At 37.5% G+C, this 144,179-nt stretch overlaps 3 protein-coding genes and 2 pseudogenes across 5 annotated transcripts; 3 read left to right on the plus strand and 2 right to left on the minus strand.

Moving 5' to 3' along the window:
- Positions 1-13,043: 13,043 nt before the first annotated feature.
- On the plus strand, positions 13,044-31,137 carry LOC311174761 (peptidyl-prolyl cis-trans isomerase FKBP7-like; the record flags this gene model as incomplete). Its single annotated transcript, XM_084239449.1, is given in 5 exon segments — positions 13,044-13,240; positions 14,973-15,025; positions 15,028-15,123; positions 17,913-18,046; positions 30,976-31,137. Coding segments are annotated over 5 exon segments (642 nt in total).
- Positions 31,138-33,410: 2,273 nt separating this feature from the next.
- On the minus strand, positions 33,411-35,527 carry LOC311175146 (pejvakin-like; annotated as a pseudogene). The gene is made up of 4 exons: positions 35,317-35,527; positions 34,403-34,598; positions 33,713-33,854; positions 33,411-33,518 (listed from the first exon to the last, which is right to left on the minus strand). The product of its transcript is annotated as a pejvakin-like (transcript).
- Positions 35,528-43,639: 8,112 nt separating this feature from the next.
- On the plus strand, positions 43,640-55,972 carry LOC311175634 (interferon-inducible double-stranded RNA-dependent protein kinase activator A-like; annotated as a pseudogene). The gene is made up of 8 exons: positions 43,640-43,736; positions 44,219-44,387; positions 46,169-46,250; positions 48,622-48,700; positions 50,041-50,158; positions 51,386-51,480; positions 53,703-53,877; positions 55,815-55,972. The product of its transcript is annotated as an interferon-inducible double-stranded RNA-dependent protein kinase activator A-like (transcript).
- A 5,222-nt stretch (positions 55,973-61,194) lies between these two features.
- LOC311175147 (UTP--glucose-1-phosphate uridylyltransferase-like) lies at positions 61,195-71,930 on the plus strand (the record flags this gene model as incomplete). Its single annotated transcript, XM_084240078.1, has 8 exons — positions 61,195-61,254; positions 61,725-61,910; positions 63,699-63,832; positions 64,965-65,262; positions 66,299-66,544; positions 67,006-67,248; positions 70,112-70,216; positions 71,853-71,930. The coding sequence occupies 8 exons, from the start codon at positions 61,195-61,197 to the stop codon at positions 71,928-71,930; spliced, it is 1,350 nt and encodes a 449-aa protein (XP_084096204.1).
- A 1,959-nt stretch (positions 71,931-73,889) lies between these two features.
- LOC311175148 (vacuolar protein sorting-associated protein 54-like) lies at positions 73,890-114,291 on the minus strand (the record flags this gene model as incomplete). The annotated part of the gene is given in 18 exon segments (XM_084240079.1): positions 73,890-73,976; positions 84,711-84,821; positions 87,093-87,200; positions 90,726-90,806; positions 90,920-91,041; positions 91,558-91,645; positions 92,513-92,618; positions 94,874-94,937; positions 98,546-98,558; positions 98,561-98,660; positions 99,255-99,436; positions 100,317-100,446; positions 103,866-104,206; positions 106,613-106,709; positions 108,861-108,916; positions 110,712-110,819; positions 111,987-112,113; positions 114,257-114,291. Coding segments are annotated over 18 exon segments (1,956 nt in total).
- Positions 114,292-144,179: the final 29,888 nt, after the last annotated feature.

Genomic DNA, 144,179 nt, shown 5'->3' on the forward strand with positions numbered 1-144,179 from the left:
GGATTCAAAAGGCGCCATTCCCGCGCCACTGATCTGGGCTACAGCCCGCGTCCTGGAACTGAGGGCTTTGGAACTGAGACCCGGGCGGAGGCCCTCCCTGAGTGAGCAGGAACAAGGCGCCCAGGCAGGGGAGCGGGATTCAAAAGGCGCCATTCCCGCGCCACTGATCTGGGCTACAGCCCGCGTCCTGGAACTGAGGGCTTTGGAACTGAGACCCGGGGCACGAAATTAGGGGCGTGGGTTCCCCACGACGGTGGGGCACAAGGCAGACACAGCACCCCAAAGCTGTTGAGGTGTACCCTACCATCCCCGCTCTGCTCCCTGTCCCACGGGGTGGAAAATCAGCTCCCCAAGGGCTCTAGGAGAGATCTCTGGTGCCACCTAGCGACTTGACCCCAGCACAGGCTACTGAAGGAGCTAGTGGCCAGCTGGGGAGTTAGCCCACACCGGGCCCCTTCTGAACAAGTAGTCTGAGCCCACAGGGAGAGCGAGCACCCACAGCCGGGGCAGACCAGGCGCGCAGAAGAGTGTGCCTGAGACCAGAAGCGCAGGGAGTGTGTCCCACATCACCATTTTAGAACAGGAACATTTCTTCAGTAAAGACTACCTGCAGAAGGCTTCCTCAGGAGCCAGAGGTGAGCGGGGGAAGTTCGCCCACGCCAGACCCCCTCTGGCCTGCAGTCCAAGCCCAGAGGGAAGCAGGAACCCACCGCCGGGGCAGACCAGGCGCACAGGGGAGTGTGTCCCCACATCGGCATTTTAGAACAGGGACCTTTCTCCAGTAAAGGCTGCTTGAAACTGACAGATGACTCCTGGAAGAACCAGAGGGGAACAGAGAAGCCCACCCAAGATGCCGGCAAGTCCCAACAACACAGTGTCCCAACGCATACGGCAAATTAGAAAACAGACAGTAGGGAGGAGAAGAACCACACGCAACCTAGCAACTCTCCAGAGAAAAAGCACACCACAAAAAGAAAGCCAGCCCCCAGATTGCAACGACAATAACTTGGAAGAATTTCTGAGCCTTCCAGAAAGAGAATTTAAAATTGCCGTGATTAAAAAACTGACAGAAGTCATTAAGGAAAACAATGATAAGGGAAAAATAATCAACGATCAGAAGAATGCAATTGAGTCCCTAGAGAGGGAAAACAATGGTCAGAAGAAAGAAATTGAGTCCCTAAAGAGGGAAGTAAAAGAAATGCAGGAGATCAAAGAATTAATGGAAGAACTAAAGAATTCTGGGAAAAGCAATGAAAGCAGAATAGATGAAATGGAAGAACGAATAAGTAATCTTGAAGACACAGAAATAAAAAGAACCAAAACAGAAAAGGAAAGAGAAGTACGAAGGAAAAGAACGAAGAAAGACTTCGGGAACTATCTGACTCCATGAGGAAAGGAAATATAAGAGTTATAGGAATACCAGAAGGAGAGGAGAGGGATGTAGGAACAGAGAAAATATTCAAAGAGATAATTGAAGAGAACTTCCCAAATGTGAAGAAGGAGCTGAAAATTGATATACAAGAAGCAAGAAGAACACCAAACTTCCACGACGAAAGGAAAAATACAGCAAGACACATAATAGTAAAGCTCCCAAGAATCCAGGACAAGGAAAAAATAATGAAGCTGGCAAGAGGGAAGAAACAGATAACATTCAAAGGAAAACCAATCAGGCTGACATCAGACTTCTCCGAAGAAACACTACGGGCAAGGAGAGAGTGGAGGGACATAGTCAACAGACTCCAAGAAAACAGATGCCAACCAAGAATACTCTATCCCGCAAAGCTCTCCTTCCTCTTTGAAGAAAGAATATGGACCTTCCCAGACAAACAGAAACTCCGGAATTTCATTGCAACTAAACCCCCACTCCAAAAAATACTACAAGGAGTCCTAAAGCCAGAACCTCAGAGCGACGAATAACAATGAAAGAAGGCCAAAAAAAAAAAAAAGTTATTAAAAGAATAAATAAATAAAATCAAAGGAAAGACAAACACAATGGCAAATACAGATGTTAACATATCAATATTAACTCTAAATGTAAATGGACTAAACTCTTCAATAAAAAGACACAGAGTTGCAGCCTGGATTAAGAAACAAAACCCAACCTTTTGCTGTCTCCAGGAAACACATTTAGCTACAAAAGATAAAAATAGGCTCAAAGTTAAAGGATGGAAAACAATCCTACAAGCAAATGGACCAAAAAAGAAAGCAGGAACAGCTATACTTATATCAGATAAAACAGATTTCAAACTCAAAAAGATTAAAAAGAGACCCCAATGGTCACTACATTATGATCAAGGGGACAATACTTCAAGAAGAAATAACACTCATTAACATATACTCACCAAACGAAGGAGCACCAAAATATATCAGACAACTGTTGTCCTCTCTGAAAACAGACATCAGAGAAAACACATACGTAGTGGGAGACTTCAACACACCACTATCAACAATGGATAGATCAACAAGACAAAAAATAAGTAAAGAAACCAAAGCTCTAAATAAAGACCTAGAGCAATTGGGCTTAACAGACATCTATAGAACACTAAACCCCAAAAAAATGGAGTACACATTTTTCTCAAGCGCACACGGATCATTCTCCAGGATCGATCACATACTGGGGCACAAGACAAACATCAACAGATACACCAAGATTGAAATCATATCAACCATCTTTTCTGACCATGAAGGCATCAAACTAGAAATAAACCATAAAAAGAAGGCAAGGAACTTTCCTACCTCATGGAGATTAAAAACCACACTACTGGAAGACCATTGGACTAATGAGGAGATCAAAGAAGAAATTAAAAAATTTTTTGAATTGAACGACAAGGAGGACACCAATATCCTAAATGTATGGGATGCAGCAAAAGCAGTAATAAGAGGAAAATATATAGCAATAGAAGCTCACATCAAGAAACAAGAAAGAACGCAAAGAAACAACCTAATCTCGAAGCTCAAAGATCTAGAAAAAGAACAACAAAAAAACCCCAAAACCAGTAGAAGAAAAGAAATAATAAAAACCAAAGCAGAAATAAATGAAATTGAAACTAAAAAAACAATCCAAAAGATCAATGAAACCAAGAGCTGGTTCTTTGAAAAAATCAATAAAATAGACAAACCCCTAGCCAGGCTCACAAAGGAAAAAAGGGAGAAAGCACAAATAAACAGGATCATCAATGAAAGAGGAGAAATCACAACGGACACAGCAGAAATCAAAAGAATAATCAGTAACTACTATGAACAGTTATATGGAAACAAGTTTAACAATCTAGAGGAGATGGACAAATTCCTACAACTCTACCATCACCCAAAGCTAGATAAAGAAGAAATAGAACACCTAAACAGACCAATTACAATTAGCGAAATTGAAATGGTAATCAAAAACCTCCCCAAAAACAAAAGCCCAGGACCTGATGGATTTACAAATGAATTCTACCAAACATTCAGAGACGAATTAGTGCCTATCCTTCACAAACTCTTCCAAAAAATTGAGAAGGAAGGGACAATACCAAACACGTTCTATGAAGCCAACATTACACTAATACCAAAACCGAACAAGGACAACACAAAAAAGGAAAACTACAGGCCAATCTCCCTAATGAACACTGATGCAAAAATCCTCAATAAAATTTTAGCTATCAGAATCCAACAATGTATCCATAAGATAATTCACCACGACCAAGTTGGATTCATTCCAGGGGCACAAGGATGGTTTAACATCCGAAAATCAATCAACGTTATCCAACACATCAACAAAAAGAAATATAAAAACCATATGATAATATCAATAGATGCTGAGAAAGCTTTCGACAAAGTGCAACACCCATTCATGATAAAAGCCCTTGAAATTCTTGGGATACAAGGAACATACCTCAACATCATAAAGGCCATCTATGACAAGCCAACAGCCAGTATCATTCTCAATGGTGAAAAGCTGAAAGCAATTCCATTAAGATCTGGAACAAGACAAGGATGTCCACTCCCACCATTGCTTTTCAATATAATACTGGAAGTCCTAGCCAGGGCAATAAGACAAGAGAAAGACATCCAAGGAATCCAAATAGGAAAAGAAGAAGTCAAACTATCACTATTTGCAGACGATATGATATTATACATAGAGAACCCCAAAAACTCCACAGAAAAGCTAATTCAACTCATCAATCAGTTCAGTAAAGTGGCAGGATACAAAATCAACACGCAAAAGTCAGTAGCCTTCCTATACACAAACAATAAATCTGAAGAAGAAGAAATCAAAAAGACCATCCCTTTTGTCATTGAAACAAAAAAAATCAAATATTTGGGAATAAATCTAACAAAAGAGGTAAAGGACCTATACAAAGAAAACTATAAAACACTGTTAAAAGAAATAGAAGAAGACACAAAGAAATGGAGAGACATCCCCTGCTCATGGATTGGAAGAATAAACATTATTAAAATGGCCATCCTTCCAAAAGCAATATACAGATTCAATGCTATTCCAATCAAAATTTCAATGTCATTCTTCAAAGAAATAGAACAATTATTGATGAAATTCATATGGAATCACAAAAAACCCCGAATAGCCAAAGCTCTCCTGAAAAAAAAAGAAGGGAATGGAGGCATCAGACTCCCAGACTTCAAACTATACTACAAAGCCATAATCATCAAAACCGCATGGTATTGGAACAAGAACAGACATACAGACCAATGGAATCGAATAGAAAATCCAGAAATAAACCCACAGGTTTATGGTCAACTAATCTTTGACAAAGGAGCAAAGACTATGCATTGGAGCAAAGAAAGTTTGTTCAATAAATGGTGCTGGGAAAACTGGGTCGCTACATGCAAAAGAATGAAGCTTGACCACCACCTCACACCATACACAAAAATCAACTCAAAATGGATTAAAGAACTAGACATAAGACCTGAAACCATAAAATATATAGAAGGAAATATAGGCGAAACACTACGTGATTTGCACATCAAAGACATCTTTACAGACACATCACCCAAAGCTGTGATAGTGAAGGCAAAGATAAACAGCTGGGACTATATCAAATTAAAGAGCTTTTGCACAGCAAAAGAGACAATAACAAAAACAAAGAGAAACCCCACCAACTGGGAGAACATTTTTGCACCCAACACTAACGATAAAGGACTGATCACAAAAATCTGCAAAGAGCTGATGAGTCTCAACAACAACAAAGAAAATAATCCAGTCAAAAAATGGGCAGAAGAGCTTAAAAGAAACTTCTCTGAAGAGGAAATGCAAATGGCCAACAGGCATATGAAAAAATGTTCAACATCACTTGTCATCAGGGAAATGCAAATCAAAACTACCATGAGATACCATCTTACACCAGTGAGAATGGCACATATTAAAAAAACTAGCAACAACAAATGTTGGCGAGGGTGTGGAGAAAAAGGAACTCTTCTGCACTGTTGGTGGGAGTGCAAACTGGTCCAACCACTGTGGAAAGCTGTGTGGAGATTTCTGGACCTACTAAACATAGAGCTTCCATATGACCCAGCAATTCCACTCCTAGGTATTTACCCAAAGGACACAGAAACATCAATTCCAAAGAACACCTGCACCCCTATGTTTATAGCAGCACTGTTTACAATAGCTAAGCTTTGGAAACAACCCAAATGCCCAAAAATAGATGACTGGATCAAGAAGATGTGGTACATATATACCATGGAATATTACTCAGCATTCAAAAAAGATAAACACATGCAATTTGCTGCAACATGGATGGCGCTGGAAGGGATCATGCTCAGCGAAATAAGCCAAAAAGAAAAAGAAAAATACCGGATGGTCTCACTCATAGCAGGAATCTAGAAAACTTAAATAAGGGACCAGGAAAATGAATAACTATAAGAAAGTGAAAATCAAAATCAACAAAAAACTATGAACCAGAGACACTTTTAGGGGGGCGGGGGCGGGAGGGGAGGGATTGGGGTCAGAATGGGGGGCTGCAATTGTATGGGGAATATAACAATAAAATTTATAAAAAAAAAAAAAAATTTTCCTATATCTTCTCCTACCTCCAAAGCCAGGTCTGAGTTTCCAAAACAGGCTTTTCCTTCCTTCTCTTACTCCTTGGGTTTCCTAAAATTCTAACCCTAGACTATTTCTCCCCTCAGTTATTCCTTCACCAATCTCCTCACTGATAATATCAAATATGTGCCTCCTATCCTGATCTCTCTTTCAGAGCTCCAGGCTCACATTTCCTACTAAATTTATCCCCCTACCTTCTATGCTCTCCACAGCATTAACACTGTCCTAGTCCTCCAAGGTGACATAGAAATCCTAATCACAATTGGGCTCTTCTCTCCTTTTCCCTCATATTACATCCAATCTAATACCAAACTTCTTAATTAAAGCACAATTCCATTCATAGCTTTCCATTCCCAAGCTGTTGCCTTATTTTCCCTCTCCTAGTCATGGATGACAACAACTTCCTAACCAGTCTGCCATGTCACACCAAGCTAGTGTTACCAAGCAGAATGGACTTGTCCCCCTAAGTTGCAACTCAATCATGTCACTTGTCTTCCTCATTTGATGGGACTTTCATTGTCTACTGATATAAATATAAATTCCTTAGGAAGGCAAATCTTAAAAGACAAGCTAAAGTACCTTTATGAGTAGTCAAGTTAATGAAAATGCTAACGCAGAATGCCTAAAGACTGCAATTTCCTGCTTCATTTGTGACATCTCAGTAGTGCTTCTAAAACTTTAATGTGTATATAAATAACCTGAAGGGCTTGTTAAAACAGATTTTTGGGCAAACTCGCAGATATTTTGACCCAGTGGGTCTGAAATGGGGGAGAATATTAATTTCTCATAAGTAAATGTTGTTTAACTTTGAATAGCTCTGATATAGATTATATTCCATTTATCTTAGTATGTTCTTAGCCATGATTCTTATTTTTCTTCCTATCCCAATCTATCCTGTCACCTATCTTCTATTCAGAGACCATGTGTTTCATAATTGGCATGTGACCCAGATTTGCTGAAAGCCTTCCCAGTCATTACTTCAAGCATGAAATATAATGATTCTAGCCAGTGAACCAGTGGGTATAGTATGCCAAAGAACTTTGGAAAAGGCATTCATCACTGAGAAAAGAGACATATGAGAAGAAATCGAACCTTCAGCACCACTGGACATAAAAAGTAAATGCCCACACCTCATCTCCAGTTTCTTCTACTATTTAGTGACCTTGAAGGAAGCTGACCCAAGAATGAGACAAATATTTCCGAGAACAGAACAGAAAGGTGCAGTCTTTGTACTATTAACCAATATATAACCAACCCTGGAACATCCTACTTCAAGATTTATGTGATAGAAGTCTCTCATTTTTAAAGACACCTGAATTGATACTGTTCTGCTCCATTATATTAAAACAACCTATTATAAGATTGTTCCAAAACACACATATCAAGTGGGCTCAGCTGTGGATTACAAAATCATGAGAATCATCCCAACTTCTAGGAAAGCTCCCTGATCCTTCGCTGCCAAAGGTTGAAATTCTGTGACATGAGTAGTTTCTGACATTTGTAGGGGTGGTGTTCCTACTGTTCTAAGTAGTAGCTTCTGAACATTCAAAGAGGATTTCCTTTCTATTGCAATTCTTCCGTGTGTAAGTTTTAATTACTTTTGCCTCTATATGATACAAACACACCCAAAACTTCACCTTTTGTTTTGATATGTCTGTAACACATAACACATACAAAGTGTGTTCTATTATGACATTCAGTTACCCCCCTCACAATTACTTCACCACATGGCACAGGTAGCTACTCAATAATACGTAAATAAATTGAAGATGAATATTTATTAAATTCCCATATAATTCTCATGTATATTGACCAGTTACTTATATATCATTTGTCAGAGTTCAATTTAAATGTAATCCCCTCCTAGAAATCTTTCTAAACAAGGTTGTCTATTTAATTCTCACATGGTAGATCCTTGTACCTCTCCATTAGAACATCATCATAACATAATACCTGTAAAATTTCATTCAATGTCTATCTTACCCAATGGATTATAATCTAAGAATAGATCATGTCTACTTTGTTGACACAATAGTCCCACTGCCTATATCCCCATAGCTCGACAGAGCTCAAGACAGTACTCAAGCAGTTTTTAAAATAAATGTGTAAGAGTCTATTACAATCCAGCCATGTGCTGAGTAAAGGAAGTAGAATCCAGTCTAGTGGAGGTATTATCTGATAAGGCCAAACAGGAATCATTTAAGAACCATGATTTCTAATCATGGGAAGGCAGGACTAAGAAAAGTAAGAATTGTGTCTCATGTACTTCAAGTCCCTAAGGCTTCTTAAGCAGAAGCTGATTTATAAATCAAATACTAGGGATAAAGTCAAAGAAATTCCAAACTGGTAGGCAGTCTAGACAAATTAAATCTTAAATTTCTTTCAATTTTTATTCTCCTGTATAAGTATGTTTTCACTAACTTTAGAGATTAATAATATTGGAAATTTTCATAATTAGATTTATTTTAGGGTCTCCCTGGTAGCTTAGGGGTTAAGTCTCAGTGCTATCACCACTATGGCTGAGTTCCATCCCCAGTCAGGGAGCTAACCCACATATGGCACAATAGACCTCTCCTGTCTTGCCTGCTGCTCCCCACAGCATTGTATTTCAGTAAACCCACCTGTTCTGCTCCCTACTTTGTCTCTGGTAAATCCTCTTACCCCTCTACCACCACCCCCGCACCTCTGGCCCAGTTCTATGCCCCCCCCCAAAAAAAAAAGATTTATTTTAGTTTAGGAAAAATGTAATCCATGCCATTCAATAAGAAAAATCAATTAGTACCTACAATTTTATAGCTTTAGTATTAAAGCCAATAGATTCTTTTAGATTGCAAACTGTAGTATCACTGCTCACATTTACATAGATTTTTAAACAACTCAGTCTTACATATATATGAATATTTAATAAATGCTTTTTAATAACAAAAATAAAAAGGTACCATCTTTCAAGAATTGTTCCAACCCTAAATATGCAGAGCTACTTGCTAATTAAGATGTATGCTAATTATTCATTACTTTAAAAAATTGTTAAAATTTATACATAAACCAGACTTCTTATTAATAGTTATCATACAAGAGTAGCTCTTAAAATCTTAAAAAGAAAGAAAGAAATCACTGGAAAAAAGAAAAGAGATGTTTCTACTAGTTAAGTAAGATCGCTTTACATTAAAGCATGAAAGCATGCCAAGGGGCCTTTATCACTCACTGGCTGAGAGGAGAGCAAAGGGATAAAACATAAAGTCAAGGGGAAAAAAATTATTTGGCAGCCCTGCCCTATAATTAGGTATATTTGCATTTAGCTTGGAAAGGCGTTAAAGTGAATTAGTGCAATTCCCTTATCATGGAGATGAAAGGTGACCAGAGAAGAGATGCTGCCCTGTCTAAGGGCACAGCAGCAGTGTGGGGTTAGAATCCCAAGCCTGCTGCCTGATGTTCTGCTTCTCCTTCCTAAAGGAAGGTCTCTTCGATTACAGTGCTTTTACATGGTTTAGCACCTCTAGGCGTGTAACACTAAATCTTAATGGTGGTGCAGGCCCTGTCCAAATATTGATAGTCCTATAAAAATCCCAACTCCATTTCGAAAGAGAGACAGTGCTTTGAGGTCAATCTCATGTCCCCTTGCTTGATTCAGTTATAAAATCCTCTTTACCATGACTCTCCAACTTGGTCTGGTCAAATGGCTAAAACACACCAAGCAATGGATGTTTCAGTTAGTAACGCTTTCACAAAAATCTGCACAAACAACTTGGTGGAAACTGGAAAACTACCGTGTAATCATTATTTTAGCTAGAATATTTTCATTATTAGACCAACCAATGTTCCTCACACAAACTAAGTATCCCATTATTTTAATTAAAATTACAATAATTCAGGGGCTTCCCTGGTGGTGCATGGGTTAAAGTCTCAGCTCTATCAAGTTATCACCAGTCACTGCAGCAGGAGTTCCATCCCCAGGATCCCCAGCCAGCCAGGAAGCAACCCACATGACACAGCAGGCCTCTCCTGTCTTGTCTGCTGCTCCCCTCAGCAGTGTATTTCTGTAGGTCTGCCTGTTCTGTTCCCCAACTCTGTCTCTGAATCCTCTCATCCCCCTACACCTCTTGTTCTTCTTGTAGTTCTACATCTCCTTCTTCTTCTTCTTCATCTTCTGTTTCTTCTGCATTTTTTGCTTTTTCAATTACTTCTTCTTCTTCTTCTTCTTCTTCTTCTTCTTCTGCTTCTTCAGCTTATTCTTCTGTTATTTCTGCTTTTTCGGCTTATTCTTCTGTTATATATTCTTTTTTGGCTTATTCTTCTGTTATTTCTGCTTTTTCCTATTATTCTTCTGTTTCTTCTTCTTGTTCTTCTTGTTATTCTAGTTCTTCTTGTTCTTCTTGTAGTTCTACATCTCCTTTTTATTCTTCTTCATCTTCTTCTGTTTCTTCTGCTTTTTCTGCTTTTTCAATTACTTTTTCTTCTTCTGCTTCTTCTTCAGCTTATTCTTCTGTTATTTCTGCTTTTTTTTTATTCTTCTGTTATTTCTGCTTTTTCGGCTTATTCTTCTGTTCTTTCTGCTTTTTCATCTTATTCTTCTGTTTCTTCTTGTTGTTCTTCTTGTTCTTTTAGTTCTTTTTGTTCTTCTTGTAGTTCTACATCTCCTTCTTCTTCTTCCTCATTTTCTTCTGTTTCTTCTGCATTTTTTTTCTTTTTCAATTACTTCTTCTTCTTCTGCTTTTTCTGCTTCTTCCTGACCTGAATCTTCTTTTATTTCTGCTTTTTTGGCTTTTTCTTCTGTTATTTCTGCTTTTTAGCTTATTCTTCTGTTATTTCTGCTTTTTCCTCTTATTCGTCTGTTTCTTCTTGTTGTTCTTCTTGTTCTTCTAGTTCTCCTTGTTCCTCTCGTGGTTCTACATCTCCTTTTTTTCTTCTTCTGTTTCTTCTGCCTTTTTTGCTTTTTCAATTACTTCTTCTGCTTTTTCTTCAGCTTATTCTTCTGGTATTTCTGCTTTTTCTGCTTATTCTTCTGTTATTTCTGCTTTTTCGGCTTATTCTTCTGTTATTTCTGCTTTTTTGGCTTATTCTTCTGTTCTTTCTGCTTTTTCGTCTTATTCTTCTGTTTCTTCTTGTTGTTCTTCTTGTTCTTTTAGTTCTTCTTGTAGATCTACATCTCCTTCTTCTTCTTCCTCATTTTTTGTTTCTTCTGCATTTTTTTCTTTTTCAATTACTTCTTCTTCTTCTGCTTTTTCTGCTTCTTCCTGAGCTGAATCTTCTTTTATTTCTGCTTTTTTTGGCTTTTTCTTCTGTTATTTCTGCTTTTTCATCTTATTCTTCTGTTATTTCTGCTTTTTTAGCTTATTCTTCTGTTATTTCTGCTTTTTCCTCTTATTCTTCTGTTTCTTCTTGTTGTTCTTCTTGTTCTTCTAGTTCTTCTTGTTCCTCTCGTAGTTCTACATCTCCTTTTTTTCATCTTCTTCATCTTCTTCTGTTTCTTCTGCATTTTTTGCTTTTTCAATTACTTCTTTTTCTTCTGCTTCTTCTGCTTTTTCTTCAGCTTATTCTTCTGTTATTTCTGCTTTTTCTGCTTTTTCTTCTGTTGTTTCTGCTTTTCTGGCTTATTCTTCTGTTATTTCTGCTTTTTCGGCTTATTCTTCTGTTATTTCTGCTTTTTCCTCTTATTCTTCTGTTTCTTCTTGTTGTTCTTCTTGTTCTTCTAGTTCTTCTTGTAGTTCGACATCTCCTTCTTTTTCTTCATCTTCTGTTTCTTCTGCATTTTTTGCTTTTTCCATTACTTCTTCTTCTTCTGCTTCTTCTTCAGCTTATTCTTCTGTTATTTCTGCTTATTCTTCTGTTATTTTTGCTCTTTTCGGCTTATTCTTCTGATATTTCTGCTTTTTCGTCTTATTCTTCTGTTATTTCTGCTTTTTCCTCTTATTCTTCTGTTCTTTCTTCTTGTTCCTCTTGTTCTTCTTGTTCTTCTTGTTCTTCTTGAAGTTCAACGTCTCCTTCTTCTTCTTCTTCTTCATCTTCTTCTGTTTCTTCTTCATTTTTTGCTTTTTCAATTATTCCGACTCCTAGAATGCAATTCGAGACACCCCTGAAGCACCCCTAAAGTCATCACAAGCTAACTTATTACCCTCAACTTCTAGAATAACCCCCAATACGCAAGTTTTCTTGGGACCTGAGGAGCATTTTTTTTAAGCTTTATTTATTTATTTATTTATACAAGAACCGGGGTACAGGCCAGAATCGTGGGAGGGTGCCGCGGAGCAGAATTTTTTTTTAGTATTTTATTTTATGTAATTCTTAGATCATTTTTCATTTTTGCACAATGTATGCATTTTCATTTTGATTATATCCCTCATACAATTGCACCCCCCCTTATTTTGACCCTAATCCTTCCTCTCCGCGCCCCCCACTCGCCCGCAGTGTGTCTCTGGTTCATAGTTGCTTGTTGATTTTGATTTTTACTTTGTATTAATTAGTCTTTTTCCTGGCCTTTTATTTTGGTTATCTAAATTCCTGCTATGAGTGAGACCATCCGGTATTTTTTTTCTTTCTGACTTCGCTGAGCATGATCCCTTCCAGCTCGAGGAGCAGACTTTTAAGCCTAGAAATGACAACCACATTCACTGACCACGCCGTCCTACCCCAGGCTGTTTTATTTCGTCTTTGGCCGGTTTCATTTTAGGAAAAGCGAGTGTTCCCGAACCCGAGAAAAGCGTCTGTGAAATACGCGGACTTGGAAAGGAGAAAAGGCACCCAAGGAGAAAAGGGACGCCCGGGCGCCGGGACCAGGACGCCGGGACCAGCGCGTGGGCCGCCCCAGCCGGGTAGCGGCTCCAGGGCCGGTGTGCGGCGAGTAGGGGGCGGGGCTCCGCCGGCGGCCCCAGCCTTTGTGACGTAGGACAAGACCTTTGTTACGTAGGACAATGCCTGCTACGCGTCGGAACTCGCCGGAGCTGCCCCGGGCCACAGCGACGCAAGGCGGGGAGTGCGGCGGGCCTCCGGGCAGACTTCGGGCATCATGTGTGTCCTCTTCAGAGTAGTCGTTTTCTTTTGTGTGTGGGACGTTTTTACTGCCCAGAAAGAGAGCCCAGAGGAGGTGAAAATAGAAGTTTTGCATCGTCCAGAAAACTGCTCTAAGACGAGCAAGAAGGGAGATCTGCTAAATGCCCATTACGACTGCTACTTGGCTAAAGATGGCTCGAAATTCTACTGCAGGTAGGAAATGCCAAGAACTGCTTCTGCATCCAGTGATGCAAGAAATCTAGCATCCCTCCAGCAACCTAATTGTTTGGTTGTTTTGAATGTTGTTTCTTATCGGTAAGAAGAGCCTGGGTGTGGGGGGATAGGGGAGAATAAGGTTAGATTCCCTACTCCCTGTTAAACTGAGCATTACTTTTTATTTTTGGTCTAATTTATTATTTTATTATATATTTTTACATCATTTTCCATTTTTTGTATAATGTATGCATTTTCGTCTTGGTAATAGTCTGAGCATTACTTTTTAAATTATTAAAAAATATTCTTCCAGTGCCCCCCTGGTAGCGCAAGAGGTTAAGAGGCAACCTATGAAACTATCTGTAGCCCCTGCAGCCGGCCAGGGAGCAACCCACATAGCGAAGCAGAGTTCTCATGACTCGACACTGCTCCCCTCAGCAGTGTATTTCAGTCAGTCTGCCTGTGTTCTGTTCCCCGCTCTGTCTCTGGTGAATCATCTCACTCCCCCCAGCCAACTCTGGCCTGTACCCCAGCTCTTGTATGCATAAATAATCTTTAAGAAAAATATTTTCCAAGAAGTCATCAAAAATATGCTACACCCACACATATCCCTCACCACCACTACCCTTGGGGCCTATAGAACTCAGTAGAATTGCCTTGAGGATGTTCACCCTTTTATTTTTCTTGGCTTGGAGTTTTTAGAGGATTAGGTAGTTTAAGAGATCTTCCGAAGCACGATTTCTACAAGCCAGGAGCCACTATCCAGTTGTACCAGGAAGCTACTAACTACAGTGACAGATGACTTCTGAGCCCTGCACTCTCTCGCCTGCATGCCACCACTCCTGGTTCAGATTTAATTGTTGGTTTATTATACTCAAGGGAGAATGTTGTTTTTATTCATCTGTACTATTACTATAGAAAGATAGAATGGGGGAGGGCTTCCCTGGTGGTGCAGCGGTTGAGCGCGGGGTTGCGAAGCTGCCCGCGGCCTCTGCCACGCCGGTTCGATCCCCGGCTGCTCCCCGGCCACCAAGGGAGGGTCCCACATGGCGCGCAGACCTCTCCTGCCGCCCGCTGCTCCCCTCAGCAGTGTACTTCGGTCCTTCTGCCTGCTCTGCTCCCTGCTCTGGCTCTGGTGAATTCTCTCACCCTCCCGCGCTTCTGACTGTACCCAGTGTATGTATAAACAAACAAACAAACAAACAAACAAAATAAATAAATAAAGCATGCCTCTATTAAAAAAAAAAGATAGAATGGGGGAAAGTTAGCTATTTCCCTTTAGAAGAAAATAAGGAAATTCAATAAGAAAAAAATTAAAATTTTAATTACTGTTGAAACGACTTTTTGAGGCCAAATCTATACCATCATTTTTTTTTTAGAACAAACCTAAAGAGGTTAAATGAGCTATTTGGACAAGCTGTGCAGCTTGTCAGGACCAGGAGACCCATTAAAATGTTAACAGTTGAATAGTTTTTATAAAGATAATAAAAAAGAAAATGAGATGACTGTTAATGACTAGCTTTGGGCAAATAATATATGTCTCTTTCTGGCTATTATGAGAGAAATTTGTGCCAAACACACCATCAGGGTGTTCAGAATGAGTGCTAATATAGGAAAATAGAGGGATAGAGAAGACTCCAATTTTCAGTTATAACTAAATACCCATCTGTAATTCAAAGTTTGAATTTAATTTTCTTGACGTCACGTTACCTAAGTGTTGTTTTGATTATAGCCAGACACAAAATGAAGGCCACCCCAAATGGTTTGTTCTCGGTGTTGGACACGTCAAAAAGGCCTAGACATTGCTATGATGGATATGTGCCCTGGAGAAAAGCGAAAAGTGATTATACCCCCTTCCTTCGCTTATGGAAAAGAAGGCTATGGTAAGGTGTTTTTAAATTTCTTCTAAGTTATATTTAAAAATCGTTAGACTTTTGGGTATACATTTAAAAGAATTGAAAGCAGGTCTTAAAGATTTAGATGTACACCCAGCTTCACAGAAACATTATTCATAGTTGCCAAAGGTAGAAATAATCTGTGTCCATTGACAGATGAATGTATAAACAAAATATGGTATAGACATAGAGTGGAACATTATTCAGCCTTAGAAAGACAGGAAATTCTGAAATGCTACAACATGGGTGAGCCCTGAATACATTATGCTGAGTGAAATAACCCAGTCATAAAAAAGAAATTCTGTATGATTCAACTTAAGGTTACATACAATAGTCAAACTCATAGAGGCAGAAAGAGAAGGTTGTTTGCCAGAGCCTAGGAGGAGGGTAAAATAGGGAGTTGTGGTTTAATGGGTATAGTTTCCACTTTGCAAGATGACAGGGTTCTGGAGATTGGTTGTACGATAGTTTGAACAATACACTTAAAATGGTTACAATGGTAAAGTTTATGTTATGTGTATTTTCGCAGAATTAAACTTTAAATTGCTCAAAAAAATGAAATATGATAGAGGAATTAATTGCAGAAGTTTAGGGGCCAACAAACTTCAGCTGTATCTAGTCCAGTCCAACTCAGTCACCTCTTTATACTCATGGAGAATGTCAGACATCATTGGGAAAAAGAGTCAGTTCCACATAACTACAGCATTTTAATGTTTTTTTGCCAGTTACCACAGAACCATAATTTGTATGTCCTATTTTAGTTGTACAGGATCCCAGAAGACAGAGAAAATGAAAGATAATTTTAATGCAGTACCTGTGACAATGTTGTCATAGATTGAGGCCAGTTGTAGGCAAAATGATATAAGCAAATTTTCAATCTGTTAAATCTCTTTTTCAAGGTTTCCCTTTGTCTCATGTGTTTTCCCATCAGATATCCCCACATTCTGTCCATTACTGGAACATCCACTGCTTTATCTGCTTAGGATACCCATATCCCTCACCAATAGATGCTTGTCCTATTGGGTACCTTTACTCTAAGGCAAATGCCTACTTAATTTATCCTTTTTATAAACTAATTTATGCTTAAATATGAATGACTAACCAGGTGCCTAAGCTGTTAATAAACCAGACCCTGGCTACAGAGATGTCGAAGTTTAACTTGAGAAGTTCATATTCAATATAAGGTGTCTCCAATAATCAAAAATGATGAATCCTACTAGGAACAGCACCAACATCTTGTTTTACACTTAAAGAAACTGAGGTTCCCCCTGCCAAAGTGTGTTCCTTAGGAAGTATTTAATGCTAACCTACCTGCATTGCAATAGCTTAGATTAGGTTATTTTAAAAGTTGCAGTGTGGGCCATAAGTAACCTAACAAATGACTTCTTGATCAAATACACTTTTTAAAATAAGTTATTAAGGTCTAACATTAACTATAACTTTATTTTAGGTAGGACTTGAAGAAGTCTTTCCTCTGCACAATATCCTTGCCTCATGTCACAGATACCTCTGCATGTCTTGAAATGCATGTGCCTTTTTAGTGCTTTAATTAATGGTAATGTGGTATGTATAGATTCTTTAACTCCTATATACTTGATATGCTTCTCTAAATACAAGTAACTTTATGGAAAAATGCATGTTTTTCTCTTTCTTATTCTTTCTTTTTTTTGGCAAGAAAAAGACTAATGGGCAATATTTTCTATGTTTATGGTAGAATTGTGCAGAAACTTCCTCTTAAGAAATTTAAATTTGTTATCAGGAAAAGTTTTTTTTCTGTCATAAGATCATGAACTGGAAAGAGTAGGAATGAATTTTGTAAAAGTAATTATTGAATCACTCTCTAGCTCTTTTACTCTTACTCTAGTAACATGCAATGGTGGTGAGGATTGTCACATTAGTCATATAGTGCATGGGTAGGTTTTTCTATGGCTTTGAAATGACTGATATAGCTCTTTTGGCTGTAATTTTTAAGTTCTTTTCTCTTTGGGTTATATAAACACTTTAACAAGAATTCTGCACTTTTCATTAAAGAAATTACTGTGTTCTCCAAAGGATAAACAACCATTTTTTAAAATAAATGTTAAGTGTCATTCATTCAACAAATATTTGAGTGTCTGTAATGGATCAAGCTCTGTATCAGATTCTGGAAATATACTGGTGACAAAATCTACCCACTGCCTTTTAGCAAGTCATTTCTGCAGGTCATTTTTAGGAAATGGTCATATGAAAAAACCCACTGCTTGCTTGAATCATCTGTGATAGCAGGTAATAGATTTTTTTTAAAGAGAACTATTCAACTAATACTTAATTTTCTGTTGTGATGAGAAATTTCTTCATAAAACTGTCATTGGACTATTTTGTTTCCATTGTGCTTAGCTTTTAATGTCTACAAAGAATTTGAAAGGTAAGTATTAACACATTTTATTTACAATTCCAAAAGCTACATAAGGTCATTTTCTAAGAGATTTCTGATCTATACTTTCAAGTTTTTCTGCCCTTGCATTTCTTCTCTGCACCTGCTCTATCCTGTATAATGATGGGGCATATTAATAAATAATGCACAATTTAAATTTATTTTTATTTAATCAGGAAATGATAATCACCTAGGTTCTTTGAACTGACTTCATTTGAAAACATGGGAAAAATTGATTAAAAAGTATTTAGAAAGCAAATTTTAAAAACATGAAATTATGCAATCATGCTATTATAGCTATGTATAAATGAATATTTGAACATTATTGTCATATAAGTTAAACTGTTAAAATTTATATTCTTAGCAGAAGGCAAGATTCCACCGGATGTAACATTGGTTTTTGAGATCGAACTTTATGTTGTAACCAAAGGACCACGAAGCATTGAAACGTTTAAACAGATAGACACTGACAATGGCAGGCAACTCTCTAAAACTGAGGTAATTTAAACAAATTGTGTGTATCTAAATTTCCCGTCACAATCTAACTGCATCTTTGTTATAACTATTATTTTTTAGATCTGCCTCATGTGGGCTGATTACTTTGCTTTTTTTATTTTTTTATTTATGCATACAAGAATTGGGGTACACACCAGAGGTATGGGGGTGAGAAGATTCACCAGAGACAAAGTGGGGAGCAGAACAGGCAGATCTACTGAAGTACACTGCTGAGGGGAGCAGCGGGTGAGTCAGGAGAGATCTGCTGCACCATGTGGGTAGCTTCCTGGCCAGGGATCAAACTTCTGCTGCAGTGGCTGCAGATTGCTTCAGAGATTGCGTCTTAACCCCTTGCGCCACCAGGAAGGCTCTGATCACTTTGCTTTTATGGAGCTAGCTACTAAAAACTTTAAGCTCTATAAAAACACATGCATTTTCAATATAAAACACCACCAAATCATCCTGTTCAATTGCCTTGCTATTGCAAGAGGATCATTAAAACACCAAACTAATCTATATAGGGCATTTCCATCTCTTAAATTATAAGAGCATCAGATCTCTTTTAAGCAGCACTATAGGAATTTATATTATGGCAAATAATTCCCATCTGGATTGTGAGAATACATGAAATTATGAAGAAATCTAGCAAGAACCTGAATTATTAGACTAGAAAGTTAGTAAACAGGTGTTTAGAATTCAGCTACCTAGCCTTCACATACCAGTTAATTTTATATATGATTGAGGGCTTAATGGAGAACTTGAATGATAATAAAATGTTTTGCCCATGTTCTCAGTAACAGGTACTATTATAAGCACATTTGTGTGTGAACCGATTTAATCTTCATGACAGTATATGAAGTAGACACTATTGTCATCTTCATTTTATAGAAGGGGAAAATAATAATGTCCAGACAGATTAAGTAACTAGCCTAAGGCCAAACATCTCTAAAAGGCAAAACCAGATTGCAACCCCAGCAATCTGACTCCACTATTATTCTCTTAACTATGGACCAAACTTGGCTCTTACAGGGAATTTCCATCATGAATGCGTCAGGGCTAATGTTTGTTTTGTTGAAATTTAGTATCTTACCCAGTCCCAATGACTGTACACTTTTGCTTAAATTGAGTTAGCCCAGTTATCTCCACTCTTGCTTGAAGACAATTAAACATGTATAATTCTCTCACCTAAATAAGTAAAGATAGGCAACTGAATCACTAATTTCAAGTGATAATAGGAAGCCCCTTTTCTCTGTTTCTTTCCCCCCTCCCTCTACAATCCTTTCCCCATCCTAATTCTGCTCCCTTTTTCAAGAAATTATTAAGGGCTTTCCCTTGAAGCTCTGCTAGTCAGTTGATGGAGAAATAAAGGAATGCGAACATCCCCTGTTTCTTAAGGGCAGTTATGTACTTTCTGTTGGCTCCTAATCAACCTGTAGAGTGAACAGTAGATGAATTCATATAGCACCCAAGTCTCACTCTGTGCACAGAAACCATCCAATATTACTTGCACAGCAAGAAGTGTATACTGCAGTGAGACTGGTTTCCACTAGACCTTAGGTGATCTTCTGTTCTTTTCTGGAAAATGAAACTAAAGAAAGTCAAAAATAGTGACCTGCTTAGCTACAGTTTGCCGAGATATTTCTCAGGTTATCAGGTGTAACTGCATTTTCACTAAATGGATAGTGAATTTTTGTGCATGCCTGAATAATAAAAAAAAACTATCTTTTATCGACACCCCCAAACATTAATCCTCACATCAATCCTACAGTATAGATATATTTCCCTCCTTTTATAGGTGACAAATCTAAGATTCAGAGAGGTTAATTTATTAATTGAAGACCACACAGCCAATACATGGCAAGGCCTGGATTGAAAACATGAACTAAAAGAAACACTTTACTTCCTTATCAGAAGAATTAGTCAGCTATTTCTTCAGGATAAGTAAGGTGGGGGAGAAGTATTTATTTTCTTAATGGCTATGTGGAAATAGGATCCAATACGAGCAAATTTAAGGTCACGTTCTTTCCCACTGCTTTTTTTACCTCTTCACTAGAGTGTACTAGAAAATTACATTTTGAGAGCCAGCAATATTGGTTATGAAAAGGTAATTTACTTACTTAGGAAGTGAGGAATATTTGAGACTAAAATCTTTACATTTACATAAGATAGCTAAGTTGAAAGAAAAAAAAATACATCTCCCTTTTCTAGAACAGTTGATATATTTGTTAAGATTCATTGATCATGCTACAATAAAATCAGCTTGTGATGGACTTAGTTTGGGATATGTATTGTTCAAAACTGCTCAGGGTTCAACTTTAGCCTTTAAAAATATCCTTGCCCCTAAAATGCCGTAGCCTTGCCAAACATTTTCTCTAGATAATTGTGCTTTGCTCTCTTAGTTATTAAATAGATTAGCACTTAACAATGGAATTATGATTGAATCCCATATATAATTTGAAAATTTTTAGTAGTCACACTTTAAAAAAAGCAAGTGAAATTTTTGTGATCTATTTCATTTAATTCAATATATCTAAAATATTACCATTTCAACATGAAATCACTATAAACATTACCATAGGAAACTTTATTATCTTCCAATTTGTTATGTATAGTAACCTAAATGTAGCGTATCTCACTTCACTCTGCCCTCATTTCACATGTTTAGTAATCATGTGTAGCTAGTAGCTACTATGTCAGGTAGTACTTAGAGTGTCTTTGTGTAGAGAAATGTCTTATTATATATAGAAAGCAAGATACCTGTTCTGTATTTGACACAATTATTAGTTTGTCATAGTTATGTATATTTGGGAGAGCTATAAAAACATAGGGGACTTAAAAATTTGAATTTGATTTCAAAATGTATGATAGGTTTTATTGATTATGCATGTAAAAGTATTCATTATTTTTTTAATTTAAATAATAAATTTTATTTTTATATTCCCCATTACAATTGCAAACGCCCCATTCTGACCCCAATCCCTCCCCTCCCGCCCGCCACCTCCCAAAAAGTGTCTCTGGTTCATAGTTTTTTGTTGATTTTGATTTTCACTTTCTTATATTCATTTTCCTGGTCCCTTATTTAAGTTTTCTAGATTCCTGCTATGAGTGAGACCTTCCGGTATTTTTCTTTTTCTTTTTGGCTTATTTCGCTGAGCATGATCCCTTCCAGTGCCATCCATGTGGCTGCAAATTGCATGTGTTTATCTTTTTTGAATGCTGAGTAATATTCCATGGTGTATATGTACCACATCTTCTTGATCCAGTCATCTATTTTTGGGCATTTGGGCTGTTTCCAAAGCTTAGCTATTGTAAATAGTGCTGCTATAAACATAGGGGTGCAGGTGTTCTTTGGAATTGATGTTTCTGTGTCCTTTGGGTAAATACCTAGGAGTGGAATTGCTGGGTCATATGGAAGCTCTATGTTTAGTAGGTCCAGAAATCTCCACACAGCTCTCCATAGTGGTTGGACCAGTTTGCACTCCCACCAACAGTGCAGAATTGTTCCTTTTTTCTCCACACCCTCGCCAACATTTGTTGTTGTTAGTTTTTTTAATATGTGCCATTCTCACTGGTGTGAGATGCTATCTCATGGTAGTTTTGATTTGCATTTCCCTGATGACAAGTGATGTTGAACATTTTTTCATATGTCTGTTGGCCATTTGCATTTCCTCTTCAGAGAAGTTTCTTTTTAGCTCTTCTGCCCATTTTTTGACTGGATTATTTTCTTTGTTGTTGCTGAGTCTCATCAGCTCTTTGCAGATTTTTGTGATCAGTCCTTTATCATTAGTGTTGGGTGCAAAAATGTTCTCCCAGTTGGTGGGGTTTCTCTTTGTTTTTGTTATTGTCTCTTTTGCTGTGCAGAAGCTCTTTAATTTGATGTAGTCCCAGCTGTTTATCTTTGCCTTCACTATCACTGCTTTGGGTGATGTGTCTGTAAAGATGTCTTTGATGTGCAAATCCCGTAGTGTTTCACCTATATTTCCTTCTATGTATTTTATGGTTTCAGGTCTTATGTCTAGTTCTTTAATCCATTTTGAGTTGATTTTTGTGTATGGTCTGAGGTAGTGGTCAAGCTTCATTCTTTTGCATGTAGCGACCCAGTTTTCCCAGCACCATTTATTGAACAAACTTTCTTTGCTCCAATGCATAGTCTTTGCTCCTTTGTCAAAGATTAGTTGACCATAAATCTGTGGGTTTATTTCTGGATTTTCTATTTGATTCCATTGGTCTGTATGTCTGTTCTTGTTCCAATACCATGCAGTTTTGATGATTATGGCTTTGAAGTATAGTTTGAAGTCTGGGAGTGTGATGCCTCCATTTCCTTCTTTTTTTTTTTTTCAGTAGAGCTTTGGCTATTCGGGGTTTTTGGTGATTCCATATGAATTTCATCAATAATTGTTCTATTTCTTTGAAGAATGACATTGAAATTTTGATTGGAATAGCATTGAATCTGTATATTGCTTTTGGTAGGATGGCTATTTTAATATTGTTTATTCTTCCAATCCATGAGCAGGGTATGTCTTTCCATTTCTTTGTGTCTTCTGCTATTTCTTTTAACAGTGTTTTATAGTTTTCTTTGTATAGGTCCTTTACCTCTTTTGTTAGATTTATTCCCAAATATTTGATTTTTTTTGTTTCGATAATAAAAGGGATGTTTTTTTTTGATTTCTTCTTCTTCAGATTTATTGTTTGTGTATAGGAAGGCTACTGACTTTTGCGTGTTGATTTTGTATCCTGCCACTTTACTGAATTGATTGATGAGTTGAATTAGTTTTTCTGTGGAGATTTTGGGGTTCTCTATGTATATTATCATATCATCTGCAAATAGTGATAGTTTGACTTCTTTTCCTATTTGGATTCCTTGGATGTCTTTCTCTTGTCTTATTGCTCTGGCTAGGACTTCCAGGATTATATTGAAAAGCAGTGGTGAGAGTGGACATCCTTGTCTTGTTCCAGATCTTAGTGGAATTGCTTTCAGCTTTTCACCATTGAGAATGATACTGGCTGTTGGCTTGTCATAGATGGCCTTTATGATGTTGAGTTATGTTCCTTGTATCCCAAGAATTTCAAGGGCTTTTATCATGAATGGGTGTTGCACTTTGTCAAAAGCTTTCTCAGCATCTGATGATATTATTATATGGTTTTTATATTTCTTTTTCTTGATGTGTTGGATAACGTTGATTGATTTTCGGATGTTAAACCATCCTTGTGTCCCTGGAATGAGTCCGACTTGGTCGTGGTGAATTATCTTATGGATACATTGTTGGATTCTGATAGCTAAAATTTTATTGAGGATTTTTGCATCAGTGTTCATTAGGGAGATTGGCCAGTAGTTTTCCTTTTTTGTGTTGTCCTTATTCGGTTTTGGTATTAGTGTAATATTGGCTTCATAGAATGTGTTTGGTATTGTCCCTTCCTTCTCAATTTTTTGGAAGAGTTTGTGAAGGAGAGGCACTAATTCGTCTCTGAATGTTTGGTAGAATTCATTTGTAAATCCATCAGGTCATGGGCTTTTGTTTTTGGGGAGGTTTTTGATTACCATTTCAATTTCGCTGCTTGTAATTGGTCTGTTTAGGTGTTCTATTTCTTCTTTATCTAGCTTTGGGTGATTGTAGAGTTGTAGGAATTTGTCCATCTCCTCTAGATTGTTGAACTTGTTTCCATATTACTGTTCATAGTAGTTACTGATTATTCTTTTGATTTCTGCTGTGTCCGTTGTGATCTCTCCTCTTTCATTTATGATCCTGTTTATTTGTGCTTTCTCCCTTTTTTCCTTTGTGAGCCTGGCTAGGGGTTTGTCCATTTTATTTATTTTTTCAAAGAACCAGATCTTGGTTTCATTGATCTTTTGGATTGTTTTTTTAGTTTCAATTTCATTTATTTCTGCTTTGGTTTTTATTATTTCTTTTCTTCTACTGGTTTTGGGGGTTTTTTTTTGTTGTTCTTTTTCTAGATCTTTGAGCTTCGAGATTAGGTTGTTTCTTTGAGTTCTTTCTTGTTTTTTGATGTGAGTTTCTATTGCTACATATTTTCATCTTATTACTGCTTTTGCTGCATCCCATACATTTAGGATATTGGTGTCCTCCTTGTCATTCAATTCAAAGAATTTTTTAATTTCTTCTTTGATCTCCTCGTTAGTCCAGTGGTCTTCCAGTAGTGTGGTTTTTAATCTCCATGAGGTAGGATAGTTCCTTGCCTTCTTTTTATGGTTTATTTCTAGTTTGATGCCTTCGTGGTCAGAAAAGATGGTTGGTATGATTTCAATCTTGGTGTATCTGTTGATGTTTGTCTTGTGCCCCAGTATGTGATCGATCCTGGAGAATGATCCATGTGCACTTGAGAAAAATGTGTACTCCGTTTTTTTGGGGGGGTTAGTGTTCTATAGATGTCTGTTAAGCCCAAATGCTCTAGGTCCTTATTTATTTATTTTTTTTTTTTTATAAATTTTATTGTTATATTCCCCATACAATTGCAGCCCCCCATTCTGACCCCAATCCCTCCCCTCCCGCCCCCGCCCCCCTAAAAGTGTCTCTGGTTCATAGATTTTTGTTGATTTTGATTTTCACTTTCTTATAGTTATTCATTTTCCTGGTCCCTTATTTAAGTTTTCTAGATTCCTGCTATGAGTGAGACCATCCGGTATTTTTCTTTTTCTTTTTGGCTTATTTCACTGAGCATGATCCCTTCCAGCGCCATCCATGTTGCAGCAAATTGCATGTGTTTATCTTTTTTGAATGCTGAGTAATATTCCATGGTATATATGTACCACATCTTCTTGATCCAGTCATCTATTTTTGGGCATTTGGGTTGTTTCCAAAGCTTAGCTATTGTAAACAGTGCTGCTATAAACATAGGGGTGCAGGTGTTCTTTGGAATTGATGTTTCTGTGTCCTTTGGGTAAATACCTAGGAGTGGAATTGCTGGGTCATATGGAAGCTCTATGTTTAGTAGGTCCAGAAATCTCCACACAGCTTTCCACAGTGGTTGGACCAGTTTGCACTCCCACCAACAGTGCAGAAGAGTTCCTTTTTCTCCACACCCTCGCCAACATTTGTTGTTGCTAGTTTTTTTAATATGTGCCATTCTCACTGGTGTAAGATGGTATCTCATGGTAGTTTTGATTTGCATTTCCCTGATGACAAGTGATGTTGAACATTTTTTCATATGCCTGTTGGCCATTTGCATTTCCTCTTCAGAGAAGTTTCTTTTAAGCTCTTCTGCCCATTTTTTGACTGGATTATTTTATTTGTTGTTGTTGAGTCTCATCAGCTCTTTGCAGATTTTTGTGATCAGTCCTTTATCATTAGTGTTGGGTGCAAAAATGTTCTCCCAGTTGGTGGGGTTTCTCTTTGTTTTTGTTATTGTCTCTTTTGCTGTGCAAAAGCTCTTTAATTTGATATAGTCCCAGCTGTTTATCTTTGCCTTCACTATCACTGCTTTGGGTGATGTGTCTGTAAAGATGTCTTTGATGTGCAAATCACGTAGTGTTTCGCCTATATTTCCTTCTATATATTTTATGGTTTCAGGTCTTATGTCTAGTTCTTTAATCCATTTTGAGTTGATTTTTGTGTATGGTGTGAGGTGGTGGTCAAGCTTCATTCTTTTGCATGTAGCGACCCAGTTTTCCCAGCACCATTTATTGAACAAACTTTCTTTGCTCCAATGCATAGTCTTTGCTCCTTTGTCAAAGATTAGTTGACCATAAATCTGTGGGTTTATTTCTGGATTTTCTATTTGATTCCATTGGTCTGTATGTCTGTTCTTGTTCCAATACCATGCAGTTTTGATGATTATGGCTTTGTAGTATAGTTTGAAGTCTGGGAGTCTGATGCCTCCATTCCCTTCTTTTTTTTTCAGGAGAGCTTTGGCTATTCGGGGTTTTTTGTGATTCCATATGAATTTCATCAATAATTGTTCTATTTCTTTGAAGAATGACATTGAAATTTTGATTGGAATAGCATTGAATCGGTATATTGCTTTTGGTAGGATGGCCATTTTAATAATGTTTATTCTTCCAATCCATGAGCAGGGGATGTCTCTCCATTTCTTTGTGTCTTCTTCTATTTCTTTTAACAGTGTTTTATAGTTTTCTTTGTATAGGTCCTTTACCTCTTTTGTTAGATTTATTCCCAAATATTTGATTTTTTTTTTGTTTCAATAACAAAAGGGATGGTCTTTTTGATTTCTCCTTCTTCAGATTTATTGTTTGTGTATAGGAAGGCTACTGACTTTTGCGTGTTGATTTTGTATCCTGCCACTTTACTGAACTGATTGATGAGTTGAATTAGCTTTTCTGTGGAGTTTTTGGGGTTCTCTATGTATAATATCATATCGTCTGCAAATAGTGATAGTTTGACTTCTTCTTTTCCTATTTGGATTCCTTGGATGTCTTTCTCTTGTCTTATTGCCCTGGCTAGGACTTCCAGTATTATATTGAAAAGCAATGGTGAGAGTGGACATCCTTGTCTTGTTCCAGATCTTAATGGAATTGCTTTCAGCTTTTCACCATTGAGAATGATACTGGCTGTTGGCTTGTCATAGATGGCCTTTATGATGTTGAGGTATGTTCCTTGTATCCCAAGAATTTCAAGGGCTTTTATCATGAATGGGTGTTGCACTTTGTCGAAAGCTTTCTCAGCATCTATTGATATTATCATATGGTTTTTATATTTCTTTTTATTGATGTGTTGGATAACGTTGATTGATTTTCGGATGTTAAACCATCCTTGTGCCCCTGGAATGAATCCAACTTGGTCGTGGTGAATTATCTTATGGATACATTGTTGGATTCCGATAGCTAAAATTTTATTGAGGATTTTTGCATCAGTGTTCATTAGGGAGATTGGCCTGTAGTTTTCCTTTTTTGTGTTGTCCTTGTTCGGTTTTGGTATTAGTGTAATGTTGGCTTCATAGAACGTGTTTGGTATTGTCCCTTCCTTCTCAATTTTTTGGAAGAGTTTGTGAAGGATAGGCACTAATTCGTCTCTGAATGTTTGGTAGAATTCATTTGTAAATCCATCAGGTCCTGGGCTTTTGTTTTTGGGGAGGTTTTTGATTACCATTTCAATTTCACTCATTGTAATTGTTCTGTTTAGGTGTTCTATTTCTTCTTTATCTAGCTTTGGGTGATTGTAGAGTTGTAGGAATTTTTCCATCTCCTCTAGATTGTTAAACTTGTTTCCATATAACTGTTGATAGTAGTTACTGATTATTCTTTTGATTTCTGCTGTGTCCGTTGTGATTTCTCCTCTTTCATTGATGATCCTGTTTATTTGTGCTTTCTCCCTTTTTTCCTTTGTGAGCCTGGCTAGGGGTTTGTCTATTTTATTGATTTTTTCAAAGAACCAGCTCTTGGTTTCATTGATCTTTTGGATTGTTTTTTTAGTTTCAATTTCATTTATTTCTGCTTTGGTTTTTATTATTTCTTTTCTTCTACTGGTTTTGGGGTTTTTTTGTTGTTCTTTTTCTAGATCTTTGAGCTTCGAGATTAGGTTGTTTCTTTGCGTTCTTTCTTGTTTCTTGATGTGAGCTTCTATTGCTATATATTTTCCTCTTATTACTGCTTTTGCTGCATCCCATACATTTAGGATATTGGTGTCCTCCTTGTCGTTCAATTCAAAAAATTTTTTAATTTCTTCTTTGATCTCCTCATTAGTCCAATGGTCTTCCAGTAGTGTGGTTTTTAATCTCCATGAGGTAGGAAAGTTCCTTGTCTAGGTCCTTATTTAGAGCTTTAGTTTCTTTACTTATTTTTTGTCTTGTTGATCTATCCATTGTTGATAGTGGTGTGTTGAAGTATCCCACTACGTATGTGTTTTCTCTGATGTCTGTTTTCAGAGAGGACAACAGTTGACTGATATATTTTGGTGCTCCTTCATTTGGTGAGTATATGTTAACGAGTGTTATTTCTTCTTGAAGTATTGTCCCCTTGATCATAATGTAGTGACCATTGGGGTCTCTTTTTATTTTTTTGAGTTTGAAGTCTGTTTGATCTGATATAAGTATAGCTGTTCCTGCTTTCTTTTTTGGTCCATTTGCTTGTAGGATTGTTTTCCATCCTTTAACTTTGAGCCTATTTTTATCTTTTGTAGCTAAATGTGTTTCCTGGAGACAGCAAAACGTTGGGTTTTGTTTCTTAATCCAGGCTGCAACTCTGTGTCTTTTTATTGAAGTGTTTAGTCCATTTGCATTTAGAGTTAATATTGATATGTTTGCATCTGTATTTGCCATTGTGTTTGTCTTTCCTTTGATTTTATTTATTAATTCTTTTAATAACTTTTTTTTGGTCTTATTTCGTTGTTATTTGTCCCTCTGAGGTTCTGGCTTTAGGATTCCTTGTAGTATTTTTTGGAGTGGGGGTTTAGTCGTAATGAAATTCCGGAGTTTCTGTTTGTCTGGGAAGATCCTTATTCTTCCTTCTTAGAGGAAGGAGAGGTTTGCAGGATAGAGTATTCTTGGTTGGCATCTTTTTTCTTGGAGTCTGTTGACTATGTCCCTCCACTCTCTCCTTGCCCATAGTGTTTCTTCAGAGAAGTCTGATGTCAGCCTGATTGGTTTTCCTTTGAATGTTATCTGTTTCTTCCCTCTTGTCAGCTTCATTATTTTTTCCTTGTCCTGGATTCTTGGGAGCTTTACTATTATGTTTCTTGCTGTATTTTTCCTTTCGTTGTGGAAGTTTGATGTTCTTCTTGCTTCTTGTATATCAATTTTCAGCTCCTTCTTCACATTTGGGAAGTTCTCTTCAATTATCTCCTGGAATATTTTCTCTGTTCCTACATCTCTCTCCTCTCCTTCTGGAATTCCTATAACTCTTATATTTCCTTTCCTCATGGAGTCAGATAGTTCCCGAAGTCTTTCTTCATTCTTTTTCCTTCGTACTTCTCTTTCCTTTTCTGTTTTGGTTCTTTTTATTTCTGTGTCTTCAAGAGTACTTATTCGTTCTTCCATTTCATCTATTCTGCTTTCATTGCTTTTCCAGAGTATTTTAGTTCCTCCATTAATTCTTTGATCTCCTGCATTTCTTTTACTTCCCTCTTTAGGGACTCAATTTCCTTCTTCTGATCATTGTTTTCCTTTATGACTTCTATCACTTTTTTAATCATGGCAATTTTAAATTCTCTTTCTTGAAGGCTCAGAAGTTTTTCCAAGTTGCTGTCGTTGCAATCTGGTGAGTGGTTTTCTTTTTGTTGTGTGCTTCTTTCCTGAGGAGTTGTTAGGTTGCGTGTGGTTCTTCTACTCCCTACTGTCTGTTTTCTAATTTGTCGTATGCATTGGGACACTGTGTTGCTCGGACTGGCTGGCATCTTGGGTGAACTTCTCCGCTCCCCTCTGGCTCCTCCAGGCTTCTGGGGGAGCTTTCTGCTGGTTTTAGGCAGTATTTACTAAAGAAATGTCCCTGTTCTAAAATGTCGAAGCGGGATGCATTCCCTGCGCCTCCAGTTTCAGGCACACACTTCTGCGCACCCGGTCTGCCCCGGACGTGGGTGCCTGCTCCCTCTTTGGGCTCAGACTGCTGGTCGGAAGGGGCCTGGCGTGGGCTAACTTCCCAGCTGGCCACTGGATCTTCCAGAATCCTTCTGCCCTTTTCAAGAAGTCTTTTCTTAAGAAATTTCCCTGTTCTATGGGGTGTTAGTGACTTTTTTTTTTCTGGTCGCTAGGTGGCGCCAGAGATCTCTCCTATTGTCCTTGGGGGGCTGTTTTTCGACCCTCCCCTGTGGGACAGGGAGCACAGCGAGAATGGTAGGGTAAACCTCAACGGCTTTGGGGTGCTGTGTCTGCCTTTTGCCCCACCGTCGTGGAGAACCCACGCCCCGAATTTTGTGCCCCGGGTCTCAGTTCCAAAGCCCTCAGTTCCAGGACGCGGGCTGTAGCCCAGTTCAGTGGCGCGGGAATGGCGCCTTTTGCACCCGCTCCCGTGCCTGGGCGCCTGGTTCCTGCTCACTCAGTGAGGGACTTTCACCTCAGTGAGGAGGGCCTCCGCGCGTCTCCCCACAAGCCTAGGTGGCAGGCGCGGGGACCTGGGCAGCCAGGATCCTGATCTGCGTTTGCTTTTCAAGCGTGCCAAGTGCGCCGCTTTTCCGTGCAAGCTTACCGGCAGCGTGGGCTGTGTGGGGATCTCCCAGGGTCTTTGTTCTTCTCTAATGGTGCCCGGAGCCGTTAGCTCACCGCTGCGGCGAATCCTGCAGAGTTCTCCGCAGCTCCCGTTCACAGGGTGTGGTGGCTGCAATAGTTCCTTTCCACTCCCAGTCCCGCTTGCTGCGTAGTTTGTTCTTGTTGGTCGTTTTGGTTTGTTGTTTTCCTCCTCTCTGCCGGTCGGAGAGTGCCGACCCTGTGGGCGGGGGAGGGGAGCAGGGTTCTGCGCTTCCCTCCCTTCTAGTCCTCTTTTATGGCAACTTTCTTCTTCGGGTAGTTTGCTGGAGTCGTCTGTTTATCTTCCGTGTCCCAGTTCTCACTGGGACCTGCTGCTTTTCCTCCCTATTAACTTTTTTCAATGGGAGATCTTACTCACAGCATCTCCTTGCCGCCATGTTGCTCTGCCCCTCTGGAATTTATTTTTCTCATTATTTTTATAGATTGTAAATACCAGTTTGGATTTTATTTACTAATGGAAATCCTTGAGAGTGATTTTCCTTTGATAATGTAGGCAATGTAGACATTCAGTTTCAGCAAAATTCAATTGAAATGTAATCTTTGTGTTTGTACACTAACCATCTATAATCTCTGGAAAGCTAAAGTGAAATGTTTCTCTACAGAAAATTGCTTCAGTTATGAAAATAAAACCTCAAATATCTTTTAAACTTTTTGTATCAATTTCAAATATAAGTCTTATAAATATAAGACTTTTAGATATGTCTTTATGTAAACATTCCTCAAAGTCATTGGGAGTGTACCAGCATGTCTCTTTATTAAGAAATACTATTTTGACCCTCTAGATAAATCAGTACTTGGAAAGGGAATTTGAAAAAGATGAGAATCCACGTGTCAAGTCATACCAGAATGCAGTTTTAGAAGATATTTTTAAGAAGAATGACAATGATGGTGATGGCTTCATTTCTTCCAAGGAATACAATGTATATCAACATGATGAACTATAGTTTATTTTTCTATCAGAATTTCTCTACTGTGCTTTATAAAATGAAGTCACTTTTCTCCAAGATGTATTTTCTATTTTTCACCCATGAGAATATATTTTGAGACCTCCTTTACATGTAATTATGTTATAATAAATGTGAGACTGTTTTGCAAGTTTAACTTTGAGGAAACGTTCTATTGAATTTCCTATTGCTTTATTGACTTCTGTGTCCCAGTGGGCAGTTTTCCCCCTTTGGAACATATATGGCAAAATCTGCAAGCAATTCCTAATTCTAACCTTAACAGCATAAAATAAGTATGCATATGTCCCATTTATGTTAAAATGCCCCAGGAATTAACATTTCATTTGCTTATACATTTCATAGTTTAATCACTCAGTAAGATGTTAGTATAGCGCTGTCCCAAAGAGAGCTTCGACATACTCGCTGGTATTTTTGGTACAGTTTTCTGGCTTTTGGGTATTTGTACCAATGAAGAATGTTTAAACATATTTAACAGACTAAAGATGTTCTGCCTCTTAAAGCAGGCATGATAAAGTCTATATTGCTCTGAGTCTTGTATTCCTTCAGACATCAATATAGACTTTTTGTCTTAATTGTTTTAAATCAATGCCACAGTGGTTTCCAGTCCCCTTTCTCTAGGCATCACCTTTCTGTGTCACTTCATATCTTCAGTGTTATTATTAATGATGAGCATTATAAGCTGGTGTGCTGTCAAATATTTGATAAATGGGTGGAAGACTCAATGAAATGAAATGAAATGTCGGGGCCCCACGTTCGGGCGCCACCTGCCGCGGACCAGCGGACCACCACAGCAGTAGATGATGAGACCATCTCAGGGTTGAGAGAAGCGTGCAGGGTGGTCAGGGCGTCAGCGAAAGAAATGACAAACAGACACACTTCAAGAGTGAAAATCTGAGTGTAATTTTCTTTGAGTTTGTGACCAGTATATATATGTTTTCCAAAAGCACAGGAGTGAATATCAAAGAAATTAGCTTGCCCATGGGCTCAGTCTATCACCATCAGGGAGGTGATCTACATAACAAACAATGACCATTATAGAAGAAAGAAGGAAGTTTAGAAAGACAGATAAGGGATTAAAGTTCATAGTTCTAGAAAGACGGGATAAGATTTTTAGCATTCTTGTAGTGGTTCTTGGTGGTCTTATCTTTTGATAAGCTTCTGCCTTTTCAGGGAACTTCCGCTGCACTTCCTCTGCTTCAGGCTGTTCTCCCCCCACACGCTGGTTGCCCAGCCGGATCTAGGGACCATGGCGAAAGCCATTCCTAAAGATCACTGCGGGGGGAGTTGCAGCAGGTAGGGTTTTGCTGTTCTCCCCCTGCGCACTGGTTGCCCAGCCGGACCTAGGGACGGTTAACCCTAAAGGTCACTGCAGGGGGAGGATATCAAATGAGGATATCAAATGAGAATACAAATGAGGACATAGAGTGCTGTGGGGATTTTGTGACATGGTCAAGTTAAGAAGAGGAGGTAAGATATGCTATAGAAGATTTCATTGGTGCCAAAGAAAGGGTACATCTTTATTGAGACATGAAAGATTTTTTCTTCTGTGTATGTAGGAAAATATGGTCAGGCAGTAAATACCTATAGATTTACTATAATTATAGATTTTGGATTTTATAAACTATTTTTGCTGTGATTTTAACAAGAATATATGGTAGATAAATAATTTAGGTTAAGAAACTGGTAAAGGAAAAATTCAGATGTCTCACACAATAGATGGGGAAAAAAAACTCTGAGAATTAAATGTTTTAAATATTTTCAAAGGAGAAAGAAATAAGTGTGTCCTAGATGCCTCAACTTTAAAATGACAGCAGTGAGTTTGTATGAAGACGAACCCAGCAAGCATATGTATACCACATAATGGCAGCCCATTACTACTATCAATCACCCCGTTAACTGTGTACATAAAACCCCAAACTGTGCTCAGTGTGCTTTTAATTTGATACTACAATTAAACATTTAAGATTGCATTAAATTATTAACACATGTTTCTCATTTTACCAGACATGGGGCAATAGTTAAACCATAAAGTCACCATTAGTGCACGCTTGTCATCCTTAAATGTTGAATTAAATGCAGATTACAAATAATATTTAGAAAAATCTATGTAAAAAGCTATCTAAAACAATAGACTAAATCTTAAAAAAACATTTCTCAAGTGACCAGCAGGTGTTATGAAGGAACACCTTCATATTCTGAATTCTATACTTAAACCTTTTTTAACATAAATAATAACATTAAACTTCATAACTTTATGAGGTAGGCACAATTATCATCTCCATTTTATAGATGGGAAAATGATGCCCAGACAAGTTAGTTTTTCTTTCTCCTTCAATTTGCTGCAATTGACCAAAGCAACCCTAGAGAATTTTGGAAAGGTACGTAGCATAGTTGCAAAACCATTTCTGTACAAAATCCTAGATGCTTCTCAATAGTATTACAACTCCATTATCTCAACATTTGACAAAATGCACAAGTCTCACTGAAAAGTACTTTTGAAAAATTCCCATTGCAGCTTTTTAGTAAAAGAAATGAATGAGTGTGGTTTATGTACCCTCATAGCTTCTCCACGAATTCCAGCATGCACAGACAGTGAGCACTGTCATGTGGTTCGAATGCTCTCCATGACCACGCATAATACTGCCTTTCTGTTGCTCCTTGACTGACGTATTAAGCTGTGGTCAAAATTAATTTTTCTAAAATAAAGAAAAGAGTCATTCACAAGAATCTATGACATCTAATTACAGTTATAATTAAGTACATATTTGATATAATGTGTTAACTTGGTCATGGTCCATCTTAACTAAAAGTAAATCAAGGCAGGCCTAATACAAATTAGAAAGTATATTCCAAAGACATTTAATAATCTTCCTCTCTATTTCTTAAAAACATGTTTATTATAGGACTTTGCATTCAGCATGTCTGCTGCAGCAGATTCCTATATTCTTTTAATCAAATAATTCAGCAATCAAATAATTCAGCAAATGTATTCAGAGCCAGAGCGATTGTGTGGAATAATTAAAATTTCTGCTTAAACCAAATGATTTTAGACTTCTACCTTTATCCAAAGTTTGGATATAATTTGTAGTATTTCAAACAAATCAAAACAAATTACTCTATTAAATATAACCTGAATGTTTTATTTACAGAGAACATTTCATTCTTTGTAATAAAGTTGATATAATTTATGTAATTAAAATAGTTAATGAAAACATTGGGATACATTAAGTACTATTATACTGACTGGGTAGTAATTTCCTTGAGTAATGTTGGTACTTCTACTTCATGTTTGGTTACTACACCAAATGAAGCTTTTACTGCAATGGAATCTGATCCAGAAACATTAATCCCAACATCATTGACAATATGGTTTCCTTGCCTTCCATAAAGAGACACATCTGATTCATCTTCATAATTCAGTAATTGATAAGATGAAATACCTTTCAGAAAATGAAATTAATATTTTTAAATGTCTTGAATTTTCTAGTGTAGATCATATAAAATAGCATGTTAATTTACTATGCAAGACTTGATTACCTAAATATTAATGAAAAGATACCACTTCAAACCAAGATCAAAATAGCAAATCAATTAATTTAACAACAAAAATAAAAACCTGGAATACTTAAACGAAAATTCACTCAACAACTTTTTAAGCATCAAGATCCACTGGTGGGTTGAAAGAAAAACAAATGTTTAAGAGAAATAATTTGTCAAAATGCCCACTTATCTCTAACTATCCTGAAAATACATTTCAGTTTACCAATTGTAATAGCTGAATCATAAAAAATAAACACATTATTTTCATATCATTTGACTCAATGAGATAGGTAAGACTAAATGATACCCCTATCTTACAGATGAAGAAATACATCAACTCATATTCTCAGTTCATTTGGCTAATACAATTTATAAAACAACTGAAATAAAATTATACAATGAATTATCTTATAAAATAGGTTTGAAGATTATTCAACCAATAAGATTTAATACTATATAAATATTAGGCATTATTAATATTACACTACTATTGTAACAAAAGTTGGTTTTATAAGTGAGATATACAATATCACAAACATAAGTAGTGTTTACACAGCTATGTTTAGATTATAACAGAGCTGAATGAATAGTTACTACCAAGCAGATATTTAAACTTACCAGTTGAAATTTCTCTGTCTCCTAGAATAATATCTTTCAGTGTAAAAGGCGTGGAAGTAAATTTATATCTAGGAAGCAGAAAGCACTGCTTCTTTTTTACCACCAGACTTAGAGGTTGGTATCTGTCAGCCTCACTGAGACTTGGAACAGGAACTAATCTCCCTCCATCTCCAATTTGCTTGACAAAGCTCTTGGTAGCGGCAGCAAACATATTAATATGGTATCAAAATGTCATCAACTGCAACCCTCAGATAATAAATCCATATTTTCAAAGAAAATTAGGCACAAAACTAAATGTTGATTTTAAATATAATTATACACCTTAAAAGAAAGCATGGTTCCACCAAGTATTTTACCAGTGTACAATTCACAACACTGCCTCCCTTGCTGCACTCAGGTAATGAATTATAGATGAACGATGTAAAATGATATACTATTGATTAAAAAAAAAACTTCAATTTGGAATTTCAGTCTATAGCACAAAGGTATAAAGAGAAAAGTAATACTTCTAAAATACTACCACTGTCCTTGAGAGTGTCCCTGTTGATAGTGGTTTGCCAGTTTTGAGGGCACAATGCAATTTAGGGATTAATGTTAGCCCTGGACATCATGCTACCTTGGACCTAAGCCCAAAGGGAATTCCTTCTTTAACCAGTCATGCTAATTTTAGCAACAAGAAGTGCGGTTTTGAATCCTTCTGATATACAGTTCATTGAACATTTCATTCATTTTCCTTGTATGCACAAAATTAATGTAAAATGTAAATTCACAGCATTTTTTAAAACTACATGCAGATTTTTAGAAAATACGGAATAAAAGTCAAATTATATATACTGTATACTATGACTTAGGAGTTTCTTACTCTGAAGCCGATACACAGACATTTCTTTGAGATAGAGTCATGCTTGCATTTATTTTGTTTTTGTTTCATTATCTTACTTACTCAACCTTTAAAGAGAGCTATGTAAGGTTCTGCCTTCTTTTTAATGAATTCTGCGGCTAAAAATAGATTTTAGCAAACGAATGTGAGTGATGAAATAGTGTATTGCTATATATAGTTATGTGGTTGTTAATATTTTGTTGTTTTTTTTTATTTTTTTTTAAAGAGGCATGTATTTTTATTTATTTATTTATTTATTTTTTTGTTTGTACATGCACTGGGTACAGTCAGAAGCGCGGGAGGGTGAGAGAATTCACCAGAGCCAGAGAGGGGAGCAGAGCAGGCAGAAGGACCGAAGTACACTGCTGAGGGGAGCAGCGGGTGGCAGGAGAGGTCTGCGCACCATGTGGGACCCTCCTCTGGTGGCCGGGGAGCAGCCGGGGATCGAACCGGCACCGCAGAGGCCGCGGGCAGCTTCGCAACCCAGCGCTCAACCGCTGCGCCACTGGGGAGTTAATATTTTGAAAGAGTGGTTACATGGTACTTTCAGCAACGTAACAACATCGTCCATAGTAATTAATATACATACATTTGTAGAGGGAGTAGGAGGAAAAGCATAGACTTAATTCAAGATCCAAATAATATACTTTTTTTCATTTGCTTTTAAGTACCGGGGTTTAAGTACCATCAGGGTTCGTGAGTAACCATGGTTTTATTTTTTTTTTTTTTTTTTTTTTTCTTTCTTTTTTTTTTTTTTTTTTTTTAAATAAATTTTATTGTTATATTCCCCATACAATTGCAGCCCCCCCATTCTGACCCCCATCCCTCCCCTCCCGCCCCCCTAAAAGTGTCTCTGGTTCATAGTTTTTTGTTGATTTTGATTTTCACTATCTTATAGTTATTCATTTTCCTGGTCCCTTATTTAAGTTTTCTAGATTCTTGCTATGAGTGAGACCATCCGGTATTTTTCTTTTTCTTTTTGGCTTATTTCGCTGAGCATGATCCCTTCCAGCGCCATCCATGTTGCTGCAAATTGCATGTGTTTATCTTTTTTGAATGCTGAGTAATATTCCATGGTATATATGTACCACATCTTCTTGATCCAGTCATCTATTTTTGGGCATTTGGGTTGTTTCCAAAGCTTAGCTATTGTAAACAGTGCTGCTATAAACATAATGCCCCTAGGTACGCATAGTAGTATTGCGCAATCTCCCAGAACACGAAGAAAGCACAGGAGTCATTTTTACAAGTGGCTCGAGAAGCGACACATCCAATCTCTCTTTCTGAATACCACCAAAGGGGGTGCATCTCAAATGCCATTACAGCCCGCAACACAGGTGGGTAGACGCATTTCAACGGCAACCTGTCCACTGACAAGCCTTCCTTTACAACCTATCGTGCCTGCCTGGGGTTGGCGGGCCCAGCATTCACCCTGTTGCACAGCCTCGAAGACAATGGGCCCAGCTGCCAGGACAGGAGGGGGAACCCCCGTCGTCCCCGCGAGTTCCTACAGGCTGGGCTCGTGGAGCAAAGCCCACTGCAGCCTTCAGGGACGACAGTCCCCGGAGCCTCCAACTTTGGAGCCCTAGGAGGCTCTTTAGCAATTTTGCGTTAGGAATTTTTAAATCTTTCTCTTAAGTGACGCAGCCCCCTCCCTAACACCACCATCAGCACCAACAACAAATAAAAATGTGAGGCTCAGTCAGGGCTCACAGATTCGTGCCTGCCCGACAAGCCTCTTTGCCGAGGACCAGCCTCCGGCAAAACGTCGTGTCAGCGGTTCCTGAAAGGATGAGACTGCCTCGGCGAAAAAGAAAGGGCTGAGGGAAAGGGAATGAGGAGACACCGACACTTGGTGAGGTGTTAGTATCTTCTGCCGAAAGACTCAGCAGGTCTTTATTTATTCATTATTAGTAATAATAATAACAAAATACATCATCATGTGTAAAGCATAAACAATTAGTATATTATGTTTCCCATAGACTACTGGCCCCTACAGGTCTCAGCCAGATAGCAGCTTTCAAGGTTAACAGATAATAAACCAAACGTAACATTAAAGCTACTTATTTTTTCATTTAGACAATTATTTAAAACAGTGAATAACCGCCAGTGCATCCCTATCAGCTAAAGCCTAAGCATCAAAGGACTATTCTATTCACATGACCTTCAGCCGGAGACCAGCTGCTGTTCAGCTATCAGAACTTTTTCTACCTAGAAACTCCTTAACTCAAATAGCTTCATATTAAAAACTTTCCCAAGAAACTTCAAGAGAAAACAAAATAGAAGGACCTACTATGATTATTGTATTGTAATGCTTGTCAGGCATGCTCAATAAGTTGTCTTCCATTGTCAAGTAGGCCAAATCATTTAATAATTAGTTTCTAATTTTCCATGTTGTTTATTTGCAATATACTGATGCATACAATATAGTGCCTAATGTACTTTTTTGGGAATTTTTTTCTTATTTATGACCAAGAACAAAAAGTGAAGGAATGTTAGAACTTCAACCTCACGGTGTGAGGCACAAGGAATCTTCAGCTCCACGGTGTGAGGCCCTTTGGCTTTGCCCCACGGTGTGAGGCCCTATGGGCTTCGCTGCTTGCCAGTGTCTTATCTGGCTGGGGCATCAAGGCCTCCTGCAGCACCTCCCCCTTTTTTGTTTTTGGCCATCATTTGCATAGTTTGCAACTCAACACGTGTCTGATTGATAGCATGGAAAAGCAATTTAATAAACAATGGGAAGAGTATCAATATAATTATGGTGACAAGCAAAACAACACCTAAAGTAATAAACGATGGGAACCAGGCGGCCTTAGTGGTATAATGTTGCAAGGAAGCCAGGAAGGAAGCAGCAACTTCTGCAGGTGTGGAGGAGGGGGCATGAGCTAAACTAATTGCCTTAATATCTTTCTGCAGAGCAGTAAGGTCCAGGGAAACGTTTGTATTATTCCAAACACCCAGTAATTGATTTTTGACATTATTCCAAGAAACAGAAGAAGAGTTATAAACATGTGGAGTGACACAAATCCATTTGTAATCAGAATGACATTTGGTAGTCAAATGCATTTTTATGTGTTGAATTTGATTGCCAATATGTAAATGTGATTCCTCAAGAACAATTAAACGAGCTTCAAACTTATTATCAATGTGGTCTTGGATAATCAAAGCGTGTGTGATGTTACAAGACAAATCATTAACATGGGAGATAGTGTGAACTTGTTGCACGAGAGCAGTAGTAGAAACAGCAACAGAACTAATAATAACAATAAGTGCCGTAATACCCAGTATAAGTGCCGCTACAAACCTTTTGGAGCGACGCAGTCCCTGTCCCACAAGCTGAAGAGCATACAGTCCAATGTCATCATACCATGGCTGTTGTAAGCTTACAGGGAGCATGACATAAGGAGGTTGATGTAAGATAACAAAAGTAGCTTTAGACAATGAGCCAACAGAGGTAATACAGTTGGTGAGAATACAGCCCGTACAATTAACATGAAAAGTATGGTGATGATAAGTAATGGTTAAATGTCCGGGGCCCTCAATGAGGAGGGCATGAGGGGGGCCCACACAAGCCCGCACGGTGACAGCATGAACAGAATGTCCAGGTCGGCGAAAAAGCACAGGTGAAGTGGCGGCAAGGAGGCAAAATAAGTCCAGGTATGCATGGGAACCATTCGAAGTGTTGATGATGTAGGTGGGAGTAATCCATCCCGCTAAATACCATCGAGTGATAGGTTCAAGGGGTGGGATGAGGCGATTCGACCGGTTGTAGATGAGCGCATCCTGCAGAAGAAACCTATAATCCTTGGGGACATTAGTGGCAGATGTAACTGCTCCAAAAACTGAAAAATCATAAATAGAAAGATTAGTTTGGTAAGGCTGGTAACAAATTCCTGCAGAAGGAAACCTACAATTATGCCAGGTGGGAAATCTGTGATTTGTGTTAATAATATTCTGGGAATTATCTGAGTTATAAATTGAACAGGCTGGGAGAGTGGAGGATACTGAAACTCGAGCTATGTTTTCATTAGTGCTGCAAGGACCAAGGAGAGATATATGCAGTACCCATAAATCACGGTTAGGTCCGGAGGAGGAAGGCTTTGAAGTTACTGTCAAAAAATATTTATCGTTAATAGGTAGGCAGCCAGGTAGTTGAGACTTCATATAGACAGGACTGGATGTAAAACACATAGGAGGCGAATCCATGCATCCCTGAAAAGAAAAGTTATTAGTGCTTTTAAATAAAACAAAAGAGTCTGAATCTCCACCTAGTAAATCAGAATAATTAGTGAACACACGGGGAAAGGGAAATCCCCAAGGAGTGGGATGGAAAAAAGGGGGGATCTGGGATGTAAGCCCAATAGGAAACAGAAGGCATGAGAGAAGCAGGAGAAGCTGGTGATATGCTGTATGAGAAGATTGCTAGCACAGCAAGGAACATAGTCTCCAGGGTGATGCGTGCATTTTGCTGCATAAGTAGCTGTTCAGAATTAGAGGCCAGATTTTTGAGCAAATTCCAATTGTCATGATGAGACGTCTTATGAACCCAAAGGTGGTGCAGGGAAGAGGACAATCTTCCAACAGGGGATCTGGAGTGATGACATCTTGGAGGAGGTGGGTGGTGTCCCAGAGGGCTGCACCTATGCATCTTGGAGCATGGGTTGTCTGATGGGGGGCGTGTCGGTGAAGGCTTTTGAGACATGATGTCGGATCAGTCTGTCAGGAATCCAAATCGGGCTGTCCGAATCCTGTGGAAAGATACAAGCATAGCCTCTCCCATTTGCTAATAACACATCAGGGCCTTTCCATGTTCTGGAAAGGAGATCTTTCCATATAACTTGAGGTTTGGGGGCCACTTGGTCAGGGTCCCAATGTCTATTAACTGGTGACAATCCTTGAGAATAACAATTTAAATAATTGATGACAAACATTGCATGAGTTAAAATATGATGAGCCGAACTATGTTTAAAATCAGATTGTTGTAGTTTATATATCTGAGACTTTAAAGTCTGCTGGGCTCTTTCAACAATAGCTTGCCCTTGTGGATTATAAGGAATTCCTGTAGAATGAGCAATTTGAAATGAAGCACAAAATTTCTTAAAGGCAGAGGATGTATATACAGGAGCATTGTCAGTTTTAATAGCACGAGGTTTGCCTGCGTAGGCAAGACAAAACATTAGGTGTTGAGAGACATCTTTAAAAGCTTCTCCTGTCCGGGCAGTAGCCATAATAACATGAGAAAATGTATCTATGGAAACATGGACAAAACTGAGTCTCCCCAAACTAGTAACATGAATGACATCCATTTGCCAGAGATCATTTGGTCTGAGGCCTCGTGGGTTCACCCCCATCGGAAGTGAAGGGTGAGTGGTGGGGCAAGCCGAGCATTTGCGAACAATTTCTCGGGCTGTTTCTCGAGTCAGATGAAATTGTTTCCGCAATGAAGCGGCATTTTGGTGATGAAGGGAATGATCAGTAATTGCCTCCTGTACTGTGAATACTGCTGCTCGAGTCAACAAATCGGCCAGTTCATTCCCTCGAGCTAGAGGACCTGGTAATTTAGAATGACCACGAATATGGCCAACATATACTCTGGATGTCCTAGATCTTATTAAAGTTTGCAGCTCCAATAGCTGTGGAGGAATGGTAGTCTTAGCATCAGCAATTACAGCAGTCTTAATATCAGGAAATAATCTGGTTACATATTGGGAATCAGTAAAAAGGTTAAATGGCTGATTTTGTAAAATTTTAAATACTGTGAGAACTGCAAATAATTCAGTTTTTTGGGCTGAGGTTTCTGTTGTCTGGATGGACTCTGGTATGTCATTGATAACGAAAGCAGCTCTACTGTTGGAGGAGCCATCCGTAAACACAAGTGCAGCAGGTTCTGGCAAAGGCACAGCACTAACAATGGTTGGAAAAATAAAAGCCTGTTTCTTAAAGAAATGAAGCACAGGGTCGGGAGGCAAGTGAAACTTTATTTCACCCGAAAAAGATTGCAGGGCTATTTGCCAGTCATCACTTAAACTAAGCAAGTCATTAAGTTGTTCTTTCTTGTAAGGTAAAACAAGAACAGGAAATTCTCGGCCAAAAAGCTCAATGCTCCTATGCTTTCCTTTAACATTTAACGCAGCCACTTGGGAAGCATAGGGACAAACAACCTTCTTTGCAGTAACTGGTAAATGTAACCATTCCAGTGGCCCCTTTTGCCACAAAACACCCGTTGGTGTGTGTGGGGTGACCAAAATTATGAACTCCCAAGGCTTAGTATAATCTAGCCGCAACAGTTGTTGATTGTTGAGGGCATCATTGACCTTTTGTAAGGCTAGTGTAGCCACAGGTGTTAATTGCCTAGAGGAGTTAGGATTAGCATCGCCTTTTTTTCTTTATTTATTTTTCTTTCTTTCTTTATTTATTTTTAATTTTTCTTAAATAATAAATTTTATTTTTATATTCCCCCATACAATTGCAAACGCCCCATTCTGACCCCAATCCTTCCCCTCCCGCCCCCCCACCCCCCAAAAAGTGTCTCTGGTTCATAGTTTTTTGTTGATTTTGATTTTTACTTTCTTATATTCATTTTCCTGGTCCCTTATTTAAGTTTTCTAGAGTCCTGATATGAGTGAGACCATCCGGTATTTTTCTTTTTCTTTTTGGCTTATTTCGCTGAGCATGATCCCTTCCAGCGCCATCCATGTTGCTGCAAATTGCATGTGTTTATCTTTTTTGAATGCTGAGTAATATTCCATGGTATATATGTACCACATCTTCTTGATCCAGTCATCTATTTTTGGGCATTTGGGTTGTTTCCAAAGCTTAGCTATTGTAAACAGTGCTGCTATAAACATAGGGGTGCAGGTGCTCTTTGGAATTGATGTTTCTGTGTCCTTTGGGTAAATACCTAGCAGTGGAATTGCTGGATCATATGGAAGCTCTATGTTTAGTAGGTCCAGAAATCTCCACACAGCTCTCCATAGTGGTTGGACCAGTTTGCACTCCCACCAACAGTGCAGGAGAGTTCCTTTTTTCTCCACACCCTCGCCAACATTTGTTGTTGCTAATTTTTTTAATATGTGCCATTCTCATTGGTGTGAGATGGTATCTCATGGTAGTTTTGATTTGCATTTCCCTGATTACAAGTGATGTTGAACATTTTTTCATATGTCTGTTGGCCATTTGCATTTCCTCTTCAGAGAAGTTTCTTTTTAGCTCTTCTGCCCATTTTTTGACTGGATTATTTTCTTTGTTGTTGCTGAGTCTCATCAGCTCTTTGCAGATTTTTGTGATCAGTCCTTTATCATTAGTGTTGGGTGCAAAAATGTTCTCCCAGTTGGTGGGGTTTCTCTTTGTTTTTGTTATTGTCTCTTTTGCTGTGCAGAAGCTCCTTAGAATCACCTTTTAACACATCAAACACGAGGAGCGAAGACGTGGCTCCTCACAGCCCTTCCTCCCGCGCCTAGCCGTCCCTTCTCGCCATGTCCCAGAGCAGGCATCGCGTCGTGGCCCCGCCACTGGAGCGCGAGGACAGCGGGACCTTCAGGTCAGCCTTGGGCAGCAGGGGCGGCCCCGGCGGGGCCCGGAGACGCGGGGCCGGGGAGGCGGGGGCGCGGGAGCGGGAGCAGGCTCTCCCGGGGCATTCTCGCCCTCCTGGCCGCCGCTGGCGGGAGTCTGGCCTGGCCACGCCCCTCTTTCTGACTAGGGTGTGGGGTGCGCGGAGGTGGCGAGTCCGTGGGAAAGAGCTCTGTGGACTTGGTCCAGAGAGATGGCTGCACGGGTGACCTCCCTGTTCTGGGAAGCCTTCCTGCCTGTGTTTAAGTTATCACCCTAAAGAACCCCGCACCCTCCCCAGCCCCGCTGCATTGGGGCAGGTAGATGGTGTCCCTTGCCAGTACTGGCCCTGGCCACTGGGGAGCTTTGAGTACCTCCTTGGCGCCCTTGGCAGCTGTCAAAACTGGCTTCTGAGATCCTGTTCCTTCCTGCTTTGGCATGCACACAAAGCACACCTCTTTCTGGTTCTTGCAGTTTGGGGAAGATGATTACAGCTAAACCAGGGAAAATGCCGATTCAGGTATTACACGAATATGGCATGAAGACCAAGAACATCCCGGTCTATGAGTGTGAACGATCCAATGTGCAAATGCACGTGCCCACTTTCACCTTCAGAGTAACCTTGGTGACATAACCTGCACAGGTCTGTATGCACAGCTAACCACATGACCATGCAGAGTTGGCTGTCAAGACTTGACATTACTTTTCTGTTCAGAGAAGTGCCTTTTTTTTTTTTTTTCACCAGAGGTAGCTTGTGGGGAGCTGGCACTTGAAACTGAGATGTCTGATCTCAGGTCACTGAGACCAACTTCACTGGAATTTTCTCTTCCCTAGATATCCAGAGAAGCTCAGAAACATAACCTAGGGATGGTAGGGTACTTCCAAGATTCAAGGAGAAGCAGTTGTTCTTGGAGCAGTACTGGATCAGTAGGGGCTATCAGATTTCATAGTTTTTTCGTAATCACAGATGGCTAAATCTGGGTCAGGAGGCATGATTTGAGAACTTTCAGAGTCTCTCCACTCTGTGAATACACCATTTGGCCCGTTGGGCCCATTATACAACACTGTATTCTGTATCTAAGCAAAATGAGGGGTCCAGAAGGCTCAAATACAATGTATTGCTTAGTAGAGTCTAGAGTCTACAGTTTCTGAAACTTTACAGGTATTTTAATAAGACATTATCCCGTTTCTTATACACGAGGAAACAGATTTGGAGAGCTCATAAATTACATTTCAGAGTTCAGACTCATAGCTTATTATGTTCTGTAAGTTTAAGAAAATAACTGAACTGCCCCTTTGTAAATGTAGATATTGTATTCCTTATCTATTAATCACAAGCACAAGAAATAGTGGGTACTAAATTTAATTTGGAATACTAGCAAGAAAAATATTCAGGAAGGCTGAACATCCATCATGGCAACCTGAAGGCATTTCTTTATATCCCTGGAAATCTGAAGTCCATTATTTACCTTGAAGCTTCTTTATAGACAAAATCCCACACTAGGCTGTGTGCTCTTTCAAGGCAGAGACTCTGTTCTCTGCTGTATCCCTGACACCTATGTTAACGGATAAAAGAATACCCTTGAGTATCCTTTGATAAATGTTTGTCCTCTGATACTTGAGGGTCACACTTGAAACTTAATCCATGTGACTTTTGTTTCTTCCACACAGAGCAATGGACATCTGGACTCTGATACCACTTCCACAGGGTTCTCAATACCTAATTTGAAATCAGAAAGAAAAATGCCATGTGTGACTGGTCACTGAAATTTAGATACCAGTCTAAGTGATTAGTCAGGTTTGTCCATTATCCCTCTTAGCTACCCACATAGGGATGTGGAACACACATAACAGAAGCTGTTACAATCTTCCCTACTGAAACATTCTCCACTTAACTTGAAGTCAGTGACAGCTTAGCCAAGCAAATAGATTTTATCTAGTATAGGATGGGCCATTTGAGTACAGTTGTGCACCTTTTGCAGTGACTATTGCTGTAAGTAACTCCCTTAAAGAAAACTTTTCGCTACAGAAGAATTTTCTTCCTCTAGGAATAAGGGAAGAGTAAAATACTAAGTTGCATTTTTTCCAAAGGTGTATATGCCATGGTCTACTTCATTACCATTTTATGTAATGGACACACATAAAGTAGAAATAATAAGGATTTTTATGTGAACATGCATATACTTAAATATATGAAACATTAAATCATGATTTTTAATGTATTAATTTCATCTGGGGACTATTTTATTATAGTGTGTAACTATGAGTGTGTATTTGTATTTACCTAGTAACTATGACTTTATTTTTGTATTTAGTCTATTAAGTATATAAATTCTGTAGTGACTTTGTATTATAAAATCATCTATACATGCTTCATATTTTCACAACATATAGTCTATACAATTTTTTTTCATCTTAATTCAGGTGAAGGTACAAGTATGAAGATGGCAAAACATAGAGCTGCAGAGGCTGCCATAAACATTTTGAAAGCCAATGCAAGTATTTGGTGAGCTAAATTTCTTTGTATTCTGCAGCTCAAAAATATCATGGCTGAGGTAAGATTAAAAGTTTGGACATGCTCACAAAAGCAACAAAGTAAACAGTTGTTAGTGTCTAGCTCTAAAATTCTGTTCTTTGTAAAGACCTGTTATCCATTAAAGGCAAGTTTATTCTTAAAAATTAAAACCAGCAATTAACTACGAAATGAAGATTCTCATGAATTAGCCCCCCTTATAGGGTACAGTAGTACAAAGCCAGGATTTTTCTGACAACTCTCTTGTGTTGTTTCTGGGCCTCCCCAGTGGCGCAGCAGTTGAGTGCTGGGTTGCAAAGCTGCCCACAGCCTGTGCGGTGCTGATTCGATCCCCAGCTGCTCCCCGGCCACTGGAGGAGGGTCCCACATGCAGACCTCTATTGCACCCCCTTGCTCCCCTCAGCAGTGTACTTCAGTCCTTCTGCCTGCTCTGCTCCCCGCTCTGGCTCTGGTGAATTCTCTCACCCTCCTATGCTTCTGACTGTACCTAGTGCTTGTATAAATAAATAAATCTTAAAAAAAATGCAGACTTAAAAAAAAAAGATTGTGTTGTTTCTACACTGACAAAATCAAACTGTGTGGTAGCAATGGATAATCTAAAAGTATTCTTTAAGGAATTCCAGTTTAGAAGAAGGAGACAAAGGTATTTCTTCACATGATAGAATATATACAAATATAAGAGGATAGTGAAGTGAGATGTTAATTCTTGATATATCTATCCAAATTAAATTTATTTCACTTTAGGTGCTTTCTGATGGTGTGTCAGTTCTAAAGCATTTCATGTATCATAAAGTGGCATCCTTTGTTTCCTGAGAGGTATGCCCTGGGGCCTGGCATGCCTTCAAGTTCTTCTCTACATGCACTCAAATATCTTGGAGTACAATCTGATATCTGCTCATAGCCTATAGGAGAGTTTCCTGGGAATATAGACTATGTGTTTTTGTTCTTGGTCATAGCAGGACTTATAGCTTAGAGATTATTGAGGTTCTCATGCAGCACTCCTCCCTTTTTCTTTGTCACTCTGAACCATTTGGGAAGTTTAGAAGTAACCAGTGACAAGCTTTGGATCTCACAAAATGATGCTTGATTCTGAAGTTCATCAATTATAATTGATTTATGCTAGCTTTCATGACATGTTAAATGGTGTGACAGGTGTTAGATTTTCCCCTTGCTGTTGATGGCCACGCTATTTCTGTGCAGCCCAAAGTGTTGCATATATTTGTAAAAATGAGTGTGCAGAATGTCCTTTATACACTTGGGCACTTCACTTTGTCAGCAAAAAAGGCTAACTACTATATATTTGTGCTTCTTGACAGATAAGATGGGAACACTAAGCTGTAATCAGGCCTAAAGTGGCCTGATTTAATTAATACACAGACTTTCTCACTTCATCACAATTATTTGGGTAGCTTCAATTCAGCGTGCCTCATTGTAAGTAAATATTCGTATTTCATCAGTCTATGTAAAGTTTCAAATTCTGGCACTTGGATAAGAAACTTGAGGAATTGACAGTAACTAGACCTCATTAATCAGGGAATAAATGACTCTTCAGTTGCCTTGGTAGTAGTAACCTTGGAATATAGCTTATTTAGTGTTAAGCACTGAACTCCCAAATAACTAGTAATTTCCAACTACTTAGAAGAGATTCTTCTCTTTTCCTGCAATCATATTCTCACATGCTGAAACCAGATCCATGCAGGCTATCTATTTTATGCAGGATACCTATAAACATTAGGAGGATTATCCTAGCATTGAGCAGATAATAGGTCAAACAGATCTTTCTTCCATAGTTCCTGGATGTAACACATTTATGATTTGTATCACACACATTGCCAGGCTAAATTTCCTGGCTAGTCTTCCCTTTCTTGTGTAGTTGTAAACATAGTATACTTTATTTAAATACATTTTTATTGAACCCCTACCTTATACAAAGTACTACAGGGCATATAAAGGTAAGTAATTCATAGATCTTAAAATCCCCATCAAGGATTTAACAATCTGAACAGGGGTGGGGAAGGGTGAGTTTGGGTGAGGGATATATTTGTAAGGATATATAATTCATGGTAAAATGATTTCTGAAGAAAGTGTTAAACCCAGTATTAAAATTGCATAAAGGAGGGAGAAATTCTGTACCACTTGGGTGAAAGGATAGCCTTTTTAGCTGAAGTGGCATTTGATATATACCTTGGGTCATAGACAGATCAGATCATAGAAGAGATGAGAGGAAAGGACTTTCCTTGGGAAATGAGCAGCAAGGCATAGAGGGTTAAATGGAAATGCTTGCTATTTGTTTAATACTTTGGAGAAATTATCTTGCTTTATAATACTTTAAAGAAATGTTTAGCTTTGCAGTTCCTGACCCCCTAATGCCTGATCCTTCCAAGCAACCAAAGAACCAGCTTAATCCTATTGGTTCATTACAGGTAAGTTCTTAGGCTTTTCACACTTAACATTTTGTCTACTGAAAAAAGATGTCATAAATTGATAGTATCACAGGCGCTGAAACAAGGAATTAATATTTTAAAGATAAGATAGTATATTTTCTTTTCAAGTTATCATTAGTTATTACAGTGCTAACTTGAAGTTATTTTTCTATTCATTTACATTTTGGATATTCTTCCATATACAGTATCTGCCTTTGGTTTGTGGAATTCTCATTTGAGATCAAGAGGACCTCAGTGCACATGGGTAGAGTGTTTTATACTTTAAGAATATTTCTTGCCACGCTATGACAAACCTTTCTACTCCTGTTGAAACAAAAGACTTTAAAAAGGACCCGAGCCGGGTAACCTAACTCAAGAAAAGGGAAGTAGTCTGTTTATTTGCTTATTCTACCAAAAAAATATATTCAGCTTTGAATTTCAGCATGCAGAGTATCCTCCTTGCAAATTATCCATGTGCTCTGTTGGACAATTCCCCTACCTGTTATCCAACTAGTCCTTTGGTCTCTTTTTTGCTATGTGGCTTCTTCTGTAGCTTTCTTCCCCTTTTTCTTTAACAGCATCCAAGTCTATTTGGTTGCTGTCTCTGCTGTCATCTGCTTTTGATTAAATGCAGTGGTTGGCCAGCTATAGATGTGGATGTATAAAACTAGGAGGGGAGGGGCCTCCCTGGTGGCACAAAGGGTTAAGACACAATCTATGAAGCTATCCGCAGCCTCTGCAGCATGAGTTCTATCCCCCAGCTGGCCAGGGAGCAACCCACATGGGGCAGCAGACCTCTCCTGACTTGCCCGCTGCTCCCCTCAGCAGTGTATTTCAGTCACTCTGCCTGTTCTGCTCCCCGCTCTGTCTCTGGTGAATCCTCTCACTCCCCCCCCCAACTCTGGCCTGTACCCCAGCTCTTGTATGCATAAATAAATCTTTAAAAAAAAAAAGCTAGGAGGGGAAAGGCTTTAGGAACTGAGGGTAGTGAGACATGTGGATTTCTATGATGTTCCCAAAAAAGGGTGATAGTAACTTGCCTTTCTTTTTGAACCCTTTTGATTGATATCAGTTTACTGTGGCTTAATGGAAGAACAGCACTTAGAGCAGAAAACAATGTCAACTTCAGTACTGTAGTCTTATAAAATGTAAAATGCAAGCATATCTTTGGGAAACAAATGAGGGTCAGTCCTCATTTTTTCTTTGCAGAATATCATTCTTTTCAAATATATAATTAGAAAGGAAATCAAAGTCATAAAGGAATATCATTTATGTGATTGAAGCAATATATAATAAAAATGACAGCTAATTACTATTAAAAATTACTGTTGATTTCATAGGAACTGGCTATTCATCACAGCTGGAGACTTCCTGAATATACCCTTTTTCAGGAGGGAGGACCTGCTCATATGAGAGAATATACTACGATTTGCAGGCTAGAGTCATTTATGGAGACGGGTACTTACTTCTTTTTACTCTCACACAGTTGAAGACATTGGAAATATTTTCATATGATGTATCACCACAGAGATATCTGTTGTGCTAGTTTTTTAGATATTTCTGTGGGAAAAAAATTGACACTCTGCTACTCTACTGTCTCTCACTTTTCTGCAGTTGAATTTAAGTGTAAATATTTGGCTTAAGATACTTTTACTTCATAATTTGATATTTATAAAAATCATCATGGTTGTTAATAAGAAAACAAATAATGGACCTTTAAAAGTCTCCATTGATGGATAATTGACTTTTAAAAAACATGTTTTGGAAAAATTAGTAAATCACTTAGATTCTTGTAGCTATTGTAAAAATAGGAACAGAAGATTACATTTGAAAACAAAATGATTAATAAGAGGCTAAATGACAAAAAAAATTGCAGTAAGAGAAAAATAAGGTAGAAATTATCCTTTTGAATTATAGCATGTTCTCTGTTTTAAAGACCATAAACTTTGAGGAAAAATAGGTACTTGAAAAAGAACTAGTGAGAATTCCTATTTTAACTTCTCTCACATCTTTTTATCATCTTTACAGTGGCTTGAAATGTAACTGTACCTTGGTTAGATATTAGTTTCAAATAATAAGCAATAGTTTGCCCCTGAGAGGTAGCCTGGGCTGGTGCAGAAGCAGGGACCTCAATTTCCATTTTTGATAGTCTTTTATTGGCAAGGTTAGATAAATTACTTAGCCTCATTGAGCCTCAATTTTTAAAGCTTTAAAACAAAGGCATGGCAATAGATGGCTTTTTATTTTACCATCTTCTAAGCCCTTATTCATGTTAAACAAAGAAATTCCACATGGTAGTCAGTTTTAAGAGATGGTAAATAAGAAATAGGCATTGAGAGATAAGGGAGTAATTCAAATGTACCTTGATTAAATTTAATATTTGGTCCTAATAAAACTAAATATAGCTCACTAAGTCGGATATAGGGAAGTATAACTGTCAGAGAAAAACAGAAATTATAACTTATTACTAAAGAAAACTGTTAAAAGAAATGCCTTCAGAAATGTAAGTATTAATAATTGTATGAAGCACAGCAAGAAAATATGTTGTCAGAAAACCATGAGCATAAAATCAGGAAATAAAATCAAGAGGTTGTTCTCTAATTAAACCCAATACTTTATGCTTTTATCATCCTTTATAGTCACAAACTCCTTTTCTAAATCTATCATTTCTATTTCTTTATTTAGGGAAGGGGGCATCAAAAAAACAAGCCAAGAGAAATGCTGCTGAGAAATTTCTTGCCAAATTCAGTAATATTTCTCCAGAGAACCACATTTCTTTAGTGAGTAGTGATCGTACAGCTATGATGTTAATGTGATTAAGCATCTCTTGCTGTAGGAAACTTCCCTTGATTTTGTGTATAGATGCTTCACAGTTGCAGTTTTCTTTTTAGTCTCTTCATTGTTCTGTTGTATGCTACCCTTGTTGCATCCTATTTGTAAGCCAGGGACACGGGTGTGACCAGGTAAGTGAGCTTGGGAAATACATTATTTGAAAGAAGTGTATTAACTAGGAAATGAGAAGTAAGGACTTCAGCAGTGTCTTCTCTGAGTTTATGATAAAATAAGGGCTCCTTCTGTAGACAAATCAGACTATACACAAATAAATAATAGAATTTTAGTTTTACCTTAGTAAAAAAAAAACAAAAAAACTTCACACTTACTTCTTCTAAAATTAAATCAAATGACACTAAAATCACAAAGCTCGTTAAGTTTACATTAAATTCTGTTAAATCAAGGAAGAGATCATTTCCAATGCCATTTAAGCTCTTCCAGGCAATATACACAACATTAAGGAAAGCTTTTATACTCTCAAAAACAAATATAACATTAACACCAAGACCTGACAATTTCAAATCCCATTGGAAAAAATTATGGATTAATCTCCCTTATGTTGAAACACCTTAATATTCAATAGAAATTAAAAGAATAAGGGGCCTCCCTGGTGGCACAGCGGGTTGAGCGCAGCGCTGTGAAGCTGTCTGCAGCCACTGCAGCTCAAGTTCAATTCCCGGCTGGCCAGGATTCTCCCATGGCGCGACAGACCTCTCCTGTCTCACCCACTGCTCCCCTCAAGTAGTGTTTTCGGTCTGTCTGCCTGTTCTGCTCCCCGCTCTGTCTCTGGTGAATTCTCTCACACTCCCACCCTCTGGCCTGCACCCCAGTTCTTGTGTAAATAAAATAAATCTTTAAAAAAAAAAGAAATTAAAATAATAATATGTCAACCCGGCAAGGAAGCTTTATTTCAGTAATGCATGGATATTTCAAGATTAGTAAATCTGTAACTCTAATTAACCACACATTAAAGGATTAAAGAAGAAAAAAACAATCCTTTTAACGGATGCCAAGAATATATTTGACAAAACTCAGCACTCATCACAGAGAAACACTCCTTATTTATTTATTTATTTATTTATTTATTTATTTATTTATTTATTTATTTTTGTGGGACCCTCACCAGTGGCCGGGGAACGAACTGGCACTGCAGAGGATGCGGGCAGCCTCGCAGCCAAGCGCTCAACTGCTGAGCCACCAGCCCCACAGAGAAACACTTCTAAATTATCCCTGCTTTGATCAAAATATATGCTTGAAAAAATCAAGCACTTGTTTACATATTACATTCATCTGCAAAAAGTGTAAAAGTGCAAAAGTGTGAAAACAAAAATCTAGATTATATACATATGACTCAGTTTGTAAAGGAGAAAAAGGTGAGTAGTGTATACTTTCTAACAGAGTGCATTTTAGCACAATGCCAGTAGACTGAACTTAGAGTAGGGCTCCCTAATTTAGAGTTAGGACTTCTCTCTCAAGTGTGTTTCATGTTGCATAGTGAAAAAAAATCAGAAATCTTTTAGATCTATATCCTTACTCTGTGGAGAAGGGCAGGTTAAGAAAAATTAACATTGAAATTTATTTTTGAAACTATTTGCTTAATCAATCAAATATTTTATGGTTGCTAAAGCTATGTACTGTTGAATAAACTCAGCCAGGAACAGCAGGCTAAGGAAACAAAAGTTTAAAATGTCTAAGCCAACTGGTAGCTATCCTCTCTTTAACATCTAAATTTCATGTGCACTGAGAAAAATATTACTGCTTCAAAACAACCAAAATGATAGGCAACTGAGGTCTCAAAACAGATACTCCCCCATCACCATGAGGCTCAACCACAGTTCCTTCCTCAGAATTAATGTGTCTGTAATTAACCTGAATATGTCCAGTTAACTCAAACACCACACACCTCCAGACTTCTCAGTACAAACTTAAAATTTACCCTAAAACTTTCATTTCCTTTAAAATTGCTTCTGCTAATGCCCTATTGTAGAATTTTCCAACAACAACAAAAAAATTAAATTGAAAAAAAATTAATTCCTGTAAAACTTGGTACTTTTAATGGATTTTTGACTGCTTTACAGAAAAAATGCTCTGTAGGTGGACATATACTTTTAATAACAGTGTTGGAACCCAATCCTAGTTAAGAGTGTTAATCTATATTTCTGTTTTTCAGACAAATGTAGTAGGACATTCTTTAGGATGTACTTGGCATTCCTTGAGGAATTCTCCAGGTGAAAAGATAAACTTGCTGAAAAGAAGCCTCCTTAGTATTCCAAATACAGATTACATCCAGATGCTTAGTGAAATTGCCAAGGAACAAGGATTTAATATAACGCATTTGGATATAGGTATGATTTATTTTTCTTTTGGATTATCTCAAAACAAGTTTCCTTTTTTTTTCTGAGAGAAGTACTAGTTTACTGAACCATTTTTTTTTAAAATAATAAATTTTATTTTTATATTCCCCATACAATTGCAGCCCCCCATTCTGGACCCAATCCCTCCCCTCCCGCCCCCGCCCCCCTAAAAGTGTCTCTGGTTCATAGTTTTTTGTTGATTTTGATTTTCACTTTCTTATAGTTATTCATTTTCCTGGTCCCTTATTTAAGTTTTCTAGAGTCCTGCTATGAGTGAGACCATCCGGTATTTTTCTTTTTCTTTTTGGCTTATTTCGCTGAGCATGATCCCTTCCAGCGCCATCCATGTTGCTGCAAATTGCATGTGTTTATCTTTTTTGAATGCTGAGTAATATTCCATGGTACAATTTTTAATGTTCGATAACTAATTAAATTTCTAAGTATATACAATCAGAATAAGAAATACAAACAATACTGACAGTTAATAGGAAAAATAATGTTTTTTAAAAACTATTCTGCATCTTATTTATTTAGCAAGTTTATTTTTAAAATATGTTTGAGAAATAAAAACTTATTTCATAGTTTATTTCATTCATCAGAAATTCTGACTACATATAACTACCAGAGCAGTAACATCTATAACCAATATGTCCCATTCTTATGGAAAATAGCTAATATCTATATAGTTATAATAGTAACAGCAGCAATAGCTAAGATGTATAGTTTTGCTCTGTGCCAGGCCCTGTTCTATATCAACTTACTGCAGTCTCAGAGTAACCTTTGTGAAATGAGTTCTGTTACCATATATTTACGTGTGTATGTGTGTAAAATAAGGTAAGATACCTTTGAGAAACTCATCCAAGGCCACTTAGCTAGTCAGTGGTAGATCCAGATTAGGTAAAGAATCTCAATAGATTGACAGTTGAACTAGTCCTGATTAGGCAGCATAACCAAAAGACAACCACATTTCTAGAGCAAGTAGCAAATTTATGAGTCCCAGTCTCTTCAATTTGTTACGTCGAATCTATTCTGAGATAAATGGTGACAATTCAATGTATAAGATCATCCCAGCCCAACTGTCATCTATATTTTCTCTAGCTCTTAGTCTTAGATAAGACAACTACAGACAGATTGGAAAACAAGTCAGATGGATTTTTAAAATTCAGTTTAAAAAGCTGAGCAATTTCTGTTTGTGTGTGATAGGTATACTGAGATTGATGTAGAACCTAGGAATTGCATGCAGACAGAAAATTAGTAAAGTTAGCTCATGAGAGACTATTCATCCAGTAAATATTTATTAAGTGTCCATACTTTTGGATGTTTAAGACCCAGAACTGAATGTCTTGTCATGAATAGGACTAAGGAAGATTTTGAATCCCATAAAATAGGAAACCTGAGGTGATTTTTTAATTATGAATTAATGATGTCTTTGAAATACTTCTTACTAATTTTGAGAACAAAATAGTGATTATAAATTCAGAACAGGTGTCTAAAAACCACAGTCAGTTATTTTGGCAAACTTCTATGCAATTACCTTCCAAAGAACCTAGGTGATCTCCAAGGGAGAGGTTTGGAGTTGCCTTTGGAGTTTTTTTTTTTTTTTAATGCAAGACTGGCCACTGCATCCCCAGTTTTGCATTTTGTTTTTGATTGAGCAGGTCAATGCAACCTCAGCCTTTATTTCCTTAAAGTTCTGTCAAGTGATTATGAAGCTCAGCTGTGTTAGAGAATAGCTATAACTGAGCATTGTACTTTGGTTTTCATTTCATTTGTACAAGGATAACAAAGATAATGATTAGGTTATTAGATCATGAATACTTATGGAAGGATGAACATAAAATATTACGATAATAAAAGCTGTTTATTTATAAAGGATCTGCTCTCTTTTCCCTTGGCATTTACAACCATGTCTAAATATGTCCTTGCAGAAGAACTGAGTGCCAATGGGCAGTATCAGTGTCTTGCTGAATTGTCCACCAGTCCCATCACAGTCTGCCATGGCTCGGGGATCTCCTGTGGTAACGCACAGAGTGATGCCGCTCACAACACTCTGCAATATTTGAAGATAATAGCAGAAAGAAAGTAAACTTGAGAAACACGGAAAACCCTTCAGTAGCACATAGTTTCCCTTTCTCTCTTTCTTCTCTCTCTTTCTTCCCAAGTAAAACATTTACTATAAAGTCTGAGTTTGTGTGTTGTTTCTCTCTCTTCAGAGTCCATCCACATTCCACATTTAATTATCTCCTAGTAGTTGTGTTAAGCTCTTTTTAATGGCTTCAACTTTGTATTGGTGTATTGTATTTGTAAACTTTGTACCATAGGCAGAGTGTAGCACCCATTTTACAATGCCATGTACATAGAAGGAAGAAACTGCATGATTATTGATGATGATGATGGTAATTAAGGTGAAGAAATAAAACTGCTAGCAACAGTCTTTCTTACTGTTGCTTAACCTCTTTATTGCACAAGGCTCTGTAAAATGAATTGTAAGGAATTAGAATGTTTATGAACACAGTAACAGGCTCTTGCTGAATGTGATTATTAAATTTCAGGGAACATGATTAGTCTGCTGTGTATTTGAATCCATGTAATAAAGAGCTGTTGTTATAATGGGTTCTGCTCATTTTATATGTTACTGGCTTGACAGTGGCTCCTTTCTTTTGACTATTCTTGACGATAACTGAGTTTAAGGTACCCCCAAGTCACGCCTATGCTTTCTCTGCTTCTGGTTCTATCAGTTAGGAAGCATGCATTCTAAAGATACAGTTCAACTCCTGTCAGATTGTCCAGATTTTCAAGGAAGTTGACTGCATCATCAGGTGCAGCATTTTGTTTACCCTTTTGTTGAGGCTCTTAATCTAGTTGGTTGTACCTATTCACCTTGTTAGGTTAATTCGCCAGTAGGCTGAACAGGCAACTATGCCTGTTTTAGATGCATCAGTGGTAGGAAAAGATGCTATATGACATTTATGACAAGTTTCAATGGGACAATTAGTGCTTAAAGGACTCTGAAATAAGGCCTTGCCATCTGTAACAGAAAAATAAATACCTTTCTATAAATAGCTCCTGCTATGCTGCTGGACCTTGGTAGAGATGTAGCACCTAACAATGGAACATTCCATGGCCTTGTTGCGAAAACTATTAGGAACTGGTTTCTAACGGTCCCATCAAGCGAGAAGGGTGGGTAAGTTGTGCAGAAATCCTTTGTAAGATGAAGGCTACGTGTGGGACCAAACAGTGGATAGAGGACACTATGCTACTTCGGCAGGGAGCCCAGATTCATGTGTCAGCCACCAGTGTTGTACCACTGCCTTTTCCTGAGCTCACACCTATCACCACTGATCCTGTGTGGCCAGTTATTCATGGATGTGAAAAGGCCAGAACTTGACTCAGGCGGGTAAGACCAATATAAGGGTGCAACCTGAAAATAGATGACAAGATCACAACCCCACTAAGGGTACCATGAAAGCTAGTGATGAGGGGAAATCCTCCAAGAGAGCAGTTTGACCCCACATACACACACACACACTCGTAAATATATGGTAACAATACACACAGAAGTACTGTTTGTGTAGAAAGTGGCCCAAAGTCAGATGGTACTTGGCAACCGACTTGGTCAGAAGGTTAGGGACCTGAGAAGAATAGACCAGACAAATAAGGACAAGAAGAATTGAAATAATGATATGTAAATGGGTACAAAGTGTGGAGAGCTTCACATTATATGCTGATCCAACCATTAAACACCCAAGCTGGGAGAGCCCCTAAACAACCAAGCTGATGAAGTGACTTGGCTTGCTGACATCATCTAGCAGCTGGCATTTGATAGCCACTGTGACGGGCTTACAGGCTAAGGACTGGCCTCATGGGTTGGACCTCCACATTCACAACTGATCCAGTTATACCCACAGCTAATGGTTCAGCCTGCCAGCAACAAAGATTAATGCTGAGTACCCATTCCTCAAGGAAACCCATCAGCCACGCAGTGGCTCATTCGCAATGGCCCACCAGGGGCAGTGATTCATTTTGACAAGAATGAATTTTGACAGCATTTTGTTTTGTGCGAGTAGACATATGAATTACTATGGAGTAGCTATGAAGTTTGAACATGATTTACATCAGGAAAAAAGAGGCAGAAGATAGAGACAAACCAAGCATATGGGATAAAAGCAAGAAAGAGGTCAGGCTTAGAGATGATATATTTGCATATATGACGAGAAATTAAAGCTCATTTAGGTACCAGATTAAGAATTAGATGGTGTTTTCAGTGCTGAGCTCTACTACAAATACATTCCAATTCATGAGCTTTCCTCTTTATTTTATTGCAATCTCCTTTGTGGCAAGACGGGTGTGTTACTGCACAGTATTTATTGATTTGAAATTCCAAAATTGACAGGAATACCCATTCCTGGATGATTTTGTTTTGCTTTACATTTCTAGTGAATAGGGTGATTTTATTGCCAAAGGAAAGTTAAGGATTATTCATGCAAATAAACAGCAAATGCCATGTTTTCACTTGATTATAGTAGGACAATAGTAAAGATTAATGTTAAAAAAAAATACTGAGTATTACTACGGTGATGCTTATGTCCTATTGGCCATCTTCCACTTGAAGCACTGGACTAAGAACAAATTCATACTGCACTTTAGGGTTTAAAAAAAATAATATGTAGACTTTACAAAAGATTTAACTATGTCTCCTGACACTGGACAAGACATTTTATATGTAGTACATAAAACCATATCTCATGCAGTAACTGAGCAGTTTTGAATCAGATTTCCTGGGCTTGAATTTAGCACCAACACATAAAAAGCTATATGAATTTTGGACCAGTTGCTTGAGCTCTCCATTCCTCATCTCTAATGTAAGAGCCTCCATGATGATGGGATGGCAGATTCTGGGCCAGCCCTCCCACGCAAGAGACACCAGTGGGCTGTTTTCAGACATTGGGCAACAACACAGATTGTTAGCCTGGAGGGGAACACATTAAGTGAACCCCCACATTCACCCTAGTTCTTTGTCCCTGGGCACATTTTCTAGACTTCAGTGTGAACAAGTAAAATCTTATAAGGGGTGTTGAATTGATGAGTTTGATGAGTTGAATTGTGTGATGGGTATCAGAGGAAAGGAACATACATGAGAAGGAATTTTAAAGTCCTACATGGGGATCCCTAACCATCAAGCTTCATGTGTGCAAAGCTGGGGTGTGATTTCTGAAAATGACTGTGAACTGTGCCAAATATATTTGGAGCCTGTTTGGTGGCCATCTTATCTCCAGAGTTCTAATTTTGTCCTTACTTCTCTGTTTGTGGAATGGAAGAGTGTACGTGGGTCTGCTGATAGGAAGATGAAGTGATATAATGAATATGCAAGCACTTTGAAAACCTTGAAATTGCAAAAATGCAAGGCATTTTTCTTACAAAATTATGAAATTGGGGTGACTCACTCTAATATAAATTCCTCCTATAAAATTTCAATTAAGCCTTTAAGGTACAGGCTCATGGGATCAGCAAAGTAAACAGCAAAAACTTTGGCCCTAGGGCAGAACCTTAAGGATATTTGTGTCATTCTCCGAATCTGTAGCACTTCCTGCAGTTACAGTCTGTGCTGTATTGTTTGAGGATAGGTGTTTAAAAAAAATATTTATTTATTTATTTATTTATACAAGCACTGGGTACAGTCAGAAGCGCGGGAGGGTGAGAGAATTCACCAGAGCCAGAGCGGGGAGCAGAGCAGGCAGAAGGACCGAAGTACACTGCTGAGGGGAGCAGCGGGCGGCAGGAGAGGTCTGCGCGCCATGTGGGACCCTCCTCTGGTGGCCAGGGAGCAGCCGGGGATCGAACCGGCGCTGCAGAGGCTGCGGGCAGCTGCACAACCCAGCGCTCAACCGCTGCGCCACCGGGGAGGCCCATGAAGTCTTTTTTAATGCATGCCAGTCTCACAGTTGTGAGATGGTATCTCATTGTGGTTTTGAAAACTACCCCCTTCCTAAAAGTGATGATGAACATTTTCCACATCTCAGGTGGTCTTCTGTATATCCCCTTTGGTAGATGTATATCCTCTCATGTGTAAATGCCCAATCAGACAGGGTTTGCCTGGAGCAGGGTCACAAATCTTTGGTACCTTCTGGCAGAGAAAGGGGCAGAAGGGGCCAGGCAAGCCTGGGACAAAAAAGCAAAATCAAAGTACAAATCAAGATAACAGCTGCTATTGTCAGTCTCCCTGCCTCTCTCACCCACATCCCTTCCAATTGTCTTTCCATATTTCTACTCCATATGTTTCCTTCCATGTCCCCCAAGTCCCTGGTACAAATCCGAAGCTGAGAAGCAAGCACACCCTCCTTCACATCTCTCTCTGTGCCATGTGTCTCTAGCCTCTGTCGCCCCTTCAGGTTTTCTATAGCTGCCCCTGGCCATTCAGCCCTGCCCTTCTTTAGGTGGGAAGGGAACCTGGAACTTCCCCTTTTAATGGCAATTCCTCTGTTACAGTAGCATCCCAGTACAGTAGTACCTTCTGGAGGGCCATGTTGCTCACAGGCTTGGCCCCTACTCCAGTCTTTTTCTATCACCAGTCCTTTTTTCAAACATGCATGACTACACTGAGAGTTTCTTACTAGGAAGATTGTCAGTGCTGCCACATTAAGGAATAACTGGAATGAGTATTAACTGGAGAGCGTTGGAGAAGAGTGCTTCATGTTTCTCAGTACTAACACCAAGGAAGAAAATGTTGGCATCTGTGCTTGGCAGTTCATGTAGTGTATTGTAGAATAGGAGATATAAGAATCCGACTAACTTTCCATGGAAGAGCTGTTAACAAGAATTGTGTGGTGAGGGATCTGCACACGACTCTTATGTATGTCTGTCTGATCAAGTACAAAGGGAATTTTGTCTCTGCAGCCTAATCCCTATAGTGTGACCCCATCAGCTCCTTTCCCAAATAGAGTTCATCCATCACACACACTTATAAGTAGAAAGTATATCGTAATCTTTTTTAAATGCCTTCCTTTTTGCTATGAGATGTTTAGACTTGCTTGTCCCTCTGCTTTGAACAAAACAATGTGGGCTTCCACTGTGTCAGTGTTCTCCTCCTTCGCGGGAGAAGGCTCTGTTCTCATGGAAGATGATGAGGGGGATACAGGGAAGAGACTGAGTAGGCTCTTCTCAAGCCCTAGCTCCCGCCCTCTCCCTCCCTACCAGGACATTTGTTGGAACAATGAGACACTTTATTTTCCAAATGTAATCTTTTGTACAATGGTGCCCAGCAGTTAAATTCTTAGTGAAGGAATTCTCTCCCTTTTTCTACCTAGAAGTATGACAAAAACCCTACGACCACCTTCCTCTGAAAGCAAATTTATAACTGAATGGAGAATGGTAAGGAGCATTTTAGTTTTGGTTTTTGCCTTCTTCAGAAGGGATAATGTGTGGTCATATAGATGCTTTTCCAGAAGTGAAGTAGGTCCACAGTGCTCCACTAATACATACAGACTGAATTTTATGTATCCTATTTGTTGGTGCGAATTGGGAATTTGTAATTATTGAAGGTAATGTAAGAAATTAGGTATTCTCATCAGCCAGTCAAATATTTGTAGCTGTAACTTAACCCTGTCTTGTACTCCATTGTAGTATAAATGAATCACTGAATTACTTCCGTGTACAAGGGAAATTGCCTATATGTACTTGATTTTGAAACAAAGGGGCCCATACATTAAAGGAATTGCAGTTGAAACTTTCCACAGAGAAACCATAACTCTTTAAGGAAGCTTGGAAATAATCCTAGGATTGATTTAAATTCTCACAAAGCTTTTTAAATTACTTACATCCTTTTTTTTTTTTAATTTCAGATTCAGCCCTATGAAAAGATAAAGGCCAGGGGCCTACCTGATAATATATCTTCTGTATTGAACAAGCTGGTAGTGGTGAAACTCAATGGTGGTTTGGGAACCTGCATGGGCTGCAAAGGCCCCAAAAGTCTGATTGGTATGAGGAATGAGAATACCTTTTTGGATCTGACTGTTCAGCAAATTGAAGTGAGTAACATTTAGTTTTTCTCAACACTTTGTTTATAGGTTATTAAAAATGTTACCTTATAAAATAACAGATGTGGATTTGAACCAATCAACTGTCTTTAGTTTTTTAGTACATAAAATATAAAAAAAAATTGCTGTTCCTAAGGGTAATTCCTTGGGTTATGTTAAAGTTTCTGATCTTTAAATGACATTTGTAGTTGCTAATATCTCTGGATATATTTGGATTCTTCTTTGTCCCAACCACTCCGCCTTCCTTTCTTTTTAGTGGCAGCCTTCATCACAGTTGGGATGATCTAGTCTTATTAACCTCTTTTGAGAGGCTAGTGAGAATTAAATATACCTGGTTGTATGTGTAGATACTAAGAACTGTTCTTGACTTTTCCCTTATGATGAAATCAATAATGAAAGATCATAAACTCTTCAGGAACAGTGGCCCTGTCTTTTTCTTTTCTTTCTTTTTGTATTTACAAGTTAATTTTTTTAAAGATTTATTTATTTATACAAGAACTGGGGTACAGGCCAGACGTGCAGGAGCATGGAGGACTCACCAGAGACAGAGTGGGGAACAGAACAGGCAGACTGACTGAAACACACTGCTGAGGGGAGTAGCGGGCGAGACAGGAGAGGTCTGCTCGCAATGTGGGTTGCTCCGAGGCCGGTGGGGATCCAACCGGCGCTGCAGAGGCTGCAGACAGCATCACAGCACTGCGCTCAACCGCCTGCACCATCAGGGAGGCCCCTACAAGTTAATTTTGAAAAATCAAAATCAACAAAAAACTATGAACCAGAGACACTTTTAGGGGGGCGGGGGCGGGAGGGGAGGGATTGGGGTCAGAATGGGGGGCTGCAATTGTATGGGGAATATAACAATAAAATTTATAAAAAAAAAATGACAATAGATTATTTTAGTCTTTCCCAACGAATATAAACAGAATAATCACTAAGAAAACTATAGGGCAAATTTGGCCCTTTTTCATCCTTTATCTCTGGTGTCTAATACAGTGCTGACAGTCACAACAATAATACTTAACTTTATCCAGCAGTCCTGTACACCAAGTATTACTCTGAGCTTTTTACATGAGTTGACTCATTTGTTTCTGGCAACAACTCTATAAGATAAGTACTTTTATCTTCTCCGTTATATATAACTGAGAAACCAAAGTATAAAGAGGTTGAGTTACTTACCCAAAGTCCCTTAGCTAGTTGGTATAGCATCATACTTTGAACATAGTCCATTCTGTCTTCTGTGATCTTGTTTTGTTCTCACTCTGTGTTGTGTCATAGTTCTTCCTATTGATTGTTTAAGATTTTACTTGGGTTCTGATTACAGTTTTTGACATTAATCCTGAGAATAGAGAGCCTTGTCTTTATGACATTTCTATTTGCATCTCCGCATTCCTCTGGACACAGAGTAAATGCTTAGGCAGCACTTGCCACCCAGAAAGGACCCACCAAGGGTTACTATGACTGGGCACATAACTCCCAAGTCAGGCTGTGGGATGGGGGCAGGGGCTTCTCAGCTCTGCCACTGGACCTCAGATTAGCCATCTGTAAAATGCAGATAATAACAATTTCTCTCTTGTAGAGTTGTGATTTAATGAGCAAGTGCATGGTGAATTGCTTAGAAGAATGTCTGTTTATGCTAATTTATTTATTTCAAATCTGTATTTTTTGCTTTATGTAGATGAAGTTTTGGACATTTTATGATTAACTATTAAGAGTTAATCTTATACTTTTAAGTAAAAGATATGCAAGTCTTGGTAATCTGATTGTCAATTTCCTCCCTAGCATTTGAACAAAACCTATAATACAGATGTTCCTCTTGTTCTAATGAACTCTTTCAACACGGATGAAGATACAAAGAAAATACTACAAAAGTACAATCATTGTCGTGTGAAAATCTACACTTTTAATCAAAGCAGGTACAAGGAGTAAAAAAACTTTGATCATGTTACTCCTGGGAGAAAGAACAACTTTGTTTTGTTAAACAGAGCAGCACGTGCCAAAATCTAATGTTTGTGTTTAAAGGCTGAACATTTGTTAATACATATGTGATTGTTATAATCATTCTGTGATTCTGTAACTTCTAGTTCTTAAAAAGAAAATCTGCTTGGAATTCTGTTACATATACAGAATAATTGAGGATAGCTGAGGTTCCGGCTTTCTAAGGGCATATTTGGAATCCAGATGGGTCTTTGGAATCCTCCTGTAGGCTATAACATTAATAACCTTCTTTTCTATGTGAAGTTATCTCAACATTCTTAGTAGAGTTGGAGGAAAATCAACAAATTCTACTGAAAAATCATTTACTTTAGGGAAGAGGAGTGTAAGTAGAATTCAGATGATGAATGGTGATGAAGCTCAGGCGACTTGGGAGAAAAGGCTTCCATGTCAGAATAGACACAACCTTTATGAGCTCGTATAGAGGGCTAGTTCTGAAGTTGTACCACTAGTTGTATTTTTCTTTTAAACCTATTTTTCCATTGGGCACTTTCTTATGCTGTAGGTGCTCTGCCTCTGTTTTCTGGTTGGTCTTTACCCTGTTCTGTGCTAGCTCTTCTGTGCTCCTACACATGTTCTCATGAGTGATAGGCAGCAAATGTCCCTGAGCATTAGCCTGCTGCTAGTTTTTTGGGAAAGAAAGAGCACCACCATCTGTAGGGATGCACACCTTTTCCTAAATAGGTATTTAAGGGGAAAAAAAACCAAACCCCAAACCAAATAAATCTGAGAAAATTTACTTAATATATTCCTCTTCTTGCAGAGCCATAAAACATACTAACATCTTAAAATATGAGGTGTTTTCCCATATACATGACCATGGAAAACTCTCATTTGCAGTAAATACCACTATCTAGAAAACAGACTTTTGGCAATATAGATATTGAGAGATTTTCTTAAATGGATTTACATATGACTAAGTAACTTACTATTGAAAGACTGAAAAGGAGAAAAATTTTATTTAATTTTAAGTATATTGTTTTACTTGAAGGTCTGAGATACACTCCAGAGTTGATGTTGAAAATAACTGGTTTTTTTGGTTTTTTTTTTAAGGTACCCAAGGATTAATAAAGAATCTTTACTGCCAGTAGCAAAGGATGTATCTTACTCAGGGGAGAATACAGAAGCTTGGTACTCCCCAGGTCATGGTGATATTTATGCCAGTTTCTACAATTCTGGTTTGCTTGACACATTTATAGGAGAAGGCAAAGAGTATATTTTTGTGTCTAACATCGATAATCTGGGTGCCACCGTGGATCTTTATATTTTTAATCATCTAATGAACCCACCCAATGGAAAACGCTGTGAATTTGTCATGGAAGTCACAAATAAAACATGTGCAGATGTAAAGGTAAATAAATACTGAGAAGGAAGCAGTTTGGAGATAAACATCTTTACAGTCATTCATGTTATATATTTCAGACACTTGTATTGAAAAGTTTCTATGTTAAGCAGACATATCTATCCACTTGTTGACATCATATAAGATGGAGTGGGATAGTGTTCTATAGAGTACCCTAGTTTCCATTGGATATAAGTGTGTACATAAATTCAGATTTACTAGTATTAAAAATCTTTATTTTTTTTAAAATAATCCATATGGGTAATTTTAACTGAATACACTTCCACATGTAGTTATCTGAAGCATGTGAAAACATTGTGAGGTTTGCTCAAACCTTAATATTCTTCTAGTTTGTTACTTAAATGTTTTTATTTCACTGCCCAACTAATGGAATTTTCTGTATTTTTTTAATCACTGTAATATCTCTGCAGTGCAAAAAAAGTTTCAGTTTGGTGCAAAGCAAAAATTTATTTTTTTTAATCTTGAATGTTTTATGGTGATGACATTTGGTACACAAGATTTTACAACCTACCCGTGGAAAGTAAGAGCAGTAGGGTTTGTAATACTAAAGTGGTTAGTTCCTGGGCTGGGTTCTCTGCAAATGTCCCCTTCACATGAATGATTGCCTCCCCCTCTCCACTGCCATGGCCTTGTGTCTATAAGAACATCTTCAGGCTGAGGCTACTCAGGAGCCACTTCTTGTCCACTGTGCCTTTGTCTTCTGTCCACTGTGCCTGTTCTCCCTTTGTCCTACTGCCAGTCAGAGGGGGTCTGAGAGGGAAGACTGGTGGTGAAAGTATGCTGTTTCTCACTCCCACTGCTTTTGTATTATGGACAAGAGGGTGGATAGGCAGCAGAAAGCCATAGAAAACCTGAATTATTCTTTTATTTGGTTCTACCTTCAAACATTCATTGTCAATGCTTATTTCTGGAGGATTTCATCTTTAGTTTCTTTTCTTTTAACTTTCACAGACTACAAACAATGTGGTATGGTTGTGATTGGGAGAAGTTGGGGGCACACATTCACTCTTTCACACTTTTCTAGGGTGGGACACTCACTCAGTATGAAGGCAAACTGAGACTGGTGGAAATTGCTCAAGTGCCAAAAGCACAAGTGGATGAGTTCAAGTCTGTATCAAAATTCAAAATATTCAACACAAACAATCTATGGATCTCTCTTGCAGCAGTTAAAAGACTGCAGGAGCAGAATGCTATTGACATGGAAATCATTGTTAATCCAAAGTTAAGCCAAAGTTTTGGCCCATTTGACTCCCTTGCTCCTAAGATCATAGTAGGCTACACACAGACCCACTGCCCACTCCAGCCAGTCTACTCTGTTGGTTTCTCCTTTTTGCCTATTCAGATTCTCCAGGTTTTAGCCCTGTTTGTCAGAAGACTCTTTAGCATGCCAACCACGGTGCCCTTACTTGACCCTGGGCTGTGGCAGAGGCAAGAGGACTGAATAGAAAAGTAAAAGAATATCTCAGTCTTAGTTATAGGCACTTTGCATGAATTTTCAGAATCTTTGGGTTTTTTTATTGTAAAATAGAAATATTACTGAGCAAAAGAGTTATGATACTGAATAAAGTTCAAGCGCCTGGCATATGACAGGTGCTTGATAAATGTTAGATTTCAAAATTGTTTCCTTTAATAGATCTGAAACCACTCCCCAAACATTAACCAGCCCATATGGAATTAAGTTGTATGTACCTAAAACCTGTTTCTCTCTCCCTCCTCATCCCTTTCCTGTAGACTTTGGATGGAGGCCTGAATGTCATTCAGTTAGAAACTGCTGTTGGAGCCGCCATTAAAAGTTTTGAGAACTCTCTAGGTATTAATGTTCCTAGGAGCCGTTTTCTGCCTGTCAAAACCACATCAGATCTTTTACTTGTGATGTCAAACCTCTACAGCCTTAATGCAGGATCTCTGACAATGAGTGAAAAACGGGAATTTCCTACAGTGCTCTTAGTTAAATTAGGAAGTTCTTTTACAAAGGTATGTAATTATAAAGCTGTGATATATACATGAATTTGTATTTAAGTGTGTAATTATAAAGAAATGATAGACATGTGAATCGGAGGCTAATTACAGCTCCACTACTAACCTTTGATGTCTTTTAAAAGGGAATTGACCATGGAAGAAAAAGATGTGGCTCACTTTTGAAAACCTGACTGTGTAGGGAACAATGTTTACATCTGGGGATGTTTTATGTATTTTCTAAGACCAGCACTGCTTTCATCAGTGGAAGAATTTTCTGGTCTAACAAGTATTTATTGAGCCCCTTCCATGATCTGGGCTGTGCTTTAGATGCTATATTTTTAACAGTAAATTAAGCAGACTAAAATTCTTACCTTCAAGGATATCTTAGTGGGGAAAGACAGTAATATAAATAAATGAAATGTACAGTGTGCCAAGTGATATAAAATGGAAAATAAAACAAAAATAGGGAATGTGTAAGTGGGGTGGTGGAGGTGGTAGTGTAATTCTACATGGGGTGGCCAGTGAACGGCCTTACTGAGAAATTGAGTTCACCAGTTGGGCAGAAAGTGTTCCAGACAGAAGGCATGGCTAGTAAAACCCAACCCTAACATAGTAAGTGGAGTCCAAGTAACTTAGTCAAAATTCAGTGAAATGAATTTTGGGAGCCATTGTGGCTGGCTTGTAAGGTCCTACTAGCCATCCACTTCTACTTCTGGTCGTGGTTTAGTGCCATCTGGTGGGGATGTGTGTACTGCCTTACATGTTAATGGGGGATGATTCTGGGTCCTACGACTGGGCTGAGACTTGCAAGACAGCATCAGGCATTTTAGGAATCTCCCTGTTCTGCGGTGCCTCTCTCATTAACCTGGTAGGCAAGGAAAATACTGGCATAGAAGTACCCATTGGCTTCATACAACCTGAGGTGGAATGGACAATTGTTTTTCTACCCAGCGTCATTCTCCTTTCACTTCCTTCTCATTCTTCATAGTCTCTTCCACACCCTACAAGAGTTAAGAACTTTATCTGCCCCAATGTGAGGTGGCTGAGTAGGCCAATGGCTAGTTGCTCCGAGGAAGAACATTTTGGGGACATTAAAAAGCAGGTGGCTGGAGCAGGTGAGGGGGTAGGGATAATTGATCAGAAAGCAGGTGAGGGGGCAGGGATAATTGATTATGCAGAACAGTGTGAGTATTGAGAGTGGTTTTTTTTCCTGATAAGGAAGCTACCATTGGAGAGCTGTGAACAGAGATGAAAGTTATACCTATAGGATTTGCTGTTGGAAAAGACAGGAGGGAAAGTTAAGGAGAAAGGAGTAAGGCTATCTCAAAGTTTTAGACCTGTACACCAGAAAGCCTGGAATTGCCATTTATTATATTAAGATGAGGGCATGCTTGAATAGAGTAGGTTGGGGGGAGAAGGTTGGAAATTAAGTTTTGCAGGTACTCTACTTATTATTGTAGAAGTTGACTCTAGAGTCAGGAGCACAGAACAAAGATTCAGGTGAGATTGGTAATTTGAAAATTGTTAGTTTATACCTGGCTTGCAAACCCTTAAAGACCACCTGAGGAGTGAGTGGCACTCACTGGAAGTCCAGAATGGAGCCCCTGAGGTACTCCAGTGTCTAGGGAGATAAGGATGAATTAGAAGATGTGGCAAAGATGACAAAGGAGTTGCAGGTGAGAAATTGGGTAGGAAACTATGAATGTGTCTGTCCTGAAAGGCAAAATGAAGAAAATGTTTCAAGAAAGAGGGAGTGATTATTTGTGTCAGGTGCTCTTGCCAGTTCAAGTAAGATGAATGAGAATTCACCATTAGGTTTGTCAATATAGAGATTTTGGAGCCTCACTGGAATGGATTCACGAGAGAATAGAAATTAGAGATGTTGATATAGACAATTTATATAAGACTTGAGGTTTCTTTGCTTTTCAAAGATGGATTTATAGCATGTTTATACGTTGATGGGAATCAATGCAATCATGAGGGAAAAGGAGAATTAACTGCACAATTCTCTTGAACAAGCCATCAGAACAGTTGCCCTTAAATTGTAGTACTAGGGACAGAATAATGAGCTAGGAGACAAGTGGTGGAAACCGTTGGAAGTTTTCTTAGTCTGTTATTCTCAGCAAAATAGTAAATGCCATATGGGAAAATTCCTAGAGCCTGAAATTAAATAATTTGTGCTGTTATCTTTCCAAAATATAATTTTCTTATTAAATCTCCTTATCCTACAAAGTCCAGCTCTGGTCTAGCTTGCTTTAAACCATAATGAGCTTTCTTTTTCCAACTAACTCCAGATTATTTGAACTACACATCTGTCTCTTAGCATGTTGGTTGGTTATTTTTTCACTTTTAATTCATTTATTTTTGTGTGAAGTGCTTAGCAATATTGTAATCACTTGATTTTAGGGTCAGTGTTAATATATCCTGGTCTCTCTGTATAGGATCTACCTATATGATGCTAAAAAGCTTTGTTTCATAAAGGCTCTGAGCTTGGCTATAAAATGTTTTTACAGTTCCATTATCTTGTGGGCCTCCCTGGTGGCACAGGGGTTAAATCTCAGCGCTGTCAAGCTAGTGCCAGACACTGCAGCATGAGTTCGATCCCTCGCCAGGGAGCTGACCCACATGGTGCAGCAGACTTCTTCTGTCTCAGCCTCTGTTCCCCTCAGCAGTATATTTCAGTAGATCTGCCTGTCTTCTCCCTAATCTGTCTCTGATTAATCCTCTCACCGCCCCCATACCTCTAGCCTAGATCCCAGTTCTTGCATGCATAAAAAAACTAAATCTTTCTAAAAAATTATCTTGTTAATCTCTTTTTTCCCCAAAGATTTATTAATATACTTTTGAAACAATTTACATGTTTCTTTTTTCTTTTCAGGTTCAGGATTATCTAAGGAGATTTGAAAGTATACCAGATATGCTTGAATTGGATCACCTCACAGTTTCAGGAGATGTGACATTTGGCAAAAATGTTTCTTTAAAAGTATGCTATGATGAAAATTACAGTTATTACCACTTCACAAAACAGGTTTCATTTTAGTCCTTAGTCTATGTTTTTTAAGTAATAGTTTTTAGTCTTTACCAGTTGTTTATACACATTTTTTAACGAGTAATTTACCATACTATTTAGGTTTAATACTGTCTTCCAGAGAGATACAACACAGTTAAAATCAATTATAGTTGTTGTATATAGGAATATTGTGGAATATAGCATTCAAATGGAAAGAAAACACTAGTAATTGAACTACTACAATTTTATTGAAATATGACAGTTGTTAAAATAGCATTGGCTCTCACTCAAGATGACTATTTGGATCTGAATGGAGAAAAAAACAACTTATTTATACTGGATGTAATGTATTTGTGTTAAAGTAATCTGTTATCAGTATAAAGATTATTTTTCACATTACTGTAGTACTTGGGTACTCTGAGTATTAGTCCAGCCTAGCATATCAAAGAGGAAGGGCTATGGATATAAGTATTAAAGCATTAGAACCAAAGATCCAACAGTTTATTTCTAATCAAGTATTTTTTTTTAAATCCATACCTAGATGTCATATGCCTCCTGTTAAAACTACTTAAATGAAGATCTTGGGAAAAAATATATATAAATTTTATTGCTAATATGGCCTCATCTAAATAGTCTTACTTAAGACATGCAAAATATATCAGTAAACTGTTCTCTGTCTATATATATATATAAACACCCAAACAGATATATAAAAATATAAATCAAGCACCATTTGGTTTCTTTGAGAAGGCTGGATAATGATGGTGACCTTGCAAGTAGTTCCTTGAAAGGACCAACCGTGCTGTGGCATTGGGTCCACTTCCTATTCTCGGTACCACCTCTGTCTGCTAAGGAAGCAAGGAATTTAGAACTGCTGCCAGGACTGTTACAGAAAGACCTATTGTTAACAGAAAGACGATTTTCTTTAAGATATTCTTTGTTTTTCACTTTTTTTTAACATTTTATTTTTTTAAAGATTTGTTTATTTATGCATACAAGAACTGGGGTACAGGCCAGAAGTGTGTAGGGTGAGAGGATTCACCAGAGACAGAGTGGGGAACAGAACAGGCAGACTGACTGAAATACACTGCTGAGGGAAGCAGCGGGCGAGTGAGCAGAGGTCTGCTACTCCACGTGGATCACCTCCCTGGTCGGGGATCCAACTCGTGCTGCAGTAGCCACGGATAGCTTCACAGTGGTGTGTCTTAACCCCTTGCGCCACCAGGGAGGCCCCTGTTTTTCACTTTTAATATTATTTATAATTACTTTGCTATAAATGGAATGCTACATAAACTTGATAAATATAATAAAATAAATTGTATCTCAGCTGCAGTTTCAAGTATACGCTTACCTTTTTCTCCCCACCCCCACTTAGGGAACAGTTATCATCATCGCAAAATGGTGATAGAATTGACATCCCACCTGGAGCAGTATTAGAGAACAAGATTGTATCTGGGAATCTTCGTATATTGGACCACTGAAATAAAAAATACTGTGTGCACTTTATACTAATTTTGGGCTAGTTTCTCACAATGAAATGTTCTAAAATAGTCAGGTACTTTACTATGTTACTATACCCTGCAGTGTTAATTTTTAAAATTTTCTGCAGTATGCTTTTAGTTTAAGAAAAGCACAGATGGAAGCAATATTTTTCTTCTTTGAAGAGGATCCTAAAAGTTCATCTTAAAGTGCAATATCATTGAATCTTAAAACTGGGGCAATTCTGCTGGAAGATCTAACAGAGGCCTCGATGATGGTCACTTTGAATTGCTCATGTTTCAAAAATAAAGCTGTGAAGCAGTACATGTGTACACTTATACCTTTCAATGCTAACTTTATGAAATGGTGAAATGAAATGGTTTACTTTTGCTAAAATTACTATATCACTTGGAAGATTTGCTCTTGAAATATGTACTCATTGCCCAATTACCTAATAAATCCAGTTTTTGCATTTCTAAGAATCTTAACCATATCATTATTTTTATAGGAATTAAACTTGAAGCTATTCAGTACCTTTCATCTAATTCTAAAGCTGGGATGCCTGCCATGATTTCCACAGACTCTCCATTTATTGAAACAAAGTGGTGTTTCTTTTCTAAGCTGAAGGGGATGGCATAGGCTGAGGTAGGGGGCATTTCTTTCACATCCTTGTTCTCTAGTATAGTGGGCGGGTTTATATCTTTATAAAAAGTTCTCTTTCTTTCACGTTTCATTTCTTGAGACTTGCTGTTGTCTCTGAAAAATATTATGGACAACCTTCTAAGTCAGGTCTGCTGGTAGTTCAACTGGTGCCTTTTCACTAAGAATCACATTTTCCACTTCTTCCATACTTGCATAGGTAGGCTGCTTGCTTAAAGTTTACTGCATACTATTAAAAAAAGTTGTCTTTTAAAGTCTGGTAATTTTTTACAGCTTTATTTTAGACAGTTTAAGAACCAATGACATACCTATGTAATGATAAAGGAAAGAAAACACCCAGGCTTTCCTTTTAGGAAACCAAAGAGCACAAAATAAGACTGTTTCATAGTACATTATCACCACAGGGTTAGGCACTCTGACAGGGTTAGGCAGATTCCTGGTGTGAAGTGAGGCACAGGCACTTTCATTTGTAGAGTGCTGCTGATTCTAATCTTGAAGGTAGGTATTATAAAAGTCTTTAAGTAACTACTTATCATCTTGTGTTTCTGGCCCAACATAGCAACTTATATTTTAGAAATACTGTTTCTCTTTGTTCATATACACACCCAAAGTAACTTAAAAACAAGAACACAAGGGGCCCACACTTCGTGTTATCTAAATGTTAAAATGAGAACTCATGAACAGGCAGAATACACGATTAAGTATTCTTACCTTTGCTAGAAATAAAAAGCCCCCCCCGCCAAAATTCGCCAATGCTTCATAGATACTTTTATAAAAATAGTCATTGACCTATATAACCTTTCACATAACACTTCTGAAAATTATTTATATTAGAAGGTGCATAAATGAATGCCAAAATCTTTGTGATGAGCCTTTCAAGTATTTAGACTGTTCTGAAGGCTTTCCCCAGATTGACTACAAGACACACAAAGCCTCAAATTTGACATTGTTCACTAAAACAAAAACTGAATTTCTAAATCCAAGCAATCAAAATATGTTTATTTTTTATAGAAAGATCTGTAAAAAATAATTTTTCAAACAGCTTTACTTTCATAGAGAAAACTTTCTACAGAGGTTGACTAAGATTTTAATATTTTAAATTGTACCATCATTAAATAAGGTGGGACACCATATGAATTTCATTGCACTGGAAGAAATGCAAAGCATTTTTTAATATAAAGTATACAGAGCATTCTAGTCAACTACAGCTGTGTTACAGCTATGTGTTCTTTTGGATTTGGTCCAAAGAAACCTGAGTCTGTTTCCAGAGAGAATGAAAAATGTTAGACACCTGATCAGTTACTCCTCGCTGAAGGAAGCACAAAAATGGCATTCCTTGTAGATCCCACTGAATCCAAGTTTCCCAACACTGATACTTTCCTTTTCCCCTTACCCCACCCCACTTTGGGTTCCAGGTTCAGTTCTTGAATCACAGGCATCCATATTTTCTTCACAAACATACATATCCCATGGCCAGATGAAGTACCCAATTTTCCTGTATGTCATATCACCTCTTCTGTTCCCAGATCTCAGCCATATTTAGGTCCAAATCTTTAAGGCCTTTTAAGGCTTGAAGATTTCCAGTGTAAAAAAGCTACATCTGCGTGACCAACCTAAACATTGGAGAGAAAATTAGTTTTAAATCTCACACTTAAAAAAATTACTTTGAAGTAACAGATTACAATACTGTATATGTTTTAGGGGTATAGGTTCACACCTCTTCAAATGTATGTTTAACCTGCCATGTCTATCACCAGAGCACCAGTATTCCTCTACATGGTCCTAAGGGCTCCTTCCCTTCTCCTCCCCTCTGGTAGCCTTAGTTCTACAATCAGTAAAGCTCCCACTTTCTATTCAGATGATTAAAGTAGCAATGCTTACAGAATCAGAGCCCTACCATCGTTGCTAAATTATTATTTGTAATTCAGATTTCTTAGGGACCAAATGTGAAGATCCCCCTTAGCAGAATTCCTGTTACCACATAGTTAGACCATTTAATATTCTATTGCAACAAGCATTTTGAAAAGGAATAAACCAACACAGTTTGGAGATAGTCTTGTAATTGTGCCCAATATAACTGCTTAAAACAGTATCAAACAGAAAAATAGTTTAAGATATTTGTTAATTGTCATTAAAGTATACATACATGTGACAAGTGTAATCAAGGGAAAGACAAGGTTTCTGTATGTCATCCCAAGGAGTTAAATGAAGGCTGGGAATTCAAGTTTAAGTAATACTGGAAATAAAGTTTGATTATGATAATTATATTAACACTTGATGAACAAGGAAAGAATTATACTTTTGAGTAGAGAGACGTCACATACACCTGAAAGAATACTCCCAGAAAGAATGCTCAGATAAACAGAAATACCAACACCCCATTCATAAAAAATAGGAGCTGTCATTTTAGAAACTGGCAAATTAGATGTATATTTTGATGGATGTGGCCCAGAGAGAAACAAATAGGAGACTGATTTATTTAGTAGTTTTTAATAGAGAAGAAGTACTCTGACTTCAGTTTTTTTAATGAATATATAAATTCTAGGTTGCTGGACTACATGGGGGTAAACGTGTTGTAAGCAACCTTAATATTCAGTTTAATTTATAAATGTTCTAATTTGTAAATACCTTTGGACTTAGGTACTCGAAGTTTCACCTGTTTTCACATGACAGTTTAGTAAGGACCATATTTTTCATCTGCAACTCATTCAGGGTGTCTTTTGAAAAGTTTAATTTACACTATACTTTCTGTGAAAAATGTGGTTAGTAAGCATACTGAACTGACAGCAACAGTTCAAAGCAAATCCTTTCTAAGGCAAGCTCCCCACATTAAAAATTAAACAAAATTAACATAAATCTCCATTTAAAAATATCAAGTTATATTTAATAGACACACTGTTTACAGTTCAATCGAAAGTGTATGTTTACATCAAAATTGAAAAAAAATTGACAAAAGAACACAAAAGAAAAGCATATATAACCATGAGAGCATGTACAATTAAGATAAAAAACACCCAAGAGAAAAACAGGGAAAGAACACAAACAGGGAAAGATGAGAAAATATGAATGACCAATAAACATGAAATGATGACAAACATCAGGAAATGCAAATCAAAACAAGATATTGTCTCCCGGCATATGAGCAACAATGAAAACTTTAACAGCAAATGCTGGCAAAATGCGGGGAAATGGTGGAAGTATAAACTTGGAACAGTCACTTTGGAGAACATTCTGACAATAGCTAGTAAAGTGGGAATGTACTTGTGATCTGATCACGCCCTAAATAAGTATAGGGATATTCACTACAGCGTGTTTGTATTGGGGGGAAAAGTAATATAACCTTGAAATCTGTCACTAGGGGAAATGTATACATTAACATGGTTTTTCATGTGAGAGAATACACCACAGCAGTCAAAGAAAGGGCAACATCTGTGTCAACAGAGAAATCAATTCAGTGGAAAAAAGCTACAAAGTACCATGTAAGTAAACAAATTTATAAAATAGAACCACACATTTTCCTTAGATATAAAGATAATAAATGAGAAAGAGTTGAAGGATGTAGACTAAACTTACTAAAAATATTGTCTAAATATTAGGGAAAAGTGAATGGAACTGGAGTTGGGATGAAAGGGGTACTTCAGCTTCATTCAAAATGCCATGTTTTTCATATTTTTCAAGTAAAACTGAAAGATGTTTATGATCAATTCTCAGTAGCGGGAATTCAAGTATTTTATTCTTTTTATGTCTATGTTTTAAATAACTTAAAATACAGAAAATTCATTGGAAAAGTACAGGGCTAAGAGGAAAAGGGACAAACTGCTTAGTGGGTACAGGATTTCCTGGAGTAGTGAAAATCTGTTGAACTATCAATAGGTAGAGGTGGTGGATGCACAACTGTGAGTATGCAAGGGCCACTAAATTGTTGATTTTAAAATCATTTTATGGACAGAATCAACATGGCGGGGGGGGAAACACTGCGAGTAAGACCTCCCATAAAAAAAAAAAAAGTGAATAGGGAGGAAAAGCAGCAGGTCCCTGTGAGAACTGGGACATGGGAGAGAAACGGGAGACTGGCAAATTGCCCAAAGAAGAAAGTTGCCATAAAAGAGACTAGAAGGGAGGAAAGCTCAGAACCCTGCTACCCTCCCCCTCCCACAAAGTCGGCACTCTGACCAACAGAAAGGAGGAAAACAACAACAACAACAGCAAAACTAAAACAACCAACAAGAACAAACTATGCATCAAACAGGACTGTGAGTGGAAAGGAACAATTTTAGGCACCGCACCCTGTGAGCTGGAACTGTGGAGAACAGTGCAGGAATTGCTGAGGAGGTGAGCAAATTGCTCCAGGCGCCATTAGAGAAAAAAAACTCCCAGAAACCCACAAATAGCCCAAGGCCAGCCGGTAAGCTTGTGGGAAAAAGCAGCTCGCTTGAAAATCATACACGGATGGCGGCTGCCCAGGTCCCCGCGTCTGCGACCTAGGCTTGCAGGGAGAAGCATGGGAGCTCTCATTGAGGTGAATGTCCCTCACTGAGTAATCAGAAACCAGGCGCCCAGACTTGGGAGCGGGGTGCAAAAGGTGCCATTTCTGCGGACACTGAACTGGGCTACAGCCCACGTCCTGGATCTGAGGGCTTTGGAACTGAGACCGGGGGCACAAAATTCGGGGCTTGGGATCCCAACGACGGTGGGGCTCAAGGCAGACACAGCAACCCCCATGCCATTGAGGCTCTCTACGCCACTCCCAGTCTGTTCCACCCACCCACGGGAAAGAGAAACAGTTCTGGAAGGACACTAATAAAGATCTCTGGCGCCACCTACTGACCAGGAAGAAAAATCACCAAATCCTGATAGCTGGAAACCAGAGATTCCCAAAAACACCCTCAGGCTCTGAGAGAGGGTGGGACACACAAACCAGGGTAAGGTGGGAAATAAGGCGTGGAGTAAGACCCCATCCTGGAACTGAGAGCCAGGCGCAGGATCTGGGGTGTGGGAAGCGCCATAGCAGCGGGCACTGCACAAGGTGACAGCCATCGTTTTGGACCTGATAGCCCTGGAACTGAGACCTAGAGTGCAGAATTCAGGGTGTGGAATCCATACAGCTGTGGGCACAAAATCACCAACTAGCTGATTTCCTCTCTGAACTGAGTAAATACAGAGGGAGGGAGCCGTAAAATAGTGCCCAACAACACAGCATCAACACCCTGGTGGAATATTGGCCTACCAGTGCTGGTCTCAGTCTGGTAAACAGTTTCTGAGACCCCTAAAGCAGCGCTCCAAAGAGATGCCTGCCAACACCAGTGGCACAATGTCCCAACGCAGAGAACTAATTAGAAAGCAAACAGGGAGAAGAAAAAATATAAATAACTAAGCATGCCCGCAGGAGGACACACCACAAAAAGAAATACAGTCACCAGAGCTCAACAATGACACTGAAAAACTTCTCGGCCTATCAGATTGATAATTAATAATCATTATGATTAAAAAGCAGAAAGAAAACAAAAAGGAAAAAAATGATTTGAGACAAATAATCAATGAACTGAAGAATGAAATTGAGACCTTAAGAAAGAAAAGAAAAGAAACACAGGAGATTAAAAGATTGCTAGAGGAGATAAAGAACTCTGGGAAAAGCAATGAAAATATAATCAATGAAATGGAAGAACAGATCAGTACTATCGAAGATACAGAAATAAAACAAGCCAAAAGAGCAAAGGAGAGAGAAATGCAAATGAAGCGGTATAGAATACTCTTAGACAATTATCAGACTCCATGAAGAGAGGAAATGCAAGAGTTATAGGCATTCCAGATAGTGAGGAGAGAGACAAAGGAACTGAGAAATTATTCAAAGAGATAATTGAAAAAAACTTCCCAAGCATGAAAAAGGAGACGAATATAGACATACAAGAAGCAAGAACTCACAGTTACCACAATGAAAAAGAAAACCACAGCAAGACACCTAATAGTAAAGCTTGCAAGAGTCCAAGACAAGGAAAAAATAATGAAACTGGCAAGGGGGAAGAAACAGATAACTTATAAGTGAAAACCAATCAGGTTAATTTCAGACTTCTCCGAAGAAACATTATGGGCAAGAAGAGGAAGGAGTAACATATTCAGCAAACTTCAAGACAACAAATGCCAACCAAGAATACTTTACCCTGCAAAGCTTTCCTTCCTCTACGAAGAAAAAATATGGACCTTCTCAAACAAACTCCAGAAATTCATTACAAGTAAACCTCCACTCCAAAAAATTCTACAAGAGGTCCTAAAGCCAAAACCAACAAAGGAATGAACAAGAACAGAATAAAGCAAGGAATAAAATCACAAAAAGGCAAACAAAATAGCAAACATAGATGCCAACATATCAATATTAACTCTAAATGTAAATGGATAAAACTCATCAATAAAAAGACACAGAGTAGCAGGCTGGATTAAAAAACAAAATCCAACTTTCTGCTGTCTCCAAGAAACACATTTAACCACAAAAGATAAACACAGGCTGAAAGTAAAAGGTTGGAAAACAATCCTACAAGCAAATGGACCAAAAAAGAAGGCAGGAACAGCCATACTTATATCAGATGAAATAGACTTCAAATTAAAAAAGGTAAAAAGAGACATAGACAGATACTACATTATGATCAAGGAGACAATACATCAGGAAGATATAATACTCATCAACTTATACTCACCAAATGAAGGGCACCAAAATATATTAGACAATTATTATCAGCTCTGAAAAGACATTAAAGAAAATACATATATAGTGGGAGACTTCAACACCCCACTCTCACCAATGGACAGAACAATGAGACAAAACATAAACAAAGACAGTAGAGCCCTAAATAAAGACATAGAACTCATGGACTTAACAGACATCTATAGGGCACTGCACCCCAAAAAATCCGAGCATACACTTTTCTCAAGTGCACATGGATCATTCTCCAGAATCTATAACATACTGGGCCACAAGACAAACATGAACAGATACATGAAGATCAAAATCATCCCAACTATCTTCTCTGATCATAAAGGCATCAAGCTAGAAATAAATCATGAAAAGAAAACAAGGAACCCTCCCATTTCATGGAGATTGAAATCCACACTACTGGGAGACCACTGGACTAATGAGGGGATCAAAGAAGAAATTAAAAAATACTTTGAGTTGAATGACAAGGAAGAGACCATTTTCCAGAATGTATGGGATGTAGCAGAAGCAGTAATAAGAGGAAAATATATAGCAATTCAGGCTCACATCAACAAACAAGAAAGAACTCAAAGAAACAACCTAATCTCATCTCTCCAAGGGCTAGAAAAAAGAACAACAAAAAAACCCTAAAGCCAGTAGACGAAAGGAAATAATAAAAATCAAAGCAGAAATTAATGAATTGGAAATTAAATAATCCAAAAGATCAATGAAACCAAAAGCTGGTTCTTTGGAAAAAATAAACAAAATAGACAAACCTCTATCCAGGCTCACAAAGAAAAAATGGGAGAAAACACATATAAACAGGATTATAAATGAAAGAGACGAAATCACAACAGACTCAGTAGAAATCAAAAGAATAATCAGACATTACTATGAACACCTATATGCAAACAAACTCAACAACCTAGAAGAGATGGACAAATTCCTAGAATGATATAATCATCCAAAACTGGACAGAGAAGAAATAGAACAACTAAACAGACTAATTACAAGCAGCGGAATTGAGGCAGTAATCAAAGCACTCCCCAAAAACAAAAGCCCAGGCCCAGATGGCTTCACAAATGAATTCTACCAAACGTTCAGCAGTGAATTAGTGCCTATCCTACATAAACTCTTTCAAAAATTGAAAAAGAAGGAATACTACCAAATACGTTCTACCAAGCCAACATTACACTAATACCAAAACCCAACAAAGACATCACAAAAAAAAAAAAAATTACAGACCAATCTCCCTAATGAACACTGATGTAAAAATCCTCAACAAAATCCTTGCCAACAGAATCCAACAATGCATCAAAGAGATAGTACACCTGGGATTCATCCCAGGGGCACAAGGATGGTTCAACATAAGAAAATTGATAAGCGTAATCCAATACATCAACAAAAAGAAAAATAAAAACCATATGATCATATCAATAGATGCTGAGAAAGCATTCAACAAAGTCCAACATCCATTTATGATGAAGCCCCTTGAAATTCTCAGGATAGAAAGAACATACCTTACATGATAAAAGCCATATACGACAAACCCACTGCCAACATTATTCTCAATGGTGGAAAGCTGAAGTCCTTTCCTTTAAGGTCAGGAACAAGACAAGGATGTCCTCTCTCACCACAGCTTTTCAAAATAATACAGGAGGTCCTAACCAGGGCAATAAGACAAGAGAAAGACATACAAGGAATCCAGATAGGGAAAGAAGAAGTAAAACTATCACTATTTGCAGACAATATGATGATATACACAGAGAACCCTAAGAACTCCACAGAAAAAGTACTCAAAATAATCAACCAGTTCAGTAAAGTAGCAGGAGACAAAATCAACACACAAAAATCAGTAGCCTTCCTATACACAGTCAATTGGAAGAAGAAGAAATCAAAATAAAAAATCTCTTTCATAATTGAAAACAAAAAAATCAAATACTTGGGAATAAACCTAACAAAATAGGTGAAAGACCTATACAAAGAAAATTATAAAACACTGTTAAAAGAAATTGAAGAAGACAAAAAGAAATGGAAAGACATCCCCTGCTTACAGATTGGAAGAATCAACATTATTAAAATGGCCATCCTCCCAAAAGCAATATACAGATTCAATGCTATTTCAATAAAAATTCCAATGACATTCTTCAAAGAAATAGATCAAATATTGATGAAATTCATATGGAACCACAAAATCCATGAATAGCCAAAGCCCTATTGATGAAAACAAAGGAGGTATCACACTTCCAAACTTCAATCTATACTACAAAGCCATAATAATTAAAACAGTTTGGTATTGGAACAAAACCAGACACACAGACCAATAGAATTGAATAGAGAGCCCAGAAATAAAGCCACACTTATATGAACAACTAATCTCTGATAAAGGAGCAAAGAACATGCACTGGAACACGGACAGTTTGTTCAATAAATGGTGCTGGGAAAACTGGACCTCCACATGCAAAAAAAGAAACTAGACCACTACATCTCACTGTGCACAAAAATCAACTCAAAATGGATAAAATAACTGGACATAAGACCTGAAACCATAAAATATATAGAATAAAATATAGGTAAACCACTACAAGACATACATCTCAAAAACATATTTAAAGACTCATCACCCAAAGCAGTGATAGTGAAGACAAAGATAAACACCTGGGATTACATCAAACTGAAAAGCTTCCGCACAGCAAGAGACATTAACCAAAACTGAGAGACACCCCACTGATTGGGAAAAAAATCTTTAAACTCCATCCAACTGATAAGGAACTGATCACAATGATATACAAAGAACTCACACGGCTCAACAAAAACAAAATAAACAATCCAGTCAAGAAATGGGCAGAAGGTGCTCGCTTCGGCAGCACATATACTAAAAAAAAGAAATGGGCAGAAGAACTCAAAAGACATTTCTCCAAAGAGGAAATGCAAATGCCAACAGGCATATGAAAAAATGTTCAACATCCCTTATAATCAGAGAAACGCATATCAAAACCACACTGAGATACCACCTTACACCAGTAAGAATGGCACATATTAAAAAAAACTAGCAACAACAAATGTTGGCAAGAATGTGGTGAAAAAGTAACTCTCCTACATTGCTGGTGGGAGTGCAAACTGGTCCAACCATTGTAGAAAGCTGTCTGGAGATTCCTCAGTCTACTAAATATGGAGCTACAATACGATCTGGCAATGCCACTACTAGGGATCTACCCAAAGGACACAAAAACAGTGATTCAAAAGAGTACCTGTACACCTATGTTTATTGCAGCAGTATTTACAATAGGTAAAACCTGGAAACAACACAAATGCCCAAAAATAGATGACTGGATCAAGAAGATGTGGTATATATACACAATGGAATATTATTCAGCAATCAAAAAAGATAAACTCATGTCATTTGCAGCAAAATGGATGGAGCTAGAAGGAATTATGCTCAGTGAAATAAGCCAGAAGGAAAAAGAAAAATACCAGATGGTTTCACTTGTAACAGGAATATAGGGGAACCAAATAAAACATCAATGTAAAAAAAATAGTAACAGTACAAAACACAACAAAGCAAAAACAGACAATTATAAACCAGAGACATACTGCAGGGGAGGAGGAGGGAGAGAAGTGAGAGGGAGGAGCATAGGGGACTGAGGTGATGGTGTTTGGGTACCTTGGGGAAGGAAATTCTATGGGGACTCAATCTGAGGGGGTGGGGGGAAGCAAATATTGTTTAAAAAATGTAAAAAATGATAAATGTTAAAATTTTAAAAAATGGAAAAAAAATAAAATAAAAAAAAATAAACTTTGGAGAATAGTATTCTAACCCCCCAGCCAGGACACCATGATAAGGCTCCTGTCTTTCCAGCCTTTCCTCCTCCTACTTGCTGCCTAGGCTGAACATTCCTTCTGGTTTTTCCCCTACACCCTACTTCCTGTGCTCCTTTCCTTCCTGGAAGACTCTGCTCTAGTGTCACTTCTAGAATCTTCTGCGGCTCACTCGCCCCACCTAAGACTGGCTTGGGCCACTCTCTTCACGCTCCTATAAAGCCCAAATGCCAGTTTCTTACATTGTCTCGGTCCTGAACGTTCTCACCCACCACCCTGTGCATGTCTCAACGAGACTTTCTCATCTTTGTCCTCAGCCTTGCATGGTGCCTGTCATGTGGGAATTGAGCAAATGCACACATACACACACTCATGTTCAAAAGCTTTGCCAAATGACTGACATTATAGGGAATATCCTACATCTCAAAAACAAAGGATCCAAAACAATAGAAGGCATTTATCTGTCACAGAATTATATTAAAATAAAATTTCATGAAAAAAATAAAATAAAACCATTTTATGTTACAGGATTTTCATCTCAAAAAAAAAAAAGGTACATTTTTAGAACAATTTCAGGAACAAAATTTCCTTATAAACAGTTTGTCAGTATGTCTCACTTAAGTCTAGAGTTTAATTTGCAAGGAATTGTATCTTTTAAAGTATCACTCAAAAACATAAATTGACTTGCACAGAATTAGTGTCTCCAAGTACGTGAGTGAAAATTTCTAAGGTTGTACTGACCCCCAAACAGCTATATTAACAAAATAATAGATAATAAGTGAATGGTTTAGAACTATTAATCTGGAAAAAAAAAGTCAAACCACCAACCTAGATTTAGTTATGAGAATAAAAGCAGAAGGTATGATTTAAGTGAGGCTTAAAAAATATTAGTTTGTTTGAACAGTCTCTGGGAAGAAATTGATATTCACTCTACTATACTTGAATGCTTTGAAATTTTTGAAAAATAACAATTCTAAAAAAGAAATAACCTCCAGATAATAATAAAGGGAAAGAATCAGATTACTGCCAGATATAGCCTGGTCACAGACACAGCAGTCCCAATTTTTCTAAACTGCTTTTTGCAAAATCTTTCTTTCTTTCTTTTTTTTTTTTTTACAGCGAGGTCAATTTCTGACTTCAAAATAATTTTCAGTTTGTTCGTGTAAGTTTGAAATTTAAGCCTGAACCTCCTTTAACAGGGAATAAAATATTATGTCCCTAAAAATCCATGCAATAGATAACATACCCAGGAAATATTAAGGTGATTTGCCCATAGTTATACAACTAGTAAGTAGCAGAACTTAACCCAAATTTTCTGATTGTAAATCCTACATTCTCCCATATACTATACTATACTATTTCACCAATAACACAATTTGTCCAAAAGCTTACAATAAAATATATACACATATTTTTTTGCAATCCTTTGAAGGAATTTAAGGCAGATCTTATTTCTCATTTTACAAATGAGACAGAGTTTATGTGACTTTCACATGGTCACACAACTACAAAGTAGGACACTGAGTCCTGTGTGCATAAAGGAAGAATACTGGGGAAGCTAAGGAGGTCCCACTAACACTGCCTCAAGGTGGCTCTATATCAGTTAAGTAATTGATCACTTATAAAACACTTTAACATAGATAGATAATAGGTAGGCAGGTAGGCAGATTAAAAAGATCTCCATAGAAGGAAGGAAATGCAAAATGTTGCTGATTATACCATACTTGTGCTCCATCATGGAAAAAGACAGTATAAAGAATAAAATCTAGAATAAAATCAGTATAAAGAATAAAATCAATTTAATATGGGAGTATGTGGCAAAACCATGGCAAAAACATACCCATTTTGAGGTCCTCCATCATTTATCACATTTAAATGAGATAACTGTTTTTTCAAGTGGAGTTTATAACTTGCATTAATTCTTAAAAATAACACCTGGAAAAGAAATAAAATTATATTTTTGACACTCTACTAAATAGAAGATATAAGAATCTGTGTTATCAATATCAAATCAGTGTTAGAAAGAGAAAATGTCCTTAGAAAATTTTGTTTGGCATACATTTGAAAAATGCTCCTCAGAAAGTATTATTTCAGTATAGTTTTTTTTTTCTTTCTGTAGTTAGATAAAGCTGTCTTTTCCTGTTCTCTCAGTGATACTTGTGTAGTGATACGACTTAGTACTGTCATTCTGTACCTTGGAAGAAGTTCTCTAGAATATGAAAGTGGGATGAACCATGACAGGTAAAAAGAATGAAAAGAAATGGAGAATTATGATATATATATTAACTAGGAACTTGACAAAGAAAACAAAAAGTTATAATGAAGATAAAGATACCTTCATTCTTTTAAACTGGTAAAATTACCTTAATTTGTTCCTGCATGCAGATTTTCATGCAGTGGTCCAATACTACTTTGGGCAACATCTAAAAATTATGGAAACAATTTTGTAGAAAAATATATTTTCTATGGGAAAAATTATAAGATCATCTGTGGAAAAGTTTTGTAGAATTACTGGTATTTTCAAGTGGCACTACTGATATCAAACTTTTAACCTTTGTCCAGTTTTAGTGTGAATTTCCCTTAAATGATGATGCAAATAAACACATAAAATACCTGTATGCCCAGCTCCCTAAGCGGGTTAGTCTTACCCTAGGATTAGAACTCAGAAAGCAAATCCAGAAGGTGAGACTATCAAAGGTGGGGGGAATTTTACAAATAGAGTGAAAAAAATGGTTGGTTAGAAAGAAATAAAAAGTAAGAAACCCTAGTGGGTGCTCCATATTTCATGGTTCCCCTCAGTCTTCACAGAACTCTCAAGGAGCAGGATGATACTTAATTATAAGGGTGCTTATGATTAATGAAAACCTATGGAAACATGAAGAAAAATGGTAATAGTTAGTAAGAGATAGAAGTCTGAGGTAGCATGGTGAAGGAAACAAGCAGGAACAAGTGCAGGCAAGAGACACTAGGAAAGACACCTTCTCCCAAATATCATTTTCATGCATTCAACCACTTGATGAAAAACTGAAATAACAACCTTATCTAAACAGCAAAAATTCCAGTGAAAATTAAGTTCATTAGCTATACAACTAGGTTTCTATGATAACATTGTATCATTCTATGACTAGGCTTGAATGAGATCACCTGGTACAGAGGAAACAAACTAAGTTAGATAAGGACTAGGGAAAAAAGGGAATACTGGAAATTTTTATTTTAATTTTCTTTTTATTTATATATATTTTTACATCATTCATTTTTTGCAACTTTTTTAAGAATTATTTTATTTTATATAATTCTTACATCATTTTTCATTTTTACATAATGTATGCATTTTCATTTTGGTTATATTCCCCATACAATTCCCACACCCTTTTTCTGACCCTAATCCCTCTTCTCCTCCCCCTGCCCCCCACTGTAGTGTGTCTCTGGTCTATAGCTGCTTGTTGATTTTGATTTTTACTTTATTGCAATTAGTCTTTTTCCTGGTCCCTTATTTAGGTTTTCTAAATTCCTGCTATGAGTGAGACCATCCGGGAATACTGGAACTTTTAAAGTGTCAGAAGAGGGACGAGAGGGATGTTGGGGATAGGATTGTAACTGATAAACGAAAGAACTGCATTACTTTTCTAGAGGAAGTAAGAGGGACAGAGAATGGATAACTTCATAAGTAAGAAGGAGGTGACATGTGACAGAGACTAATATTTTGTTATTTTTCCTGGTCAGTGGTCTCTACAGATGACTGATGATCTAACAAATATTACCTACAAGGCATATTGCTTGAGTTACTTTATGTGTCAAACTATTAAATCAAAATGAGTTTCTCCTAAATTCAATTTGGATTATAATCACAATGGCTAACATTTTATTATGCATTGATAAATGCCAACTCTGATCTTTAAACAAATAATATAGTGAATGTTGTAAGCAGAACCTAGGATCTCTGATATTCAAAGGACAAATATAAAATCTACCCTTTAGAAATACTGACCATTTAGCAAAGTTATTGCTCTGGCTTGTCAGAGCAAGAGCACTTTGAAATCAGAAATTTTTATTTATGTTCCATTAGTCAATACAACAACCTGAAAAATGATGACAATCATATTGATATATGACTGTGCCAAAAGTATGTAAAAACACTCCAATTCTGCATGATATTATATGGCATATATTTTCAAAATGATTTAGGAATTAGGAATTACTACTCACTTGTGTTTGTTCTTCTGGAAGGAGATCAAATATAGCTTCATGCATTTTTGCCATTTGCTTACAAATATTCCTGAAACAGGCAGAAGGAACGGGAGCTTTCACTTCATACTAGCAGGGAAAAATAATGAGAATTATGTTCATGTCCTCTGGATTGCAATACTGTTCCCACCATTCAGCTAAGTTCAGTATCCTACACTGACCAAAGCAGAGGTTAGCTACCCCTGGAGGAGGAGGATCACTGAGAAAGTTAAACACCGAATGATTCATATTACTTGATTTTAAGAAATGGCAAACTAACACATGGAGGATGCACATTCATCATTATGTAAATTAAAGCCACAATGAGAGATCACTTTACACAGATCTACTAGACTAACATTCAAAAACAGACAGACAATAGAAAGTGCTGGGGTACCTGAATTCTTAAATATCACCTAGAGTTCTTATATGTCACAAATAGGAAGAAAAAGTGGTATAGTCGCTTTGGAAAATAACCTGGCAGTTTTTTTATAAAGTTATCAATAATTTTTACATTTCTATACAACAATCAATCAACCTCATTCCAAGGTATTTACACAAAAGAAATGAAAACACATACCCACAAAGATGTACACATGGATGTTTAACAAGATTATTCATAACAGCCCATTATTTCATAGACAACCCAAAGGTCTATCAACTATAAACATGATATAGCCATACAAGGGGCAAGACTCTAGTAAAACAGGACAAACCACTAACACATGCTATATCATCCATGAATCCCAACAGCATTATGCAAATAAAAGGAATCTGGCACAACAGTGTATATTCTGTATAATTCCATTTGTAGACATTCTGGAAACTGCAAACTATGTGGATGAAAGTCAGATCAGTGGTTGTCAGGGGCCAAAAGGAGAGGACTGACTGGTGATGTGCCCAAGAGAATGTTTAACAATGATGTAACTTGGTCTATGTCCTGGCTACAGTAGTTCTACTACTGTACATTTGTTAAAGTCATCAAACTTAGAAAGGGTGAATTTTACTGAATATAACTCCTACCTCTAGAAGCCTCACTTACACTGCTTAGTTTTCTACTGGCAGTCAGAGCTCTCCACTACCATGTTTCTTACTCCTGATTCATCTACCCTAATACATTAGGTAAAAGGAATTACTTTTGTTAATATTAACAGCAGCAAAAGCATTAGTAGTCGATATTTACTGGAACTTGCTATATACTCAGACACATGATTAAAAAAAAAATACTCCAAATATTATCTCTTTATCCTCACTACAACCTTATGAGGCTCTATTATTATCATCTCCAGAACTCTAATATAAAACTTTATTTTTATGACTCCATATCAACATATGTTTATGCTGTTCCTTCAGAATATCTCCTCACCTCAACTTCATTTACTTTAATCTTAACTCTCTTTAAAAGTAAAATAGGGGCAAATCTCAGTGCTATCACATTATCACCACAGTACCCTGAGTTTGATCCCCGGACAGGGAGCTAACCCACATATGGTGCAGCAGACCTCTCCTGTCTCACCCGTTGCTCCTCTTAGCAGTGTATTTCAGTAGATGCACCTGTTCTGCTTCCCACTCTGTCTCTGGTGAATCCTCTCACTCCCTGCACCTCTGGCCTACACCCCAGTTCTTCTATGCATAAATAAATCTTCTAAAAATATAGAACGTATATATACATGCCTCATCCATAGTTCTTCTAAATCTCATTCTCCAGATGGCAGCCACTGCTTTCAAAGTATTAAAAATTACAACAGCACTGAATCAATTCAGTTCTCACGACACTTTATATATTCTACCTCTGTTACAGTTATCAACATAGTTTTCCTATTAAACAATTACTATTTGAGAATAAAGACTTATTTACCCTTATATATAGCTGTTACCTAACACAATTTAAGTGAATGAGTGAATGAATGGTGGCTGGGACACTGGTCCAGCCAGTAATAAAATTAGATGTTAATAATCACTCTACCCAAGCAATGTACCCTTACTTATTAGCTTCTTAGACTCATTATATTACTGTGTTATTCTTCTTTCCCCAAATTAAATGTCTATGTGTGTGAAATGACACCACCTTATCTGTTTTTTTTTTTTTTTTTTTTTCATGATTTGTCTCCTGCTATCAGAATCTGATGGATCCAAGTAGGAGAAAAAGCCTATCAAAGTGACTTGCTTTGTAAGATTACTCTAAGCATATTCTTGGTCAAAAAAGTATGAACTAAGTAAACCCTCAGACTTTCAAGTTATGAAATTTCTGTTTTCTCCCTGAGATCTGGGTTGAAGAACCTAGGGAAAGGAAAAGAGTGAGATAGATCAAAAGTGATTGGGGGCCTCCCTGGTGGCGCAGCGGTTGAGCGCTGGGTTGCGAAGCTGCCGGCGACCTCTGCGGCGCCGGTTCGATCCCCGGCTGCTCCCCGGCCACCGGAGGAGGGTCCCACATGGCGCGCAGTCCCCTCCTGCCGCCCGCTGCTCCCCTCAGCAGTGTACTTCGGTCCTTCTGCCTGCTCTGCTCCCCACTCTGGCTCTGGTGAATTCTCTCACCCTCCCGCGCTTCTGACTGTACCCAGTGCATGTATAAACAAAACAAACAAATAAATAAATAAATAAAACATGCCTCTATTAAAAAAAAAAAAAAAAAAAATTAAAAAAAAAAAAAAAAAAAAAAGTGATTGGGCTAGATAAATGAAATCTTTTGGAAGATATCTTCTCAATGTAATTGAGAATTCTTTGGGAAATATTACTCCTTTTAATGACTGATTGGGAATGAGAAGCAAATAAGAAATTAATGTAAAAATTGTGTATCTAGGGCCTCCCCGGTGGCTCAGTGGTTGAGCGCTGGGTTGCGAAGCTGCCCGCAGCCTCCGCAGTGCCGGTTCGATCCCCGGTTGCTCCCCGGCCACTGGAGGAGGGCCCCACGTGGCGAGCAGACCTCTCCTGCCGCCTAATGCTCCCCTCAGCAGTGTACTTCGGTCCATCTGCCTGCTCTGCTCCCCGCTCTGGCTCTGGTGAATTCTCTCACCCTCCGGTGCTTCTGACTGTACCCAGCGCTTGTATAAATAAATAAAAATAAATCTTAAAAAAAAATTGTGTATCTATGAGGGAAATAGCAGCATCTCAAAGTGCCTTGTTAGTCTGGAAAGTAAGTAATAATACACTATCAGAAACAATTTATTTACTTTTCTATTTTGATCTTTGTTCTTTCAATTCTGCCTCTAGAAGGCATTCAAGGGTTTTAAAGAAAGTGTGTTATTTGTCAATGCAGCCACTATAAAATTACTTTTGTATAGGGTTTCTATAATTCTAGAAATAATCTTCCCTCCCCTTACCTACCTGGCCCCTTCAGAGATGAAGGGCAACTATTTTTTTTGAGTTTTTCTAGAACCTGAAGAATTTGATTTGTTAGACTATTGTGGGTTAGGTCATTATCAGTGGCCTTTACAACAGCAGATGCTCACTTTTTGGGAAAGAACTAAAAAATATTCTAACAATTGGTGAATGATTATCTTGGAAAGAGAATGATATCTTTGAAAGAGATATGACTCTTTCATCACTTTTTATCTTTATAAGATGAAAAGCCACAAGGCCTTTAAGCAAACCCTAATAATTTCCATAAATCATTACCTTAGATAACAGCTTGTCAAATAAGCTATCCATTATCGCTACAAGTTTAGCTGATATTTCAGCTATGTGTTCATGGTAGTCCTGTAATGAGAAATGACATTGTATTTTAAAATCCCAGAGACAAATCTAAAGAAGACTTAACAATTAAGTAATTAAATTTATGAAAATCCAGTAGGAAAAATATTTTAAAATACCTTAGTAATATGATCAAAATGCCTAAGCATATTATATTGCTTAGGCTGCAGTCGAGCTTCAAAATGAGCCCAGATCACAGGAATGTAGTGTACAATTAACTGCAAACAGCGTGAAGAAAGAGCTGAACATCCAGGGAGTGGATATATTATGGAGAAACAAAAAAAATATATTAGTTGACTTCAATTATGTATCAAAAAAAGTTAATTTTATACAGATTCCAGTTTATTTCATAAGTGAAGAACACAGTGGCAGAAAGCAACGTTTCATTTTGTTTAAGTGTTTGGTACAGAACAATGTAATAAATGTGCTGTCCCCAAGTTAGACTCAAGTCATGAGCACTGTTGGCATAAGGAAACTAATGGAACAACTGATTCTCCTCTAACATTCAGATGGCTTGCGCCCCAAAGTACTTCATACATATTATATCTTAATATTTTCTAAAGTGGTGCAACTTCCAAATAACATACTTATTAATGTAGAAGATCCTCAGTATATTTCCCCAAAAGTTAGTTTTCCAATACGGTAATACATAAGCCAACAAAGCCGTGTTTGTTACTTTTAGAACCATAAAAACACAATGAGTATAGCAACATCATTGTAACACCTCAGCAAGTGAATTAAATTTAAGAATTCATACCCAAATTTTTTGTAATTATTGTTTTTAGTCCGACAACTTGCAGTGCACCAGCTCCAAGAACTAACTGGCAACTTCTTGAATTGAAGTACTAACAAAGGAAGGAGAAAAAAAAATAAACAATTTATTAAAAACTGTTTTTTATATGTTGGTAGTATGGCAACAGTTCTATAAAAAACATTGCTGTTTTCTCTCATTCAAGGACCAAATGAATTTTCTATTAGAAGCAATTATAACCTATTTATGTAATGACCAAAAAAGGTGAGGGGGAAGGTAATTTAAAATATTTACAAAAATTTTGAGAAATTCTGAAAATCAGTTGTTCAGCAATTAATCTAGCTTACATTCATAAAACTACTTCAGTTCTAGTTATTCTTATTGGATAATCCTATTTTCACAAGGGTAAACAAAACCTTTCTGGACTGAAATATAACAACTCGATTTTTGGACAGAATTGATTAGACATTTGCAAAGACAAAGCCTTTTCTCTAAACTAGCAGCTAAAAATATCTGTTAATATGAAATGCCTGAATAAAATTATCACCACATTTTCATTTTACATCAATGGTCTTAAAGAATGATTTAAGAAAAACATCTAACCTTAGTGAGATGAATTTTGTAATGTTCAGTGAATTCTTCCATGCACATTTGAAACCAGTCCAGGTTTTTTGACCTAAGTGGCCTCAGTCATGTTCAGCACCTAATGAACAAATCATCTCCTGTCTCCAATGTCATTAACAACTCTATGAGTGTAATGAGGAATCACTAAATGCATAGTGGGAAGGAAGCAGGCAGCCTTCTTCCAATAACATGTTGTGATTCAACCACAATCAAATGTCACAAAATGTCTTAAAGATAACTTAACCTTGAAATGTCTTAGAATTGGAAGATCAGTCACATTCTAGCGAATTACTTCCTCCAACTATTTTTCCACTAACAAGAGTAAAATCATACACACCTTTAATAAATCTGACAGACAAGTAAGCATGTCAGTAGTAACAGATGGGATATTATCCACACACTGGCAATATTCAAGAATAATTCTTATCAACAGCAATACAGTTCTGCAAGAAAAGAAAGATGACCCAATAGGCAGTAGGAACAAGAAAAATTAAAGTGATTTGGTATATAAAATCAGTACTTGGTAAATTATATATTTTACCTACATGTGCAGCAAAGTAGGGACTAGGGTGAGGTAAGTGATTCCTAGAGTGGAAAATTAAGGAAACACTCAATTTCAGGGGCAAGCAATAGCAGGATCAGAACTTGTATGACACTGAAAAGAGTACCTCCTTAATTTTTTTTTTTTTGTGCAGTGGGCATATTATTTTGTGTAGCATTCTTATTAAGTAAGTCTCTTCAATATACATGTATCCCTCCCTTGGCTAATTCAGAAACACTAATAAAAAGCCTACCCAGTGAATCTTATTATATAGTAGGTCTTCATTAATAACTGTTGAATTAATGAAGGAACCCTAAATCCAGATTTTCTTAGTGAGGTGAAAGAGAAACTGCAATGGATTCTAAGAACAATTTATCTCCTGTTTATTGGTAAGCAAAAAAAAAAAAAAGTTCTCTACAGATGAGAATGTTATCATCAATTCATTAGCAGGACATGTCAGATATTGAAAAGAGATACTACTAGGAGATAAAACAAATTTGAAGTAAGAGGGAAAGAGCCCTTACATGCCCTAATAGGATCTCTAAGTCCAACGAGATGCTTAGAAATGAAGACATATATAAAATAGTATTTTATGAGTATGAAGGATATCCAGAAAGTAGTGATTCAGAAAAGATAGTGTCTAGACATCAATCCATCTTAATGTCACAGACCATATAATACTATCCACACACACAATCCTACAGCCTGCTTTATTGTGCAGATCCCACTGCCTATCATGTATAATCTTCTCTAAGAAGATATAATATCCTCCCTTAGGCCAGGGCATTGTTTTGGCAGTAGTCTCCACATGAGGAGACAAAAGCCAGAAAAACCAGAGGGGACTGTTCCTTTAAGCACAGAAAAGTAAAGTTAAAATTATAATTTCTTAACTAGAAATAATAATTAAATTAAAGGAATAAGATGATACAGAGATTGAAATAAACTTTCCCCTTCCAGGAAAAGAGCTCCAGAGGAGAAAGAACTCCAGAGAAGCTGTTAATTTACAACATGCGTATTTCAGAGTTTCACAAATAAGAAAAAAATATCATAGAATTGATATTTTGAATATCAAGAATTGATATACTTTTTGAGTGCTTATTAGATCCCAAGAGAAGTCAAAATCTAAGATGTGATCCCTACCTTTGAGGAATCAAGAATCTAACCAAGGAGAGAGATAATTAAATAAATAATTCTAATATACAGGATAAAATGCCACAATAGAGGCATTTCAGAAAAGACTTATTCAGTGACCCAAAAAAACAAAGAAATATAAAGAATTCTGCTCTAGATAACAGATACCTAAACCTTGACTCCAAATTTGGCTCCATTTGAGTCATTTATATTAACTACTTAACCTTCTAAGCTTCAATTTTTGTAACTACAGAAAAGCACATGAATCCTGAAATGTCTACTTCACAATAAGGTTATTAAGATCAAATGAGATGAAAATATTTAAACCATGAAGTGCTATTAAATAACAAAGACATTATTTTAGTTACCCATTTAGTAAAAAGCATGTGATACCAGACTAACATTACTAGAACTTATGTTTTTCTTAGTTAACTTGAATTTGAAATACAGTGATCGGTAAGAGTAAAAAACCTAATGACAAATGATAAAAAAAAAAAAAAACAACCTAGCAACAACCATCAGCTTCTTACTAGGTGCTAGAACTGTGGCAGATACTTTACATTTATTGCCTCTTTACTTCGCAATAATTCTACAAATAGTATTATTTTCCACATTTTGTTTTATAGATAAGGGAAATGAGATACCCAGGGCAACTTTCTTTCCCAAGGTCACAAGTACTTTGACTCCAGAGCCCACAACTTCGACTACTGTGCTATATTTTACACACTAAAAAAGCCATGGAAAAAAAGGAACATTGTGGAGCCACTATACCACCTTGGATTGTGTACCTCTAGATTTATTTTTTTTACAAGAAAAATCATCCAATCCCTCTCTTGTTAAGCCAGTATATTCTCTAATAGCTACAGAATTCTACAACATACAGTAAATAAAAAGGAATCTGTAAATTTCTTTTGAATTCTTAGTAGGCTTTTAGATTGTTAATCCAAAATTCCCAGTTCACATCAAGAGAACTAGAAGACTTACTTTTTAAATAACTGACAACTAATTAATGAAAGTGTCACTCACCCAACAACAGCATACTGTTGTCCCTCAACAATGAGAACTTCAGCTGGTTTCCTTTCTTCTTTTGCTAGAGAATAAAGCAAATAAGTGAGACATGGATATAAGATGAAGTAAATACTGGAGGAAAAATTTTAAACTAGGAAAAAGCTGAAGAAGATAGTCCTTGTTTGGGAATTAGAATCATCTTATTTCTGAAAACAAACATCTATTTCTTGGGAAGCAATCTGTCACAGAATAAAGTATTCTGGGTTTGGAATCAGAGAGACCTGGATTTGAGTTTCAGTCTTGCCAATTACTGGCCAATTATTAACTTCTTTAAGTCTCATAATTTATATCCATTAAACACAGGAAGCATTATCTTTTAAAAGGCTGATGAAATGCATATCCTCTATGTCTTGTACATAATAAATGATCAGTAAGTAATAAAAAAAAATTGGAAAGGCAGAACTAGCATTTTAACTGGTTGTCTTTTCTTTATTAAAATTATTAGACCACAGGTTAATACCTATAATCAAAGTAGACATACATTTAATATTCAAAATTTAAATCTAGAAGTCACTTTATTTCCAGCATATGATATTTTTTACCATTATAAAACAAAATTCTGCATACCGAATTTTGTGAAAAGCACAGTGGGCTAGATTACTGACCTTAATCAGCCAATCATTTTATTATCATGCTTCCCTAAGCTTCCAGTCCCTTGAGTTCTACATTAAATGTATTTGCTTAAAGAAATTCAGTATTTTATAATTTCGAATCACAATTCACTATGTAGGTCATTAAATTTTTTGAGGACAGGGATTGTTTCTTAATTTTCTATATGGTAGAGAAGCAGCACAGTATAGTAGTTAAAAGGCCCTAAAAATCAGACTACCTAACTCTGAATCCCAACTCTACGACTTCCTAGCTATCTAACATTAGGCAAGTTGCTTAATTTCTTTGTTTCCATATTTGTGAAATATGTTAAGTATGGTAAGTAAGTGCCATGAACTTATAAATGAGGTAACAATGTAAAGTGCTTTGAACAAACTGTCTATAAAAAAAACTGTCTATAAAACAATCAATTAATATTAATTGTTATCCATTAACCTTTGTTTCTCCAATGCCTACCCATATAGGTAGTCACTCAATAAATGGTGGATGAATGAATAATAAACGAAGACCTTTAACTTAGTAAGAACTACCAAATGTTAAAACATGAACTTCTAATACATGTATTTTCTTCTCCCTGAGAAGAAAAAAAATCAGGGCAGAAATAGGGTTTGTAAGAGAAACCTCCTATTGTCATTATCCTCCCGAAAGGAAATGAAAATAAACAGTTCACTTAGAGGGGAAAATACATGGTTAAATTCAACCACTTCATCATTTTAATTAAAAACTGTTACGTCTACCAACAGTATATTGCAAGACTATGATCTATGCAGGGAGAGAAAACATGTCTTAGTCATCTGGCATAGCACCTCCAAATATAGCTTGAAAGAGTAGATAAGTGATGTCTTATAATTTTTAACTTGTGATTTAGAATGATTAGAGTGATTTATTTTTCTTTCAGCTTTTGCTATTTGAATGTTTTTTTTTTGCTAATATCACACAATCAATGAAAAAAACTGACTACCAATCTACATTGTTATCTACCAAAAATGGTCACTAGACAACAGAAATTCATTTACTTCAGTTCCTCTCTCTGTCTGACATGAATTATCTATTTTATATCTGTTCTTACACCCTTCTCTCTTGTTATAGTGGTAGAAGAGACAGTCTCTCTGTTTAACTCTGGATTTAATTCCAGAGCTTTGCTCCACAATCATTTTCTCACTCTTATTCTAATTAATCTTTCTAGTTATAGTAAGCATAAAAATAATTCAACTTCTCCTACCTTAAAACTCTCCTCTTACTCCCTTAGTGAATTAAATGATCTAATTTCTCTTAAATATTGAGCTGCCACTTCATCACGCACTTCTTCACATCACATTTGTTAAAGGTAGGTTAACTCTTCCTCACCTTTTGAGTTACTTATCACCGAACTAGTCTGACTCTATCATGCCACTGAATTACCAAGATTACAAATGATCTCCTATATGGCAAACTCTAGTGTTCATCACTTAGTCTTTCTCTAACAGTACAATTACATTTTCTACAAATATGAAGTATATAATTTAAAATATTTCTATGTAAAAATATTAAACTTTCAACATATACACAAAATTTGAAAATGCAGGTACCTGCATCAAAAACATTCAAGAACTTCATAATTTCAAATATATAGTATTACAGGATGAGTTCTACATAAGTTTACAATATTGCATGACAATTCCACTCTAATTAGTACACAAAAAATACCTTAAACATTGCATTTCTTTCAGATGGAACCCAACCAGTATGTGATACTAAATGACAATTCTCTCCGTTAATTTTTTTTTTATTTCTATGTTCCTCTGCATTTCGTCCTACCTCTCTATCCCTTACTTCTTAGTTTCCTTCATAGTTTTCTTTTTTATGTTACTTTATATTTTGGTTTTCTCTACCATACCACTACTACAATACTTGTGATTGCTAATGTATATTTTTTCCAATGGACTTTGCTCTTTCAAAGTAGAATTATAACTATCTCTATCTCAATATCAGACACACAGTACAAGCTTACTAGTGCTCAATGAATGGATACATGTGTCTAAACAATATGTTACAGTGGTTAAGAACATATCTAAATTATTCCCTTAGAGACAGAGGAGTGCAATTGCTGGGTCATACAGCAGATCCATATTTAATCCTTTGAGAAACCTCTATATTGTTTTCCTCAGGGGCTGGACCAACCTACATTCCTAACAAGAAGGTTTCTTTTTCTCTAATTCCTCACCAGCACTTGTTTTTGGTCTTTTTGATATGGGCCAGACTCTCACATGTGAGGTGATATCTCATTGTAGTTTTGATATGTTTTTCCCTGATAATAAGTGATGATAAACATTTTGTCATGTGCCTGTCTGTATATCTTCTTTGAAGAATATATAAACACTAATTCAAATGGAAACATGAACTCCCATGTGCACTGCAGTACAATTTACAAAATAGCCAAGCTATGGAAACAAACTAAGTGCCCAAATACAGATAAGTGGATCAGGAAGATGTGGTGTATATATATATATATATATATATATATATATATATATATATATATATATATAAAGTGGAATACTACTCAGCTATCAAAAAAGATGAACTCTTGCCATTTGCAGAAACATGGATGGAGCTGGAAGGGACTAGGCTAAGGGAAATAAGTCAAAGGGGACAGACACATACCAAATATATTTGTCACTTCTATATGGGATACAGAAAAAACAAAAATAGGATTAAAGTAAAACTAAGAACTAACCCTAGGAAGGTGACTACAGAACTAAGATTATTGGGGGAGTGAGAAGATGGAGGAGGGGAGACCACAGCAAAGTGAAGAGGGAGCATGATGGACTATGATGGTGGAGTACAGGTATCTTGGTAGTGGGTGTGGTGTGGTAATAATGCCTGGCAACACCTGGTGAAGGGAAATCCTATACTACTAATACAAAAATAATGAGGTAAAACAATGTTACCTCAATAATAGGACAAAAAGGAAAAGAAATATTACAGTAATGACAATTTTAAAACATTGGAGGAAATTTTGTTTAAAAAAAATACACATACCTCCCGATTTTTTTTTTCAGGTAAAGCAATCTTTCCATCTGATATGGAGTCAACAAGATCCTGGAATTCTGCAGGAACATCAGCTTGCTTCCAGTGCTCGTTGTCTAAGAGGAGGCTATTGAGAAGTATAAAGAAAGGAGGGTAAACTTTTAATAATACCTCAACACCATCTTCCTTGGCAGAAAAGGAAAAGCTGAGTGAGCACATAAGACTTTAGTTGTTTTTTTTAGTAACCACAAAGACTACATGTATCTTGGTTAAATCAAGTAGAGAGTCAATGCAATAAAAGGCACTGAGTTTTCAAATAGTTAATGGCCATTATTATTAGTACCCATGACTTATCAGTGATTAACACCGTAATAAACTAAAAACATTCATAAACAGTACAAATGCTTTCATAAAAGCTTTCCCTTTTAATATCTCCCAGCCTAACCAAGAAAAGTGGTGAAACAGAATTTACTTTGGGTGGGAAAGGAAAAACCAATCTATTGAGTGTCTTCTTGGAAAGCACTTTCATGAAAATAAACATTTTTGTCCCATTTCAAAAGCTAAGAAATGTGATTTTAATTCCACAATCTGCCCAATTAAAAGAAAAAAAAATGTCAACGGTTTTGGCTAGTGAATTAAGTTTTCTTCTTTTAAATATAATTATATTTTATAAAGAAAAGGAAAACAAATTTGAAAAATGGAATGGAGATGATAATGATACCTGAGTTTGGTTTTTCTCTCTTCATGAAACCTATTTACAAATTTGTTAGCTTGACTCTGAAGTGCTCCAAGTAATGACATGCTTTTTCTTCCACAGATTTGTTCAGTGTCTGAAATGAATGTTTCCATTACTCTAGAAAGTGTTATGAATTCTGTAGAATTTAGCTTCTCAAGAAAACCATCCTGAATTTTAAAGATGAGACAAAAATCATGACAGAGAGTTAATAGCAAATATAGATATTTTATAAAACCAACTTAGCTTAGGAAATGTAAATATTATATTATTTTATAATGTGTCATATGATCATCTTAATTCATTTTAAAAATTCATTTAAAATGAAATTGCTCAATAATTCAGTCTAAGAATTTAAACATAAAAAGCGTAAGATTGTCTAGATTTTATTCTAACCATTCTATAATGTTTTAGCTCAAGTAAATCCAAGTCCATGGGCCTCTCTGGTAGTACAAGGGGTTAAGTCTCAGCACTATGAAGCTATCTCCAGCTAGTATGGCATGAGTTCTATCTCTGGCCAGGGAGCTAACCCACATGGCGCAGCAAACCTCTGTTTCCACCTGTTCTGCTCCTCACTCTGTCTCAAATGAATCCTCGCACCCCCTGCACCTCTGGCCTATACCCCAGTTTTTGTATTCATAAATAAGTCTTAAAAAGAAAAAGTAATTTTAAAAAATTATAAAAATAAATAAGTCCAGGTCATACTATACAATTTTCACAATATTTGAGTTCCATTAATTTTATTAATACATTGTTTGACTAGTTATACACACATTTACATATATACATACATATAAAACAGTATTCATTTCAAATTAAATATTAAGGCATTACGTTTCAAAATAAATCATTTAATCATTCATTTGTAAAGAAGATTAGTTTTCCTGTTTCTTTTATTTGAGTTATTTTAAATTTCAATCACACCAGTACAATTAACCTAATTGTTAAGAATAAAATATGCATTATGGGGAACACAGGGGCATGCAAGGATGTAATTTCAGATCTTCAAAATAATTATATTATGTATAAAATTGTATCAAAATAGCTAACCTTTGCTCTTGACATGAGAAATTTAACAGCTCGATCATGGCATATATCTGAGGCACTATACAATAACTCCTGGATATTATTTGCCAGTTTTCCTAGCTCTAAGTCAGTTAATTTCATGTCTTCACTGGCCCTGAAAGTGATAAAAAGAGGTTAAGTCAGGGATAGTTTTGAACACATTATTCTCCATAGGTAACATCAATAAAATACAAAAAGCTATAAAATTCACATTTGCAGAAAAATTCTGTAATATATCAAACATTTAGGTTTTGTTGTAAAGAATCACTTAAAGAAGTTCAAACAATATTTTACCCTAATCTTACATAAGATAATTTTCTCTCTCTGCTGTAGTGTTCTTAATAGTTCACACTCCAACTAAATATTCTGTAAAAACTAAGCAAAACTTCTAATTTTGGTACAAGGAGGTAGCTGTAGGTTATGCAACAGCAGGAGGAAGAAGAAAGGAATATTACTCTATGGCAAGGAGGTCCTTTTTTCATTTGTAATTATAAATAATTATTAATGTGCAATTCAACTGAACTAATTATTTCCTAAGCATTTACTATGTTTAAGTGCTATACACAGGAAAGGATACAATAGGTTGCTGCCCTCAAGGAATTTACAGTAGAACAGTGGTTATAAGAAGTAATTTTCAAAAAAAAAGTCATTTTCCAGTTCTGAGAAGCAAATACAAGACATTTTGTTTTAAACATATCCCCCCTGAATCATTTATAAAGACTGCTGGTTCCAAGTTTAGAATTCAGCTTACTGTTACCAGGAGCCACATTAAATGTATTAGCATTACTTTTCTCCCTTTTAGTTGAATTCAAATAACTTTCAAAGACATTACAAAGAATCTGTATGTATGAGAATTAGAGGGAAACTATTTCTCCTGGGTTAAATATTAGAGAAAGGTTACACATTGTTCTTCAGAAGTACAATATCACTAAACACATTTAATAATGCTTTAAATAAGAGGAATTAATATTTTAAAAATACCATCAGAAATATCTTGCTCGATTTTCACTCTCTAAGACAGATACATACATATCTATTTATAGACAAGGAAACTGAATCTTTAAAAGTTCAAGTGATCTACCCAAGGTGGCAAGATTATGAGGCTAGGACTACAATGCTAGATTATTCTATTGCTAACCTCGAAGCTTCCTCTACTCCAACATTTGTTCGAGTCCAGAGCTATTTCATACCACCTCCTACAAAACTGTTTAAATTTCTTTTTTTTCAAGATTTTATTTATTTTTAATTTATATTATTTTTTTAATTTTATATATTTTTACATCATTTTTCATTTTTTGTACAATGTATGCATTTTCATCTTGGTTATAGTCCCCATACAATTCCCACCCCTCCCCCTTGTTTTTATCTTACTCCCTCGCACGCCCCCCAGTGTGTCTTTGGTTTATAGTTGCTTGTTGATTTTGATTTTACTTTATTATGATTAGTCTTTTTCCTGGTCCCTTATTTCTTATATAAGAAAAGGAAAGAAAAAGGACACTTGTAGACATGAGTGAGCAGAAAGAGTTGCTCTGAAAGGAGCATGTTTGTTAAAAGAGATGCCTGCATAGGCACAGGTGGGCAGTAGAGCTGCCTGTTTGCTTAAATTTCAAAGCTCTAATTTACTATTGAAATAAAATTTTATTTTCTGAAGGATTTCTAAAAATTGACAGCATTTAACAATAAGATTAATAATTTGAAATTCTTGGCAATGTGCTACCAATTCACAAAGATAAAAACATCAAATAAGAAAAGCCTTTTAAAAAGTACAGAGTGAGGGTCTCCCTGGTGGCACAGGTAACGGTTGTGCGCCGCACTGTGAAGCTGTCCGCAGCCTGTGCAGCGCGGGTTCGATTCAGGCCAGCAGGAGAGGGTCCCACATGGCAAAACAGATCTCTCCTGTCTCACCCGCTGCTCCCCTCAGCAGTATATTTTGTCAGTCTGCCTGTTTTGTTCCCTGCTCTGTCTTTGGTGAATCCTCTCACCCTCCCCCACATCTGGTCTATACCCCAGATCTTGTATAAACAAATAAATAAATCTTTAAAAAAAAGTACAGAGTGAGCATACATTGTACAAAAAGGAAGAATGATGCAAAATATTAAAAAAAAAAGGACAGAGAGGCCATCTGGTGATGCAGGGGTCTCTGCGTTATCAGTCAGGCTATCTCCAGCCCTCCAGCCACAGCAGCTTGAGTTCGATCCCTGGCCAGGGAGCTGACACACACGGCTCAGGGGGCCTCTCCTGTCTCTCCCACTGCTCCCTTCAGCAGTGTATCTTGGTAGGTCTGCCTGTTCTGCTCCCCATTCTGACTCTGGTGAATCCTCTCATTCCCTGTCTCCTGCACATGTGGCCTACATACCAGTTCTTGTATGCATAAATAAATAAAAATAAATCTTTAAAAAAGGTATAGAGTGCCAATCAAAAAAGTTGGGAAGTTTGGTGGGGAGTTTGGTGGTTTTAACAATAATTTATTTAATTACTTGCAATTTTACTTTTTAAAATTTTTTTTATAGAGGCATGCTTTTATTTATTTATTTGTTTGTTTTTTGTTTATACATGCACTGGGTACAGTCAGAAGCACGGGAGGGTGGGAGAATTCACCAGAGCCAGAGCGGGGAGCAGAGCAGGCAGAAGGACCGAAGTACACTGCTGAGGGGAGCAGCGGGCGGCAGGAGAGGTCTGCGCACCATTTGGGACCCTCCTCCGGTGGCCGGGGAGCAGCCGGGGATCGAACCAGCGCCGCAGAGGCCGCGGGCAGCTTCGCAACCCAGCGCTCAACCGCTGCGCCACCGGGGAGGCCCCAAAATATTTCTTCTTTTTAAAGTTTAAATGGATCTCTTTCATGTTAATAGAAAAAAAAAAAAAAACCCCTCCAAAACATGATCAAGCAGTTCTACCTGTGAGTATAAATAGACAAAAGATTTGAAAATGGGAGCTCAAAGACATTCGCATAACTGTTCACTGTAGCTCTATTCACAATAGCCAAAAGATGAATGGGTAAACAACATGTGGTATATACACACAAAAGTCTTTAAAAGGAAGGAAATTCCAATACATACTACAACATGGATGAATTGAGAAAATTATGCTAAGTTAAATAAGCCAGTTACATAAGAACAATTAACTATATGATTCCACTTAGGTGAAATATCTATAGTAGTCAAATTCATAAAGACAGAAAGAAGGGTGATTTACCTGGGGATAGGTGGAGGAGGAAATTGGGAAATGTTGCTTATTGGGGTATATTCAATAGTTTGTTTTGCAAGGTAAACATTCTGGAGATAGGTTGTAAAACAATGTGTATATACTTACTACTTGAGCTGTGTACTCAGAAACAGTGAAGATGGGAAATTTTGTTATGTGACTTTTACAACATTTTTAAAATAAAAAAAAATTAATGACAAAACTTAATTCTTTTCATTACTTTTCTTTTTCCATTTTCTGCCTAGAAAATTACTTTTTTGTGTCCATATCTGCATATAGTTTACATAGAATGACTCAAAATATCCTTACATTGGCAGCAGCCATAATACTCACATAATATCCACACCTCCTGGAGTAGCAGAACATGATGTCTGCTCTTTGCTGGATGAAGAATCAGTAGTACATTCTGGTTCAGATACGGAATCACTACTGCAGGGTTCACTATTTGGAGATACATTTGTTTGAGAGGTAGTGTCAACTGCTGTAGATGCTAATTCACCCTCAATGAATGCATCACTTATAAACATGCCTTCATGGATTAAATAAGCCACCTCTGTGTCCAGTGAATTATCTTTTGTAGCATTCTTCTGTTGAGAAATCTCCTCCAATTCTTTAGTCCTTTCGTTTTTGTCAAGAACTGAGAGAACAACACTGTGAATAGTATTTAACGTTGCCTACAAGAAAACAGGACACATTTTAAAAAGGTTTAAAATATCTTTTATCTAAAGTTCCCAAAAGTGAATCTGTGTATGTACTCTTAACATCTTATAAATGAGTGACAGTCATGCTTATCAAAATTGGTACTGATCTTTTACTATACTGTAAAGGTCACCTGTAAAAAAGTACTCAAGAGAAATAAGTCCCCTAAAGTTTAGGAATAAAGTTCTATGTAGTCATTGAATTTGTAAATAAAAAGCGCCCTTAAATACACTGCATAACTTCTTTAAAAGGTTACACTAAACATAACACTACCTTGCTTGTCAGACAATCATATTCATTGTTGTGCCTACTTAAAAGGAAAAAAATTCATACTCCTTACCATGCCTACCTACCTAGCCCAATACATATTTCACCTTGTGCCTATGTCTCACTCACAAACTACTCTCCAGACATTCTGGTTTTCTTTCTAGTCTTCTAACATTCCACTTTTCCTGTATCATTACCTGGAATCTTCTTCACATTGATGTTTGCATACACATTTCCTTCTTATCATTCAGTTTCTTGTACGAATGTCACTTCCACAAGGAGGCCCTCCCTGACTATTCTCCCAGAACTCCATGGCTTTACCCATTCGTATCACTATGTTAAATTTTTTAATTCTAAGTCTCTTTTTCACTAGAATGTTACCTCCATGAGATACTATAATCCTAAGAATGCCTTGAGTAGTGGTTAGCACACAGCAGGTATTCAAATACTGCTGCATGTAAAAGAATGAAACAATACTATTTTACATCATACACAAAAATCAAATCAATCAAAATGGATAAAAGACCTGGACATAATATATGACCATAAAATACATAGAAGACAGGCAAAAAACTTCATGATACAAGCTTTAGAGATATCTTTACAGATTCTTCCCCAAAAGCAAGGAAAATAAAAGAGAATATAAGCAACTGGGACAACATCAAGCTAAAAAGCTTCTGCATAGCAATAGAGACTGTAACTAAAACAAAGAGACACCTTACTGAATGGGAGAAAATATTTGCACACCATACATCTGACAAGGGATGAATATCAAAGATCTACAAAGAGTTCATACACCTCAACAAATAAAAACCATCAAAAATTGGGCCAAAGAGTTAAATAGTCACTTCTCCAAAGAAGACATATAGATAGCCAAAAGGCACATGAAAAATGTTCACATTATCAGGGAAATGCAAATTAAAAAATGCAATCAGATACCACTTCATTCTTGTGAGAATGGCCCCTATCAAAAAGACCAGCAACAACAAACGCTGGCAAGGGTGTGGAGAAGAAGGAACCCTCTTCTACTATTCCTGGGAATATAGACTGGTCCAGCCCCCAGAGAAAGCCGTGTGGAGGTTATTCAAAAGACTAAAAGTGGATCTGCCATACAACCCAGCAATTCCATTCCTAGGAATCTACCCAAAGAATATAAAAACACTAATTCAAAAGGAAACTGCACCCCTATGTTCGCTGTAGCACTACTAACAACAGCCAAGATATGAAAATAACCAAAACCAGATGAACAGATGGAGAAAATGTGGTATATATACACAATGGAATACAACTCAATGATCAAAAAAACAAACAAACAAAAAAAAAACTCATGTAATTTGCAGCAACATGGATAGAGCTAGAAGAGGTTATGTTAAGTGAGTTAAGGCAGAAAGAAAAAGAGAAACACAGGATGGTATCACTTATAAGTGGGATACAAAGAAACCAAACAAAGGGTAAGACAAATTCAAATACTAAAACCAACCCGTGAAAGCTGACCATGAAGCTGAGGCATCCAGAGGGAGTAGAAGGAATGAGAAGAGGGGAGGAGGGAGAGCACAACAGACTATGGTGAAGATTATTGGTGATTGGTGGTAGAAATGCTATGGTGACTACACCTGAGGGAGAAATCCTATACTGTCAAAACCCTAACAAGGATGTAAACTAATGGTACTTCAATAAAATAAAAAAAGAAAACTGCAATAAAGCACATGAGTAGGGCAATTTGAATATGCACTATAAATTCAAAAATGTATTTATAGCAACATTAAATTTCTAGAATAAGTATTGGAAGGGATTATTGAGTGTTTCACAATATTGTAACTCCAGATAATCTAGAGAAAGTCATGCATTGCAATGTCATAAGTGAAAATATTATTATATAACAGGAAAAGCCAAATAAGCATAGTATTTCTTTGTAAGATAAAGCGAAACATTAAAAACTATAAAAATTACCAAGATACTCTAAGCACTTTAAATTTTAATTATAACAAAGTTTCTTTAGAAAAATTATAAAAACAAAGAAATTACTTTATTCTATTTTGATTATATACGTATGTTATATATCTAGAAAACTGATAACTTAGGGATATTATGGACAAATAATCACATAAGCTTACCTTAACTCTCTGTAGAAAAATTGTAAATTTAGAGAATATATCCTTTAGTAGTTCAAACCACTGAGGAAAATTCAACATTCTCATCTGATCTGCAAGTCTAGAAAAAATAATTCAAACAAAAACAATGACTGTGTTTGGGTCACACAATACCTACAAATTGGAGAAAACCATGCTAACTACTCTCTAGTAACAGGAGAATAAACTTCAATTTCATTAGATATCTAACTAAAACCATAGAATTGAATTAGTCAACTACCAAACATATTGTTTAAATATGTCTAATGCTAATCCAGTCAAGTATACTGACTATCATATAGTAATTCCATGTGAATGCTAAATGACTACTGAGAGTAAGCTCATAGACAAATAAACCAACTTTTGTTAAAGGCGGAAAATATATATTCCACAATAAAAATTTTTAAATAATATCTTCCCCAACGAACTTAATAATAACCTACTTTTCTAACTATAAACTAAAAAAGTACTTTTCCACATATGAAAGTTAATATAGCATGATGGTTAAGAGCATGGGCTCTTGGGACATACTGCCTTAGGTCACTAGCTATTTAACTCTGGGCAAGTTACTTAATCCCTCCATGCTCTAATTTTCTCCTCTTAATAAGGGGAAAGTATCAGAATGATTTATAGTGCATAAGAAAGTGACATATAGGCATTAGCCAATATTATATTAGTATTTATTATACTAGCATATAAACATTTAAGTCTATTCACATATTTTTATACAAATACATATATTGGTGTATACATAAGTGTAGAGATACATTATATTACCTTAATACATACTAGTATAGGCAATATTTGTATAGCTAACATTAACAATTTTAAGGTAAAAAATTAATGTAAAACAGAATTCCATAAAGATATTTTATAGTACCACAATGACTATTACTCTAAATTTTGAATGAATGTTGCTGAGGTCAGGAGTTTATTTTCAAGATACTTGAAATATAGAAAGTTTCCTGTTCAAGTTGAGAAAATTCCCTGGGGAAGAAGAAAATAAAAAGCAATTGATTCTCTATGGCCATAGGGCTTTTTTTTTTTTTTTTAAGAATCATTTATTTATTTATTTATTTGTTTGTTTGTTTGTTTGTTTATTTATTTATTTATTTATTTATTTATTTATTTATTTATTAAGGCCAAACTCATAGAATGTGAGTTTTATTTATACGAATTTATTTATTTCATATAAATCACATTTATTTATTTATACGAGCACTGGGTACACTCAGAAGCACGGGAGTGTGAGAGAATTCACCAGAGCCACAGGGGAGAGCAGAGAAGGCAGACTGACGAAGTATACCGCTGAGGGGAGCAGCAGGCAGCAGGAGAGGTCTGCACGCCATGTGGGTCCCTCGCCTGGTGGCCAGGGATTGAACTGGCACTGTAGAGGCTGTGGGCAGCTTCACAACCCAGCACTCAACCACTGCACCACCGGAGAGGCCCCTGGTCATAGGGCTTTTAATAGAGTCTCAATAATTGTTTCAATTACTAGTGAATTCTGCCATGTTTAGAGTTGTTTCAACAGTTCAAATTGAGTTTTCATTAGGTAAAAGTGTAGAAATTAAAACTCCATAATTCACATTCTATGATTTTGGCCTTAATAAATTCAATTGTTCTTGCAATTCATCTTAGGTCAATAATGTTTAGATACATGTGCATGAGTAATTCATAGTTACAAATTATTTATCACTATTCTCAAAATAAAATAAGAATTTCAAGAGTGAAGATAAAAATTTACAGATTGGATAATTCAAAATTATACTAAAATTTCTTAAAGCCAATTTTAAGCGGTGTTCTAATTAGATAAGTAAATAATTTATATTTGACACACTTTCTCTTTTATGAATTATCTTCAATTCTCCCTTAATGTCTACATTATTATTCCTCTCCATCTACTCTCTGCTCTGGAGAGCTTGGAGAACCATGAGCCCTTACAAAAGCCTGGAAATAGGAAAGGTACTTTTACTGATAGCTCCATCTCCCTTCCTGAAGGGTTGCTCAGAAATATTGTCTTCCTCCAGAGAACGGCATAGATTTTTTTCCAATTACTACATATTTTTCTCCTGAGTTTTATTAACTTCTCTTTTCCCTTGTTCCTTAAAGGTACTGACGTTTTTCTATTCACTACCTGTACCTTAGTCAATAATTCTTTAAATCCCCCTCACTATCAGTATGATGGGTAATCTTTTCCTTGGCTGATTGTTTCTAACCTAGTATTTATACTTACTTCACAACAGCATCAGTGTCTATGTCTTCTATTTGTGAAATTTTGTTAATTACACACTGGAAATTAAAAAAAAATTTGATTAATGTCTTCCAAATTCTAAGTGTTACATGTTCATTATAAAAAGGACCTCAATGATGTTGATAATCATTTTACCAGAAGTTTTGACTCATATATAGCTAAATGTGTTTAAATAATTGTAGCATTACCCTTACCCTATTAAATTATTACAGAGTATGCTTGAACTATAATAAAATGTCCTATTATATAGTTCTTCAAAATTATACACCAAAATCACAAAACTTTAATACATAGGACTAAGGTAGAAGTTCCATATTAAAATCCCCCAAAAAACTCATTTTAAAGGTTCTATTTCCTTGCAATACACGAACAGTTTAAAGTTAAAAAACAACAACAAAGCCTTATACTTCAGAAGTCTAGAAATTAAAACATAGCAGTTTAAACTTACTTAAAAATATGACATACATACACAGAAAATTGTATAAATTATGTTAAACTCAAAAAATTTGATAAGAAATTTATCTCTGTAAACAGAATTCAGATAATGAAATTGGAAATTGCCTATAAGCTCCTCTCTTGCTCTCCTTCTAGTCATTACTTCTTTCCAAAAGAAGCCACTCTCCTAATTTCTGACACTTTAGATTAATTTTCCTTGTGTCTAAAGTTTACATACATAGAATGAGATTGTGTATATTCCTTTGTGTCTGATTCCTTTGACTCTTCTCTATATATGTGATGTTATCCACATTGCTCCAAACAAATTTATTCATTCACCATTCTATTTACTTTTTTTCTGTTGATGATGGGTTGTTTCCAGTTTCTATTAGCACTATTTCTGTCATGAAAATTCTTGTGTTCCATTTAGAAAGCTTATGTAAACATAAGTCACAATGTATATTTTGTGTTAGTACCTATTGTCAACAATTTTCAAAATTTTACAGAGTTTTAGGCAGTGACGGAAAAAGGTAAAATGGGGTGACTATAATCTTTTTCAGCTTACTTAAATAAAACATTAAAATCCTAACTATGTGTGTCAATTTAATGATCATTACCAATGAAGTATAATCAATACATTAAAAATTATTTTTTTCAAATATAGAACTGATGTTCAGTGAATGAGATTTCTCTGAGTAAAAGAATCAAAGATCATTTAATTTATAAATGAAATTTTAATTTATAAATTAAATAAATTATAATTTATAAATTAAGTTTTAATTTATAATTTATTAGAGATTAGGTAAGAGCAAATAAATATTTATCTACTGCTGATGAGAGTATAAATTGGTAAAAACTTTCTAGAAAGCAATTCTGCTCCATTCCAAACAATTTAAAAATACTTTCCACTCTCTGACTGAGAATTCCACTTCTTAGACTCAATTATAAGAAAATAGTCTTAAATATGAAAAACCAAGGAAACCAAAGTTTACACCAAAGATGTCTGTCAGTGTTCCTTATAGTACCGAATTGAAAACTAAATAGCCAATATAGAGAAAAGGTTAAAAAGGATTAACCAACATAATGGTAGAATATTATATAACCAGTAAAAATTGTTTTTCAAGGCTTATATATGTTGATGCTATCTCGTGATTCAGCTAAAATACATGTACAACTCAAAACCATACTCACAGTGTGATAACAATAAAAAACTAAGAAGCTACACAAAGAAATAAAGTGATAATCTTTTGACTAGTAGGGATATGCTTTTCTTCTATTTTTTCTATGTTCAAATAAATGAGAAAATATTACTATTATGCTACATACATTATTACTAGGATCATGCAAAAAACTTTTTACAAGATTCTATACCAAAATGTAATAAAAATATATACTTACCTGTTTAATGATATTCTTTGCTGTAATAATCATTTCTTCACTATAGATTTCTAAAAAATTAAGTTTTCTTTGTTTTAAAAGTCCAAATACAAGAGATACTAGTCTTTCCTATTAAAATAAAACAAACATATGTAATTTCACACTTTAATCTCAGAAGAAGAAATATTCAATATCAAGGGTTTTATTGCTTGATCCTCAATCTCTACCCTACATACAGTATTTTCTATAAGCTTAAAAGAAATCCTTCCACAGCAACCTTGTCATTATATTTTTCTAAAATCTGATCATTTCTAAAAATGGTTAAATCCTTATTCCACTACACTGGATCATGTGAAATTGATTTAGGGACAAAACAATATAAGAGGTTTTTTTGGCCAACCTCCAACAAGCTAGAAATTATCCTACTCAAACTGTGATGACCAAAAATATTCTATGAAACCCATAGTTATTTTTATTAACTTTTTAATATGTTTTCATAAAAAAATTTATTGATTTGTCATTTACAAAAATACCTAGGTTTGGGAGTACACCTTCACACTTCAACATGCTTCACTTGCCATCAACCAAAGCTCCAATGTCACTACACTATTTACCTTCCCCCTGCCCTTTCTTTACCTTCCTCCCTCCTTCACCCCCAGACTGCTGGGAACTATCATCCAGAATTACATTTGTTATGTTTTGCCAGTTTTCTTTGGGTAGAGACCTGTGCTTTTTAATTTGTGGTCTAAAAGACTAGAATATTGATCTGGACTATGTTATCCATAGGGAATTAACTGAAATGTACACAAAAATCTCTTTATCTACATATGCTGCTCAGCTGTTTGGTATTAATCAGCATTGTGTAGTTAACAAATAAGCAAAACCTAAATATGATCTATTTGTATCAAACATGTTCATAATAGGTACTAAGTGAATGTGAAGATCTGAAAATAACCACATAATGATAATCACTTTTTATAAGACCTATGCCAGTGCATGCATACATGTGGATAAAAGTTCATCTGCCCTATATCTATACTTTGAACTCAGTTTTTAACTATGTGACATTGTTTTAACTCTAATTTCTAATTAAGTTATAAAGTTATTTTATTCTCTAATTTTGTAAGATAATGACCGATTAAATGGTAACATAGTGAAGGACTTCATAGATCAGCTAGAACTTGAAATTTAAGAAAATTTTGCTCACACTAATCTGAGAAGAACATGTTCTAAACTAAGGTTGTTTGTAATTAACACTAAGGACATGAATTTCATTCCAGAGTTCAAAACACATACCTCTTCTAAAATCTGACAGTCATCTTCCAGTGGTCTATTTAAGTCACTGTGAGAATAAGTAGAAAATTCTGCAATCATCATTTTATCTATCAGTTTTTCTAATTCACAAAGTTGTGATCCCAAATGCCTATGAAGGAAAATGTTATATTATATATACATATATATATTTATTAAATATCCAAGTTTACATCATGATAAGGGAAAGCAGCTGGCAAAACTTTCCCTGCTGACAGTATTTGTGCAAATATGTGATGTTTTAGTAAAATGGTAACTTTCAACTTATTAAATAACTAAAATAGCTTTATATAACCTCACAAATACTAATTTTCTTTTTATATCTTTAAACCCCAGCTACTTAAATGTGTTGCATAAAACTAGGATACAGAAATTTCAGGACTGCTTTCTTGTCTTCTTTCACAGATAAAATATTCAGATATTCTAAGTTTGTTCCTCATTAACCACTTACTGAATAGCAACACTGGTAGTTCACCAGCTACTCATTTATTCAGCAAACTAGTCAACAAATACAAATATGTGCCAGGCTGTGTTCTGGGAGGGTACAAATATCTGAAGGACTATCAGTATAGATTGACTCAATTCTCTATCATTATCAGTTTGAGTTATGGTATAACATCCCTCTGGTCATTAAACTAAAAGTCAATACACAATATGTTTAAACTGAAAACATAAAAATACCAACATACAGGAGCCTCCCTGGTGGTGCAGGAGTTAAAGTCTCAGCACTATCAAGCTATGGTCTGTCACTGTACCATTCAATCCTGGGCCAGGGAGCTAACCCACAATGTGCAGCAGATTTCTGTCTCACCTACCTCTCCTTAGTGTATTTCAGAAGCTCTGCCTGTTCTGCTCCCCACTCAGTCTCTGGTGAATCCTTTCTCTCCCACCTCTTTACCTCCTGCCCTGCACCTGTGGCCTATATCCCAGGTTCCTGTATGCATAAATAAAAATAAATCTTAAAAAAAATACCAATATACAATTTATCCATGAACAACTTTTCACTTAAAATATAATGCTTCTTTGTAGTCTACCACTAACATTTGCAGATATTAGCTGCAGTTAAAGTGAGAAGTACTCTAATCTGGGATGAGCTGTGGGGGTAGTAAAGACAAGTACTACTAAAGGTATTTGGAATATTTTCCCTTGAAAAAAACATGGCTTATATCCAAATGACAAGATAGGAACCGTGAAGATTCTGCTCTGCAAGGTAGTAAGGATGAGTACCTTAATATATAAAAGGATGTTTGTGACACAATACAATGACTTTATAAAAACAAGAGAGTGAAAAATCTAGATAATTAAGTTAGTTAAAGATATTTCAAAACATAAGTGAAATACGCTAACAGGAAATCTATACTTCAGTGTTAAAAAAAATCCTTTTAAAAAGGCTCTATCTTTTGGGGCAATTTAAAAACATTTATATTTAAATGTTTAAATTTAATCTTAAAATTAAGCAATTAAAATTTATAATTAAATAATGAACAAACATCTAAAAAATCTACATTTACTTGGGGAAAACCACGTAATGTTGACCACTGTCTTTACTAAGAACAGATATATAGCACATTAACAAAAACACTTAAAAATCTATATATTGGGCCTCTCTGGTGGCACAAGGGGTTAAGCTCCGCACTATGAAGCAATCTGCAGCCTCTGCAGCACAAATTCAATCCCCGGCTGGCCAGGGAGCTACCCACATGGCACGCAGACCTCTCCTGCCTCGCCCACTGCTCCACTCAGCAGTGTACTTCAGTCAATCTGCCTGTTCTGTTCCCCACTCTGTCTCTGGTGAATCCTCTCACCCCCCGCATCTCTGGCCTGTACCCCAGCTCTTGTATGCATAAATAAATAAATCTTAAAAAAAAATCTGTACATTTACTTGGGGAGAAACCACTTAATGCTGGAAACTGCCTTTAGGAAGAACAAATATATGCACATTAACAAAACATTTGAAGTCTGGTAAACTTTTAGACAAATCCACTGCTACTGTATAAACAACATATGGGATGTGGGTACAACGATAATGGTGAAAAATCTGATAATTGAAAAACTATAGATTTGTTTAGCCTATGAACATTATTTCTTACAGTGAATTAGATGGTTAATAAGGTTCTCAGAAATGGCACCAACATCTCACACTAAACCAATTTAGAAGATATCCACCAGTATAAACTAAAACATTGCCATAAAGAAAATTTGGCAATGTCTAACATAATTACATAGGTAATTAGCCTTTGATATAGGATTCTCACTTATCAGAATCTGTGTCAAAAATATAATCATGCATTGCTTAATGACAGGGATACATTCTGAGAAATACAATGTTAGGCAATTTTATTGTGTAAATGTCAGTAATTATACAAAATGACATAGCACTGCCTACACTACATGCCTAGGCTATATGGAAAAGTCTACTGGGACCATTGTTGTAATATTCAGTCCCCATTGTTGACTGAAAACTCATTAAGCAACATGACTCTATGATGATTAAAATACAAAGAAACAAAAATAAAATAAAATAAAATAAAATAAAATAAAATACAAAGAAACATATACTTACTGTAGTACGGGTTGTAACTACAAATAAATAGATGACTAGTTGAATATATCATAATACTATATACTTTAAAGAGAATTTAGAAATGCCAATAACTAATATAGCTACAGAGAAGTTTTTCAATTGTTTTTTTTCATTACTGCCCTTCTCATTCCTAATAAGTATTTTCAGACATTTTTATTCTTAATGATACCCTTATACACACACAGTATATCTGTTTAACAATCTAAGATCCTTCCCACTCTTCAAGAATCAATTTTGTTCTCTTAGGGTGATATTTCCCATTGAGAATGCATATTGTAGAGTGATTTTCAGAGTATACTGTAAGGTGAAAACAACAAGGTAGAAAAATGTATATATAAATGCAGATAAGAAAGACAGATGAATAAACATGAACTAAAACTTTTTTAAATGGTGACTTAAAGAGTAGGGAAGAAAAGGAAGGGGAATAAGATTAAAGTTAAATTTCTCTGAATATTTTTTGTTTCATAGATTTGACTTTGGAGTCATGTAATTACTTAGCATGGTTATAAAACATCACATTTAAAATTAATCCTTAATATCCAAAAGAAAATTTAAAAAAATTTACATGTGTATAAAATTATTGACAATTTTACACAAAAAAGTATTTCTTTTTTGTTTATTTGTTTTGAAATTGCATTATTTTTTATTGAGGTTATACTGGTTTACAACACTGTATATGATTTAAGAGTATGGATTTATATCTCTTCAGATGTCTGTTGTCACACCACACCACCACAAAAGCATCTATAATCCCAAAGAAGAATTACTTTAAATGACTTTAAAACATAGCAATGTATCAGTTCATCATACAAGGCCTGTATCTTGAAGAAAGGAAGAGAAAGAAATCTATGTGTTTGTAGTAACATTAGCTTTAAGAACACTGCATATATAGTGTGTGATAAAACAAATGAGTAATTATATTGGGTTCATTAAAAAACAGTTTTCAGCCTGTTTGAGAAGATACATATGTAAGATTAAAGAATTAAAAACTCTCATAGACCTGAATTTAAATTAGAAATATAAATATGAATTCATACATTTTCTTGAAAAAGGTAGTTATTTTCTAGCCTCGCCCACTACAATAATGACAAATCCAATAACAAGGAACACCTCTGGTACCAGATTATGATTTATAAATACCACTTCCTATACAATTAAAAATAGCCTGCACATTATTACTAAGCTTATCAAAAATATTTTGTAGTAGATTAATCTGTCAAGACATATAGTAGAGTGGTAAAAGTAATCTACTGAAAAGATAAAAAACGAAAACATCACTGCGTGCAAAAGGCCTTAGGTCTATATATCTAGCTAAATAAATTGGAACAATTCCAATGCTTTCTACTTTGATATGCCTCAATCTGTACCGTAATTCAGATCTCCTAAACTGTATCTTTTCCATGAAGATCTCTTCGCTGCTTTTTATCAGTGTAACTTACATGTCAATAAACTATAGTAATACTAGTTTCATCAAAGAGTAGAAAGTCTGTTTTTTTGTCCTTATCCCAGAGTATACAATGTGGATGTTTTCTTACTATCATGTTTTGAATATCTAAATTTAGGAGATTTTCAGGATCAAATAAAATGTTGAATACCTTTGATAAATACCTTTGATTCCCTTACATGGAATCTCAATATCGTATATGATCAATGAACTCACAATAAGCTGGAACGTACAATTAATACTGAATATTTTCCATCTTTTCTTTGCAGAAAGAAAAAAGGATTGTGACTAGAAAACAAGCTAGCTTCATTAACTTTTATCATAAAATCAATTATTATGCTAAGTTCTAATTCAGTAAACATGTAACTCAATTGCCCACATAGTTTTACATCTAAAGCACTTATAAAGTTAGTATTGATGTTCACAGTGATCTGTTTGTAGTTCTATAAATCCTCACACAAATATATTAAAAATCATACACACTTCTAGGGTCAGATGAGAACTGGGTTGAATATGGGCTCCACTGTTTTATAACTTGACCTGGAGCAAGTTATCTAGGACTTTCTCTGTCTCTCTTTCCTTATCTTTTGAAATGGGGTAAGATTACCTATCTAATAAAGGGGTTTTTTTTTGGTAGGGGGAGTCAAATAATAAATGTAATATACTTAACACAGTTTTTGGTACAGAGTACCAAAATATTCAATAACTGTTCTTAGGTTTTATGGTGGTGTTGGTAAGAGTGGTAGTAAGTAGTAAGAAAAGTTATCAATGGTGAAAACTAAGTTTCTACAAAAACCTTTACAAGATAGAGCAAATAACATTTCATTTCTGAATATCAAAGTAACTGATATTTAGCTATATCAAAGTAACTTTTTATTTCAAAAGCTACACAATACCAAGGTTCAATATAGATGTAGACCCTATATTGCATTTGCTTAATAAGTATTTAAATGCCATTAACCTCACCAACACTTAAATTAGTATAGATCATAAATGACATATTGTCACAGTGATTACCATTCACTTTTATTAACAGAAAATTTTCACTTCATAAAAAATGAGTAAAAATATTTATTTTTTTTGTAATTGAAACTGCCAAACTTTGCAACAATTTAGGCAGTAAATTCATAGTTTTTAAAATCATAAAGCTCAATATATGTGCAAAAGATCCATTTTAATAACTATAAATTTTATAATGAGCCAACACTTCCCACTGTGTAAATTAGTCTTCACATTCAGAAGAGGGTATCAAACCATGGGATTTTTATGTTGATAACAAATACATTGTACCCCTAACATATAAGTAAAAGCCCTTTTGAACAGACAAGAAGATATTTCATTTCAAAGTTTCATTTTATAAAGAATAAAATCATGTAGGAAGATGTTGCCACTTTAATTCCAAATCCTAAAACTGTTGAGAACCCAGGCACCTTGAAAAACTATGTTCAAACAAAATCTAGGAGGAACAAACCCGCACCCAGGGGACCCGGGGCCCTGGGATCAGCAGGGACAGCCACACGCACAGACCATCTGGCTCAGCCCTGGAGCGGTCTCCTCCCTACACAGATGAGCATGAGTCTGAGAGGGCAGAGGGGCCGGGAGGGACCCAGAGTGGACGAGCCCATCCTGCAGGAGGGACGTGTGGGTGTGACCCAGGTGGAGACTCTGCGGGAAACGTGGTCTCTGGGTCCTCAGATGTGGGGGGTCAGGTGCAGAGAGATGAGCAGACGAGGGGACAGACCAGGAGGCAGCAGTGAGGCCACAGGGGCAGGAATCTGACAGAGGAGGTGTCAGGATGCACCGCATGGGGACGCCGAGCTCAGATAATTCAGCTCCAGGACAGTGTCGGGTCCTGGGGAGCAGGAAAACAGGGACCTGCACACCCCATCTCCCTGCACACCCATCACTGTGGTGCCTCCCCAAACCAGAGCTGTGCTGGAGGAGCAGGGACAGGCTCTCCAGGGTGGGGAGGGGCTGGACTTGGTCACGTGTCCTCTGGGGATGTGCCCTGGACAACCTCTGGGGACTGGGCAGGAGGCGGGAGCTGCGGGCCTGGGGTGGAGGGGAGGGGCTGTCAGTGGGGTTTGTTGACACATGTGAGATTCTAATTTGTTCAAATGTATAGGGGAGAGTTGAAATTTCCACCTTTTTACCAAATTTCAGAGACAAGTTGGAGAACACAGTAATGACACATGAGAAGGAAATTAAAGGTTGAATAAGCAGGACACACATATGAGGATATTAGACTCCATAGGACCTAGAAGGAGTAAATATCCAGTAAGCAGATTAAATAATTATCCTATGCTGATAACACATTTTTGTTCAATATTGGAAGATTGACATTTTCTTCCTTTTTTCTCATTCTACAGATGACGGCTCCAGGGGTGACCAATCTCACGGCAGTGACAGAATTTGTCCTCCTGGGGTTCCCCACCCAGGGGACCATGGGCTTCTTGCACCCGCAGCTCTTCTCCCTGGTCTACCTGTGCGCCCTACTGGGGAACGGGCTCATCGTCCTCATCACCACCCTGGACCGGCACCTCCACACCCCCATGTACTTCTTCCTGAGGAGTCTGTCATTCATGGACCTCTGCCTCATTTCAGCCACGGTCCTCAAGTCCATCGCCAACTCTCTGAGGCATAGCAGCTCCATCTCCTTCCCGGGCTGTGTTGTCCAGGTCTTCACAATGGTTGTCAGCAGTTACAGAGCTTCACCTCCTCACAGTGATGAGCCTTGACCGCTATGCTGCCACCTGCCAGCCTCTGCACTATGAGGTCCTCATGAGCAGGGACAGGTGTGTGCAGCTGACAGCTGTGTCCTGGCTGGGTGGGGGTCTCTATGCTGTGATGCACACAGCTGGAACCTTTTCCTTGTCCTACTGTGGGTCCAATGTGGTCCATCAGTTCTTCTGTGACGTCCCTCAGTTATTGGCTATTTCCTGCTCAGGAAATTTAATGAGCAAATTTGTTCCCATTCTCATTAGTGTGGTCTGGAGTATCTGCTGTTTTATTTTCATCGTCATTTCCTATGTGCACATCTTCGCTGCTGTCAGGAAGATCCCATCCACAGAAGGGAAGGCCAAGGCCTACTCCACCTGCCTTCCCCACCTGCTGGTTGTGGTGCTGTTTGTCTCCACTGCATGCTTTGCTTATCTGAAGCCGACCTCAGGGACCACGTCCACATCTGACCTGGTCATTTCTATGTTCTACATGATGGTGCCCCCCACCTTGAATCCCGTCATATACAGTCTGAGAAATAAAGCCTTGAAGATGGCTGTGGGGAGACTGATCAATGGCCAGTACTCCAAGATGTGAGATATCGAAATCTAAGATTATAACCTCTCATTAATTCAGCTTTTACCCCCTAACTCTTAAAATGTTATTAATAAAGCACAGATTTCTTGAATTAGGGTTATTCATTTGTCCCAAATTCATATTCTCATATTCTTCAATAAACCCTGTTTCCTAAAATTTCCTGAAATCCTTTGCCAAACATCTCCCTGTGTTTTGTTCATAAACTGAATCCCGCTCGTGGTTAAAAACATGAATTTGCTGTGGAAAGAATGTTTTGGAACTCATATATCACCAACCTTTACATGAAATGAAACAGTGTAAATGGGGGTCTGTTATTGGGAGCACAAGTTCCTGGGACCACAGTCCTGGGCACTCAGTCCCCACAGCCTTTTTGTGTCTCCACTGGGGGGTCCCGTCCCTGTGGAGGGGAGGGGAGCACAGTTTAGTGTTGGACCCCCATCCCTCACGATTCCTAGTGGGGCGTCTTCCTCTAGAAGTTCCTGTTCCTGCTCAAAGGATAAAGGAAACCACACTTGACTCTGCCAGAGGTGGAAGGATGTAAACTTCCTTGGTTAATAGGAATCTATGACTGAAACCTGGAATGGATGGGATGTTAATTTCTATGATGCCTTTTGGATGCCAACGTGACTGTACCCCCTCGATGTGGTTTTTCCAAAGGTAAAGATATTTGAATTATTTTTGAAGAACTACATTTTTACTTAAAAATTTGTAATTTTTAATTTGTAATTGTGTTTACATTCCTTTAGTTTTCCATAATGTATCTTGATCCTATACTAGGTCTTCTTCTCAATTTTGTTATAGATTACTCTTAAGTTCACTTTTTTTATACTTGGGAACTATCTTTTTTTATTATTTTGTAAAACATCATGCAAACTAAAGCCTGGCGATATTTGCCTTTTTTTTTTTTTATAATCCTGCACATCTGCACTGCACATACGGAGGTTTCATATTGTTTCCTTAACATTGAGAACATGAGTGGGGTGACGTTCCTCCTCTCTGGAGCAGGTCACTGTGTCTCCGAACTCTCCTGACCGATGAGCACATTTTGTCCATGAAACTATTTATGATAATAAAATGTAGTTAATCACAAGACATGACTCGTCCATTCAAATTTCAGAATGAAACCTGAGTTATAAAATCACTCAAAGTAATATTTGTTTCAGTGATAGTACGAGAGCACAGTCCCCATGACCTTGGGATATGATGTCATTCCCTGGTCAGATTCCTGTTAATTTTCTATTTTTCCTTTGAACAAATGCAGTGAGTGTCTGTTGAGAAGGGATCTTTACCATGAGTGTTTCATCACACCATCACATTAATTTGTTATTTGTTCTTATAAAAGGAGGACACATATTTACACTTTTTACTGTTTTCACTGTTTACTCTGGGTCACTTTTCACTCCCCCACCTGCACAAGTGTCCACTCAGAATCTACTAAGTGCCTTGCAGTGCCTGCCCTGTCCATTCACACTCCTATCTCCTCCCCATTCCCTCTCCCTGTTCCCTCTGATAATGAGCAAAGCTTTGCACTCAGTCCAACATTTCCTTTTGCTGTTTGCCACTATATTTTCTGTTATTGACCTTTTTATATTATAATCCACAGATGGGTGAGACCAGCCAATATTTTTCACTTTTTGACTTATTTCACTGGCATAAGCACCTCAAGGCCCACCTTTGGTCCCTAAGGACACTAGTTCACCTTTTTAATAGCTGTGTAGTATTCCATTGTGTGTGGACCCACATTATTTATTTATTCACTCCACTGTGCATAGAAATTGGGTTGGAGCCATGGCCAGCAAGAGTGGTCAGTGCTGCTGTGAACACAGGTGTACATGGTGCATCAGAGGGTCTGCACATCTGGGACAAATTCCTGCAGAGGTTGGTCCAACCTGTGGTGGTTCTGGTTTCATTGTCTGAAGACATCTCCAAGCTGTTTTCCCAGCAGAGGTGAGAGGCCCTTTCTCTCTCTCCTCACCTCCTTGCTGTGTCCAGTCTCCAGCTTGGTCCCTTCTCACGGGTGACAATACACTGCAGTTTGGATTTCTATTTTCCTTATTATTAGTGCAGTTGAACAATTTGGAATGGATTAAAATCTGCATTGACGAGGGCTTAAAATACCAGAAAGAACACCTGGGTGCTGCCCTCTGCACACTCACCCCACAGATGAACTTGGGGACACACGCCAAGGACCAGGGAAGAAGAGCACGTAGGAACAAGTGCCCCCCCACACACTAGAGAACTTCTGTGCCTCAGAAAAGCCATCCCCAAAATGGGGCCCTGCGCTGGGAGAAAACTGTGCACATCACACACCTCACAAGGCGAGTGTCCAAGGTACACAAAACCTACAAACCCAGCACAGAAAGAGACACTCCAATCCAATGTCATGCTCCAGGCCGAGAGCAGATGGGGTCGCGGCGTCCGTCCCCCAAACACGACCGCGGGGATCACCGGAGTTGGGAGAAGCGCCAGGCGCCCTCCCGGCCGCGGCCTCGGCCGGTCCCGTGGGCAGCGCGTGTCCCCCCCCCGCAGCCTCGGTCAGCCCCGGGCTCTGCGCGGAGCCCCCTGACCCCCGCCTGCCCTCGGGGCCGCGTCCACCTCCGGAGCCCTTGGGGCCAAATACCCACGTTTCAGCCCAAGGCGCACACGATGGGGGGTTCCGGAATGTCCTGCGTGACCTCCCGACCCGCGGGCCCCGCCGGACCGCACATGAAGGGGTCGCCCCGCCAGGGAGGACGCGGACTTCGGTCCCGCCGTGTCCCCCCCACCCACCCCCCCGGCCTCACGGTGGGCGCCGCCACCCCGGACGGCCCGCGCCGCGCTGACCCCTGCCGGCCGCGGGGGACACCGCAGGGGGACCCATCGGCGGTCTGATCGGGAGGACGCCCCTGCCCGGTGGTTGGCGCGGCGGCCCCAGGAACCTCGCCCACCCCCGAGGCCACCCCCTCCCCCGGGCTACCGGCTACCGACCCGAGCTCTGGCGGCAGAGGAGGGATCTGGTCGACCCGGTGGACGCCCCCCGACCCCCGGCTCCCCGGGCCCGCGTCCTTGGGCCGCGCCACGGTACCCCGGCCCCGCTGTGTCCACCCGGGGGGGGGGGACTGTCCACGTGAAGGCGACGTCCGCGGAGTCAGCAGCAAGTCAGACTTGCAGGCGCCGGAGGGGCCGGCGGGAGCGTCGGGACAGGGAGAGGTGTCGGGACCCCCGAACTCGCGCTTCGGGGATCCGGTTCTGCCGTTCTGGCCCCGGTCCAGGCCGACACACTGACAAGTGAGAGATCACAGTCTCAGTTACAACCCCTGCTTTACTCAGGTTTCCCTCTCACTCTCACAGGTCCTCACTTCCAGATAGACTTTTCTCTTAACGTTATTGCTTTGCCAGAAACTTATATTCTCATATTTTTCCTTAAAGTTTGTTCTGTAAGTGAATACAGTCTTTCCCAAAACCCTTCCCCAAGGGAAGCTCATAGCCTGAAATCTATGCCATGTTAGAAAAAGTGATGAAGGGCCTCCCCGGTGGCACAGTGGTTGAGCACTGGGCTGGGAAGCTGCCCGCGGGCTCTGCAGCATCAGTTCGATCCCCGGCTGCTGCCCGGCCACCAGTGGAGGGTCCTGCATGGAGCACAGACCTCTCCTGCCGCCCGCTGCTCCCCTCAGCCGTGTGCTTCTGTCCTTCTGCCTGCTCTGCTCCCTGCTCTGGCTCTGGTGAATTCTCTCACCCTCCCGCGCTCCTAATGTGCCCAGTGCTTGTATAAATAAATAAATCTTTAAAAAACAAACAAACAAAAAACAATTAAAAAAAAAGAACAAAGACGAGTCAGAAAGATGGAGGTAAATCCTACCCTTTCCTCCCTGGTAGGATGCAGTTTCCCACGGCAGCCACCTCAGGAATCTGGGGCCTTGCGTGTAAAACCATCAGCACAGCACCTGCCAGCTGTACTTAGTGAGTTTTAGAAAACTCAGTTATTGATATAATGGATGGTAAACGTTGCCCAGTGCAGCTCCCAGTGTTGGCTGGTGTGTGAGCATAGCCAGCTGTGCTCCTGGCCTAACCAACAAGGCCTCTCCTTGTCCTTGGACTTAGGCACAGACTTCTGTGAACACGAGCCTTCTTCAGCGCAGGCCCACTCTAATACTTCTTTCCCGACATTGCTCCCTTCAGCCTCCCTTCTCTACTGATCTCCAACAGTGCAGGGGGCTTGCAACAGCCTGCTACCTGTTGTGCCTGTCAGCCCTTCCCGCTGTCAGTGGACTAGTTCTTCAAGGGTAGGGAAGGACCTGCTCTCTCCTGCCCTTCTGTGGTGATCGCCTCATATTAAAAGCTATTTGTCTTAGTTCCACAAAGGCAGTGCATTTGGTGTCTAGACCAATGATGGGCAGACAGGTCAGAAAGTATTTGCTGAGTATGAATGGTAGGTTCTCAACAAGATTCCTGGATATAAATTTGTTAGGCTCTCAAGGAAATGTTTCCTATGAATAAAATATTTTTTCCTTTGGTACTGTTATTACTCTTTAGACCATTTTACTGTTGTTTGGTCATAATACTACTTTTTAATATACTTGCAAGTTTCTGTTGCTGGTTTTCTTCATTGTTCCACAGGATCACTTATCATGCTATTGACACTTGTCAGTGTTGAGCAAGACTCTGAGGAAGAGGTAAGACGAAGGAATAGGAAGCTTCAGCTCTCTCCCCCTGACACCAACTTACCAGTACCACAGAGGGAGACACATTTATGAGAACCTCAGAGCCCACTAAGGAGTTATAGCAACCTCGCTGAGAGGGTAAGAGCTATTTCACTTGACCTTGCTCACTTTTCCCCAGCTCCGCCCCACTCATGGTTTCTCCATCACATGGAGAGTGGAAAGTACACCCCAAGTCCTGGGCTTTTGGAGGGCTGCTTGAGTTACTGCCTTCTGACTCCCCTGACTTGGTAGGCTGATGGGTCAGGTGAACTCGGTAGTAGGGGGCTTGAGGTCCCACCCCCCGGATTAGTGGGCTCTGCCAATCTAACTTGCAGCTTCACCCTTGGGTGGGAGAAGTGTGGAGTGTCTGGTGGCCCAGTTTACCAGAGGGCCATCTGAGGATCACTCTATTGTGCTGGACTTGGGGTGCTGTCCATTGAATGGTAGAGACCGAAAAAAGGGGCATCCTGCTGCAGCACCACATCTGCAGTACTTCAGACAGACACGAGAGGGAGCAAGAGAGGAGACCCCTGGATAAGAAACTAGTTGTAACTACAGGCAAAGGTCTCTAGTTAAAGTCTTAAAAGAGTTCAGAGACCCTCAGAATCTATCACTGGGATCACTGATGGCCTTCCCATGTGAGAAATCATCTGCACAGACTACAAAAGGTGGCTTTTTTTGTCAAATGCATAGAACTGAGCAAAAGATCAGAAGGGGGCCTCTCTGGTGGCACAGGCGGTTGAGCGCCGCACTGTGAAGCTGTCCGCAGCCTAATGCAGCGTGGGTTCGATCCGGCTGGCTGGCGACAATCCCACATGGCAAAGCAGACCTCTCCTGTCTTGCCTGCTGCTCCCCTCAGCAGTGTATTTCATCAGTCTGCCTGTTCTGTTCCCCTCTCTGTCTCTGGTGAATCCGCTCACCCTCCCGCGCATCTGGCCTGTACCCAGTTCTTGTATAAGAATAAATATTAAAAAAAAAGAGATATCAGAAGGCACACAAAGACACATGTAGCCCAAAGTCACAAAACGATGCCAGAAGCCAACCCCAGTGAGTGCTGAATGCCCTGACAAGGAATTAAAAATTATTGTTTTTAAAAAGCTCAATGATCTAAGAGAATGCATAGGAAAAATTAAAAGTAACCAGGAAAATGAAGCATGAAGAAAATAGCATATTAGCAGAAATTGTAAAAAAGAACCAAATTCTGGAGCGGACGAGTATGACAACCAAATTGAAACCACTACAGGGTTCAACAGCAGACTGGAGGCAGAAGAATCAACAAAGCGAAATACAGGTCATTTGGAATCCCTCAGTCACGGAAGAAAAATAGAGAAGTGACCCCGAAGTGCTAATGGGACATCAGCAATGGACCAAAATTGCATCATGGACTTCCAGAAATGAAGTGAGAAAGGGACACACCAAGACTAATGGCACCAAACTACCTGAAATCTGAGGAAGGACATAGAACTCTAAATTCAAGAGTTAAGCAAACTTCTCCTAGACTGGACAGCTGATCACTGATTATGCTGTAACAACCTTCAGTTTTATTTTCCAGGTGAATATACCTGCTATGACTTTGTGCTACTTTTATTCAGAAGAGGATCGCACATTGTAAAGAATAAAACCTACAGATGATAGATATATGCCTTGCTAGGCTTGGGGACAGGAAGCTGAACAGAACAATCATTTCCTTTCAGCCCTAGTGAATTCCTGTGAGTTGTTACGATAAAGAATAATATCCAAAAGAGGATTTAAAATGATGGTCATGATGCAAATTTGTGATCTTGTCCTTTGCATCTTCTTACCAAAGAACCAAGAATGTCCTGAAACTACTAACTGTTTGAAACTTTGTACAGCTTGCTGTTTTATGTGGTATTTCAAGTCACCTGATATAAGAGTACCATTGAGTACTCTCTCAAACCTCACTTCTTCACCTTTAATATGGTCACAGGTCCCTGAGAATATAAAGGTATGGATCTTGGGCCTTCCTGGTGGCACAGCAGTTGAGCGCTGGGTTGAGAAGCTGCCTGTAGCCACTGCAGCGACGGTTTGATCCCTGGCCATCGGGCGAGGGTCCCACATGTCACGCAGACCTCTCCTGCCACCTGCTGCTCCCCTCAGCAGTGTATTTTGTCAGTCTGTCTGTTCTGCTCCCCGCTCTGGCTCTAGTGAATTCTCTCGCCCTCCCACGCTTCTGACTGTACCCACTACTTGTATAAATAAATAAACCTTAAAAAAAAAAAAAAACTATGGATCCAGGCAGGGTGCTCACCGGGGGAGGGCAGGTAGTCAGCGTGAAAAGAAGCAAGAACTCAGGCCATTACACCACACCGAAGATAAGGACTAGTAAACGAAGAGGCGCTAGCACTTCCTATTCCTTCATGACTGAAATCCAGAAAGCATGTGTATCTTCTCATAGCAAAATCCTGAAGGGCAGCAAGAGAGCAGAGCAAAACATATCGGAGTACCCAGCAAGAGGCCTCTCACGGAGGTAATGGAGAACTGCCATTAGGAACTGCTTGACATTTATTGAATGTTCAAGGTACTAAAAATGTTTATAATTTTGCTAACTACATGATGCTATATATTAATTTGTGATTACAATTCAAAAGCAAGTCACATGTCTACAACTTTACACTAGTAAAATGTATACATTTTATGAATACATGGAAAAAACACACTTCCTTCAATGAATTTATTCTTTACAAAATACACAAATAAATAAAATGATTGATTTCTAAAATATTGGCATGTTGAAGCAGGCACCCCTATCACTGTCCTACCTTACTGGAATGCACTTATCTCTGGGCCGTTCATCTTCCAATTCTGGTGGCAAAGGGCAAATGGAGTTGCAATTAGGTTGGCTGTGACAGAGCTGCCAGAGACAGTCATTTCCCAACCAGGTTCATGGGCCACTAGGATCCAAGAAAGTGACAGAGACGAGGCTACTGGGTCTTGCATTCTGGCATGTCAGACCCAGAGGAGGTGAGCCAGGCACCCAGCTGAGGGGCCACATTCTCTGCTCCGGTGGTCTGTTCTTCTGAGGGAAGAAAGCAAAAACAGAAACAAATAATGTGAGGTCTGTCTGAAAAGTTTTTCTGCATTCCTAATACATAAAAAAATAGATTACCCATGTTTTCTTCTTATAAATTTGTAATTTTATTTTAAACTTTTCAGTTATTCTCCACCTAGCATTTCAATTTATGTAAGGAGTGAATTAAGCTTCTTTCTATTTATTTTGTTAGTAGGTCTATCATAAGCCAGAATGCTGAACCCTCATGCATTAAAACAACTCATTCCCTCTTCCCTTCCTAATTTGAAAAAACTTGTTCACCTAATACATACATACATATAGGAACTTGTGTTTATCTCCTGTCTCCCCATACTATTTTATTGATTGTGCTATAAATTCACAATGTGATATGAAATGCTTTAATCAAGATTTAGTTACATATATGATGTTGAAATGCAAACCTCTATTAAGTATTCTTTTATAAATTTATGTACCTCCATTGTTTCAAGTTTTTATTTTAGTAATTTTTATGACATGCTGTCAATTCTGATACTATCACAACTCAAGGTTGTCTAGATTGAACTATATATAAATTTTCTTTTATATATCACATATAGGGGGTGATGTATTTAATCTTCTCTCTGCATTTTACATACTGCTGTCCATTGGTGAAAACACTTTGTCTTCTTCATAGCACTGCATTTGAACTAGAACTATTTTTATTTATCATGTATAATATACTCTTTCCAACCTCCAGGTTGTTTGAACCAAATCAATTAAACCAGGAAATCTTCGTGTATTTCTTTCCTGCCCTTTTAATGAGTATTTTAATGTATTTTATTATTGCAGTCTGTATTTATTTGTTTTTCTTTTGCATCATTAAAAATTACAATTTAAGTTGGCCAGGTTAATTTATAAAAATTTGTAAGATTACATCAGACAAGTTTCCTTGCTTCACTCCAGAGATGGATATCCATTAACCAAAAGGACATTACTCTCAGAGAGACATGTGACTTGGGTGAAACTGAAACACCACCCCTATATCAGAGACCAGCACAGACTGCACCAGGAGAGTCAAGAAGGACAGATACTTCATTGAGCAGTAAGTGGATGGGTAGAAATGCCTGGAAGCTGTGGTCCAGCATGGCAGTCACACAATACAGTTCTGTAAACCAGTTAGGATCGCCACAGAGGGAGAGATAAACTGTGGCAGAAAATAACCTTGACTAAGGACAAGTATATGTGGAGAATATGTGTTGCTTCACACAAGGCAAGATGCTATCCAGGAAAAATTAAAAAAAAAAAAATGATGGTACACTGGATTGTACTTTTCCGCCTCCAACTTTCAGGAGAAGTCCTGACTCCAAAAGTGCACTGACAATGCACACCACACTTCAAAGTCTCTGTTCTGGAGCTCCAGAGAGGAGGGATATCAGTTGTGCCATAGACACAAACTAGCCCCCCACCCCTGAACAGCAATTTTGTGCCAGTGACTGGAACCCTTTAAGACCCTAACCCATCCTATGATTTAGCAACTTCAGAAAAAAAAAGGTTTCAACATACTCAAGTTGGCAAAGACCAATTTTTAAAATATAAAACCACAGTACCAACTGCTAGAAAATTAGATGTAGTTCAACTCTTGAAATTACTGCTATAGAATTTTTTAGAAAGAGAAATCTAAAGCCACAAAAAGGGGAGACAATATTTGTGGTACATAGCACCTTGAGAAAGTATGATGTTACATAAAGAGAGGAAAGCTTTTTCTTTCTGGCTTATTTCGCTGAGCATGATCCCTTACAGCACCATCCATGTTGCTGCAAATTGCATGTGTTTATCTTTTTTGAATGCTGACTAATATTCCATGGTATATATGTACCACATCTTCTTGATCCAGTCATCTATTTTTGGGCATTTGGGTTGTTTCCAAAGCTTAGCTATTGTAAATAGTGCTGCTATAAACATAGGGGTGCAGGTGCCCTTTGGAATTGATGTTTCTGTGTCCTTTGGGTAAATACCTAGGAGTGGAATTGCTGGATCATATGGAAGCTCTATGCTTAGTAGGTCCAGAAATCTCCACACAGCTCTCCATAGTGGTTGGACCAGTTTGCACTCCCACCAGCAGTGCAGAAGAGTTCCTTTTTCTCCACACCCTCGCCAACATTTGTTGTTGCTAATTTTTTTAATATGTGCCATTCATAGCAGGAATCTAGAAAACTTAAATAAGGGACCAGGAAAATTAATAACTATAAGAAAGTGAAAATCAAAATCAACAAAAATCTATGAACCAGAGACACTTTTGGGGGAGTGGGTGGCGGGAGGGGAGGGATTGGGGTCAAAATGGGGGTGTTGAAATTGTATGGGGAATATAAAAAAAAAGAGAGGAAAGCTTCTTTAACAAATGATGCTGGGAAAAATGAAAAGTCACACTCAAAAGATGTTAATTGTGTGTATATATGTACAAACATATATGTTTGTGTGTATGTATATAAACATATATATATATGGTTTCAGGCATAATGATCACTGTGTGTATATATAAAAACACACACACATATATAAAAATATATATAAACATATAAATATAAATATATATTATATATATATATATGTTTATTCCAATTGCTGTAGGGGTCAAATCACCAAAAATATCTTTATAGTTGAAGCCATGGAACATATCTCCAGTATTTTCTTCTGTATATTCTATTGTTTCAGGTATTTTATTTGTCATTATTCTAATTGAGGTTTTACTTTTGTATGTACAGAGCTAGTGAGTGATCCAATGTCATTATTTTATATATGACTTTAAAATTTTCTCAGCATGTTTTATTAAAAAGATTGTCCTATCCCTACTGCATGGCCATAGCTACTTTATCGTAGATTAGGCACTGTGATATATGTGCATTTTCTATTTTTTATTGCTCTATATTTCTATTTTTAAGCAATACCAGGTCATTCTAATACTGTCACTTTATAGAAAAGATTGAAATCAGGTAGTATGAGCCCTCTATTTCTCGCCATCTTTTTCCAGATCACGTTTGCTACATCAGGCTTATTATCTTTCCATATAAATTTCAATTTTTTTGCTCCTTTTTTTGAGAAATATTGCTGGTAATTTGATGGGGATTGCATTAAGTTTATATATCATATGAAGAAGGACAGCCATTTTGATGGTATTAATGCTCTTCATTACATAAGTGTGGGCTACCCTTTCATCTCCTTGCGCCACCATCTTGTAGTTTTCCTTTTCTAGGTTAAGTTCTTCAGTTAATTTTGTGGTATTTAATTCTTTTTGAAGCAATTATAAAAGGAGCTATTTTCTAAATAGCTTTTTTTTTCTTGTTTGCTTTCTCCACATAAAATGTCTGTGAATTTTGTATGTTGCATTTGTAACCTGTCACATTGCTCTATTATCTGTTGATACTAATTTATTTTTCTAATCTTTGTTTTCATATATCATATATTGTCTGTTGATAGCAATGGTTGCACTTATTCTTTGCTTACTTGGATTCACTTTATTTCCTATTTCATCTGATAGCTATGTTAAAAAAAAACTGTTAACAATGGGCAACCTGGTCTTGTTTCAGAACTTAAGGGGAAAACTTTCAGTTTTATATCATTTTTCATCATTAAATTTTATATGGGCTATTTGTGACATGTCCTTTAATTTACTGAAGTAGGGCCTCCCCTGGTGGTGCAGTGGTTGAGCGCTGGGCTGCGAAGCTTCCCTCAGGCTCTGCAGCGCCAGTTCGATCCCTGGCCACCAGCGAGGGTCCCACATGGTGTACAGACCTCTCCTGCCACCCACTGCTCCCCTCAGCATGTACTTCATAATTTTGCCTGTTCTGCTCTCTGCTCTCATCCTCCCATGCTTCCGACTGTACCCAGTGCTTGTATAAACAAACAAACAAATAAATAAATAATTAAACAAATAAATAAATCTTAAAAATATAAAAAATAAAAAAATTACTGAAGTAGATTCCTTCTATTCCATTTCAGTTTAGATTTTTTTAAATAGTAAATGGGTGTAGGGGCCTCCCTGGTGGCAAAATTGGTTAAGTGTTAGCACTATGAAGCTATCCACAGCCACTGAAGCATGAGTTCAATCCCCAGCCAGGGAGACGACCCACATGGCACAGCAGACCTCTCCTGTCTCACCTAATGCTCCCCTCAGCAGTGTATTTTAGTAGATCTGCCTGTTCTTCACTATGTCTCTGGTGACACTCTGTCTCACCTGATGCTCACCTCAACAGTGTATTTTAGTAGATCTACCTGTTCCTCGCTCTGTCTCTGGTAAATCCTCTCACACCTGCACCTCTGGCTTGTACCCCAGTTCTTGTATGCATTAATAAATAAATACTAAAAAAATGGTTGTTGAAATCTATACATAATTTCAACACATTTACTGATATTATCATATGATCTTTATCCTTAAGTATGTTGATATGATGCATTAGAGGAATTGATTTATGTATATTAAGCTATTCTTATATCCCTGGGATAAATCCCACTTGATCATGGTGTATAACCCTTTTGATATACTGTTGACTTACATTTGTTGGTATTTTGTTAAATATTTTGTGTTCCCCCACTAGGGTACAATACTAAAAGACAATAACAAAAGCAACAATAATAGTTACAAACCAATAATTTAAATTTATTTGCTAGTTCACCTTCAGGAACAATAAATTTCTGGAATAGCTAAGTCATGTAAATGCAGTGTCCAAGAGTAATCATCTTAATGTAGGCAGTAACTTTGTAGTTGTAGATCAGGAGCACTGGGATCCTGAAATCTTTTTACTATGTCAACAAATATTTTTCTTTTCCAATTGCATGTATATGTGAGGCCAGGTTGTCTTCATTTATTCTAACTAAAATAAAATATTATAAGCTATTAAATCAGTTAGTACTATTACTAATCCAGGAATTAAAATTTGCAAAAATGATAATGTTGCTCTTCTCTATATGTTTTTGCTTTTATCAAGAACTATTTGCAATATAATTTGATTTGTTGAGACTTCTGTGTCAAAGTCAAAAGACTTTATTACCTCCAGCAAAACTGTTGTAGAAATAAATTCTAGCCTTTTACCCAGGCAGAGGAAAAATAAGCCTTACTTCAGGAATGGTGAAGTCAGGAGAAGCTTTATTACTCATGCATGAGTTCCCAAACCTGGGTAGCCCCCTAAGGCCTGAGCACCAGTTTAAAGACCAAGGGTTCCTTTTATACACAACTGTGTCCATATCTGTTACATTGATAACATCATTTTTCAGCAGACACAACCATTTGCAGCAAAGTCCCCAGACAAGGGGGGGCAAGGAAATGAGGAAAAGATGCAGGCATTTGGGGATGGCCTTGGAGAGAAAGACCAGCTTGGCTGGCTGCCCGACCTTGTAGATAAGAGTGCTGAGGCCCTGGCCATGAATCTTGAAAGGGAAGGAGCTGTAAATAAAGCAAACTTGTTGATTATGCCTGCATTGGAATGTTCATTGTACCTGGCCTGGACGTTTTACTAGAATCTTTATTATATTCATTCGCTCAATAATATATTTCCTCATCAAAACCAATAGCCAAGGGCCTCCCCTGGTGGTGCAGTGGTTGAGTGCTGGGCTGTGAAGCTGCCTGCACAGTTTCTGCAGTGCTGGTTCGATCCTCGGCCACCAGCGAGGGTTCCACATGACACAACAGATCTCTCCTGCCGCGCTGCTGCTCCCCTCAGCAGTATTCGTCAGTCTGCCTGTTCTGTTCCCTGCTCTGGCTCTGGTGAATTCTCTCACCCTCCCGCACTTCTGACTGTACCCAGTGCTTGTATAAATAAATACATAAATAAATAAACAAAAAACACAAAAACCAATAGCCAAAGGGTCAGTTTCCACCCTAAGTACCCATTCTCCAGAATGGCATGGGTGTGCATAGACAGATACCCATGCATGCAATGGGTTACATGGTAGGAGAGGAAGACTGATCTTGGGGGACTGCCATTTAGAGCCATCAGTAAGTTAAATCTATTCTTTATCCTACAGGGAGAACTTACATCGCCTCTCAAGGTTATTAACTGTTTAACACAAACATGGGGAAACCAGATAAGCTGTCAGAATCTTGCATTTTTGTCTTGCACAGCAAGATGCCTAGGAGCATGAGACACAGGGAAGTCACTTTAAAAATTTGTTTTTGATAAAACTCTATTCAAGTCAATAGACACTATTAAAGATAAATTATTGCTATTTTTAAAAGAATTAAATAATATTTAAACTTTTCCTTGGTTTTGTAACCAGTGGCTGAAACTAAAGACCCTTTAATAGGTTTTACCCCCTGTAGGGGTTGCTGGTGAGCATGGATAGCCCAGGGAAAATGTTAACAAAGTATCAGTGGTGGTAGAGATTCTGAGAAGAAATACAAGGGACTGCAGAGGCAGTCCCCAGCATTCAGTGTCCAGGATTCATTGCTTGGGATTCAGCTTTTGGGATTTCAACATGTTCAGATCTTTAGCCATTCTGAGGTTCTGACTCCACCATGCATCTTCTAGAAAGCTGTTGCGGAACTCTGGAAGACATGGAGAGGCTTTCAGCAGCCAAACTTAGAGAGGAAACGTTCTGGAGGCTTTGCAAGTAAGCCTAGCAACTGAAACAGTTGCTGCTGTTACATCCTGGCAAGGAAGGTGAAGACCTGGAGCAAGGCGCCTTGCTGAACTGCATGACTGTGGCAGTCAGTCGGCCTTCTGTTTGGCCACTTCAGTTGCTCTTTCGAGTGTTGTTTACCTGACACTGTGTCTTCTGCTGTCTTTCTGAGTTGGACTGGAGCTTATAGACTGGCTGTCATGTGCTCCAGGCCTAAGTGGTGGGAAGATTCCATCTAGGGAGACTTTGTGGACTTTTTGTCACCAGAGACAGAGTGAAAAACAGAACAGACAGATCTGCTGAAATACACTACTGAGGGGAGCATCAGGCAAGACAGCAGAGGTCTGATACACCATGTGGGTACCTGCCTGGCTGGGGATTTAACTCGTGCTGAAGTGACTGTGGATAGCTTCATAGTGCTGCCCCCCTCAGCAGATGCCATCAAGGGAGACTTTAAAGGATTTTAAAACACTGGACACTGTTTCGACTGAGGTAAACCACTATTTTTGGCCCCAGTCACTGTTTTCCCTGGTTTGTTATTGTTGTTCTCTGAAACTAAGAATCTTATAGTTTTGCTTGCTGATATAAAAACACAGATGGAGACCAATAAACAATTTGGACAGTGTCCTTGGCTAGATTTAGTGCCCTCTGCTGCCCTGTATAAGTTTTAACTTATAACTGGTAAATCTCAAGAGCTCTCACCCATCTAATGCACTCTTTAAGGTCACCAGTAGTTTTTAAGACTATGGTGAAGTCCTGAAACCAAATGTTTGTAAGTTACTGCTTAGATAGTTTTACTTCTCACAATTACAGCTTTCTCCATTGTTTCTCTTAATCTCAGTCCTAAGGAGAGTTTGTTTACTGGGGCAAAGGATTTATGCTTTGCATTCTCTGAAATAAACTCTTTTAAATATCCTCTTGATCCCTTACCATTCTTTGCTGGTCTCCAGTGCACCTCTTGTTCAAGAGAAGGTTAGCAGAACTAGGTGACTACTGAATCTTATAACTCTGAGAGAGTTGAGGCATTCCACCCAAGGACCTGGACCTCAAGTTTTGCAGAGGGGCTTTTTGCCTTTCCATTCTTCACTATTGGATGTCAGAATGGTAAGAGTCAGTTTTGAACCTTGGTGGAATGTGATATATGCTGCTCATTAACCTTCACTTCTTTTTTTAAATTAGGCATCCTCCAAACTAGTTTGTTTTTTCTTTTAGAATTTCTTTGTTCTTCTTTATATTTATTCAATAACTCTTCTTTTCCCTCAAGTGTGTGTCCAACAAGAATATTTGGACTTTTCATATATATATATATATATATATATATATATATGTGAATTATATATATATAATAGATATACATATATATATAATATATTATAGATACATGTAGATATAGATATATTTATTTTTATATAGTTGTATATATGTCACAGGACTCCTGTAGTTTGTTCATATTTTGACAACGCAGGATCTATGGATTGTATTTGCATCTTTCTATAACTGCATTTCCCTAGGACAAGGCACTCCATGGTCTTATTGCAAAGCTCTTTTGTGATTCCTTAATATACCTAGAATAATATCACACTGAAATATTTTATAATATCTTATAATAGATGACACCTATACAGGAGGTTTACTTTCTAACTTGCATATTTCTATAATAATTTTAGTAATGAGTGGGTATAGTTTTTTAAAAAAACAAAAAAAATAATAATAGAGAAAAATAGAATTTTAAATATAGTAACCATTTGGTAGCACAGACTGTAAAGCCAATATTTTCATACAAATTCAAATGGAATAGAGACCATTGGATAGTAGGTATCTTAGAGTTATATCTTACTCATCTTTCAGTTCTGATCATCTAATAAAGTATGTGAATATGCCATAAAATTTGGTCTTGTGTTGTCTTTATCTCTATGCTATTGAGATATTTTTGGCATCTTAAAATACATTAAGTTGCATTCCAATTTAATGTATATTTTTAATGGAGAAACATGGACATAAATTCTTTTGTATTTTTTAAAATATTTTTTATTTATACATATAAGAACTGGGGTGCAGGCCAGAGTTGTAGGGGGATGAGAGGATTCATCAGAGACAGAGTGGGGAACAGAACAGGCAGATCAATGGAAAAACACTGCTGAGAGTGCCAGCAGGCGCATCAGGAGAGGTCTGCTGCACCATGTGAGTAGCTGCCTGGCCAGGGATTGAACTCATGCTGCAGATAGCCCCATAGGCCATGTCTCAACCCCTTGCACCACCAGAGAGGCCCTTCATGGGTTAGTCTTGATAGACAATATAGATCTAGAAATTTGTCCATGTCTTCAAGGTCATTTACTTGATTAGCATATACTTAGTAGTCCATAATATTCTCTTAATAGCTACTTTGTATTTCTGTGTTATGGTGATTTCTCTTTTTTTATTTCTGATTCTGTGTATTAGTATTTCCTCTCTTAATTATTTAGCCTAGCTAGATTTTTCTATTTTGTTTTTCTTCTCAAGAAAAAAGTCAGCTTCATTGACATTTTGGATAGTCTTTTGATTTCTAATTTTCTTATTTCTGCTCTTGCTCATAATATGTCCTACTTTCCATTAATTCTGGATTTTTAAAAAAGATTTATTTATTTATTTATACAAGGACTGGGTACAGTCACAAGCGTGAGCGGGTGAGAGAATTCACCAGAGCCAGAGCGAGAAGCAGAACAGGCAGACTGACGAAATACACTGCTGAGGGGAGCAGCAGGCATGGCAGGAGAGGTCTGGGCACCATGTGGGACTCTCGCCGGAGGCTGGGGATGGAACCGGAGCTGCAGAGGCTGTGGGCAGCTTTGAAGCCCAGCACTCAACTGCTGTGCCACCAGGGGAGGCCCAATTCTGGATCTTTTTTGATCCTCTTTTGCAAATTTCTTTAGGATTAGAATTAGATTTTTTTTAAAAGATTTATTTATTTATCTGTACAAGCATTGGGTACAGTCAGAAGCACGGGAAGGTGAGAGACTTCACCAGAGCCAGAGCTGGGAACAGAACAGGCAGACTGACGACATACACTGCTGAGGGGAGCAGAGGGCACGGCAGGAGAGAACCCTTGCTGAAGGCCAGGAATTTAACTGGCGCTGCAGAGGCTGTGGGCAGCTTCACAGCCCTGTGCTCAACCGCTGTGCCACCAGGGGAGGCCCAGCATTAGATTTTTTTTATTTCAGATTTTTCTTGCTTCTTAATGTGTGCCTGTATTGCAAATTTCTTCCATCTAAGATTTTGGTAGCTTGAATCCACATTTTCATTTACTTTAAGGCATTATTTGAAATCTGCTTTAATTTCCTCTTTAATCCACCAACAGTTATTTGGCAGCATAATTTTTAGACTCTATGTATTCATAATTTTACTTGTTTTATTTTATTATAGGTGATTAATACTATAATCACTATCTATAATGTGAGATAAAAACCCACAAACCATATGGACAGCACTGTGAAGCTGTCTGCAGCCTCTGCAGCGCCAGTTCGATCCTGGTCGGCTGGTGAGAATCCCACATGTTGCAGCAGAACTCTCCTGTCTCGACTGCTGGTCCCCTCAGCACTGTATTTCAGTAGATCTGCATGTTCTGCTTCCTACTCTGTCTATGGTGAATCCTTTCACCCTCCCGCTCATCTGGCCTGTACCCTGGTTCTTGTACAAATAAAAATATATCTTAAAAAAAAAGAAAATACATAGTATTGTCTTTATCATTGTAGTTTTATTGACTAATGTCCCAAAATATGGTATGTTCTTTTAACCATTCTATATGTGCTTGAAAAAAGACGTGGGGGTTGTGATTTTGGAGTGGAATGTTCTGTATATTTCAGTTAGACTTATTTGGTCTGGTTTGTAATATAAGGCTCTTGTTTATTTATCTATTCCTTATCTTGCTGACAAGTCCATTGCTTTAGGTGGGTATTAAAATCCTCATGTATTATTGTGTTACTATCAATCTCTCTATTTACATCAGCCATTGTCTTATTTCTGTGCTCCATTATTCAGTCCACATATGAATGTTATTTCACCATGTTGTACTAAGTCTTTAATCATAACATACTGGCAGTCTCTATCTCTTATTCCTTTTTTTTAACTGGAAGTTTATTTATCTAAGTATTGCTGTTCCGGAATTTTCTTTTTTTTGGTTGCCGTATGCATATACAAATCTATTCCAGCTTTTAACTCCAAGTCTATGTGTGTCTCTATTGTTAGGGTGAATTCCCTGTAAACAAGAAAAGGCTGGACTTTATTTTGAAATCCACTCAACTATTCTACACCTTTTGATTAGTGAATTTAGACCATCTACATTTTAGGTGATTAATGAAGCATAATAGTTCATTTTTTTTTTTGGTGGGGGGAGGAGAGTTGTCTTAATATTTTTGCGTTTGAAGTTTTCTTTTAATGTTTTATTTAGATTCAATTTCCATTGGCCTTTGTTTTACTTTTATTTATTTATTTATTTATTTTTAAAGGTTTATCCATTTATACAAGATTACAGGCCACAGGCTTTGGAGGGTGAGAGGATTCACCAGAGACAGAGTGGGGAGCAGAACAGGCAGCCTGACTGAAAGCCACTGCTGAGGAGAGGAGAGGGTGAGACAGTAGAGGCCTGCCTCGCTATTTGGGTTGCTCCCTGGGTGGTGGGGGATCGAATTTGTGTTGAAGTGGCTACAGATATCTTCACAGTGCTGTGCTTAACCGCCTGCACCACCAGGGGGACCCTGTTTTACTTTCATTAATTTTGTTTTACTTTTTAAAATTTTACTTTTATTTCTTAGTTTTACTTTTATTTACTTTCATTAATTTTGCTAATTATATGACGGGCTATTTATGTAATCCACTGGACAATTTGATCTCTGACTCACTCGAAGGGCCACATTGTTACTCTCCACTTGCTCCATATTAAATGATTGTGGTGCTCCCTCTATTTTTTGTTGTACTGTTGCTTTATAACAACCTCTTTAGGACTTATTCAGTTTTGGCTTGGTGTTAATATATATAATTTTTTGGCTTGCAGTGAAATGCCTTGCTATTCCTTCTGTATTGAATGTTAATCTCGAATGGAAAAATATTCTGTAACAGAAATCTTTTTCTTTAAGTACTTTAAGTGTCTCTTGCCAATCATCTTGTGCTTGAAGTGTTTTTACTGAAAAATCTGCTGACAGTGTGGTTGGTGTTCCCATAGGAGTAATTTTCTCTCTTGAGGTTTTCTCTTTTTGATTTTTTTTTTTAATATTCTGTCTATGTCGTTGATTTTATTAGTATGTATTTTAGTGTGTGTCTGGTATTATTTTGTTTGGATATTTGGGTCTTTTTGAGCCTGACATCTGGTTAGTTTCCCAGATTGAGATGGTTTTCAGCAATTATTTCTATAAGTAAAATGTCTGTGCTTTGTTTTTTTTTGTTTTTTTTTTTTTTCCTCTTCTCTTTCTAGTACCCACATGGTATGGATGTTATTTTTCTTTGGGTTATTCCAAAGTTCTCCTTTATACATTAATATTCTCTATATTGTTCTATTTGTCTGTTCTTTAACATTGTTTTTAAACTCTTTATTTCTCTCTATTGCTTTCATTTTTACACTCTTGAAGTCCTGAAATATAATTTAAATTCAGTTATGTTATTCTTTAGTTCTGTAATTTAAAACTGTTAACAGCCTTATACTTGACATATCTTTATTTTGTTGTTATTTCCTATCTGTCATTGGTGTTTTTTTTTTTCATAAGCATTGTCATTTCTAGTCACTCATGTTCCACATTTCTTCTGGATTGAGACTCTTCTCTGGAATTTTTAGCTGATGCATTTGTGGTGTGTACCTCTTTCTCTTCATTTTTAGTTGATGCAGTGTAATAGGGATAAACTATCAGATTATTGGCTTTACACCTGGTGGAGTAATCAAAGAGCTAGTACTAATGAAGTTAGTAGGTAAAAATGGACCAAGACAATATGGCTCCAAAGGATTATCTCTTGGAAGCATCAGGGTTTCAAGTTCCCAGATGTCTATGTGTACAAAAGTTGTTTGGGGAGGGATCTGCAGTGCAGACTCCTCTGTGCAGACTCCTAGGACTTACTGCAATGTATAGTCTTATTTCAGCTTCCAGTGCTAGACTATTTTTGAGTTTTAGATCCAGCACTGGGCATGGATTATATTTGATATGAGGTCACAGCTGGGAATTGTGCTCTTGTACAACACAGGACATTATACTCCTGGTATAAGGAGTATATAGTATAACAGATACTGAAACTCAAGTTTGTGTGAGTTTTCATCTACTTTTTGGTTGTAGCCCATGTGTTTGTAAGGTGTTGGCTGGTGTTTTGAATATCCCATCCTCAAACTCAAAAAGTACTTTCTTCTATGAGGACCACAGGCAATTCACTGTTTTTTACCATTGGTTTTGGCTCTAGCCATTTTCGATTAAGAGGCTTGAGCTTAAGCCAGTTACTGTCACACTGCACATCTGCTCCTGCAGCTTTACAGCAGTTTTGCCCTGGTTGCCAACATTCCCATTCCCTATCCAGTGTAATGCCAGTTTTCAAAAGTCCCCAGTGTTGGTGAGTGCCTCTAAATTGGCAACTGTATGGAGGTCAGCACAGTAATCGTCCCTCTCTCTTGTGGGTTTTACTACCATGGTTTCAATATAAACCCCATTCATTTAAAGTTTTCCTATCCTTGTCCCTGGACCATTGTTCATGGCATGTCCTAGGATCATCTGTATTTCCATTGGCATTTTTGGATGTTTTGGTACAATCTTATTGTGAATATCTGAAGGAGGTGGCTCTGGCATCTTGCTGTACTCTCCATATCATTTCCTTTTTTTTTAAGATTTATTTATTTATGCATACAAGAACTGGTACAGGCCAGAGGTGTGGGGGGTGAGAGGATTCACCAGAGAGAGTGGGGAGCAGAACCAGGCAGATCTACTGAAATACACTGCCGAGGGTTGTTCCCTGGCTGAGGATGGAATTTGTGCTACAGTGGCTGCCAGTAGCTTGATAGTGCTGGCTTTAACCCCTGTGCCACCATGGAGGCCTCCATATCATTTCTTTACAAAGAGAGGATAAGTATCTAAATTATTAAAACAAAAATGGTGCTGTCATCCCCCATTTCCTGCAATCTGAGTGTTTCCAACACTAAGTCCATGTTCTCTATTTCTATCTTATGTTTATACTTTGTTCTTGGTCTGTCTTCAGTTCACCATAAAATTTCAGATATAGCACATTATAACTCCTCATGGAATGTTGTTAAATCCCATTCTGAGAATGTCATCACCAAAGTAGCAACAGGCTATTTCTTACTTAACTCATAAGAATGTTAACTAACAATTATGTGGGAATGAGTCATCACTTCAAAAATCAGACAGGGTTATAGTGAGTTTAAAGGAGTCCCTGACCTCGACAGCTAACACAAATTTCATTAAAATGAATGGAAAGGAAACCCACTAATTAGTGTAACAAAAGGTAGCAGTAGCAGGGAGAGTTACAATCAGAGGCAGTGAGCTGGGGTGGGGTGGTGACTGAAACAACAGAATTATCAACCCAACCAAAGGAATTGGGGGTAAAGAGGAGAGGCAGTGTGGAGTCACATGCCATTGTCCCGGGTGATACCCAAAGTAGAGCTAAGATGTTCCACTCTGGCTGTAAGGCATTAAGGACAAAGTTTCTAAATTACAAACCTCCTCCCTTTGGGACTTGTTCCAGTACCATGAAGTTTTCCAACAGAGGAGAGCTAGTCTCAGATCTGGAATCCCAAAGACAAAGGATAATGGTGGGGGCATGCACGTGGAACAGACTTCCCAAAAAAGGTGCTGGCCCTCTCTGCACCCCTTCTCCATCCCACTGACACAGCAACAACCCTTCTATCATCCTTTTTTGATACCTATAACAGCCAGCAGTTACCAAAATAAAGGAATGAATAATTCATAGCAATATCTGCTGTAAAAGCAAAAGATAAACTGCTCAGTTATAAGTTGCTGACCCAGATTTTTTTTAAAAAAGCCAGGGATTATTTAAAATAGTGAGATTGGGTGAAAGAGAAATATAATAATAGGTAACTTGAAATCTCAGGTAAAATGACATCAAAAGTAGACAACAATAACTCTCCAGAAACCAAATTCAAATACATTGAAGATTATGACTCCCTGTCAGATAAAACACTTAAAATCACTATTATGAAGAAACTCAAACAGATGCAGAACTCAGAAAAACAACAATGAGCTTATGATTAAATTTAGTGAGTGAGCAAATGTTGAAGTTTTAATTAAGAAATTAACACATTTAGGTTGTGAAGAACTCAACAAACAAAATCAAACATACTATGGAAATATATAGACATAGAATAAAACTAGTGGAGGAATAAATAAGTGTATTCAATGACAGATATCTAGAAATGATGCATATCTAAAGCAGAAAACAAGATGTGTAAAGAATGAAGAAACACTATTTCCAACTCCAGAAAGGCAGGCAACATAAGGATGATGGTTTTCCCAGAAGTTGAAGAGAAGAAAGGAAAAGAAAGATCATTTGCATAAATAATAGCTGTAAACTTCCCGAACCTGGTTAGGGAACTGAATTTACAAGTCCCTGTGGCTAATAGAGCACTTGATTATCTAAATGCAAAGACTAACACATGGTAGCAAAACTATCAAGAATTCAAGATAAAGAAAGAATATATTACAGGTGGCTCGGGAGAGAAAACAGGTAATTAATAAATATAGTCCCATCAGGCTTCTGTCAGAATTCTCAGCAAAATCTCTACAGGCAAAGTAAAAGTAACAACATATGCAAAGATGAAAACTGCCATCCAAGAATTCTCTATTCCACAAAACTCTCTTTTACATATGAGGAAGAAATAATGTCTCTTCAGACAAACAAAAGATGAATGTGTTCAACATCACTAGATCTTGTTTACTGGAGATATTGAAAGGAGGTCTTCTATCTAAATGCAAGAAGAAAAAATTATATATAAATTTATATATAAATTGACAGGAAGACAAAAATATCAAAATAAAGAAATCAGTCACTAACCATCATTTATCCAACAAGCCTTAACTTTATTTTTTAATTTTTTAAAGATGTATTTATTTATGCATACAAGAACATAATACAGGTACAGATCAGAGGTGTGGAGGCTGAGAGAGAGGATTCACCAGAGACAGAGTGGGGAACAGAACAGGAAGATTGACTGAAATACACTGCTGAGGGGAGTAGCAGGGGAGTCAGGAGAGGTCTGCTGTGCCATGTGGGCCACCTCCACAGCCAGGGATCGAACTCTTGCTGCAGTGGCTGTGTATAGCTTCATAGTGCTGTGTCTTAACCCCTCGTACCACCAGGGAGACCCCAAGCCTTAACTTTAAAGAGATGGTCTCACTCATAGCAGGAATCTAGAAAACTTAAATAAGGGACCAGGAAAATGAATAACTATAAGAAAGTGAAAATCAAAATCAACAAAAAACTATGAACCAGAGACACTCTATGAGGGGTAGGGGGCGGGAGGGGAGGGATTGGGGTCAAAATAAGGGGGTTGCAATTGTATGGGGAATATAAAAATAAAATTTATTATTAAAAAATCTTAATAAAGGAGGTAAAAGGCTCACACAATGAAAATGATAAGACATTGTTAAAAGAAATATAAAAGGTACACCTAAATATTTGTAAATCTTTCTTCACTCACTTTGGGTATCAACAAGGAAAGAACAGTTTCTTCAATAAACGGTGTTAGAAAAACTAAAAGAAAAAGAAAAATAAATAAATTTAATTATAAAAAAAATATATTGTTTACTGAGCAAATTTGTGGCAGGTCTTCTTCTCTGCACTAAATTCTATAGTCTTATGAATAAGTAGCAGTAAACAGAGTGAATTGTTTCAAAATGAAGTCAATGACCATTCATGTGCTGTTCCATTAAGACTATGAATCACTGAGCTAACTAGTCTGATGAAAAACTAATTTTTGATGTTTCCAGTCATAGAAGTAAAGTTCCTACATACCTGGATATCTTAACATATGTTCAAGTATTTAATTTATATTTACAAGTCCTGCTCATATTGACATAAATATAACTCTCCTGGGAAAATAGTAAGTTGATTTAGTAAGACAAACGTAAATGTTTTTTTTCTAAATTAAAATTAAATTACACTGTATTTTTAACACAGGCAGAGTCTGTCTTATAGGTCCATCTGCATACCAGCTACACATAATAAGAGAAGATATATGTAAAAGTCTCAATGCAAAATTATATTTCATTAGTTAGCAAAAATCAAAAAATGTATGTATGTATGTATGTATGTATGTATGTATGCATGCATGCATATATGTGTATATCTATATAGATATATATCTTGACATCACAGAAATTATATCTGAAGTAAATTGATAAGGAATGGTATAAAAATTTAATAAATATACTAAAAATATAAACCAAATATTTTAAAATCTCCATGGCAATATAAAACAAAAAAATTGATGCTGTTTAGAATTTTCTATAAGGCATTTTCACCTTCTAGATTTATATAAAGTGGCTTGTTTTAGTGT

Source organism: Talpa europaea (assembly GCF_964194135.1).
Source record: "Talpa europaea genome assembly, chromosome: 8".
Lineage (NCBI taxonomy): Eukaryota > Metazoa > Chordata > Mammalia > Eulipotyphla > Talpidae > Talpa > Talpa europaea.